This window comes from Poecilia latipinna, unplaced genomic scaffold (genome assembly GCF_001443285.1).
Source record: "Poecilia latipinna isolate Pla-1442-1.1 unplaced genomic scaffold, P_latipinna-1.0 Scaffold923, whole genome shotgun sequence".
Classification (NCBI taxonomy): Eukaryota; Metazoa; Chordata; class Actinopteri; order Cyprinodontiformes; family Poeciliidae; genus Poecilia; species Poecilia latipinna.
In genome coordinates, this window is record NW_015113539.1 from 69188 (window position 1) to 180930 (window position 111743).

General features: G+C 37.6%; 5 protein-coding genes and 2 long non-coding RNA genes across 10 annotated transcripts in view; 4 read left to right on the forward strand and 3 right to left on the reverse strand.

Moving 5' to 3' along the window:
- Positions 1 to 6072, forward strand: part of ssna1 (Sjogren syndrome nuclear autoantigen 1) — an 11087-nt gene extending 5015 nt beyond the window's left edge. Inside the window, exons 3-5 of one of the 2 annotated variants that reach the window (XR_001427002.1) lie at positions 1398 to 1480; positions 1703 to 2077; positions 2111 to 6072. Coding sequence is in view for 1 of the 2 variants with exons in the window: in XM_015049068.1 (XP_014904554.1) it covers positions 1398 to 1480; positions 1703 to 1712 (93 nt within the window). In the remaining variant the exon portion in view is untranslated. Of the gene's footprint in view, positions 1 to 1397; positions 1481 to 1702 lie in introns of both variants that reach the window. The other variant, XM_015049068.1, reaches the window with a different exon arrangement.
- A 697-nt stretch (positions 6073 to 6769) lies between these two features.
- Positions 6770 to 28397, reverse strand: tprn (taperin). The gene is made up of 4 exons (XM_015049066.1): positions 26166 to 28397; positions 9667 to 9868; positions 8699 to 8817; positions 6770 to 7722 (listed from the first exon to the last, which is right to left on the reverse strand). The coding sequence occupies exons 1-4, from the start codon at positions 28071 to 28073 to the stop codon at positions 7660 to 7662; spliced, it is 2292 nt and encodes a 763-aa protein (XP_014904552.1). The 5' UTR covers positions 28074 to 28397; the 3' UTR covers positions 6770 to 7659.
- Positions 10235 to 14804, forward strand: LOC106957656 (uncharacterized). The gene is made up of 3 exons (XR_001427001.1): positions 10235 to 11481; positions 14001 to 14002; positions 14710 to 14804. It is a non-coding gene; the product is annotated as an uncharacterized LOC106957656 (long non-coding RNA).
- Positions 28398 to 30640: 2243 nt separating the features above from the next.
- tmem203 (transmembrane protein 203) lies at positions 30641 to 33638 on the reverse strand. 2 transcript variants are annotated; one of them, XM_015049063.1, is made up of 2 exons: positions 33408 to 33638; positions 30641 to 32571 (listed from the first exon to the last, which is right to left on the reverse strand). In XM_015049063.1, exon 2 carries the CDS (start codon positions 32443 to 32445, stop codon positions 32029 to 32031), a length of 417 nt encoding a protein of 138 aa, XP_014904549.1. In that variant the 5' UTR covers positions 32446 to 32571; positions 33408 to 33638; the 3' UTR covers positions 30641 to 32028. The 2 variants fall into 2 exon arrangements, with proteins under 2 accessions (XP_014904549.1, XP_014904550.1); XM_015049064.1 differs by having other exon boundaries at positions 30641 to 32594.
- A 906-nt stretch (positions 33639 to 34544) lies between these two features.
- On the forward strand, positions 34545 to 39324 carry alad (aminolevulinate dehydratase). Of its 2 annotated transcripts, none has more exons than XM_015049061.1 (12): positions 34545 to 34652; positions 35696 to 35822; positions 35898 to 35948; positions 37037 to 37133; positions 37209 to 37344; positions 37417 to 37500; positions 37638 to 37730; positions 37805 to 37856; positions 38194 to 38281; positions 38384 to 38470; positions 38649 to 38778; positions 39005 to 39324. In XM_015049061.1, exons 2-12 carry the CDS (start codon positions 35704 to 35706, stop codon positions 39061 to 39063), a joined length of 996 nt encoding a protein of 331 aa, XP_014904547.1. In that variant the 5' UTR covers positions 34545 to 34652; positions 35696 to 35703; the 3' UTR covers positions 39064 to 39324. The 2 variants fall into 2 exon arrangements, with proteins under 2 accessions (XP_014904547.1, XP_014904548.1); XM_015049062.1 differs by having other exon boundaries at positions 37638 to 37726; positions 37801 to 37856.
- Positions 39325 to 41851: 2527 nt separating this feature from the next.
- npr2 (natriuretic peptide receptor 2) lies at positions 41852 to 102974 on the forward strand. The gene is made up of 22 exons (XM_015049060.1): positions 41852 to 42814; positions 54882 to 55063; positions 60750 to 60863; positions 61106 to 61241; positions 62634 to 62728; positions 64610 to 64745; positions 66137 to 66221; positions 77013 to 77133; positions 79517 to 79591; positions 80658 to 80735; positions 83942 to 84046; positions 85378 to 85449; positions 86476 to 86635; positions 86709 to 86864; positions 89651 to 89819; positions 96326 to 96472; positions 98209 to 98332; positions 99236 to 99304; positions 99385 to 99559; positions 100038 to 100136; positions 101087 to 101178; positions 102518 to 102974. Exons 1-22 carry the CDS (start codon positions 42127 to 42129, stop codon positions 102578 to 102580), a joined length of 3141 nt encoding a protein of 1046 aa, XP_014904546.1. The 5' UTR covers positions 41852 to 42126; the 3' UTR covers positions 102581 to 102974.
- Positions 80549 to 98199, reverse strand: LOC106957652 (uncharacterized). The gene is made up of 3 exons (XR_001427000.1): positions 97715 to 98199; positions 97474 to 97597; positions 80549 to 80560 (listed from the first exon to the last, which is right to left on the reverse strand). It is a non-coding gene; the product is annotated as an uncharacterized LOC106957652 (long non-coding RNA).
- Positions 102975 to 111743: the final 8769 nt, after the last annotated feature.

Here is a 111743-nt window from a genome sequence, read left to right on the forward strand (position 1 = left end):
CTCTGTCTTCTTTACCCCTTTTCCCCCCCAAACCCTTTTTTTGTTTTTTTTTTTTTTTTTTTTTTTTTGGCAGTTTTTAATCAGTTTTGAGGCACAGTGAGGAAACTTGAAACTGCTGCTGCATCAGTTACTTAGCAGGTCGTTGCTAGGCAACCAAAGTTGGGAGGGGAACTTGAAACTGCTTCTTACCCAGAAGGTTGTTGCTAGGCAACCAGAGAGTGAGTGAGTCAGTTAATTCCACCAATTTTTATATTCAGTATTCCGAATATTGAATATTAAATATTCTATCAGACGTATTATCTATTGATATTGATTACATGTCTGTTGCGATATCAGGTTTTTTATTTTAATTGCAAAATTGTGTTTTTTTGACAAAGTTTTGTGTACTTTTGTAATGGAAACTTGACCAAGCCAATACCAGTGGGGAAAAATAAGTTTTTAAGTTTTTTTTCCCCACATCCTTATAAAGCCTTAAATGAATTCTTATCTGACTTGTTATTGCTGAACTCCCTTCGTCCTCTGGCTAATTACTGAAAACAGAAACTCCTGAACTGGTCTGACTGGGAAAACATCAGGAAGACCAGGAAGCCATGACGCTCTGGTCAATGATCTCCTTCTAGCATAAACAAACAACACAATAGATATTTAAGATTAGACACTGAGTTTTATCGTCTTGTGGATGGTGAATGCCGCTCAGCTCCTGGTGCGTTTAGGGGAGGTGAGGCAATCCAGGAAGAAAAGATGGCCGAATTTAGACTAAAGACGTTCTCTTTTCTTAAAAAGCTTTTTAAATAAATGCCAAAACAGTAAATATAAAATGAAAATTTCTTAAGGAAATGAACTTAATTATTGAGGAAAGTATCATAAATCAAGTATAAATCTGAATGATTTTTTTCTTCCACTAACTTTCTACTAATATGCTTAAAGCTTTTTTGACAATGAAGCTGACTGCACAAGATATAAAGTTTAAATAATTATCTACGGTAAATTTACTTAAATGTATATTCAAGTACATTAAAATCTAAATAAACATTCTGTTAAAGTTTTTTCTTCCACTAAACTTTACTTTTAAACACCCAAACATAAGATGCAGGATTCAAAATAGGTATTACAACAGACAGAAAATGTATTTTCAAAATAATTAGGAAAGTATTATAATTCAAGTATGAATGAAAATTACCCTTTAATTCTTACAGTTTTTCCTTCCACTTAACTTTCCACAAAACATGCTTGGATATAGAACTCTGTGCAGCTTTTTTTAACAGAAACATAAATTGAGTTTTCTTCATTTTGCTTCCAAAAATCCCTTAAATGAACAGAAACATTGGAATAAATGATGTGAGGAAATGTTCTGGCCTGTTTTTATTTCATCTGCTTTCATTGTTTTTCCTCTGCAGATCCTGGAGAGTTCCCAGTCTCTCCTGAGTGTCCTGAAACAGGAAGCGGGAAACCTCAACAAATCCCCTGAGCAGTGGAAAAAGTAGCACCAAGAAAAACACTCTGAACTGTGCTGGACCGTCATTTTGCACTTTTAAACCCACTTTCCTGTGTTCATTTTAATAATATATATATATTTTTTTCTCATTTTAAAGTAATAAATGTTTGATTCTTTCCAGTCACTCATTCACAGCACATGTTTTAATTCAGGTTGTTTATTCAGCTTTTATTATACAAGTATGACATCTTCTTATTGTTTTTTCAGCTTACAGTAAGCACATAAAGAGTTATAGACAGGAAGTGAGTAAAAATGAACCAGGAAGTGAGGCGTTTGGTTTCAGATGGAGAGCAGGAAGAGGTGGATGGACGCCTCCACAGCAGCTTAGCCACAGCAGCCAAAATTTAAAAAAAAAAAATCATGACCCTTGAACTCTCCCCCCCACCCCCATATTCACACATTTACAACCTGGAGTTTAGCAAAAGTAAGAACACTTCCGCTAATGTGCTAATAGGAAAGCTAATGTTTGGTTTAGCATCTCTGTGCTAACCTCTAGCACTCTTAGCTTCTCCTAATATTTATTCAGGTAAATTCTAAAGTGCTGCTTTGTAAACCTTCAGTTGAATAAAATTAGACATTGCAGTCCTGAACACATTGAGCTAATTCTTGGGTTAGCACTTTAGCGTTTTTGCTTACCATCTTACCATTAATAATATTCATGCAGTTGAATTCCAAAGCGCTAATTTGCCTGGACGTTTTGTAAACTTTTGCTTGAATAGAGTTTGATATCTGCAGTGTGAGAGACACTTGAGCTAATCTGCTCAGCAGAGCTAATTTTGTTTTCTGGTTTAAGCGTTTTTGCTAACCCTTGGTGCTTTTAGCTTCCCCTTAATAAATTTTGTCTGGATGAATCCTAAATTGCTAATGTTGTAAACGTTCAGTTGAATAAAGTCTGACATCTGGACCCACTTGAGCTAATATGCTAATAGCAGAGTTAATTTTTCCTATGTCGTTTTTGCTAACTTTGAAAACATTTAGCACACTTAGCTTCCCCTATCATGTTGTTAACATGTTTGTTAACACGGCTGAATTAAGCTCTTTAGCATTATATTTAGTTTTGTTGTAGCGCTTTAGCATTAGCAGAACTAATGTTTGTTATTAGTCCTTTACTTTTAGTGCAAATAACATTTTATTTTGGGCTAAGAGAGTAAATTGGCTTTACTGGAAATGCACACCACACTTTTCAGATTTCAATTCAACTATACATTACTTGTGTTGGTTTTTCACATATAATCTCAGTAAAATACACCGGCATTCAGCCCACTTTACTCCAATACCCCTAAATGAAATCGACCACAACCAATTATCTCATCAATAAAAATTTAAATCACATCCCAAATGATTAGAATTGATTTACTGTGATTTGCCAAATAATTTCAGTTTTGTTAAAACTACTATAATTCTGCATTTTTTTAATAATTAAATGACTTCTGAAGGTTTAAAACATAAACCTCACCACTTTAACTCAAAGTTCAGTTTAACTGCATCGAGTAGTACAGTATGAAATGGAAGGAAAATATATCTGAAAAGTGTGGTGTGCATTTGTATCCAGCCTCATTTTACTCAGATATCCCTAAAAAAAACAATTTACCTTCAAGGTGACTTAATATTCAGAATTATGTAGAATTTAAATTAATAAAGCCGTTCTGCGGAGATTTGCACCTCATAATTAAAATCCCAATAGAATTTGTTTTAAAGTTGAGAAGACTTTAAATTTTAACATTTGTATTTTACATAATTAGATTCCTAATCATTTTAAAAAGGTCTTAATCTGAAGTTTTGCAGGATTTCTGAAAAATATTGAAGGATTTTTCATTTGATCATCTTCAGTCCAGTGAAATAAATTAAATAAGGCAACAAATTAAGGACAAAAGTAGAAATGCGAGAAAATAATTGAATTCCCTGTAATGGATCTCTGAGCCAATGGCTTCTGCATCACTTTAAAACCTTCCAAGAAAAGGCTTTTTGTCCCTTCCTTCTTTCCTTTCAAACCCAAATACCTAAACCATTCAGTTCCAGCTGATTTGTCTTTATTTTCATGACTTATGGAGATAAATGGCTATAAAAAGGCCCAATATTTCCTTTAGTTCAGAGTTCCATTTTCTACCAGCCGTGATTACGATAAGGAAACGTGCTAATGGATATTTATTGGCTGTGGTGGGCACACTAATGCTAATGTGCTAGTAGCATAGCTAACTTTGAAAACATTTAGCATACTTAGCTTCCTCTCATTTAAATTCTAAAGCACTAATTTAGTTGGCTGTTTTGTAAACTTTCAAATAAAGTTTGATATCGCCATAATATCGACTTAGATCTCCAGCTTTTGCTAAACACTATGTTGGTGTAGTGCATTAGCATTAGCCTCTGGTAAATTTCACGTGGGTGTAGCGCCAGTTTCTGCTAAATTCCATGTTGTTGTAGAGCTTTAGCGTTAGCTTCTACGAAGCATCATGTTGTTGTAGCACTTTAGCATTACCTTCTGCTAAATTCCTTGTTGGTACAGCGCTTTAGCATTAGCTTATGCTAATTCCTTCTTAGTGTAGTGCAAGTTTTTACTAAATTCCATGTTAGTGTGGCACATTAATATTAGCTTCTACTAAGCATGCTGTTGTAGCACTTTAGCATTAGCTTCTATTGAATTTTTTGTTGGTGTAGCAATTTAGCATTAGCTTCTGCTAACTTCCATGTTAATAAAGCGCTTTAGCAATAGCAGAAAGAATGTTTACCACCAGTGCTTTGGGATTAGCGCAACATTTCGGCTAGTTGTGTCCACCACTGTGTCTGGGGTCATACAGAAGCAGATATTTAGTGGGTAAGAAGCATCCTGTTGATTGGCCAATCATGGTGGATTGCTCCTTTCTGTACCAGAAAAATATGGTTCCCAAACATCCAGAACCAGAAAACTGCAAACAACCATCAGAACAAATAAACTTGGGGCTAATTTGGGCCTGCTGCGGAGCCGTGGATGTGTTGTCACAGTGACGAGGCCGACAATCATGAGACTTTAATACAAGGCTGCGACAAACATTTAAAAACAGAAGCAAGCATGGCAAAAATCGGCAGTGCATTCCTCCGGTTCGGCTGGAGAGTTTCACTTCAAAATGGCGTCCTTCTGCGTTTTACCGGCACAAAAGTACCGCTTAGTTTTCATGGGTTTAGCGGTTCAACCCTCCAGTTCGGCTTCCTGCTCTGCGAATTTCCTCCATCGCTTGTTTTTATGACTCATCAGGTGCAAAATGCAGCGTAAAAACAAAAGAATGACAGTGCAAAGACATTCAGCATCAAAGACTCCAGGAATTAAAAAAAACGATAATCCAGCTTCCAGGAATGGAAATAATCCAGGTGATTGTGGAGGAATAGTTTGGGAATACTGGTGGAGGGACGAGTGTGAGGCCAGCACAGCAATATTTTAATCAGTTGGCGCAATAATGAGGTCAAGAAAAACATAATCATCTCGTATAAAAACAAAATCTTAAAAAAAATTCAATTCAAGCATAAACAAAGCCGATTTCTCAATCCTTTTGTTCGCACTAGGCATGGGCTGGCAGAGGAACGTGAAGGTCTACCAAACGTTTAGAGTTGAACTTTATTTTGATGCCTCGTTAGATCAGCCAGATCAGAACATCAATTATAGAAAATCTCTTTTTTTCCCTTATTAAAGACAGTTTTCAATCACTTTTGGGTTCCTCAGGGCTCCATTCTTGGCCCATCAGTTGTTTTTAAACTACTCAAACTTGTACTGATTAACAGAGACGATAGGAAAAAATAAAGCAGACATTTTAACCCCTCGCTGTTAAAGTTACTTTAAATTAATAACTCAGCCATTTTTGGTCTTTTTCTCCCTTTACATGTGGGGTTCCTCAGGGGTCTATCCTCAGTCCCAGTAGTTTTTTTTTTAGTTTTTTTTAGCTACTTTTACTGAAATATCAAAATGAGATGCAAGAGAAAAAGTTCTTGTCTGGATTCTGATTGGTGCAAAACAAAGATGTTGTGAAAATTGTGAAAGCAGGAAATTAAATTGGTCTAACAATGAATTAATTACAGTTTCTATGTCATCATGAGAAACTGATTATATATTATTTATTTAGTACAGGGGCCATGTCCCCTGCTGGCCCCCATCTAGAACCGCCAATGGCTGTAATAATCAATATGTGACAATTAGATTATATTCTACATTTTAACTTTTAATTGATTTTGCAAATACCAACCCATGCCTAGTTCCGGCCAACGTTTCATGATTTATCCTTCAAACAACCGGAATGTCAAAGTATTCGAGGTCTGACTTTTAAAAAATCAAGTAAGAAGTTTTTCCTCCTGGTTTCCTTCACATGCAAACGAAAACCTCACAGAAACGAAGTTGGAAAAAAACGTCGAATTGCAACATTTAGAAGAGTTCACATAAACACATTCTGCAGAGCCATGATTTGTTTGGACCGTTTGGACATACAGACATATTATCATTATTAATATAATTGGCGAAGGTCACTTTTTTCCAGAGCATTCGATACGGAATAAAAGCTGCTACTGATCAACAGGTGTCTGCTTTACGGCGGCAAATCAGGCCGATGTAAAAAAAATTGAAAAAAATTCCACTAAAATATTCAGATAATTTTAGATTAAGCTCAAAAATTTAAGAAAAAAACAGAAAATTCTTTTTTAAAAAGTTGAAAATTTTCGATTTTTGAAACTTAGTTTCAAGTTTCTTAAAGCAAATGTTTTACTTTTTGAGCTCCATAATTTTCAAGTTTTCTTCTGGAAAACTTTTGAGTTTAATTTCAAAATTTAGGGGGGGTTTTTTTTTTTTTTAGCAATTTTTGTCACTTTTGAAGCTCAGAAATTTCCAAGACTTTTTTCAAGAAAATTTCTGGCAATAATCTCAAAACATAAGTTATTTCTAACAAGTTTTCAGCTTTAGAAACTCAGATTTTTTTCTTTTAGTAAATTTGTAAAATTAAACTAAACATTTCTAGTTTTGTTCTAGGAAATTTTCTACTTTGTGAAAGTCAAATATCTGAGTTTTTTTCTATTTTTAATTTCAAAGTTTAGGAGATTTTTTCTAGTAATTTTATTTCACTTTTGAAGGTTAGAAATTTCCCATGTCTTTTTATTTTTTTTTTAGAACATTTCTGATTTTGATTCTCAAAACTTTGGAGTTTTTTCTAACAAATTTTTAACTTATAAACTCAGAAATTTCCAAATGTTTGTATGTAAATTTCTAAGATAAAACTCAAAATTTGACTTTTTTTCTAGCAATTTTTCTACTTTTCAAAAGTGAGAAAATTCCAAGTTCTTTTTTCTAGAAAATGTAATTAATTAATCCTAAAATTTATCAGGTTTATTCTAGCAAACTTATGACTTTTCAAGCTCAGAAATGTGCAATGTTTTTTCTAGACAGTTTCTGAGATTAATCTCAAAATATAGGAATTTTGTCTAGCAAATTTTCAACTTTATGAAAATTTCACCAGCAATTTTTCTACTTTTTGACAGTCCAAAATTTCCAAGATTTTCCTTCCAAAAGATTTCTGAATATCTAAATTTCTCATTTTTTTCTAGCAATTTTCAACTTTTCAAGCTCAGAAATTTCCAGGTTTTTTCTAGAAAATTTCAGAGATTAGGTAAATCTCAAAATTTCTGAGTTTTTGGTGTAATTTTTTCTTTCCGTCTGCAACGGCCCCAACACGCCGTCGTTCTTCTTCACCTCCTTCCAAACGAAGGAGGGAAGTTTTTTTTAAACACCTCAGAAAAACATCCAGAAAGTTTAATACAGCATGAAAACCTGAAACTAAAGAAAGGCCAAGAGAAGCTTTACAGTAAAACAGAAGCTGAAATCAAACATGCACGTACAAAAACTGGAAAAGAAAATAGTTGTGGCACCCTTTTACCTTCATGTTTTGTTGTTTTTCTGTCTGCTATTTATAATCTGCACAGAAGCAGAGAAAGTCCTAACACTGAACTCCGTCACCAACGAGCGAAAGTGTCGGACAGATCAACTGTCCTCCATCGGAGGGGGAAACACAGCCCAGCTGCTTCTATGTTTTTGTTTTTTCCTTTTTCATTCCCATTTGTCGCTCTGGGAAACCTCTGCGGCAGGAGGCCTGTGGCAGGAGGTCGGCGGGGTCGGAGCGCCGCCGTGAGCTGCGGTCGGAGATGCTGCCGTCCGGCCGTCAGAAGTAAAGCGCCGGTTCGCTGCTGTAGTCGGACAGGGAGGAGCTGTCTGCCGGAGTCAGCTGGACACAAAACGACGTTAAACACCGTTACATGAGGTCAAAGGTCACAGCTGGACTCAACTTCTCCTCATGTTTATTGGATAAAACCAGAGATTTTAGGTCAGAACTCACTAGAATTTGCTCAAAATTTCACTTAGAGTAGGAAATTAATTGTGATTAATCGATAATTGAAATAATCATCTATTAACTTAAATAATCGTCTATTAACTTATTAATAGAATAATCGCTAACTGGAATCGATTAATCGCTAACTGTAGTATACAGACTCAAAAATGATCACTTGGTGAAAAAACAACATATTCAAAGCAGTAATTAAGCCAAAACTATACAAATACGTAAACATTTTGTTCAAATTTACCACATGAATGCTTCGGTTTTGCATTTAAGGCAATAAAATGTTTATTTTCTTATTTTGAGAAGAAACTGAATTGTTCAATTCTCATGAATTTTTAATATAACAAAGGTTTAAGCGGTTAAATGAAAATGTGTAGCATTAAAAAAATCAAATTAATCGATTAATTGTTTATTTCTTATTTTGATAACTTGGGTCAAATATCATCATAAATGCAAAATCTACATATTTTATTAAAGCTTTACCTTAATTACATCTCTCAATAAGTTGTTTTGTTTCACCAAATTGACTTTTTTGAGTCTGTATACTCCAGTTAACGATTAATCAGTTACTAAATTAGTGGACAGCTACTTCAATAATTGATTAATCACGATTAATTTGACGAATCAGTTCAATCCTACATCAAAATCACTGCTATACAAGCATCTAGTTTCAAGATTTTGTTGCATATAAGGTGGAAAAATGTTTAAAATGATTGATTAAGATCTTATTCTATTTCCACCATAGTATTTTGACATTTTAAACTTATTCACCATCATTATTAACAAAAAAAAAAACAATATGTGAGGCTGGAAAACATCTCAGATCCAAACAGTTTTCCTTTCAGCGTTTCTTGGCTCTTACCATGACCTCCTCTGTGACCTGCGGCGAAGTGGGTTCTTCCTGGTAAACTTTGTCTTCTTGTTTGTTTTCCTGCCAGGTGTTAAAGTCCACAGAGTGCTTGGGAATGTAGCTGGAAAGGTCTGAAAACAATTAGGAAAACACATTATTATTTAATTTATTCAACATTTATTCTGTAGTGTTGTTATCCACATAATAATGAAAAAAAAATTGCTTGCTGAACTAAAACCAAATGTAGTTACAGGTTTTCTCCAGTAGGGGGCTCTGGGATCCAACTAATAAATCAGATCTGGTTTGATTTCAGGTTTTACTGCATATTTTCTTTAACTTTTCTACATAAAATGCAACCTAAAATCTTTATATATAACGTAAGATAGTTTTTAGCTCAGGATTGTTCATATTCTTAACACTTTGTGTGAGAAATTCCCATTTTACCAAACAACAAAAGGTTTCTTTTTATAAGAAAATTGGTAAAAAGGAGAAAATTCCACCTCATGGAGATAAAACTATTTAGAAATTGTATTTTATTAAGTGTCACCACTTCAAATAATAAAGTGTATAGAACTGATCCCCCTGTTTCCGCACACCTCACTACTGTCTCATTGTTTTCATTCGATTCCCTGCAGAAGAATTGGTGAAACTTGATTTTTTTAAAAATTTTGACAAGCAACTAAAGACTTAAATATATATTTTATATGGACTGTAGGTGACAAACAAAGAAATTCAGAATTATCCAATGGAAGGAGGAGGATGCCTGATTGTTAATGTTTTCGTACAACTGGTAATCTGAAAAGTGTGGAGTGCTTATTATGTTTTAGTTCATGTTCAGTTAGAATGGACAGAAGGTGTCTGTGAGCATCTATTTTCAAATCTAGCTACAGAAAGTAAGTCTGGACTTTGACTAGGTCTGAATTGTTCTGTTGGTTTGGTTTTACAGTTTGGTTTTGTTTTGCTTTCATGTCGGGTCTCACCGTTTCCGTTTTCGGAGTGGACCGGCGAGCCGACCAGGCCGGGTCGAGGGATGTGGAAACGTCCCACCATGCTGGGCTGCTCGTCCGCTGGCGTCCCGTCCCGCTTGTCGTCCTCGTCCTCCTCGCCGCTGTCCCACACGCTGCTCTCTGACGGATACTCGTAGGTGCTCTGGAGGCTCGACTCGTTGAACGAGATCTTCAGCTGCGAAGAGACGCAGGAAAATATAAGCTTTATTTCTTTATGTCCGTCATAAACCTTATCAACAAAAGTAAAAAATGTTCTGTGTCGTGTTGACGGCTTCCGGGACACAGATCAACAACAACTGCCATTAATCAAATGTAAATAAATCATTTTCTTTAATTCATACATTTTATCTTTATTATTGTTGCATCATTATTACTATACTTTTATTTGACTGAATCTTTTTTTTTTAATTTTCATTACATTTTAGATTTTTTACTATTGCATTTATTTTACTACCATACTTTTTATGTGACTGAACCATTTTTATATCTTTATATCTTTATTTTTAGTCTATTTTTGTCACATTTTTACTTCCATATTTTTATAGTTATTGTTTTTATTTTTATTTATTCCATTACTTTACTTGTATATTTCTAAGCTGATAGTAGGAACTCTTTATTAGTAATTAATGACCTCCTGTTTTCCTGGAGTTTAAACATGATGCGACACAGAGGCCCATCTCTTCAAAATGGGAAAGATAACCTGCTATCTAATTAAGGCATATCAACAATAACTACTAGCTTAAACTTAAACAAAGCGATAATTAAAACATTTAAAGCAAATAAAACTCTGGATGTGGGAACCAAGTTAGATGCTTAAGATGGAAAACAACATTTTAAAGAAATAAACTGTAAAATAAAATACTTTTCAGTGACAGATTATGCGTTTTGACTCTGAATGGTGTCAAAGAGTCGAAGGTGTTGACGTTATTGTTGGTTTGTTGCCGTGTGATGCAGATTAGGACAGATTTAGATCAGGGATAGAGTTGGGCAGCCCCAGTTTAACCCACTGCTCTCTATGTTTGCATTGTTTTATTTCTGGTTGCCATGGCAGTACAAGAGCAGGAAGTGAAACAGCTTAGCTCGCATGTGGCCTGTATGTATCAATAGCACCTTTTATTTTAAACCAGTTGTGGTCATTATGGGACTCTACAAAAGTAAAGTCTTAAACTGGTTTTGAAACCAGCTTCGGTGTCCATTTTTACCCCACTTCCTGCTCATGAATTTACATTTTTCAATTCAACAATATTTTGTTTATCCTACAGTGAAATTAAATGATTCATAGCTCAATAACCAGGCAGCAGAGACATTAGCGACTATCCTGGATAACAACATGAGTTGCTAGCATAGCAATGCTAATCCACTTCCTTTGCTTTTGCTGTTTCTCTTTTAATCTGTTTGGCTGTACAGTTAGACTATGAAGTCGGGAATAGATCTCTACATCCTTTTCAACTCCTCTGTGGTTCAAGTATTATTCCAACTTTTGAGATGCTAACTAGATGCTACCAGTTGTAAAAACACACTTTGTTACGGTTATGCATCTTGGTGTCATAAAGTAGAAAAAAGACCAAAAATCCTTCCAGCTGTACAGTATTCAGAACCAGAGCTAATAGAGAATCACATCCAGGTTGAGTACTTTTAAGTAATATTCCACTTGCTTTAAGTAAATAAATAGTAATTACATTTAAAAAGCAGCTCCATTTTAGCTTCAGTCAATAAAACAAGGTCGGTAACAGCAATTTAAGTTAATATTGAGCTGCTTTTTAGCCTTTTCCTGTTCCGCTGCTAACAGTCGCGGTTAGCCTTCTCAGGGCTAGCATTCCGTTACCATAGCTACCTGAACAAGAACATTCCCAAAATAAAATGTCAGGACCTTAACCACCCGAGTAAATACCAACTTTACCTTTACAATTATCGTTGAGATTTTAAATAGGTGAAAATGGGCAGTTAAAGTCTTAAACAAAATCTTTAACATCGCTTTAAAAGTCTTCGTGCTTCGACGCCATTTTAAAAAATGGATGGCCAACTCAAGACTTTCCCAGAGACAACAGACGGCGTGTTTAACCCACTGAGATCTCTGTCTGGAGGAGCTGTCGTTCAGGCCGGATTACACGGCTCGTCTCGCCTGAATCAGCGGCCGAGACCTGCCAAACAGACGCTTCTTACGGCCCCAGCCTGGAGACAAGCGGGCCCAGACACGGAGCTCCCGCAACGAAGCCACCTGGCCCGCTGAAGCGACGCCAACCTGCGGATACCGAGGCAGCCAGCGCCGGTGGGAAGGGACCGACCGGTGGTTCTGCAGCGTCAGCAGATGATAGAGACTGAGTAATCATGCAGCAATAAGGAAGTGACAGCCTGTCAAGTCATAAAGTGAAAAGACTCGAAGTATCAAACTCTGCTTTGGAAAAAAGAAAAAGACAAAGTTGTAGATTTCCGCCAAACAAAAGTCAGAAATTTTGAGATTCGCCTTAGAAATTTTCCAGGAAAAATTGTGGAAATTTCAGAGTTTCAAAATTTGAGAATTTGCTTTAAAAAACTCCAAGAATAAAAAAAAAAATATTTTTTTATTCATTTACAGTTCAAAATGTAATTTATTGTTGCATTATCTGAAAGTGGATCCATCCATCAATCCATCCATCCATCCATCCATCCATCCATCCATCCATCCATCATCCATCCATCATCCATCCATCCATCCATATCATAAAGTTGTTTGCAGTCATTTTGTTTCCTTCCTCGTCTATCACTGACTCGGGCCTCTAAAATCAGAACGGTCCGGTCAAAGCTCGACAGGAAATTGCAGATAGGAAATCAGAAAACATTTTATAACGACTATAAAATAAAAGGAGCGCAACTGAATGTTGCTGAAACCAAACTCCAGTTTATCCCCCGTGTTTCTGAGCCTGAATGTCTCTTTAAGTGAGTTAAGAGTTTTTCTGCTTCATAATCACAACCACAAAAAAAGAAAAAAACATTTACACCAAGATCCATTTTTAACCAGTGAAGAGCGCAGTTCCTCTTTAGCGGGCGGTTATAGCTCAAGTCGACTCAAAAAGCCCCTCATAGTTTATAAAAAGCCACTTTCAACATGTTCTGACCGCTTGTAGGCGTCACAAACGCGAAACGCTTTTATTTCTTCCTCTGCTGTTGCCATGGAGATCGAACCTTTGCTCTGCGGTGTCCACAGATACGTTTCCTGTTCTAAAAACACAAGGGAATTAGCTCAGGTGTTAAGATTATCGGGCCAGAAAGCTGACCAATCAGAGGAGCCGCTCCACATATTTATAATCCCGTAAAGCCTGTGCAGGCGTGCCAAGGTGCAAAGGTCATTCAGGAGAAGATGAGGCCGCATCACCTGCAGCCTGACCTACATTTGATACCGAAGGAGCTAAATGGTCAAAGTAGCTTCATTTATCATGATTAACCTGGTTAATAACTTTGTCATATTTCACATCCTGGGAGTAATTGTAAGACGGAAGAAAAATGCTGAGTCGAATCAAATAAAAAATCTGAAAAGTGTGGCATGCATTTGTACTTTCCTAGGACACTCCTTAATAAAATCCAGTGCAAAACAAAACTGAACTTTCTGTCCTACATGCTACGTGTTAACAAGAGTTAGCAATTATCTGAGTAATTGTTAATTAAATGAGTAATCATTGATTTGAGTGTATATATGGATGATGTCATAGGCAAAATTCCACCGCTGTCTCCCGCTGGAGGGCAAAAAGCTTCAAACAAACCATCATTGGTTTTAGCTGTTAAGTTGTCAATATAAAGCGCTAAGTCTTATATGTACACCTGAAATAAGAAAGAAATTGAGATGCAGTGCTTTGCTACTATGATAACTAGATAACAAGGTCAGGAAAAAGTTTAAATTAAGAAAAAAATACCAAGGGAGAGGGAAGTAGGTCAGCTATGCTAGCTTGACTATGACAACCATAACATGTAGATGGGCTGTGGAATTCAGTGTCTCTCAGTTCAGTTAAAAAAAATGTAAAAACTGACCTGAACACCAACTCTGACATCATCAGTAGAGCAGGTGTTTATATTAGCTAATCAACCACCTCAGTGTTAGCTCTGCTAATAGCAGGGGTAGCTAATCCACCACAGCGATCACTTATTATTAATCGCAAAATAAACATCAAGCCTGAAAACATAAAACTGTAACGGACTGAATGTTCTGTTCTCTGTGTGGGAAACGTTTGAGTGTTTCTTGGTGTTGAATCCTGAAACATAAAATGGGCTGTTGTTTTCAGTTTCTATGGCAACAAGTTTGTGTGTAGCGTAGCTGACAAAGAGAGAGAAAAAAGTGGTTTTGAGTTGCTCTTTTATGGTTTTTCTGCCTTATCTGGAAGTTGACACAGAAAGTTTCGTTTGCGGTGGCGCACTGCACTAAATGAAAAACACCAACATCTCCAGGTTTTATTTAGTTAACAGTCGTACAGCAGCAGCGCAGCGATGGGTAGCAGGTAAAATAATCGTCCTTTTGCCCTCCAGTGTTGAGAACATGACCCAAATTTCTGGATGTAAACAATAACATCCAACAGCTCCATATGGCATCATGTATAATCATTCAATCTGACTGATATGAGCGCATTTACGTGTTAGCAACTGGCAACAAATATAGTTATTATAGATTTTTTCCACCCAATTAGAGTATTCTGCTGCTTTGTGCTGGTCTACCAATTAAAATGACAATAAAATCCAGATATTTATATTCTATGTGCTCAAAGTGACAAAAGTCACAAATTATTCAAAATTCCCTTTGAAAAAACTTTGTAAAATGTGTCAGCTTCCAGGATATTGACTCATTTCAGCCACTTGAGGAAACAAAGACTTTCTCTGCTAGAGCGGCATTGTTGCTCCGTCTCTGGCTGCCAAAGCCGAGGCCCCATCAATAAATCAGGCTGGACTCGCTTCCTCTTTCACAGTCTTTCACTTTTCTTTTGCTCTGCCCTCGCTGCTCTGCCTCCAAGTCAGTGCGCCAAAACAAAGACGGGATTTTTAACTCTTCACGAGGTCCAGATATTTGTTTTGATGCTGAAAGCCGCTGCAACCAAGGCAGGAGTGGTTTGTCCTCTTTCCTGAGGGCAAATGAAGTGGAGGAAAAAAAAGGTCCAGCAGCAGATTTAGGAACGCTGTCATTCTGGTTCACCACACGGTGCAGAAACAGGAAGCCGCGGCATCAGGGACGGCCTTCGTTTTATATTTACCAGAAAACCCACAATGCACTGCAGGGTGAAGCTTTAATGCACAACTTTAGGCTGAACTACTGCAAAGATTTGGTTGAGAACAACAATCTGACACACAGAGATACTGACAACAGCCACAAAAATGCTGCTGTTACTCCTCCAGACCTGTAGGTGGTGCTGAGCAAAAAGCCTCAAGACCAAGTTAGTGGTAAAGAAATACATTTAAAAATAAATGTACAATTATGCGCTAACGTGAAAAAATGCGGGGATCTGTTGATTTTGCATTAATTTCCATAATTGAGAGAATTTTTTTTAAAGGCAGAATTTTGGGTAAATATAAATCAAAATGGAGAGATTAACGTCAGAAATCAGAAAAAAGTCAGAATTCTGCAAAAAAAAAAGTCAATCTGTGGAAAAAAAGTTCAAAATTCAGTGAAGAAAAAGTCAGAATTCTAAGATAAAGAATCTTGAGGAAAAAGTCTGAATTCTGCGAAAAACAGTAAAAATTCTGCGAAAAAAAAGTGCTTGTTTCGCAGAATCCTTTTTTTCCAGTGGCACTAATCCTCTTCCATAGCTACTGTACTTTTGTATGGTTGCACCAATAAATAGGTTCACAATTTCTTAATTATAAGAGATTTGTGATCGATTGACATTTACATGAAAAAATGATCTCATTTACCTCTGGAATATATTCAGCAGCTGCTCAGACAAAAGGAAAAAATGGCATCAGGCATTTTGGAGAAACTGCAGTTGGTTCACCTCTAGTTTTCTTAATATTTCTCCATCTTTACCAGAGTTTGTATTTCATAGGATCTTTTTCACACTAGAACTTCACATCATCTAAAAATCTTTAGCTTCCTTTAGTTTTCCCCAGTTGAAATGAAAAAGCGCAGACAGAGGACAGAAAGACGGAGTGAAAGCTGTGGAGGAGATTATGTCTCCATCAGTGTCCTGATGAGCGGCTGCCAGGAATTTCTTTCCAGGCCAAGCGGCATGAATGTCCCCGTTTGGTGGAGCGTGCTTCCTGCACAGAGCTCCGACTGCGCCTGAAGTTTAACAACCTCACTGAAGCTGCGCCACAGTCAAACCGCCGCAGCGCATTGAAGGCGCTGCAGCTGCAGATTTCTCAGAGTTAAACCGAATCTCTGGATCCGTTTCCACCAGCAGAGCGTCCAGGCTGAGCAGGTGCCTGATTAGAGCTAATCTCCAGCAGGCAGATAATATTAGACCATGATGATCAGGCTGCAGAGCGTCAGCTGCATCACAGCCTCAAGGCAAAGCTGCATGCTGCAGCGGCGCAGCGTCAACCTGAGCAACAGGCAACGCGCTCAAAAATCTGCTTGTTTTTTCTAGAAAATTTCTGAAATTAATCTCAAAATTTATTTTTTTCCTCAACTTTTCAACTATGGTAGCTCAGAAATTACCATATGTTTTCTAGAAATCCAAAAATTTCAGAATTTTTTTCTTGCAGATTTCTTATTTTTGGAGCTCAAAGTTTCCTTCATCTCAAAATGCATCACAAACTCAAACACACAGCCAGTTTTTAGTTTGTTTTGTTTATAAAACCACTGAGGTGACTGAACGACTCCACCCTGGTGGAGGAGCGGATCAAACAAACAGCTGAAACTTCTGACCACCAAATGGAGTCAATATTCCAGTTCAGTGTAAATGTTTCTGTTTCATGTGATTTTAAATCTCAGATTCGTTTCTATCAAACCAACGTAGGCGGACGCTGCTGGAAGTGTGTTTACTCTGTCGGTGTGACTCAGGGAGATAATAGTTCGCCCTTTAGCCTCCTGTGAGTGAGTGTGTGCCTGGCTCCAGCGTTGGATTATCCCTGATAAGAGCCAGAATAAAAAGCAGGTGGATTTCTGAGAGCGTTCCTGCAGGTGAACCAGGTGTGTAAGGCGACACCGGCAGGGTGGAGATCCAAACCAATCAGACGGTCCACTCCCAACACACACAACCACCATTCATTGTTGGTGCGTTTAATGGCAGACTGAAAAAGTTGGAGGTTTAGGCGTGTCTGCAAAAGTCACAATGGAGACAAAAGGAAGGTCAGAATGACAGGATGAACGGTGGGAAAGTCATTCTGAGGAGAGAAACCGACTGGATGTCAGTCCTGATGGGAAACACAGGAGAGGAACCAGGAAGAGCTTAAAGACAAACTGGTGACGGTTTAATCTGCAACACCAACAAGTCACAGGCAGCAGAGAAATAAAACTGGTTACAGTTTGTTTACTGGCCACTTTAATTCATTTTAGACCATTTAGAAATATAACAAAGGTTTCCTATGTGTTTATCACAATATGATGTTAATAAATCAGTCATTAAATATGGATGGATGGATGGATGGATGGATGGATGGATGGATGGATGGATGGATGGATGGATGGATGAATGGATGGCTTTTCTTTTTTTTATGTAACTGTACTGCATACTATAATTTTAAGTGGTTAAATAAAAAATCTGCAGAACATGCCAAATTTTATTAATTTTTTTAAAATTAATCTTAATCTTAATCGATAGAATACTCGATTACTCAATTAACTGTTAGCTGTCGCTTTGTTTTGGGACAGTAAGTCATATTTCTAAGCTGTCTACTCTATTATAAACGCTTGTCGTTTTAAAATGATAAATTACAGAAACCTGCAGCAACCGCACTGACGTCAAAACACGTCTAGTAAAGAGAGAGAGAGAGAGAGAGAGAGAGAGAGAGAGAGAGAAGGAGAGACAGAAAGAGACAGAGAAAGAGAGAGACAGAAAGAGAGAGAGAGAGAAGGAGAGACAGAGAGAAAGAGAAAGAGAGAGAGAGAAAGACAAAGAGAGGGAGAGAGAGAAAGAGAGAGAAAGACAAAGAGAGGGAGAGAGAGAGAAAGAGAGAGAGAGTCCTTCTTATCCTGGAATCCTAATGACGGGATAGAATGGCCGCCGCTGGCGTTGCCATGGTGACAGGCGCCATGGATATGAGACGGAGGGAAACGATAGAGAGGAAGAAAAGAGAGGAAGAGGAGAGAGCTGAAACAAACGAGCAGAGGTTTGGGCGAAACAAACGGGAAAAAAACAAACAACCCGGAACCGCCGAAGACAAAAACCCGAGGAAGACAGAGCTTTACGCTTTTTGACGTGCTGCTGACGTCACGCCGGGAGCGTGGGACAGCGACACGCGCGCCCGGCGTTTCATGTGGACTCTGCTTCTGCCAGATTATTTGAATGACATTTGCATCCGAGGTACAAAACGTACCACATCAAACCCGCAGCGGAGAAACAGCTGAGTTTGTATTATTTTAAAATCCTTAAAGAAGCTAAAAAAAGGAACAATCCGGGGTAGATGGGTTGAAAGAAACAGAAGAGGTCTCACTCTGATTCTTTTTTAAATAATAAAACCCGCCCCGTCTGCTGGCGTCCGCTTCAGCTCCTTACTCCTAAACACACACACTCTGAATTAAACATGACGATGATAGTGGGGCTTTACTGACTGAATCCTAATTACACCGACTCTGCTGGCTGCAGCCCCAGGGCCGTGTGGGAAAACTAGCATTCACACACACATTTACATGTTTCGGTGTGAGCCACAGAGTGTGTGTCATAGTTAAAGAGAACGACACGTAAGTCTCTCTTATTTGAAAACCAAATCTACCCCACAACCTGAGAAAAATAGAAATAGAAGCAGCACTTCTCAGACGTGAGAGTCATTTATTGTAAATATAGCAAAGTTCATTTATGACGGCGAATATGGTAGATAGAAAAAGTACACTTCCTAGAAAAAACTCAAGAAATGTTAGATTAAAGCTGAAGTACACAACTTTTCCATATTTGTTGAAACTGTCACACAATGATGACAGTATAATATGAGACACATAATCTGTGAAAGGATCCATCTCCCCCCTGAGCTACTATTGCTATCTGAAGAAATAGCAATGTGGCCACTGCTCCAACCAAAAACAACCAATCAGAGCCAAGAGGAGGGTCTTAGTGCTGTCAGTCACTTCATGTACTAGCTGCTAAATGTGCTACCGGCAGTGAAACAACTTACCTACAAGAAAACCATTTAACAGCCGTCATTGACAGCCACGCTAACTAGCCTTAGCATTCACAAAAAGCTATGCTAGATGCAGCGTAGCCACAGTGGGGAGGATGAGCTAACACTCGCCTTCTGGCTTTGATTGATTGTTCCTAATTAGCAGTGGGACAAGACAGAAGAGGTAGATTTTTAGCAGATTCTCTCTCATATCATTCTATCACAACGCAACAGTTTCAACAAATCTCAGAAAATATTATAAAAGTTACATACTGAGCTTTATCTCAGAAAACTCAGAAATGTCTGAGTTCAAAACGGTGAAAATTTGAGCGGAAAAAAACTACATTTTTAGATTATTCTCAGAAAACAACTTGGGAATTTTTGAGTTTTAAAGTGAAAATTTTCGACTTTTGAAACTCAGAAATTTTTGAAAAATTTTTTTTTTTTTACTTTATTCACTCATAAAATTTTTGTGTTTTTTACCTAGAAAACTTCTGAACTTAATCTCAAAATTTCCAAGTTCCCCCTGATGTTTCAGTTGGAAACTCAAACACTGGATTTTACCGATCCGTGAACGCACCATGCTAGCTCTGTTGTTAGTCACACTAACAACAAAGCTCGTTGAGACAAAAATCAAAGTTTCCATCGTTTGAAATCAAAAGGAGAAAAACAGAAATGTAAATCCATTTTCATTTCTCTTCTTTTTGTGTTGTTTCCTTCAGTGGTTCTTGGAGCAGCGCCACCACAGGTGAGGAGGGGAACTGGTTGTTCAAAGTATTTGGTTGGTTTGACTCAGTGCAGTGTGAACAGCAGCAGCTGAAAAAGTAGCCAATGTTTCAATTCGACTCCAGTCTACCAAACTATCTAAAACATTATTTGCACACCAGAGGAGAGAATATATTTGGCATTAACAACCTCACACCAGCTGTGAAACGTCATGGTTTGGAGAAAAATCCACCATGAATTCAACCGTTAATCAGACAGTGTTGGATCCTGAACTGATAAACTGGAAACCTTACCGTCTTAGAAGGTTAAACTATAACTCAAATACACCAATAAATCCGTTATCTCAATAAACTTTACGGAAGGTGGGATGATGGGAAAGGGATTTAAATAGCAGTCCACCAGATCAATAATGACGACACACGTCTTCATAATCCGTTTACGCGACTCCGGTTCTGACTCTGAAAGGACAAGGAGGCGCGGTGGCAGGTTTCAGGAAGCGTAAGGGAGGAGAGAGCAGAGATGGGGAATGTCTGCCGGGCGGTAAATAATTAAACACAATGGACTTTCTCACCTGTAGCCCAGACGCACAATGTAAATGTAGGAGCGTGCCCTTTCATTGGCCTTCCTGTGTTACAGGGAGCTCTTAACCATTCAGGGTATATTTAAACCTCCAGGATGGATGAAAAGCAAAGCAAAAATCCATAAACTGCATCTAAAATTCAGGAAAATGCAAGTATGACTGATAAAACAGGAAGAGGAATGGTCTGAATGCCTTCTGGCCTGTTTTTCTACCAACGCTTCACAGATTTGGTGGCAGCTGAAGCACATCTCCACTCAAAGCTGTGCTTTAGTGTAACGTTTCAAAAACAAACCGCATCAAGGTCCTCCTGGAACCGGGCCGAAGTGGTGGGAAGTCTGGATTCCTCGATTCCCTGGAGAACAACTTCGACTAAAGCAAACCTGAAACCACATTTCCAAGGATCCCAAAGTGTCTTGTGGTTGGTCACTTCCTTGACAGCTGGAGGTTTCAGTCCAACTCAAACAGCCTCCCTGTACCGAGAACATGTGGATGGCTTTTCTGCTTAAAAAAATAATCCTTACTTCACATCTAATGCCAGAAATCATTGGGAAACTCAGTGCCAGAGAACCAACAGATGGTAACTAATGACTCCTGAAGCCATTTTAATGTGGAGTAAAAGACAATTGGCCTGTTGAACAATCAACAATAAAGCCAATTTGCTTTACAAAAGGTTTGAAAAACTGGACAGTGTTGAAGTCAAACCACTCAATCCAAGGTTTGGTTTAGACCGAAGCCAGGAGAGAAGAAAAACCAAGACAGGGCGATAAATCGTTTATCGATTCATCAAATACTTGGTTTTTAAGATTCAGTTTTTGGAAAATCTGGATTTTTCTTCACCAATGACTCATTGGGTTTCCGTAGTTCAGCCATGTCTTCACGACCAAAGCCGCCATCTTGTTTTACAGCTTCTATTTATCTGGACTTTGAATTCAGGTCAACTCTGTGGCGGAGTATTAGGGCCAAGCTAAGACTTTATTTTTAATTACAAGAATAAAATCATGAGATTAATAGAATGAAGTAGTAATTTTATGTGAACAGCATGAAAAATAAAAAATGAGGAATGTTAAAAATCCTTTGAAGTTATACCTTGGTATAATACTTAATAACTATTAGAAAAACCCACTTTTAATACATCAGCATCAAATTATTATCAGTAGCAGGAACTTGAGGCTATCATACAAATTACTGCATCTGCTTTGAAGGAAGAACTACAGAAACTTAACTTTGTCATTTTAAGATGATTTTCTGGTAAAATGACATCTTTTCTTACCAATGTTATGACTGTGTTCTTGTAATTGAACTCAAAGTTTGGCTCTAACACTCCATTATATAATCAACAGAGGAGATGATTGGAATAGGAAACTATTTAATAATTGATAAAAATTGGATCTCGTATGAAAAACATGGATTTTAGGGAAGCGAGACAAAAATGAATGTTCTGCAGAACAATTGCAGCTCAACAATGGGCAGCATCAGCAGTAATAATAATTATCTATCAAAAATAACGAGATTATGCCAAACAAATTGACATTTTGCTCCAAATCTTGGTTCAATACGACTGTACTGGGTATTTCTGCACCATCAGAACATCATGACTACAAAAGAACAAAGTGATCTGCAGTAAAAGCAGCTTCCCATAAAGTCACATTTATATGTAGCCCTGTTGTTCGGAGTGTTTACATATCCAAATGCTGCTTTTTGTGTTGTGAGGTTGTCCAGCTGTGAGTCAAATCAAAGAACAACGGCTTGGTTTTCCAAGCGGTTCAGAGACGCTGATCCCAGCGTCTGCATCCAAATGTCGATGTAAAAGAACCGCAGAGTTTGGAAGTTTTGGTCGGAGGTTCGAGGACGAGTTTCGGATCCGTGTGAAGAAGAGCGGCTGCATTTGTTTAACGCCTGAGTCACGTTGAGGTGAATGGGGGGAAAAAAGGTCAAGTTGAAGATGTGGAGAAAGTCAAAATAAATTATTTTTTTATTAATCAAACCCTGAAAAAAACTTTAAGATTATTCATAAAGTTTAAAAATATTAAAAGAAACAGAAAATCTGAGTCACAATTAAAGAAATCTCAACAACTCAAAACGCAAAATAAATGTAACTGGAAGTTTTAGTATTTTTTCTATCGACGTATAAAATTGCCAATCTGACTGAGTTTGACCTATTTTGCAAAAAATGGCTGAAAAACTAAAAACACCAGGGCTGAAATGATTAATCAAGTTAATAATGATTAATCAGATTAATCTATTATTTAAATAATTGTCAACTGATTTAGGAATAAATTAATTGTTAACCGAGTATGCACTCAAAAAGGTCATTTAATTGATTAATGAAATAATAATCAACTAATTCAGTAATCGATTAATCATTAGCTGAAGCATACAGACTCTTAAAAAAGCCACTTGGTGAAAAAAATAACATATTCAGAGCGTTAATTAAACCAACACTGTACTAAAAATTTTTACATTTTGCATTTAAGATAAAAAAAAAAACACCTTCATCTGTAAATGTTTTAGCCAAAACTCCTAAAGTGGTGTAGCATTAGCATCATTTGGTTCAAATTCACTAAAGGAATGATACAGTTTTGGATTTTGGGGATATAAAATTTTGTTCTTATTTAAAAGAAAAGCTTTATTTAATTGTTTATTTGCATATTTTGATGCATTTCTAATGTCTAGAAAGGTTTACGTGGTCAAATAAAAAATTCTGTAGAATGTCTAATTTTTTATATAGTCGATTAATCGATTAATCGTTAACTGAAGTAGAGACTCAAAAAAGGTTATATGGTGAAAAAAATAATGTAATTATTTGTTTATTTGCACTTTTCAGTGTGTTTCTAAAATAACGTAAAAAGGCTTACATGGTTAAATAAAAAATCTGTAGAATGACATTTTTTAAATTTGATTAATCGATTAATCGATGCCACACTTATCAGATTTTTAATTGCAAAACACCTTAAAAGTGAAACAAATTGGCCATCACTCCAAAAACAGTAATCTAAATGAATCAACAGAGCAAAACTCTGGTAAGAGTGACAAAAATCTGGTTCCATCTTCCTTCTCCCGTTATAACCAGCAGTCAGAGGGAAGAGAAACTTCAAAAACAAACTCTGCCGCCTCCACGACTCTCTGCAGCCACATCCATCACTTCCAAGAGGCTCTGCCGTCTTCCATTAAACCGGCAGGAAATCCAGGCTCTCTGCTAAGCGGAAGTCAATCCCAGTCTGTGTTTAACCCAAAAACTCAGAGCGATTTTATGCAAATGGAGGAGTGACGTGGAACAAGAAGCTGCTCTTGACCTACATACTGAAGCTCCGACAGAGGCTTTTCCTCCAAACGGTCCAATGGAAACACCAGGAATCAGGCTGGGAGGAAGGAGAGGAGTCAAGTTTCTGATGGGAACGGGGCTTAAGCCAAGCTCCTCGTTTAAAAAAGTTTTATATATTCAGGGAGAAAAAAATCCTCAAAACCGGGCCAGAACTCTGAGGTGCGGCCGCTCTGGTTTTACACAGAGAGAGAAAAACCTCAGAAATGATCCGGGCCGGGCCCAAACCTCCAGGCTGCTCCGAAACGAGCAAAAACACGACCAGGATGAGCAGAAAGATGCTGCTGCTGCTGCTGAAGCATCTTCAGCTGCAGCAGCATCGATGAAACAGCAAAGAAACCAGACAGAAGGTCACAGAGTGAGAGGCTGGAGATTCACAGGCTGATGGCTTTTAACGGGTCTGATCATCAAAATAGTAAATAAAAAAAGATTTAACTGATGCGCTGATTTAAAAAAATACATCAAAACAGTCAATAAAAATAACATTTAAAAATGTATTTATTTAAAAAAAAAGTTTGGTTGATATAATGATTTAAAAAATTAAACATAATACAAAAATATTTAAATTAAGAAAGAAAAGTTTAGTTCATCTATTTAAAAATTAATATTAAAAAAGTTATGTTGATGTGTTGATTTAAAAAAAATATAAAAAATACTTAATGTAAAAGTTTGGTTGATTTGTTCACTAAAAAATAAAAATTAAAAGCATAACAAAGTTTTGTTCACATCGACTTAAAGTTAAAGAATTTCATGAAATTTATATAAAATTTTTATTCTTGATTAATTTTAAAAAGTATTCTGCTGATTTGTTGACTTAAATATAAATAAAAAATAAATATAATAAATAAAAATAATCTAGAAAATATATTAAATTAATTTTAGTAAAAATAATTTGCTGATCTGTTTATTAAAAATGAATAAAAATTAAATAAATAAAAGTACTAAATATAAAACAACATATTTTACTTAAACTTTTTGTGTATCTATTGATTAAAAAAATAAAATCCAAAAATATTTTTTTAAAAGGTTTTGTTAGTTAAAGGTACTCACATCTTTTGGACTTTAACAACTAATACAACCAAAAACTGAAATGAATTTAAAAGGTTTATAGAAACATGGTGGTGGCAGCATCATGCTGTGGTTTTTGAGCAGGAACAGAAAGATAAGGTTAAAGGGGAAACCCAGGAGAATCCTCCGTCCAGCAGCATTTATGTGACTTTAAACTCCTCACAGCTTAAGTTTGAAATGTGAAAACATTCTGCGCGTCTACGGGAAAGACGAGGTTTATGGTGCAACCGCAGCGTCAAATAAAAGCAGACAGGAAACAAAGCTTCACATGCAGCTCTCAATCTGACATCAGCCCTGCAGCGGCTCGCAAAATTAATTAGCAACACTCCCTGATATTTAATTAATCCCAAAAGCACGTGAGTCAGAAACGATTAGCCTGGAGCAGGGAGGAATCAGAGCCGTGATTTTTAAAGAAAAACCTAAATATGCTTCATGATTTAATTAAAAAATATAGAAAAATGCCTCAGGAGTAAACAGGCTGCTCTTTAGGAAGCAGGAAACATGGATGGGATTGGTCAGTTAACGGAGCCACTTGAAACAGTAACACACACACACACACACACACACACACACACAAGAAACAAAAACAATAAAACAAAAAGAGTAGAAAAGCACAGCGAGTTGCTCTAAACGGCTGTGTAAACACACACTGCTAATCCACTCAGGCATAAAGAGCAGCAGCAAACCCAGAGATTGGACGCAAGAGATTTAGATCAACACACACACACACACACACACACACACACACACACACACACACACACACACACACACACACACACACGCACCTGTCTGTCCAGCTTGGCTGGACAGACAGGTGCAAAACTCCTGTGTGACGTCACACTTCCTAGTTTAGATCAGAGGAAGGTCCAGACTCAGGGAATATAAATACTTTTTCATTCTGCAAAAAGTTAAAAAATCTACTGATTTCCTGTGTTTCCTTCAAGGTCTGATCTGTACGGAAGACCATTAGTGCCACTGAGGAAAAGAAAAAGAATTCTGACTATAATATCTGTGAGATTGAAGTCAGGATTAAATTTTTTCTTCATAGTTTTGACTTTCTTCTCATAATTCTGGAAAAATAAGTCAGAATTATTTACATTCCTGAAAAAGTGGGAATTCTGAGGGAAAAAAAGTCAAAATTCTTTATTTGCTTTGAGAAAGTAAGAATTCTGAAAGAGCAAGTCAAGATGCTCAGAAAAAAGTTGAATTTTTTCCCCCCCAGAAAATCCTGAAATATGTTCAGAAGAAAAACATAGGTATAACCTTTTTAAAAGGTTATACCTGACAAGTCGAAAATTTGCAAGAAAAAAAAGCAGAATATTTTCGATTTTTTTGAAAGATTAACAAAAGTCCAAAATTTTTGATTTAACTCAAAAATTCCTATGTTTTTGTCATTGTTTTATCCTCAAAACGTCTGAGATTAATCTAAAAATTTCTGAGATTTTTAGCAGCAATGTACTCCTCTCTTTTTCTACCCAAAACAGCTCTAATGTAAATATTGATGGTGTTTCTGTTTTGGTAATATTTTGCTTCCCTACATCAGAAAACCAGTGGAGTTCCTCTCACCTTCTTGCCCACCGAGCCGGTCTTGGACAGGCAGGACTTGGCCAGGCTCAGGTATCCTCCGATGACCTGGATCTCCTCCACAGCAGGGTAGCGTTTCTTCAGCAGGCTGCCCAGCTGGGCGTACTGGGGCTGCGGGGGAGTGGACCCCGGCGGGGCCTCAGCCGGAGCCTCCTGCTGGGGCTCCGGTGGGCTCTTCTGGGGTTCCGCCGATCGCTTAGGCACCACGGTGAAGGTGTTGCCCTTTTTCCTCTGCACCATGGGGCTGGGGACCGGGACGCGCTGCGGGGGCTCCACCTCAATGTCGTCAATGTTTGTGACCGGCAGTTTGTCCACGGGGGGTTGCTTCGGAGTTGGAGAGACTGGTGAGGCTGGTGAGGTCACGACCGGTGGAGAGGAAGGAGAAGGAGGTACTTCCGGTTCCTTCTTCTTCTGCACTTTCTCTTCTTTCTTCTTCATTGGGGAGTGGGGGGGTGTTGGCACTCCTGGCAAGGGCGAGGACTTGGTCGGACTTGGTGGTCCGGGGCTGATGGCCGCAGTCGAGTCTTGTAAGTTTCGCTTGGGGACCACCGTGAAGGAGTTCTTGGACTGCAGACGGAGGTTTGCGAGGGCCCGAGCCTGGATGTCCCCGTCTGGGATCTGGTCGATGTCCGGCTTCGGGGAGGGACGGATCTCAAACTCAGACGACGTACGTAAGACCTTCGAAGAGACGGGCAGTGAGGAGGACTCGGCACGGACACGGCGGGTCTCCGGAGAACATGGCACCTTGGGTTTGGGGGGCACCTCCGAGGCCTCCCAGTCGCGCTCCCTGGTGGGCTTGCTTTGCCCTCTGTCTGGCTCGTCTTTGGGGACGACGCCCCCTTCAAACCTCTGCCGGAAGGACGACACAGGCTGGGGTGAGCCCGGGTGGTGCTCCGGCTGTGGCTTTGCTTTGGAAGTCCAAGGAGTCTGGAAGACGGGTGATGTTGGCTGGCTGCTGACGCTCGGACTTGGCCTGGGCTTTGGCACCAGAACTGGCTGTGGCTTGGCCCAATGTCTTGGCCTGGCACTGGCACTACAATCCAGGTCCAGAAGGTTCTCCGTGCTGTGCGACTTCTTCTGAAGCTTCCCGTAGTTGCAGTCGAACTTCTGGAGGATCCGGCTGACCCTGCCTTGGCCCTCCCCGGTGTCTCGGGGGCCATCGGGGTCAGGGCGGCCCAGGGTGCTGAGGTTCTCCTCACTCCGGCTGAGCGTGGTGTCGTAGATGACCACTTCCTTGGCTCTGATCTCCGTCACGGCGCTGCCTCTCCGGTCCAGAAGGTCGTTCAGTGAGCTGTAGGTGTCCACCCCGTTCTGCTGCCAGCTTTTACTCTCTCCGGCCTCCGGGAAATAGTCCGGATCCGACTCTATGATGATGATGTTCTCGGCCCGGATGGTCCGGATCCCGGGGACGCTCCCGTACAGCTCCAGGATGTGCTGGACCGGGCGGGCGGCGTTCTCCCGGTCCTGCCGCTTCCGGCGCTCCTTCTCCAGCTTGATGAACGGGTTCTCCTCCAGCGGACCCAGACTCTCCTGGAGCACCAGGCTCTCCCTCGGTGCCGTCCTCTCCGCTGCCGCCGCTCGGGGCTCTTTGTTGTTGGCGAAATGTTGGCTGGCCGTGGTGATGGTGTAGTTCCGCCCGGACACGCCGCTCGCCCCGCCGTCTCTCCTCGCACTACCACCGCCGTTACCGTTCACATTCCCCGTTACATCCCCGTTGACGTGATGCGACCCCGCAGCGCCGCCGGGGCTCGTCTCCGGGGCCGGGTTCCCCGCGGAAACGCCGCCCTTTGCCTTCCGTCTCTCCAGGATTTCTCGCTTCCAGGCCGGCATCCTCGGACTCTCTTGGCCGGAGTCTTGGCGGAGGACGTGGATGTCTCCCCCGCCGGACATTGTGCGCGTTTGGTGGTGAAGAAAACGGGGGAACTCCGAGGCGGACTCGCCGCGGTCCGGTGCGGCGCTCTGAAGGCTGTTATCCGGCTGTGACCGTACCTGCAGCACCGACCAGCGGACACACAAACATCCCTTCCTCCGCCGCTTTTCTCGCTCTCTGCCTGCTTACTGTTTAGCTCCCTTTCTCCTCACATCCCTTGAAAGAGGCCACGCCTCCTCCAGACGCTGATTGGTCGACTCCAGTTAACGACACGCCTACTTCCTGACTATCACCACGCCCCTTTCCATTGGTACCGACGCAAGGAAGAACTGTCCATCAAAACAGTATTAAATTCTATATATATTTTAAATACACTTATCGAGCTAACAGTAAACAAACAGTAATATTTTTTTACAATACATTTTATGTGGAAACCATATAAAATAATTTCATAACAAATATTTATTCTAGACAAAATTTTTATTTCTAAAAAGAAAATGAATGAAGCTTAAAATTGAAAGAAAACAAACAAAAAAATGTATTTCTCAAAACTGAGTAAACAGAAAGACATTTCAGTTGAATCAAAAAAGTGAATTGTTTCCACAATAACAGAATATATAGTTATTTAAGAAATCATAATAAATGGAATATTTTTATATGTAACAGAATGAAACTTGAAAGTAGACACAATTATTTAAGAACTTGTTTTCTGAATTATTTTAAAACTCCTTATATGTCTGTATTAATAAACTGGAACATCATTTTTTAAAAAGTGTATTTATTTCAGTATATCATTAAAAACTAGTAGTTACCAACATTTAAAAATGACAAACAAAATGTAATAAAAAAAATACTGTACTAAATATAATTGTTACCTACAACTTTATATATGTCATATAAAGTTGACATATATAAAGTAGGACAATAAGAATGAACTTCATATTGTCATATGTAAGAATTTAATTAATTATTTAACAATATATTCTTTGACTTATTTTAAAAGTCATTAGGAAGTCGAATATCATTTTAAAAAGTGAGTTTATTTCAGCAATTACATTAAAACTAGAAGAAAAAATAAAAAGAAATGCAAAATTAAAAAAATAAAATGTTTTTAAAGTGTATAATATAGAATACAGATGAATGAATTTCACAAATATTATTTCTATAATGTCATATTATGGCCACAATCACAAGTTGACAGCACTAAGACTCAGCTTATTAAGGTAAAGTTGAGTGGAAGGAAAAACTCACAATAATTAACTAACTTCTAAAGTGCATAATTTGTTAAATATATCCATTATATGTCAATAGGATATTAAAGCATTTATTTTATTTAATTATTTCATCACTGTTTGTTGACACTTTTCTTTAAGCATCAAAGTCAGTGGGCGGGGCTAAAACGTCTACACACAAACCGATTGGTCAGATATTATTTTTAAAAAGTAATAAATATATTCAATGAATAAAAACATAAATTATATTTTGTGATGAAAACATGCAAAAATATCATTATTTATTTCTTGTTTTTAATAGATATTGAATATAAAATGATGGAAACATAAAAATAAACAAATTAATTTATTAACGTTTATAGGTGTTAGGAAGTGTGTGTGTGTGTGTGTGTGTGTGTGTGTGTGTGTGTGTGTGTGTGTGTGTGATCCAGTCCAGTGAACAGCTGAGCTGCTCAGTCTGCTGCACATGAATCAGCACTAAGTGGCCGTTCGTGGTGCTACAGATTACTGCTGCTCATCAAATATTCATGCCAAAGCCATAATTAAACGCAGTCCGACCAAAGAGCGCGACGCAAAAATGATTCAGACCAACCAGGGTGATTTCCTCAATCATGGCGGCTTCACGGACATTAAACCAAAACAAGGAAGTAAACAAACAAAAACACAAATATTTCTGGGAAACATCCAGAGGGACTTTCACTGTGTCACACATGAACTGTTGTTTTAAACATCGACCTATGCAAAGGCTTTGAGCCAGAAAAGCTGAAACACAAACAGAATGAAGGATGTAAATGAGCTCAGGGTTTCAGCAGGTTTGCAGTTTTCTGGAAGTTTGTTCCAAATTAGAAGAGCAGAAAAACGGAATTCCGTCTTTTTGGACACTTTTAGTTAAGATTTATTGACACATATATAAAGTGTCTGTTCTTCCTTTTATATCACAATCATGCACTAATGTGCAGCATTTTTGAGTGTCATAAAAATTTTGATGTATTATTTATTATTGTTGATTTGATGCAGAAAATCCCAACAAAACACGTCAAAGTTTGTGGTTTGAACAGGAAAACGTGGGAAAAATGTTTTTATAAATTATCTTTTCTCTTTTTTTAAACTAACGTGTATCTTTTGTTTTTCAAAATAAAATGTTTTTAGTCAAGCTTTAACAGGATAAATTCATCAGGTTTAATGTTAAATGTAAATATCACTTCCATATTAAAGCACATGTGAAATGAAAAGTATGTGGAGAATAGAGTTTAAAAAGAAAAAAGAATTTGTAAACATGATCAAAAGCTGTTTGGGTGAGTGGCGCCTCCTTGTGGCCAGCTACTGTCTGTACACCATTACATTAACTACTGTTGTTCTTTTTAAATGTTTGTTTTATTTACAGATTCTATACAAATAACCAATGTGTACTGCAGCAAAAACCAGAGGAACATAAATATAAACGTGGATTTTTCCTTAAAAATTCAACATATATATACACAGAATTTTACATCAAGTTTTAAATTAAAGGTTCCCATAAATACATGCATAACATTTACAGAGAAACGTCAGGCTGGGTGAGCGACACAGCGTGGAGGAAACGGAGAGTTTGGTGATTTATGAACCGTTAGCTGCAGAACGGCGACTTCCTGTGGACAAAATAAAGTTCCTGTTGATTAACTTTACTTATTCCTTACAGATTTAAAGAGACAGTGTTGTGCACAAGTCTTGAATTATTCAGATTTCTTCAAATTTAACTTTAAAATGAGCCAAACTCTGTTCAAAATGCTCTAATTTGTCACATTTCAGTTATTTTCTATTTCCTATGTTTTAATTCTGCTACATTATGTATGTTTTTAATATTTTAGATTTCTATCTTTTTTTAAAAAATTTTAACGCAAACCTGATCAGATTTCAACAGTCGGTGCTTTGCACAAAAACTGGTTATTATTCAGATTATTGTCACATTTCACTTCCTCTGATGTAGAAAATCCTAAATCTGAAATGTTTTGGAATTAGTTCTGTAAAAAAAAAAAAAAAAAAAAAGTTTATTTAAACAAATGTAAACCTTTACGATATTTGCTAAAAGAAAAAAAAAAGGGAATCTATCTGTATTTCTTGTAAGAAGATTTATCTCATATCTTCAGTTACAAAATGTACTAGAAACAAAAATCAGTTTTTTGTTTATTTCTTGAGGATGTGACTTTCTGATCTGCAGATTTTTAAAAATCAGTTTGCTTAACATTTCAATAAGACATAAATTGAGATAAGAAATTAATGTCAGTGTATTGAACACAGATGTTTGGCTGCATGGAAGAGAAATGTAAAGAAATGAGGAATGACTCAAGACTTTTGCACAGAGTTGAGTCAGAGTTTCTGTTCTCGAGCACAAACAACAACCTGATCGATCGTTTTCTTCTTCTCTGACCCCAAACATGAAGAACTCCTTCAAGAAAGGTCACAAAATGTCAAAAACTAAAAAATAATACATCAATATTATCCATAAATCTCTGCCACGGCGCAGTGGAGCCAGAGCAGAAACAATAGAGAGCAGGAAAGTTCAGAGAAAAACTCACTTTGTACAAAATTTCTCAGATTAATCTCATAATTTCAGAGTTTTTTCTCTGGAATTTTCGACTTTTCAAACTCAGACTAATCTCAGATTTTTTGTTTTTCACTGAAACTTGCTCCTCCTCTTTCTTTCCTTCCTCCCTCCGCCGGCCCTCCTGCACCGCGGTGAATCTCTGGCGGCGCCGCTCTGCCCTCAGTTGACCCGACAGGCCCGGATCATCAGCAGCTGCAGCAGGATGAAGAGCGGCGACACGATGAGGCCGAACCACAGGTCTCGGGCCCGGTCCTGCTCGGCCAGCTTCTGGCACAGCAGAACCTCGCAGACCAGCTTCAGGCTCAGCACCGTCAGCACCCAGAGCAGCCGCAGCACCGCCAGCCGCTTCTCGTTCTCCTGGTACAGCCGGATCGACACGATGGCCGTGAAGTAGGTGCTGAGGCCGTCGGCGGCGAACAGCGGCACAAACACCAGCCACCAGCTGAGCCGGTCGCTCAGCAGGTCCACCCGCAGAGCCACCAGCATGCTGAAGAGCAGCAGCGCCAGCAGGTGGAGGAAGAGTTCGAAGGTGGCGAAGCCCAGCCACTGGACCAGCTCCCTCAGAGAAAACAACATGGCTGACGGACGGACAGACGGACTCCGGGTCAGAAGGCCAGGAGCTCCAGGATGAGGATCTGAAAACTGAAGGCTTCTGGTGCTGCAGAGATCTCCCACCTGATTGGCTACATCTTCTCACCCAGCCTGAGGGGAAAGGAGAGCGAGTCCTTAAAGAGACAGTGCATACATTTTATAAAAAATTTTTTTTAACATATTTGTTAAAATATGTTGTGACAGTTTGTTATGAGACAGATAATCTCAGCTACTATGTCCATCTGAAGAAATGCACCACCAAAAACAACCAATCAGAACGAGGAGGTGGGTCTTAGCGCTGTCAATCAACCTGTGACTGTGCTGCTAAATGAACTAATACCAAACAACTTATAGCAAAATCATTTATCTGCTATTATCAGTGACTATTCTAACTAGCTTCAGCATTCACAACAGGCTATGCTACCAGAAAGAAGCTGCAGCATGAGAAGCGCCACACAGAGGGTGATTGACAGCCTTAAGACCCGCCTCCTGACTCTGATTGGTTGTTTCTAGTTTGCACTAGGAGAAGGCAGCGACAGTTTCAACAAAAATGTAAAAAACATGTGTATATTTTGTAAAAGTTACATATATACTGGAGGTTTATAACCCGTTTCACCAGGTTAGAAAAGCATCAGCAGTAGATATAAGACCAGTTCTCTGTTTTTAACCAGACAGGCCAATGAAGTCAGCAACTTTTCTCTCCGTCTGTTCACTTCTTCCGGCCATTAAGCAGATATCATGGTCCAGATAATGTAGTGTAACTCGAGTTAGCTACGGCACAGCATCACGTTTACGTTTTAACCATCAAACAGTTCGAGGATTCAGAAAAAACAGCCGAATGCTACAGAATGCTAACCACAGTCATGATGAAGGACTTTATAACACACACACAACAGGCAAACAGGCGTATTCACAAATATATTCACAGTTATGTGGAGATAATTTACCTCAGAAACTAAGAGCGGCTCTTCTTCTCCATGTAATTACAGATGAAACCGGCAGAGCACAACGATGCTAACAAGCTATCATGATAGCTTCTGCCTATGGCTTCTGCTTCTTCTTCTTTTTCTTCTTTGGCTCTAAACAGCGCCTTTAATCACGGCACTGCTGCCACCTACTGGAGCTTCAGGGTAATGCAAGAATTGTTTATCAAACAATTCTTGCAATTCTACCGGCAATCTTCTACTCCTATTTTTATTTATTTATTCAAAAAAATTCTTCAGTGTAAGGGAAGAACATTTTTAACTTCGGTTGGATTCAGTTTTATTTGTGCTTTTATTTGTTTTACTTTAATGATTTTCCTTTTCTACTGCAGTAACACTTCCATTTTGCTTGTTTGTGTTTTATAACGCTTTGCATTGTATTTTTTCTAATTTGGTCATATTTGTTTTATTTGATTTTTTTTTTTTATTGTTTTGCTGTTGACTTTATTTTTTATATTTTACCCAACTGTCCGATTAGTATAAAGTTATAAAAACACTTCCATTTAAATAACTTACTTATTTTAATTAGTTTTTCTACTTTTTATTTAGCTGTTTATGAATTATTTTCATCTTTTCTCATAGCCAAAATTTTACACATGTATATTTTCTTGCCTGCTTGCTATTTTTAAAAAATCATATTTCAAATTTGAACTACAATTAGTATTATATATCTAAATGATTTTTCCTTTTTTTGCAGAATTAGTTGGAATTAGGAATTTAAAGGAATTAGTTTTTTATATTTAGATTCTCTTTCAGCTTTTCAAATGTCTTCAGTGTCTGTTTGATTCATTGTAATTCCATCCATACATCCATGCAAAATGTGGAAATGTTCAAAGTCACTGGTCAACTTGATGTCACAAGAGAGTAAAATTATAAGAAATTAGCTTATTTAGCATTATTAAGACTGTAATTGTAACACACATGATTAATAGAAAGTTTTGGACGTGTTTGATATAAAAATATTAGATTTATACCAAAATGAGCTGCTTTTATTGTAATAGAAAACCGTATTAATTTTATGTCTAAATTTATAAATTTAATACTTATTCCCATCGGTAGTGCCAGCGTGTCAGGCTTGCTGTTTCCGCCTTCACCTGTAGGAGGCGGAAGTGCTACTTGAAGTCGCTGCTGAATATAAGGAAAAGAAGAAGAAGCAGCACTATCAGACTGAGCCGAAGAGTTGAGAAGTCGCTGCTTTCTTACCCTGACGTGAGTTTGTCTATTTTTCATGCATTAATGTCGGATTTTATCTCTATTTTTAATTTTCTTGCAGTTTTATAAAGTTATTGATAACTTCATGTCATTTCCGGGCTCACTTTGGAGGTATTTTATTAGCTAAAATGCTAAAGTGTAAATAGAGTTGACCTACCTGCACACGGTGAAAGAAAGTTTATTTTATGTAAACAGACGCTTATTATTGCATTAAAGTGGCTGGTTTTTAATGTTACTATTTTATTTTGTACCCATTAAAGGGCGCGTCTTGTTTCTGGGAATTATGAATTTAGATTAAAACACTTTTTATTGATTGCTGTTCGTTATTTTACCTTTATCTCAATGTAATTAACACGTTATTATGCTGTTACCTAGATAGCTCAATTAACCTTACTGACCTAAAACCTACACCTTTAACTAGTTTTATGAAGAAATTATTCTAAAACTACATCCAGTTCGTTATGAAAATATTTCGCAATATTTCTTTTTAAAGTATTTTTGTTTATCTCTTCAATAATTGTATATTTTTCTTCTTTTCCAAAGTCAACTAATTTTGTTAAACATTTTTAATAACTTGAATGCTAACGTGCTATTAAGCTTTTAATAGAATTAGATTTAAATAATCATTTTATAACATTTATAAAAGGAAATTAACTGAAAAATTGAAAATATTTAGTTATTTTTAAAGCATCTGCTGACAGAACTATATTCTAATGTGTAATAATTTAATAAAGTGTTTCTATAAAAAGCCTCACATTAGGTAAGTTATGATAAAACCCATGTAGAGCTGCTGTGGCCTCAGGATTATTATTATTTCTCGTTCCTCTGGGTTTCTTCTCTTCTTTTCATCCTGGTTCTTTTCATGTCTGCCCAGTTTTCCCAGTGACTGGGCAGCAAAAACTCGACTTCCAGTTACTTCCTGCTTGAAGCTCGGCTGGTCCAGCTTTGCATTATGGGTAGAAAAATGCATCTAAATGTAGTTTTTATCCTTCCCTGGTTTGATCCTGGTGTTGTTCTTCTTCTGTTTTGTTTGCTGGTAGTTTTGACGATGCAGACGCTGGCCCAGTCGGTCCTCCACAGCGGGTATTTCCACCCGACGCTGCGCTACTGGCAGAGCTGCGCCGCCGACCTCAGACCAGACAGCCTCATCTACCCCATCTTCATCACGTGGGTGGAGCTGCTCCTCCTTTTCTGAAACAAGCCAGGTTTGCTCTGCTTGTTTGACGTTCAGTTTGTCTGCAGAGACAGTCCAGACGCGGTGGAGCCGATCGGGAGCCTGCCGGGTCAGGCCAGGTGAGTCTCACCTGGGAGCTCGGCCCCAGAGGGAAGCCAGGGGCCGAGCTGTCGAGGGACGAGCTGTCGAGGGCCGAGCTGTCGAGGGCCGGCCTGGGCGTTGTCGTCAGATAAACGCTGCTGGGAGGGAAGAGTGAGAATCTGGACTGAGATAAGCAGAGAGGCGGTTAGACGGCCGACCAGCTGGTCTCAGATCAGTTTAGTTTTATTTCAAACTGAGGCTGTTCTCAAGAGAAAACGGGTTTATTTCTATTCATATGATCAAATTGTTTTATTTTGCTTTTTTCAGATGTTTTAATGAATTTTATTAATTCATTGAGATTTATTTTTTAGTTTATTCAGCTATTTATTTTAGATTTTCTTTTTGACATTTTATTATAATTTTATACATTTAATTGTTTTATTCTTTTTTATTTAGCTTTTGAAATTACAATTCTCATAAACTTTTTACTTATTTTATTTGTTTTATTTTTGATTAAAAAAATAAATGTGTTTTAATTTTTTTATTGATAAACTAATAGTATTTAATATTTCATTCAGTGCTTTAATTTTATAAATTTAGATTTATCCGGGTTTTCTTTCTTTAAAAATCTATAGTTTATTTTACTTATTGATGATTGATTTATTAGTTTTACTTCATTTTTTAAACTTATTTTAAATTTATCAAGGTATTTTTTTGCAGTTCATTTCATATTTTATATATTTATTTTTAGTGTTTTTTAATTTTATTATTATTTTGGATTTTATTTAGTAATGGAGTAATATATACTTTATCATATAATATATAAGGATATACATCAATTTTAATTTATTAATATTTTTATTATGTATTTAGTTCAGTGTAATATTTAATAAATCTCATAATTTCCTGTTGTTTTTTTTATTTAAAGCTTTTAAAAATGTTTTATTGATTTTATTTAATTTCTTTTAATTCTACTTCATCTTTTTAGGTTATTTTTACTATATGACGATATTTAGAAAATGTTTTGATCATTTCAGAGATTTGTTCTATTTCATATTTTTATCTTTAATTAAAGGTAATTTGCTGACTGTATTTATGACCTCAGTAATAATCGTCTGTTCTGCAGGTTTGGGGTGAATAAGGTGGAGGATTTGCTGCGGCCGCTTGTTGAAAACGGTTTGAAGTGCGTCCTCATTTTTGGCGTCCCGGCAAAAATAGCAAAGGTCAGTCAAAGTAGATATGAAAAACCCATTAACATGTGAATCAGTAAATGAGCAGCCGTGTTCTGGTTCCTCCAGGATGAACGCGGTTCTGGCGCCGACTCGGACGACACGCCGGCCGTTCTGGCCATTAAAAAGATCCGCAGTTTGTTCCCGGAGCTGCTGGTGGCGTGCGACGTCTGTCTGTGTCCCTACACGTCCCACGGACACTGCGGTCAGCGTCCACTTCCTGCTGGAGGCTCACAGCCGCCTGCGTCATGTCTGACTTTCTTCTTCTTCTCCTCAGGCATCCTGAACGAGGACGGCTCCCTGAACAACGACGCCAGCTGCCTGCGGCTCGCCGAAGTCGCTCTTTCTTACGCTCAGGCCGGTAAAGAGAAACTTCTGACCCAACATGTCTGAACCGAATCTGAACCGAATCTGAACCGAATCTGAACTGAATCTGAACTGAATCTGAACTGAATCTGAACCGCGGTCGTTTTAACCGGGGCTGAACTTCCTGTGCAGGCTGCCACATCATCGCTCCGTCTGACATGATGGACGGACGGATCCGAGCCATCAAACATTCTCTGCTGTCCAACGGTTTGGGGAACAAGGTGAAGCTCTGCAGCAGAATCTTTTCTCAAAAACCCTGAAATTAGTTTATTTTGCTCCATTTTTCTGTTTCCAGGTCTCAGTGCTGAGCTACAGCGCAAAGTTTGCTTCCTGTTACTACGGTCCGTTCAGGTAAAGTTAGCCGCCGCATCAGGACCAGTTGACTTTTTAACTTTCATTTTTCTTTTCTTTTCCTTTTTTCCCTTTTTCAAAACACATGGAGTTCTTTTTATATTTTCTTCTTTTTTCCGTTTTACTTCTTTTTCCTTCTGTCTGCTTTTTTCTTTTCGTTTTTCCTTTTTTCCTTTTAGGAGGAGAAAAAGAATAAAAACATGGAGTTCTTAGGTTTTTTTTTCTAGTTTTTTTTATCTTTTCCTTCCACATTTTCCTTTTGTCTCTTTTCCTTCTATTTGTTTTTCCAGCTCCTTTCTGGTGTTTCTAACTCCGCCTCTTGTTTGGTGTTCTGTAGGGACGCGGCCCAGTCAAAGCCCGCGTTTGGAGACCGGCGCTGCTACCAGCTTCCTGCCGGAGCGAGAGGCCTGGCGCTGCGAGCCGTGGTGGGTTTTCCAGTCCGGTTCTGTTTGAACGCAGCCAGTGAGGCTGACCTCTGGATGACCTCTGGATGACCTCTGGATGACCTCTGGCTTTGTGCTCAACAGGAGCGAGACGTGAGGGAAGGAGCCGACATGCTGATGGTGAAACCGGGCCTGCCGTACCTGGACATCATGAGGGAGGTGAAGGACAAGGTGAGCAGACGAGTTTTTCCACATTTTTGTGTATTTAGCCATTAATCCCTCCATCCGTTTATCTATTTATCAATTCACCTGTTCATCCACATTTATCCATCTGTCTTCATCGGTCCATTTTCGTTATTCCTGTCTTTATTTTCTGACACGTCTCCATTTTTCTGGATCCTCCCTGCAGTTCCCCTCCCATCCTCTGGCGGTGTATAACGTGTCGGGGGAGTACGCCATGCTGTGGCACGGAGCGAAGGCCGGAGCGTTCGACCTGCGGGCCGCTGTGATGGAGGCCATGACCGCCTTCCGCAGGGCAGGTGAGGCAGAGGAACGAACCAAACTGAGGGCGACATTTAGCAGATCTGGTTCAAGGAAAAGAAAAGTTTTCCTTCAGTCAGTGGTTTATAGAACCAGCTGTCAGACCTGGGAGGCCTTTGGGTTTCTACCAGCAACCTTAAGGTTCTAGATTTATCTCTTAACGTCCTTTGACGTCTCGCTGCGTCTCCTTAACTGTTTAAGTTCAGCTGTTGGTGTCACCTGCAGGCGCTGACATCATCATCACCTACTACACACCTGAGCTGCTCACCTGGCTGAAGGAGTGAGGGAGTCGCTCTGCCTGAGGGAAACGTCCTAAACTGGAACCAGATCATTTCTGGACCTTCTGATCTCCATGCTGGGCTGCAGATCTGCTTCGTGGGCCGGATCCTGAAACTGGTTTCTGATTTTAGCTGCTGAAGCCATGATGCATTGAGAATGTAGAAACATGTTTTTGTTTTTTAGCCTAGCGTGTCGCCGCTGCATTAAATCATGAATCAGATAATTATGGCATGTTTATGTAAGAGAAAATAAATAGTTCATTCTGATCTGTGGCTCAGTTTTATTTATTACACCTGATTTTTTATATGTTACATAGCATAAAACATACCAAACTATGGTAATATTTAATAAAGGTTTTATAGAAACTAATGCCTTTTTCTGAAATATATTTTTCTGATATTTATATTGTTTCACTGAAAGATTTTTAAATTCCTTATAATCCAAATTGGATTAATCTGACGTCACATTACAGAGAGAAAGAAAGAGAAATAGATTTCATTTAAAAAAACCTAAAATTTTCTGGAAATACCAAGTAAATTTCTGAGTTTGAAAACTTGCAAATTTGCTTGAAAAATCAACGAGACTTTGAAACTCATTTCTCTAAATGTTTTTTTTTTCTAACAAATGTTCGACTTTTCAAACTCAGAAATTTCCACGTTTTCTGAGCTTTTTTTTTTTGCCAGAAATTTACTCCTCTTTTTTTCTATCTCCAGTTCTCCGCCGTAATTTTAGATTTCTGATTATTAAGGAGAATTTCCATTTAATAGACCAAGAAAAAGAGTGATTCCGTCTGTCACCACAAGAGGGCAGAGTTGCGCCATGTTCCAGCGATCTGAGGCCATTTTCGCTCCATTATTTAACACAGAGACTGACTATGGTAAAGTTGCGGTCAAATTTTTCCTGTATCATCCATCCATCCATCCATCCATCCATCCATCCATCCATCCACAGAAAGAAGAGTAAATAAAAAGAGCCTTTGACGCTGTGATTTATTTCCCCTGACTGCATGGAAAGGTGTTGGACGGTTTTCCAGAAACCAGCGGCTGAAACCCGATGACCCGTTCGGTTCCATTCAGCCGGAAAGATGAAGAGGCTGCAGGCGGATCTGGAGGAGGAAAGGAGCTCCAAGCAAAGCACTGACTCCCAAACTGACCTCTGACCTTCTGCAGGAAAACATTTGACTGGTACAGATCCCTGTAAAAAAAATAAATAAAATAAAAAAAAGAATAAATAAATAAATTAAATAAATACTGGTACAAATTAAACTTTCTTCACCTTATTTATTCATAATCGAAACAAAGTTCAGTTTATTTTGGGGGGCTTTGTGTCACAGACCAATGTTTAACTGAAGACAATAAAAAGTGGAAGATTGCCAGAAACTATTTAATTTCTCTAAAGTAGAAAATAATCCTAGATCAGTTCTTTAGAGGTTTTGATCTCTGAAAAAGTTTTTGTAAAAATACAAAGTCAAAAATTAACAATAATTTGGCTTAGTTAGTTGATCAGAGATGAAAATTAACTATTTATTTATAAATATCACAATTTCAAAGTAATTATTCAGGTTGGAACTAAATATATAGTTCAAAACAAAATATAAACAAAATATTATGTGAGCAAATCAAATATTTAGTTCGCAAGCTTAAGTGTTTTGCTTGCAAATTAAATATTTAACTCCAAATCAAACAGATAGTAAGCTAAATTTTCAGCTTAAAAGCTAAATATTTAGCTCCAAACTAAATATTTAGTTGGTAAAATAAATATTTAATTTGTAGTGGTGCTTCAAACTAAATATTTAGTTAGCAAACTAAACTAAATATCTAGCTTGGACCTAAAAATTTAGTTTGCTAACTAAAAATTTAGTTTCCCAACTATATATTTAGGTTGCTAACAAAATATCTAGTGACCAAACTAAATATTTAGTTTGAAGCTAACTATTTTCATTACAAACTAAATATTTAGCTCCAATCTAAACATTTAGTTAGCATGTTACATACTTAGCAGCTATCCAAATCAAATGTTTTGTTTGAAGTTAATTATTTAATTTACAAATGAAATATTTAGTTACAAACTAAATGCCAATTAAATGTTTAGTTTGAAACTGTGAAAATATGACTAGGAAAAATAATTCCATTTATTTTAAATAACTAAAATTATTGCTGTTAGTTTTTGGCTGTTTAACTTTACAAATGGGACTTCAGAGTTCTCACTGTTTACACCTGAATTCACTAAACTCCCACGACATATTAATATGTTAGAATGGCCTAGTCAAAACCTAAACTGAATTCAGAATGTGTGGCAAGAATTGAAAGCCAGTGTCCATTTTTAATCCAGTTTGACTGAGCAATTGTTATTTTTGCATTTTGCATTGCAACTGCACCTAAAAGTGGTCAAAAGCATGCCACACTTTCCAGATTTTCTTTTTTTTTTTTTGGTTAAAATTTTTGAAAAAATTTGTTTTTCCTTCCAGTTTCTATTACGTAACCCTTTGTGTTGGTCTTATGACGTAACGAGGCCGCCAGGGGGCGATTTAAATTTACCTTTTTTACTTTTATAAACTGATTTTTATTTAATTTTGTTATTTATTCATATACTTGCGCACTGTAAAGACAATCGGTGTTTATGAAGCAGTGTTTATCAAACATATTTGATTTCTCCAGGGATAACTGAGGTATTAGTAGAAGTTTGTAATCTGATTTAGTGAATACTTTGTATTTCCTGAGCGCAGTGAGCGCGCGGTAGTTCGGACGGCGCCGCTGTGTATTTTTTACAGTGTGTGACGTGTGCAGGGGGCCGAGCGGAGCCACGCTCTGATTTAACTTACAGTCATCCGGCTGTGAGTTATCACTCTGGGAGAGGCCGTCACTGTGAGGACCGCGCTGCGCTGGGAAACTACTACAACTTCATTCACCGTGGATTTACGCAGCGGGGACGCATGGCACAGCCGCGCTCACGCCACCGGGCCACGACTTTACTGAGTTCGTGCCACTTGTGAAGGCGCGCGGGGCGAGTTTGGGGTCTTTATGGTGCGGTGTGACTGAGGGAAGCCTCTCCAAGCTGAGCGCACAGAGATGGGGCGCAGAGCCGCGCTGGGCTGCTGCCTGCTGGCCGCGCTCTGCCTCCTCCGCGGCTGCTGGAGCGACATCACCGTGGCGGTGATGCTGCCGGACAACTACAGCATGTACGCGTGGGCTCTGCCGCGCGTGCTGCCGGCCATCCTCATGGCGAAGGAGGATCTGCACGGGAAGCACAACCTGCTGCTCGGCCACAACATCAACATCCTGAACTACAGCACGCAGGACCCCGCCGCGGGCTCGTGCGCAGAGAGCCGCGCACAGGTGCTGGCCGTGGACGCGAAGCTCTACGTGCACCCGGACGTCTTCTTCGGACCCGGATGCGTGTACCCGCTGGCCTCCGTGGCGCGGTTCGCGTCCCACTGGAAGCTGCCGCTGATCACCGCCGGTGGCCCCGCGTACGGGTTCGACGCGCGGGAGGAGTACCGGACCATCGTGCGCAGCGGCCCGACCACCACCAAGATCGGGGACTTCATCAACGCGCTGCACACGCAGTTCAACTGGACGTCACGCGCCGTGGTGATCTTCTACGACCAGCGGCAGGACGACCGGCCGCACTACTTCCTGTCCGAGGGGATCTACCTGAACCTGAAGCAGGAGATCAACGTGACGGTGGAGGCGCGGCCGTACCAGAAGGAGCAGGACCACAAGGAGCTGGTCGGCTTCATAAAGGAGAGCGGCCGGAGTAAGACATCCATCCATTCATCTTCACTGGAAATAATTCATAAACGATTAATCGGATTAATGCCTTAGTGTCCTCAACTAATTTGGTCATAATTCATCTACAGACTCGCATTACACCAAAACTGTACAAATTTTTTTAACATTTTGCATTTAACACAAATAGCTTTTAAACGATTAATCGTGATTAATCAAATTTTTAAATAATCAATTAATTATTAACTCCAATATGTAGACTCTAAAATGGCAAATTGCTGAAAGAACAACATATGAAGAGCAGTAATTATGGCAAAACTGTACAAAAATGTAAACATTTTGCATTAAGCACAAAACATTCTTTATTTTTAAATATGTTGTTCCTAGAATTCCTCAAGTTGCAGTTTTAGCTTCACCTGGATCAAATTAGGCAAAAGAAATCTCTTAAGCAACTGTTGCTGTCCAATTTTTAATGGATTAATCTATAAATACTTACCAGATCAGCCCTGGTGTTCAGTCAAGCTGAACTGTTCACATGTCGATTTTAAAAGTAGTTTTTAGCTGCCGATGCTACAAATAATGAAAGAGCGAATCTGTCCATCCATTGTAAAGTTTAATTAATTAATAAAATTAAATGATTAATTGTGATTAATCCATTATTCAAACAATCGTCAACAAATTTAGTAATTGATCAATTGTCAATTTGAGCATACAGACTCTAAGAAAGGCCAATTGCTGAAAGAACAACACGTTCAGAGCAGTAATTACACCAAAACTGTATAAAATATATACATTTTATATGAAGTCAAGTTCATTTGTATAACGTATTTCAACAATAATCATAAAAACATCATATAGTCATCAATTATGGAACAAGACATGACATAATCAAAATCATCAAGCAAAAACACGTCAAATATGTTGGTTCCAGTTACTACAAATCAAATGCAGCTCTAAACATGTCTGCCTTGATTTAAAGGAACTCAGTGTTTCGGCTGATTTGCAGTTCTCTGGTAGTTTGTTCCAGAATTGAGAAGCTGTGAAGACACTGTTCCAGTAATCAGTGTGACTAAAGATTAACGCAAGGATGACTTTCTCTACATCCTTTAATCCTGGCTTCAGGTGATAGAAGGCTGGCTTTATAACTGTCTTTATGTGGCTCTGAAGGTTCAGGTCAGAGTTCATCACTGACTCCAGATCGTTTCATCTTTAGGTCCAAAGACAAAAACTTCAGTTTTGTTTCTGTTCAGGTGGAGAAAGTTTTGGCTCCTTCACACATTGAATTAAAAACATTTTGTGTTTGCAAATAAATTCAACTCAGAACTTTTCCAAATGGCAGCTTTAGAAAAAAATCTCCCATTAAACACCTTTTGCTGTCTAATTGTTAATTTGTTAATTAAAAAGTAACTTTTTGCATTTTAGGCATTATTTGAATCTTTTACTGTATTTATAGTGTACTAATAAGCTTAAGTGGTTAGATGAAAAATAAACAACAATCGATTAATCGATTAATCACCAGAATAATTGATTAATCAGTTACTAAAATAATCATTAGTTACAACCTTAATCCATCCATCCATCCATCCATCCATCCATCCATCCATCCATCCATCCATCCATCCATCCATCCATCCATCCATCCATCCATCCATCCATCCATCAGATAGTTAATCATCCTCTATTTCTTTAGACTCTGGCCTGTTTCCTAAATGCTGATATAAATTAATTCGTCTTTAACTCTCCAGGTCAGAATCAGGTTTTTCCAGGCGGTCAGGACTTGGTCCGGTGGGAAGCTATGTTTTTTACAGGGTTATTATTCAGGAATGTCTTCAGGCTGAGCTGCTGCTGCGGGTTTAGCGCCTGTGGAGGACCGCCACATGGGAATGAGAAGCTGTCATTAAATCGGTTCCCTGACAGCCAAAAACAAGCCGCATGTTGTTCACATTTGAACAAAGAACAGGCAGAGACCGTGAGCAAATTTACTGACATTTAATCAATCTGGAAAACAAAACAAAATCCCTTCAACTTATTTACAACTGCTGTTGTTCCAACTGCAAACTATGGGGTCTTTTGTCAATATTTAATTTGACAGACCACCAAAAAGTGGGGCTGGAATGATTAATTGTGATTAATCGATTGTCAAAAATAATTGTCAGCTAATTTAGCTATCAATTAATCAGTAACTGGAGTATATTTAGTGACAAAAACATTTCCTCCAAAGCTCACCACTACAAAGAGTGTCATGTCTCCATAACAACTATTCAAAGAAATCCAGGTGTGTTAGTGTAGCCTAGTCAAAGTCCAGACTCAAATCTAGTTGAGAAGACTTCAGAAGTTGTGTTTCCAGCTGCTCTCCACTCAATGTGATTGAGTTTGACCTATTTTGAAAAGAAGGATGGACAAAACACTAAAAATAGTATGGCTGTAACGATTAATTGTGATTAATCGTGATTAATCGTGATTAATCGATTACTAAGATAATCGTCAGTTAATTTAGTAAATGATTAATCATTCACTGAAGTATGCAGACTCAGAAAAGGCAATTTATTTAAACAAAAATAATATTTTTATACAATTGAAAGACGCAAATAAAGAAATAATTCAGTTCTTTTTCTAAATAAGAAAATAAACATGCTATTGCCTGAAATGCAAAAACAAAGCATCCCTTTAGTGAATCTGAATCGGGTGAAGTTTCAGCTCTACCACCTGAGAAGTTTTGGATAAAACATATTTACAGACAAATGCAAAATATAAATATTTTTGTACAGTTTTGACTTATTTATTGCAGTGAATATATTTTTTCCCACCAAATGGGCCTGTTGTAGTTGGAATTCATTCACCATATTAATGATTAATTGTTTGCTAAATTAGTTGATGATTATTTGAATAATCAATTAATCACGATTAATCTGATTAATTCTTTCAGCTATGAAAGAGTTCATGTTTAAGTTCGTGATTGCCCAAGAACTGTATCTGCAAAACAAGCCCAAAGTCAATATCCAGTTAACGATTAATTGATACCTAGATGAGTTGACGATTATTTCAATCATTGATTAATCACAATTAATTGATTATTAATCATGACGAATCATGATTAATCATCAATTAATCACAATTTGTCATGTTTTCAATCATAGTAGAGTGAATTTAAAAGCATTCATGTCTTATTTTAGCTCAGTTTTTCTTTTGGTGTATTTCCCAACAGAAATTTACGAGCAACCTTTGCAGGAATATTTATGTTTTTGCAGCGATGATTTGTCTTGGAAAGCTCAAGGAGTGAAGATGTGCTGCTGACAGCTCAGAAAACATTCGGGCTGCGGTTGTTTTTGGAAAGCTGGCCACAGATGATCTGTTTGGACTGATTATATCCAGTTTGGATTTAATCCGATAAGGGGAATGTTTACTCAATCACCCGTTTATATTAGGAGTTCATCACGTTTTTTTCGTGTTGTTTTATAATGTTTTTTATATTTTCGCTGGTTCTTGTTGTCAGTGATAGTTCGTAGAGATCGTGGGGGAAAATTCTCACGATTCAGGAAACATCTGGAGGGAATCACTGCTATTTCAGAGCAGAATGTGCTCCCAAATAGTAAATACTGCCACATTTCGGTAAAGTAATTCCTGGGAGTCTTTATCTGTTGGTTGAACAACGCGGATGTAATCAAAAGGCAATTCTGACCTCCCCCATTCGGGAATTAGGGGACAGGAGGTCATGTGAGCTAATGGCTTTGTCAGGGCTTGTCCCGCCTCGCCACTCGGCTCACTCTTCACACCAGAAATATCCCGCAGGCGGTCAGGGTTACTCCACAAGAAAAGGGAGGAAAAGTGAAGGTTTCAGTGGGAAAACAAACAGTGAACATTTTAAGATTCTGCTCGTATTGGGTTTGTTTCCCTCTTTAAAAAGGCAATTAAAGTATTATGAGCAGGACAGAAACAAAGGGACTCGTGGTGAATGAAATGGCAAAATGGCTCTCCACCCAGGGCGCTCTTCAGTCTGGGGGCAGCACAAGAAATCAGACAACAGAATCTGGATATTAAATGATCACTGACTTTTCTATTGGTTGCCCTCTGCACATTGTTGTTAGGATTTATGGGTGTTTGAGTTTTTGTCTTCTTTTATTATTGCTCAACAGTTAATTGGTATTGCTTTAAATGTCTTTCCATATCATTTTATGTATTTATTCTTATGTTTTTCTCTTTGTGCGCTGAGGCTAATGATAATGATAGTCAATTTCTCCACCCAAGCCTAAAATAGTTGAATTACAAAGTGATATTTTTACAGAAACTGATGTTTATTAAAAAATTTACAGTATTTTTTATGAGAAACGTCTACAATCCCACAATCTAAAACATTAATAAGACCTTAAATATCTATCTATCTATCTATCTATCTATCTATCTATCTATCTATCTATCTATCTATCTATCTGTATTTTCTTTTTTTTACATATGTAATGGTTGAATAAATTATAAATTGGATTAATTAGTTTATTATTATTATTATTATTATTATTATTATTATTATTATTATTATTATTATTAAAATTTGAAATAATTAAGTATGACAGAAAATGCAACTAAACATGTTAAAGAAAAAAAATCAGCAAAATCATCATCCAGATTATAATAAACTGGATATCAGTAAACAAAATATATCAAATTTTATCTCTTCTTTTGCCCACATTGATATTATATATTTGTAATATACAGTGCTGCCAAAGAAAAGAGTGAGAATAGATTGTATTTTTAGTAAAAGTAATCTCAATGGTCTCATCTTGATTCTTCTCGGTCTGTTAACGTAAAGCGAGCTGCAGAATCTCTGCAACGAGAAGGAAAACCCTCAGCAGGCTGCAGATTCTCCCTTTCTGTCCAGTTTGTTCTGTGCTTTAATGGTTTGCAGCTCACAGTGGGAGACAAAGAGTCACAGCTCAGGTTTACCTCATTATAATCACTGAAATCCTGCATAACCTGCACACTGTTTTTACACATCCAGTTTTAAATCGACGAGTTTCTCACAGAGAAACCTCCTCAGATTAGACGGTAGATGTTGGACGTAATCTGGAGGGAAAAACATGACAGAAAATCTGCAGTAATCCTTGGAACATAAGTCAGTGTCTGACTTGATTCCTGTTAATCTGGATGGTGATTATCTGTGAACAGAGTCTGTTTAGTGTCTCTGTCTGACCAAGAACTGATGAGGGAGCTCTATGTAAATAAACAGACGTTACAACAGAAACAAATGGGTGTTAATTCATTCTGAGGTAAACTCAAGTAGCAGGTTTAGCAAATCAAGGCTGAATGGAAACTTGGAGCGGTAACAGTGATGATAGTCATGACCATGATGGGGTCGTTTCCCTCAGTTGGAGCCGAACGGCGCCATGAGGCAGAGCCGCTTCGCTGGTTGCTTTTATTTACCCTCAGGGTTTTTTCTGAGCTCTACACCGGCAGGTTTGAATGAGGCTGAAACATTCGTCTGTCATTCAGGGAGTTTTCACACCTGATAGTCTGGTAGACTGGGTTTGATTGGCGACCAAAACGGCTGCATTTGTTACATTTTCAGTTTCTCTGGTTTGATTTCACACTGCACACGCTCAAAAGAACCAACATAATTAGAAAAGCTGTTCCCCTCCTCGCCTGTGGGGGCGCTGCACCAAGAACCACTGAAGAAAACAACATGTAAACTTCTGAAGAAGAAAACGTTTTAGCGGTTATAGGATTCTCTTTCGTTTTTGGTAAAAGACCACAACACATTCTACTGCTAGCGCTAGACTAGCGCGTTTGTTTTGGTTGTGTTTACCCAGAATGCCCTGCATTGTAGTCCACTTCCTGCTTTTTGAGCCTTTTGCCTTCACATGTGCATTCAAACTGCATTAGAGTTCATTTCAATCAAACCGACTGACTCCGAGGTTTGTAGGCGGGTCAGAGTTTGCTTTTTGTTAAACTTTTGCAAACAAACTGGACTTTCTTGATTAGAGGGGATCTATTGTGCAAAATTAATATTCCCCTTGTTTTTCTACTTCCATTTGGGTTTCAGTTGCTTCTGAAAACAACTGAATGTCTTAAAAACCCCCCCCCTGTTTTTTTTTTTTTTTTTAGTTTTTTACAAATGTTTTTCAGTGTCTGGAAAATTACTTGTTTCAAAAACCTCTTTATTGTTAAGACACATCCAATGGGCACTCCGTCGTTACCTAGCAACCCCAGCGGTATTCCACTTGTTACCTAGCAACACCAGTGGAGCTCCAGTATGTTTGGTCAGCTGGTTTTTCCTCTGTATGCTCTGTACAGTGGCTGCTCGAAAAGACAAGTGTTTTTTTTTTGTTGTTGTTGACTTACCATCCAGAAACTACTTGCTGTATTCTTGTTGGTTGTGCAGGAGGCTTCATTTATGCTTTTCAAACATGTGTGGTTGTATAATTGCGCATCTGTTTGCAGCCATTTTCACGTGTAAGTGTAAACGTTAAGTTGGGGGCGGGGAGAGCAGCAGATGATTTGGATTTAAGGTGACAAGATGCCGTAAAACATCTAAAATCTGATTGTCTAAGAATAATTTTGCTAAAAAATTGCAATGAACAGGTTTTGTTTAGGCCATAGAGCTATCCTATCCTCCTCAAGGAAGCATAGTAGTCTCTGCAGGAATGTCAGTACACCCTCAAGGACGATGTATGCTAGAGGATTAGCATTTAAACAGGAGAATAGCTTAAGTACAGTCTTACTTTAACTGCAAGATTTCCAAAAGAAATGAAAAACCTGAAAATTTCTCAGATTCAAAAGTTGAATTTTCAAGTTTTTCTAGAAAATTTCTGAGTTTTTCGGCAGAAATTTACTCCTTTTCTTTTTTGTCGGAGAGATCCCCACCTACTGGAGAAGCATTGGTATTGCAACATTCTTTTTATTTTAGATAAACTTGAAAAGTATCCATAATAATTCAGGTTTGGTTGACATTTACTGACTAAATGTCCTCTCTCTCTTGAAATTCTTCCCCATCAGCAGCTTCCTGTCAGCTCTCTGTTACATGAGGTAACCCAACTCCACCGATCTGGGACACTTATTTGCCTCTGACATGATCAATGAAGTATTACGTAATGCGGTATTAATAGAAACAAACAGCAGCATGTTTATCATTATAAAAATAAACTGTTACTCAATTCTCATCGTCTGATTCAGACAAAATCTAAATACCTTCAGATGTTTTCAAGGTCGTTGACAATGTTTGAGAGAGCAGCATCAGTGAAAATGTGAAAGTTTAAAAGGTAAATTTCAGAGTTTCCGATCAAAATGTGTCTACAGGCAGTTAAACTTTCTACTGCTAATGTTTAATTAACAGAAGAAACTCCAAAGCAACCAACGGACAAGCAGTAAAAGAAAAACAATACTTGGTACTGATAACTTCCTGCTGATTCTGAGAATCGTTCTGCATGATTAAAGTCCACTTAAAACGCTGAGCCGATGGCCATATAAGTATACTGTAAGTTTCACAAATCTTAATGAAAGGACTGTAGCATTTCTCAGAAAATGAAGGGCGTTTTCAGTGGAACAGAGCTGTTCTCTGGGATCCATCTTGATAGTAACCCAGTAGGAAGGTGGGACTCAGACTCCCATGTAATGGTTTTGTAATTCTTGGCAATGCGATGCTGGGAACCTGTGGGTCTTTTTTTAATTGTGCACCAAAACTTTACAGTTCTTAGAACTAGTGAGGAGAATGACAGTCCCAGAAGTTGTTAAATAAACTTGATTTTATTGGGATTTTATATGATGAATCAACATATTCAGCCATCTGTGAACCCATAATTCCCAGTAGCAGCTTTTATTGCAAATATATGAACACGTCTTTGGAGGTTAGATGTTTACTAGGTTCTCATTTGGACTGTAACTTAGCAAAATCCACATTTTTAGCTCTTAAATACATTTTGTTGGATACTCAACAGTCCCAATAAATACACAAAAGTTGAATTTTGTTTCTCCTGATCAGAGTTGGACAGTAACTAGTTACTTTTACTCAATTACATTTACTTGAGTTAAAAAAGTATATACTTTTAGTATGCTGTACTTTTTACTTTCACTTGAATAACTTTATTATTAAGTATTTCTACTCTCACTTGAGTAAATTTTCTGGATTTTCTATCGACAGAATGAAAAACAAACATGTTAAAAATTCACCAGACACAGACACACACCTGCAGGTTTTGTTAAAGTTTATAAGTTTTTTATTGAAATAAATTCATTTGGAAAAAATTTTTTTTGCCTGACTTTGTTATTTTTTGTTAGTTATATTAATTATTGTCATTTTGGTCCTTTAAATACCAAAATTTCCACTTGACTTTGTAATTTCGTCCATCTGATGATGTCATTTTTAGTATTAAATGATCGATAATTTGATCGTTACTCAGTACTTGAATAGATCTTTTCAGAAATAGTTTTTATTTTTAGCTATTACGTCACAATATTTGCTGCTGAACTACTAAATAAGGTCATGAACTTCCGGCTACCCACTTTTGCGAATCCGCCATATTTTAATTCTCGCAGTGACGTAGCCGTCGAAGTTTAAAGATGCTGAAACTACAAGTAGATACATCAAAATGTTCAGTTGTTGGAAGTATTAACCCACATAATTCACTACACCGGCCTCCAACATCAGAACCTCTTCGAATTACCTCGTTAAAAGTGATTTTGTCTTGGAAATGTTCCCTCATCAGTGGGGAAAATCCCCTTTTAATTCAAGGATGAGTTCTTCAGCAACTTCCACCGTTATTAAAAAGGTTTCTGTCCGTGGAAATGGAAATTGCGGACACAGCAAGGCGGTGAGCTGCAAATAACTCTAAACTGACAACAAAAATGTTTTTAGTGATTAATTTATTAAGTTGATAAGACGTACCCCTGGCTGTTGTTTTGCTAGCAGTAGCTAGCATTATCTGCGTATGCTAGCTGTTAGCTCCTTGAGGACATGACTATACTGTGCGTTTAGAACAGTATTACTTCATAAATACTTTAGTTTGTAGAACAGTATTACTTCATAAATACTTTAGTTTGTAGAACGGTGTTATTTCATAAATACTTTAGTTTGTAGAACAGTATTATTTCAGACATAATTTAGTTTTGTTTTGACGTTTCAGTGACATTCTTGGAGCTAGCATTAGCTAAATGGCTAACTAGGTTTGTTTGCAAGACATGTTCATATGATGGGAACATTTTCTGCCTGGAATATGCAAGTCTGGATAGACACTATTAAATATTAAAATAGGCAGTTCTAATTGTTTTTCGGATGTTTCATTAGGGCTTCAGCTAACGTTTATTTTAGTAATCGATTAATCAATTATTCTCATAATTAATCAGACGAACAATGTCTCATTTCATAGATTTTCCATTTAGCCACTTAAGCCTTTTTATACAGTGTTATATGTAAAGATACAAGAAAATAAATAATTCAATTCCTTTTAAAATAAGAAATTAAACATTTCATACCCTGAATTGCAATACTGTAGCATTCCTTTAGTAAATCTGAATCAGATTAAGATAAAACTTTACTTCACTTTAGGAGCTTTGGCTAAACTATATTTACAGATAAAGATGTTTTTATCTTAAATTCAAAATGTATAAATTTTTTGTACAATTTTACATATTTACTGCTATGAACATGTTTTTTCCCCACCAAACTGTAGTATACAGACACTTTTTAGAGTCTGTATACTAAATTAAATTAGTTGAATATTATTTCAGTAATCAATTAATCACAATTAATTTGATTAATCGTTTCAGCCCTACTGAAGTACTCATAGATTTGTGCTCGTCGATAACCCAGGATGTACTGGGAAATCTGACCTGAACTTTCTTCATCATGTTTTCTGTTTTCTTTGTGAATCTTGCTGACTTTAAATGAGATTTTCTTCTATAAAAGCTAAATTTGTTTGTGGAAACTGATTGGGCTGGATTTTATTTAGTGGTTTTATATAGACCTGCCAAAAACAATTTCAGTAATTTCCATTTGTGTGATTTATCATTTTTCCCTTTTGCTACCAAAAACTGGAAGATAAAAGTCTTCAGTTTGGTGTTTTGGTCTCAACTGGCCTTTTTTTTTTTGAAGGACCATTTTGTATTCAGAGACTTAAATATTCATTTTATTTGTTGTTTGGTTTAATAATTTTGAATGTTTAAAATGTCTCCCAGTTCCAGTGTTAAATATTCATTAGAATTTAAAGTTAATTGATCTTTTTGAATGAGTTTTTGCATTATTATGCCATTACTTCAAAATGGTCTCAAAACAACAATATTATCGTTTATCACAATAACTTCTGTGACAATTTATTGTCCAGGAAAATCGGTTAGTACTATAGTAACCCATCAAATAATTTCTCTTCCTCTTTACATGTTTGAGTCTGTAAGTTGACAAGTTGTGCCAAACGTTAAAGGAACTGGAATATTTTTGTCAGACAAACGCGAACAGATTAAAATTAGCAACTGATGTTGGATGTTTTACGCAAAGTGAAAGTCTGAAACATGGGAGGACATTTCTCCGGCTGGGTTTGGGTGTTGTTTCTGGGTCGGGTCCAGGCGGCGGCGGGAGCACCTGGCATGGCGAACCGCGCTGGAAGAGCTGAGCGTTAAGAGCAGCAGCAGCGGCTTGTGAGGAAACGTCTGCTAACCAGGCGGTCGGACTTCCAGCTGGCAGCAGCTGAGGCTCCAACATGAGCGGGAAGGAAAGCTGGTTCAACGCGTGACTCAGCAGGGTGTGGGCGGAGAGGACCGCTTCGGTTCGGGCTGATTCTCACTGCTGAGAATCAGCCTGAACCGGATGGATGGATGGATGGATGGATGGATGGATGGATGGATGGATGGATGGATGGATGGATGGATGGATGGACCGACGGACTTCCAGGGGAAATGAAAACTAAGACAGAATGAAGAAAGATAACATCAAGTTTAGAGACTGCTCCATCCATCCATCCATCCATCCATCCATCCATCCATCCATCCATCCATCCATCCATCCATCCATCCATCCATCCATTTAATATTCTGAAGGTTTTTTCTCTCCTCTTCTGATTCTAAATGCTTAAAGTTCAGATAATCTGGATGAATGTCAGTGACCCTTTTTATAAATTCTTATTTCATCTTTTTATCAGAATCAGACTCCATTAAAAATCGGGCCGGCTCTTAAAGCTTGTCATCAAAAGCAGGAGCTAATGTCATTACAGTACGTGAACCTGAAAGCTTTTGTCCTTCTGCTGTTAGAGGAAATTATTCGTGCTGTTGGAGGGAAAATGGCTCCTGGCTTCACATAAAGAAAAGAAAAACACGGGTCCAGTCAAAGTAAAGGAAAAGATGCTGAATGCCTGCTTCATCATGGTAGTTTTTATTCCATGTAACTGCGATAAGATAATTTTCAAAGGATTTTTCTGTTTTAATTAGTAATAGTTTAAAAGATCTCTGTGGCCGTGATGCTGTTTGTGTGGCTCTCAACCCAGGGTGCCTTTATGGAGGGGCAGCACCTCTACTTCAATCTCACTTTGTGTTTTTCTGACTTGCTTTTCTGGTTGGTTTGCTTCAGACTTTAATAGATAAATGAGTAAATGTCTGTTTCTTTTGCAGATGTGGATTTTGGTGACTGACCTGAAACTAGAGACGTTTGGTCTGATTTGACCTCAGACGAAAAGATAAAGATGTTTTTATTTGGTGTATGCCGACTTCTGGTTTGAATTCTTATCAAAGAATCAAAGACGATATTAGGATGGATTCACACCAGCCCTGTTTAGTCCGGTTCAATCAAATTCTAGTTCATTTATCTATAAATGTTTGGTTTGTTTGGGGCAGGTTTTCCTGTTGTTTCCTTCAGTGGTTCTCGGTGCAGCGCCCCCACAGGCGAGGAGGGGAACAGCCTTTTCAATTAGTTTTGTTTGTTTGACTCAAACTAATTTTGTTACATTTTCAGCAGCTGAAATTGTAACAAATGTTGTAACTTTGGTTCCAGTTTAACTGGATCTACCAGATTCTTGAGTCTAACTTGAGGACAGTTGTGGAGAAATGACGATTCATTCACAACCCTCTCCAACTGCCCATTATTCTGTTTTCCTTCCAGCTAACTTTCTTTTTTCCTCCTGCAGTTATCTACATCTGCGGGCCGCTGGAGTCCTTCATGAGCATCATGAAGCTGTTCCAGGAAGACACCCCTGACCCGGAGAACTACGCCATCCTCTACCTGGACGTCTTCGGCGAGAGCTTGACCGACCGCAAGCCGTGGCAGAAGGCGAACTTTGACTGGGCCAACGCCGTCGAGGTCTTCAAGGTAAGGACAGAAAATGTTTCCCTTCGCTGCCTGGAGAATGAAAAACTCTTCTGTGTTCGTGACAGACACATTAAAGACGCTCCTTAACGAGCGCCGCGGACGCTGCCAAAACGTCTCCCGGGCAGAGGACGCCGTCACAATCTCTGTCTCCGCTTCAGGGAGTCAAATTCCTGCGTGGCATTAATGAAAGAGCGGACGTGTTTTTACAGGAAGCTCTACAAATTAGCGCCGTGTGAAGTAAGACACCGCAGAAGCTGCTCCCCTAATTTATCTCCCTGAATGCCATGCAGGCATGTCTTATTAATTCTCTTAATTTTTTCAGACGGGATCGGTTTAGTACATCCACATTCACTCACTTCGCTACGACTTTATGGTGATTTAGTTTTGCAGCTGGTTGGGTAATTTCTCCCATTAAATTGTAATTTTTTTCCCATTTTGTCACATTAGAACCACAAACTTTAATGCATTTTATTGGGATTTTAGGTGACACAGAATTGCATATTGTAAATTAAATGTTTTTCAAACAAATATTTGAATTATAACATACTTTGTCTACTAGCTCCTTTATTCTGGTCTCGCTTCCAGCTAACTTTTCTTTCAGAATCACTCAAGCTCAGCCAGATGAAATGCATACATTTTTATATTACATTACATATTTTCAACTAGATTTTTGTCTGAGCTTTGATTAGGCCATTCTAAAACCACCTGAACCCTCCCAACTTTATCTTTTGCCGTATGTTTAGGGTTATTATCCAGCTGGAGGATGAACCTTCACCCCAGTTTCATGTCTTCTTCATCCTCTGTTAGGGTCTCTGTCCCCACAGCATCATGCTGCCACCAGCTTGTCTCAGGTTTTTGTAGTTTTTAGCAATCAGACTTCGTATTGAACTTTAAATAGTAACTAAAATCCAAGTTTTTTGAAGATAAACTGTATAAATTGGTCTTTAAGGGAGCTATCTTTACGTTTTTGTACAAACCGTGATATGTTTGTGTAAATTTGTTTAATTCTGCCTAAAATAGTTTTACTGCTGCCCTCTTTGGGTTGAACATTGGTGACTGCAGTTGAATTTTCCTATTGGTTACAACTGTACAGTTTGGTTGTATCCGGTATAAAACCATCTCACTCAGACACGCCCCCTGGTGGTGAGTCAGGAGTTGGAATAGCGAACGTGTTGATCATTGATCGATGCTAAAACATTTTTTCATGTTTACACAAGTGATTTATTTGCTATGTGGAGATAATGGGGTGGAATGTGTTTCCTTTCTGTTTTTACTGCCAAAAGTCTCAAATTACATAAAAAAGCCTCTAATTTATCACTTTAAAAAAAAATGGTTTCTAGAATTGTTGGTAGATTTAAAAAGAAAAAAGTTGCTAGATTTGTCACTAGTCCATTAAAAAACTATGCTAGGTCTGTTGCTAGTTGATTTAAAAAATGCTAGAGTTGTTGTTAGTTGATTTAAAAAAGAAAAAGGAAAGTTGCTTGATTTGTCGCTAGTCTATTAAATAAATGCTAAATTTGTCATTAGTTGATTTAAAAAAAGAAACAATGCTAGAACTGTTGCTAGTCAAGTTTTTAAAAAATTGCTAGATTTGCTGCTAGTTAATGAAAAAAGTCATTAGATTTTTTTTAAAAAACAGAAAGTTGCTAATTTTGTCACCAGTCGATTAAAAAAGTTGCTAGATTTGTAGCTAAATAAGATGCAAAATACAGAGACAATGTCGCTAAATTAATAACAGTACTTTTTTTTATCCTGACCACGCCCCCTTTTGATCTCCTCCACTTGTCCCCTGCTTGGCCACGCCCCTTTGTCTCTTGGCTCCGCCCACTTTATGGAACATTTTCCAAAGTTGCCTTTGGGCTTTGTTTCCCAGGGGGTTTGTTACACTTCAATACTTAAATATGTTTAGTGTTTACTTACTAATTAGGAGAGCTTTGGTCCAGATTTTATTTTAGTGTAAGAGATAATACAACAATTTTCAGATTTTTATTTGTAAATAACTTTAAAAACGGATAATTTTCCTTTCATTTCACAACATTGCACTACTTTATGTTGGTTTATAAGTTTGTGATTTTTACTCCAACAGGTAAACTCTCTACCATGCACCCACCATCTGTTAGCGTTATCGATTTGAAGACGGCTAAATGTCCGGCTAACTGGACACAGAGGATTATTTAATGTTACTGGGCTTCAGTTTTGTTAGCACAAAACTAGTTTTCTGGGTCACAGCAGAGCCAAAGGGCTCACTGAACTAAACAGACAATTAAAATCTCACAATGCCAACTACTGTCTGAGCTAAACAATGCTTCAATTGTGCTGCAACCCTATTAGTGCGTTTTCTGTCATGCGGGGGTTTCCTGGTGTTTAATTGCTAGCTAACGTGCAGAAGCAGACAGGAGTTAAGGGCGTTTCCAGCAGGGGTCCCCAAACTTTTTCCTGCGAGGGCCACATAGCTGTTCCTTTCTGTGGTCGGGGGCCGGTCTTAGTTTTTGCAGTAAAAAAAAACAAAGAAATTCTTGTCGACGGGGGGGGGAGGAGACGACGACACTTTTGGATAGATTTTTACACTTTTGGATAGATTTTTACCCAGAATGCAAATGGAAAAAACCGTGAGTGAAACGGTGACTGGGACTGACGAGTATATATTCCATTGAGGGAAAGTAAGTTTCACAATTGTTCAAAAGCCCCCTGGTGGTTGAAGAAAAATCCACATATAAACCGGAAAATACAATATATGAAAAAAAACACTGAATGCTCTCTGGTATGAGCAGGCGGGCCGGATCCGGCATTGTTCAGGGGGCCGGACCAAATGACGTGGCGGGCCGGATCCGGCCCGCGGGCCGGAGTTTGGGGACCCCTGGTTTCCAGTTTGGAGAATCAGGACAGGAATTTTATTTTTATTCTACTAACAGTACCTGAAATTTGCAGCAATTTATTTTTTTATATTGAAAACATAAACATATTGCTGTAAACTGGTAGCATTATGTTAAAGTGCTGTAGCTAACATGCTAACTATCAACGACATCCATGATATAGCTTTTCTCTATATCAAGGAGGCTCAAAGTATGGCCAGTGGGCCATTTGTGGCCTGTGAAATGATTTTGTTGATGTGCTAATTGACTTTTATTTCTCGATGCATTGTCTACAAAATAAACATCATTTATATAAACGTCTAACTGCTTGAAGAGTTCTTAATAGTCGAAAACCAAAACCTTAACACAGATAATGAACTTTAGTCAACTGAAAGTTTGCAAAACAGACAAATTTATCTGAAGAGATTCAATTGGAGGAAGCTAAGTGCTCTAAACATTTTGAAAATGAGCAGAAAATGCTATTTATTTATTTTAACTATTGTGGCATTAATATACTAATTATTCATTATTTAAATTTTTAGTTTGCGATCAATAACATATTTTTGAGTAGAATTAAATTAATGCACTAAATTAACAGTTAGCTACACTGTTAGCGCATTAGCTGAAGTGACAGTATTTTTTGGCGCTAATGTTCACATTTTTAATTGTTTAGTTGGGATTTTGGATCAATGCAGTATTTTTGAATTGAGTTGAATTAATGCGTTCATTTTTGTTATTCTTTTCATATTTTTGAAGTTTATTGAACATGGCAAGTTAAAATAAAATTAGAGCAACATTAGCTTCACTGTTAGCGCGTTAGCAGAAGTGTTTTCATCTCTGATGATGGGGAATTAATTGATGCTTGAGAGATTTTAATACCTGACCAACAGCTACATCTTGTTTCCAAAAAACACTTGTTTCCAAAAAACAAAACTTACTATAATTTCATAATTTTCAAATACTTGAATGTCGTTTACATTCAGCAAAATCCTGAAATATTAACACACCTCGTCTTATACGGATCTAAGAGTTTTATATAAAGTACAATGTTTGCTAAGCAGAAAATATAAAGGAAAAAAAATATAAATTTTTTTGGGACGCCCCAGAATCTGAGCCCTGGGCTTCTGCCACATCCCTCCAACCTACAGTTCTTTTTCTGTAATCCTCCTTGTAAAAAAAACATGTTATTTTACACTTTTTACGTGTTTTTTCTTTCATTTTTGTAGTTGTTTTGGGGTTGCCCCAGCAGGATAATGAGTCACCTCTAATTAGTGGAAAGATATGCGATCCGGGTCGCAGCACGAATGTTTTTCTTTCAGTTGAAGATTCGGTGCCAGTTACCAACCCTGGCTAAAAATATTTACAACAACATTCAGTTGAACTACAAGAAAAGTCTTGTTAAGCAGACTTTACATTAAAACCCCCAAACGTAACGGAAAACGGTGTTTCCAGATACTCTCCCTGTGTATCTATGGTGCTGTTTGTAAAACAATAAGCAGGTTTTTCTCTGTATGGATTTGCTGGCGGGTTCTGATGCGGCTTGTTGTGGCAACGCAGTGTTTTTTTGGTGCAGTAATTGCTTGTGGAAGTTTGAGGTGAGGTTTTAATCACTGTTGTGACACGAGAAATGATCCCTAGCTTCTTAAGTAGAAAGCAATGCGGACAGACTTTATTAAAAACGCCCCAGAGTTTGGTTTTTAGACCGCAGGGATTTAATGAGTCGCATTTTTAGTCACGTAACAACAGCAAACTTTAATGTGTAATATTATAAACCAGAAAAAATACTGTAATGATTTTACATTGTTTTTATAGGTAAAAGTGTGAACGGTAGGGCATGGATCCAACTATTTTATTGTTTCTTTTCATTTTACTTTGTTTTTCCATTAATGATTCTAATCTTTGTTTGCTGTTGTTTTATATTCATTATTTTATTGATTTTGGCACTTTTAGATTTCTGTAAAATGTAAAGTGCGATACAGATTTAATTTATTATTACTATCTGTTATTGTTATTGGTCCATCTACAAATGTGATAAAATTTATTGCAGTATTTTTTTTCTTTTTTGTTGCTACTTTGCAGAAAGTAAACTCTACATTTTATTTTTCTTATTTTGCAACAACTAAGTTTTACAGCAATAACTCAATTAATCACGTTATACATTAAAATCACCTCTAATTTTCTTTTTAACTTTTTTTATTAACATTTATGGTTTTACTTTTGTGTGGTTTTATTATTTTTGGTCATTTTGTTTACTTATCTTGGATATTTAAGTTACATTTACTTGAGTAACTTTTTTGAAAAATGTACTTTTAGGAGCGTTTTACTACGCTGCATTTGTTACTCTTGAGTAAATTTTCTGGATTTTCTACCCACTGAATGAAAACCAAGCATGTTTTAACCAAAGATCCACCAGACAGACGCATCGCCAGGTTTTGTTAAAGTTTCATACGTTTTGTATTTAAAGAAACTGATTTGGAAACATTTTCTTTTGTCTGATTACTTGTATAAATTATTGCTACTTTGATCCTTTAAATATCAAAATTTCTACTTAACTTTCCATTTTGGTCTGTCTGATGATGTAATTTTTAAATATTAAATGATATTAAATGATTAAATATTAAATATTTAATGATTTTTAAATATTAAATATTTTAAATATTTAATATTTAAAATATTAAATGATTGACAGTTTGATCACTCAGCACTTCAGTAACTTGTTACCAGATACTTTTTTACTCTTTCTTGACTTGGGTACTTTTTCCACGTCTGGTTTGAAATAAACCTACATATTTTTCTTCTAATCCGTCTTTTTCTCCGTTTTGTGCTTCCTCCAGTCCGTTTTCATCATCACGTACCATAACCCAGAGAATCCAGAATACCTGGACTTCCAGAGGAGGCTCCATGCCAGAGCTCAGAGGGATTTCGGCGTTCATTTGGAGCCATCATTAGTAAGTATTAAACTGCAGTGAGTTCTAGGTTGCACAACAACCTCTTTAATTTTTTATGGGATAATCTAGACGGAGTAAACATCCCACTGTGCAGAGTAATTGCTTTAACTTAATGAGGAATGAGGTTTACAGTTCTGTTCGCAGTTACTGTAGTCAGTTTATATGTCATTTTGTTTAGATTCTGCAGTTTTGCTGCTTTCAGAAACTCTTGTTGTTGGTCTGAGAAACGCCTGTCGTTGCAGATGGACTACATAGCTGGCAGTTTCTATGACGGCTTCCTGCTGTACGCCATGGCGCTGGAGGACACGCTGGCGGAGGGCGGGGTGCAGAACGACGGCATCAACATCACCATGAGGACGCAGAACCGCCGATTCTGGGGTGACACTTTTCTACCAAGAACCTGTTCATGTAATCTGAAACAAGTGACTGACTAGAGCTGCACCTGACGATTGCTGAAATGATCAATTATTCTAATGATTAATCGATTATTCTGACAATTAATCAAATTAAAAAATGGCACATTCTACAGATTTTTTATTTGTCCACTTAAACATTTTATACAATACTAGAAATGCAGGAAAAGATGGAAAGAAGCAAATCATTCAATTTCTTTTTTAAATATGAAAAATGTTGCATTGTCATGGCAACGCAGTAAATCTGAACTGGGTGAAGCTACAATGTTTTTTTTTTTAATTTTCAATTTTTCTCTCTGAATTTTTTTATGTTTTTTCTCCAAATTAAAATTTTTTTTTCTCAGAAGTCCACGTTTTTTTCTTCGAATTTTTCCCTTTTTTTCCTCAGAATTTTGACATTTTTTTCTCCGAATTTAAATTTTTTTTCTTATAATTTTGACGTTCTATCAGAATTTTGATATTTTTTCCTCAGAATTTTGACTTGTTTTCTTGCAATTTTTTATTTTTTCTCAAAAATTTTTCTTTTTTTTCTCTCTCAGAATTGAGTTAGAAAAAAAAAACTTTTTCTTTTGGTGGACCTGATCCTCTTCCGTACTAAGACACATTTGCAGACAAATACAAAATGTGTAGCTGTTTTGTACAGTTTTGGCCTAATGACTGCTCTGAATATGTTTCTTTTCACCTAATTGCCTTTTTTTATCTGTATACTCCTGTTATATATTCAGGCTCTGCATTATAAATCTCAGCAAACATAAATCACGCGCTCAGTTGTTTGTTTTGAAACAAAAACAAATGTTTACTGTCGTTTTTTGTTCATTTTTGTCTTTCTAAAAACGTTTTAAATGACCAGTTTACGTCTTGTTTAGTTTGTTTGAATGGATTTCTTGTTTTTAGTTTGTTTCCTGTGTTCAAGTGACTCCATAGATGAAAACGCGCCCTGAGCTCTGAAGCATTAACATGTGTTTTAACTTTCGATGTGCATCTACTGTTAAATAAACAGCAGATGAATGTTCTGTTGTTGAACCAGGCCAAATGTTTGGTTCTACTAAATACCGAAACGGAGAACTGTACCTGCATCTGACTTAAATCTGCAGCTTTCTTTCAGTAATTACAGCCTGATTGCACATTTTTACAAATCACCTCAATCCAAAGTGTGTTTTCATGCTTGATGTGTGTTGTGGCATATCGTACTTAGAGAGGCAAAACAACGTTAAAGTCTGAGCCTAAAACGGCTGATTATGGTTGTTTTTCCATGCCGCAATTCGCCCTGAAGCAGGAGAAAAATATCAGCCATGCAGAAAATGGTGTTTTGATTGAGCAACAAGCCTCATTAATGCTGCTAATTTTTCTGTCTTAGGAATCACCGGACTCGTTACTATAGACGACAAAAATGCGAGAAACATAGACGTGGACCTGTGGTCGATGACCAACCAGGAGACGGGAGAGTTTGGGGTGAGTCCAGATTTAGAGTTTTAGTAGCCTGGTGTTTTTACTTTGTCATGCTCCGATGTTTGGGAACATTGGGAACAAAACTTTCCTTTAGTCAATTTGAACTGAGAGAACCTGGAACTACGTCAGGAGCTTTGGCTACAAAAATGAATTCTGACTTTTTTCTCACAATTTTGAGTTTTTTTTCCTCACAATTTTGACACTTTCTAAATTATGATTTTAATCTCAGAAATCTGCATTTTTTTTCTGAAAATTTAGAATTTTTTTTCTCAGAAATACAATTTTGAAATTTATCAGGATCCTGACTTTTTTCTCTCAGTTTTGAAATTTCTCAGAAGTTTTATATTTTCTCAGACTTTACTCTCAAAATTCAGAGATTTTTTTTCTCGGAATTCTGACTTTTCTGAGAGTTTTTGACAAGTTTTGTCTAAAATGTACAAAGTTATCTTAAATGCTAAATGTATATATATTTTACAGTTTTGGCCTAATTGCTGCTCTGAATACATTGTTTTTTCACCAAATGGCTTTATTTAGTCTAATTGATGACTCAAGTAGCTACTGATTATTTCAGTAATCAATTTATCATGATTAATCGTGATTAATCGTGATTAATCGTTTCAGCGCTACAGAAGAGTTCATATTTAAATCAGTGCCTGAAAAACAAACCTTTATGCTTGAATCATCTGACTTTTTCTGCAGATATTCTGTCTATTTTGTGCTTCACGTCACAGTTAAACTTTAGTCTCTTCTTCCCAAACAGCATGAGTCTTGTTTCAGTCTTTTTATAGCGAAATGTGTTAAAATTAATATTGTTTGAGTTTATTTTCTGACTGTCTGGTCATAAACGTTCAGATCATTGAGCTTTGCACAATCCAACCTCTGGGTGAACTTCCTTCTTGTTTGGATGCCATAGACAGACAATGTACACCATTACACTGATAATTTATTGTAAAACAGCTGTTAAGGAAATAAAAAGACATTTCACAGATGGTGTTTGAAAGGTTTAACAGCTCCAAACCCAAACAGGACTGTAAACATTTCTCCTTTCTCCTTCCTCTGACCAGAGAACCGTCTTCAAAATGTTTCCTGTTAACTTACATGGCATGTTGCAAACTGCAAATGGCAATTTTTTTGGCTTTCCTCTTTATATTAACATGCACAAAACGTACCTCAACCGAAATGAAACAAGATTTTATTATTAAGTTAAATGTCAGTTTTATTTATGAAATGTGCCTCCTGTGCATGTTAATTGTTTCCATTATAAATGTCAATGTTCTGCTAATGTTGAAAAAACATAATTTTGCAATTGTGGCATTTCTATTGGATACAAAATACTATTAAAATCACATCTGAACAAGTTTGTTAAAAAGATAAGTAATTAAAAAACATGGTGCGCCATCATCTTCCAACCACTTCCTGTTGTCATCTTTGTCGTTTCTGCCAGTAGTAACATCTGTTATCACCTTACTCATGATGCAAAAAAACGGCATTACTCTGCATTGGATCATGTCCACAAAACCACCATGACCAAAGCAATGAAGTGTGTTTAGCGCTAGCGGGAGAAACATTTCATAATCTTTCACCAAAGACTAAAGAGGAAACATTCAAACGCTAAAATCTGACACTGTTTAAGAAGTTTCTCTCAGAATCTTCAGAAGTTTTTGTTGTTTTCTTCAGTGGTTTTAGTACAGCGCCCCCACAGGCGGGGAGGGGAACAGCTTTTACAAAGGGTTTCTTTTGACAGTGCAGTGTGAAACAGAACCTCAGCAGCTGAAAATGTAACAAAGGTTGCCACTTTGGTCTCAGATGGAACAGAGTCTTCCCAACTGTCAGGCGTGAAAACATCCCAATGCTAACGTTAGCTTCCATTTTATGTGTCGGCAGGTCGTGGCATACTTCAACGGAAGCAGTAAAGAAATCATTTGGTCGCAGACGGAGAAGATCCACTGGCCCAGCGGTGGACCGCCGCTGGACAATCCGCCATGTGTGTTTTCCACAGACGACCCTTCCTGCAACGACGGTATGGGGTAATGAATGGACTGTTAGGAAATTGATGCAAATGACTGATTTTTATGATTTTTTTCCCCACTTTATTGGTACATAAAACTGAACTATAGGGAATGCTGATGCTTAATTTTATCTGTGGGAAGCTTAAAACTGGTTTTGATGTTAGGAAGAGTAACTTTATCCACATTTTTTCCTTTCTGTTCACCCAAATGAACGTATTTCATTGTGTTGAGTTATAAAACAGATCACTAACACAAAGAAATGGTTTGCTAATAAAACCAAATAAAATGTACTAATTGACTTGTAATTATTTTCTGTCACAATTCAAAATGTTGAAACCATAAGAAGCTGTGACTATTTACATAAATGTGATTTTGTCATTTTCTGTGTTTAATTTGCAAAAACTCTCAAAACTTTTTTCCACATTGTCATTATGAACTATTTATATGTATAATTTTGGAAAAAGATTAATTGTTGTACAACTTAGGTGACAATAAGGCTGTAACATAGCGAAACGCAGAAAAAAATGAAGCCTTCAGTTTAGATTTTTAAAACTGAATTATCTCCAAAATTTCTTTTAAAGGTTCAAAACTAGAGATTAAATTTTCTCTCTTGTTCTTTTCATTCCCTGCATCTTTTAAGAAATTGGCCCTAATGTTATTCCGTACGTAGGGGCAGATTGGTTTGGACAGTTGTTTTCCCTCTGCTTACTGGATAAGATTATTTTTAACAACTGATTTAGCTCAAGAAATCTTTTTAAAGATTCAGAGCTTAATACGAAATTTGCTCTGTTGTTCCTTTTTATTCTCTGCACCTTTTAAGAAATTGGCTCTAATGTTCTTCCGTACATCATGACTTATGGCCATTGCAGTATTTTCTAATCTCTTCCCAGCATGGACAGGATTGTTCCAGGTTGTGTGTGTGTCGCTGTCCTCCACTGCGGCGGCGTGTTGCAGATGGTTTCATGCCTCACAGGCCGTTAAACCGAATCTATGGGTGAAAATTCTCGGTTTTATTGCGGCTCTTTCCCACAGTCTGAACTCCACCTAAATTCTGCACATATTTAACCTGCTGAAATATGTAGATCATAATCTAAAAATCCACAGTCGGCTTCAGATGGCAGTAAATTAAGACAGTCGGAGGGGGTAGAAAAAAAAATGAAAAGATTTTCCATAATTACGGCTATCGGGTTGTGCAGTGATTTACTGCGGGACTTAATTAGGGTTTTAAATGCGCATCAGGGATGTGAAATGGTTGTGCTGTTTGGTGGTTTGACAGACGGCTGCAGCGGTGCAGCTGTGATTTTTCTCAGCACACATATTTCTCCCTCAGAGTTCTAAGAAACCATCATGGCCATCTGCTGCACATATGAGGCTGTGATGCTGTTATCCTGCTTGTTTCCAGGTCAGCTCCCTGTTCTGGGCATCGTCGCCGTCGGTTCTGGATTAGCGCTCATCATCTTCGGGATCTCCAGTTTTCTCATTTACAGGTGAGTTCGACGGCACTAATCCTGGCTTAAAACTTCCTTTCCTGCAACTAGTTTAGTGCAGTTTTATTGAAAGTTGGGGGGAAATAGAAGAGTTTGTTTGAGGCTGGTGTGTGTTTATGTAACGCAGCAGCAGCAGCTCAGCAGGTGACTTTGGAAAACGCAGACATGAGGTTTGCTTAAGCTGCCAGGTGAGCTCATAGGCTGGCCCCCTAAAAGCTGCCACTCTCACTTAATGGTCATTAATGTGTTTTAAAAGCTCATTTTCTTTCCCTCTGGGGTTAAAAAATAAAAAGCTGCTTGTTTGAAAAACATGTTTCATGGAGACTGAGATGCATTTGTTTTTAAAGGGGACCTGTTACACAGAATTCACATGTTGCTCGTTTTTGCTCTTCCATTTGGGTTTTTAAAGCAGCGCAAGCACTTAAAAAAAACACATAAGTTCATGTTTTTTGGTATCTTGAAAAAATAATTTCAAATGTGGCAACTTCAGAGAAGCCCAGCCTGTTACCTAGCAACTCCAGTGGAATTCCGCCCGTTACCTAGCAACTCTAGTGGAATTCCACCCGTTACCTAGCAACCCAAGCTGAGCCCCAGCTCATTTGGTCAGCTGGTTTTACCCCTGTACAATGGCTGCTGGAAAAGACAAGAGTTTTGTTGATGTACTCTTCAGAAACCACTGATTACATTCTTGTTGGTTGTGCAGGAGTCTCCACTTCTGCTTTTCGAAGATGTAGTGTTGTATAGTTGCACATCTGTTTGCAGCCATTTTCATGTGTGAGTGTAAACGTTGAGTTGGGGCGTGGTCAGCAGCAGATTATTTGGATTTAAAGTGACAAAAACCCCTAAAACAGCTAAAAATAGGTAGAGCTGAGCAGACTGAAATCTCATCATCTAAATGATTTTATGCAAAACGTGATGAACATGTTTTGTAGCCCATAGAATCATCCTAACCTGCTCAAAGAAGCATTGCAGGTAATCTTTAAAGGTAAAAAGTCTAAACAGGACACTTTAAACATTAGATATATTGTTTTTGTAAAACTGAAACAAGCTTTTCAGCTTTGCTATTGGTCGGATTTTAATATATGTAACTTGGAATTATTGCATTATTCAAAATAAAATAAATAAATCAGTCAAATGAAACCTTGTAATATCTTGTACATTTTTTCTACACCTTTCAGTTAATTTAACTCATTTTTTTCTTTTTAAATATAGATAGAATAACAAACACAGGTTTTGTAAAAACTTCCAACAGATCTGGAAAGTAGCTGCTCTCTGTTCCTGACCACGCAGCTAACGGTGAAATGTATGAACTGATCTTATGATTAAAATCAGTTATTTTATAAATCAGATTAAGAATATTACAGAATATCAGGGTTGGACACCGCTGACTAAAGTATTAGCTGCGCTAACCCTGAAGCTCTAATCATAAATATTAGTTTTGCTGACACTAAAACACTATGCTAACAAGATAATTAGCTGAAGCTAATGCTAATGTCTTAACTTCAGCTTAAATTATGTCTCCCTGAAAGACTACACTCTTTGAGCACCAATTTGATTTCGACTTTTTTTTTACGTTACATATTTCCCTTAGATATTGTGTTAATGTTTATGTTGTTTTCTGCTGTGTGTTTATTTTGTTCCTGTATGTTTTTTGTTTTAAATAAAGTTATTTAAGAGAAGGTGAGGAGAGGAAATGGAACTGCCCACTTCAAAATAAAAGCATGAACATAAACATCTATTAACAGTCAATCAAAACTTTAACACGTCAAACTTCATTCAACTGAAAGCTTACAAAATAACCAAGTAAATTAGCACTTTAAATTTATCTGGAAAGTTGATTTCTGGGATGCTAAGTGTGCTAGAGATTTTTAAAGTTAGCTAAAGTGCTAAATGAAAAATTAGGTCCGCTATTAGCACATTAGCACAATCGGAGAATATTAAATGAAGGTTAGATGCTAATTGCTCATCACTACTTGACATAACCACATTTAAAAAGACAGAAAAACAAAACTGAACAAGTCCTTCAGGAATCGCAGCGTTTAAGCTAGCTGGCTAAATTTAATCTTTTGTATCCGACTTCGCTGACCTGCAGACTGTGCAATTAGTTTTATGCAGGTTAAATTTAGAAATGATTGTCCTGAACGTTAAGTGATTATGGTGTTTAGCTAAGTGTTTAACTAGCGGCTGCTGCCCCCGAGCTGTTCAGTTTTATATGTTTGTTTAAGGAGAAATAAAAGCTCGTCTAATGGTTCTAACTTTCTGCTGAACATTCAGCTGTAAAAACAACGGAAACAAAATAGTTTCAGTGTCCCAAGTGGCACCGTCTGCATCTTTATGTCGTAGCATTAAGCCTTATTTAATTACACCCTCAGTAAATCATGCATGCTCCAAGTAATTAAACTCCTGCAAGGGATTTATAATCCCGGGTTAATGTCATGGGTAATATCTGCAAACAGGGAAGGAAATTAATGTTTTTTTTTCTTCTTTTGTTGCTTTTTCTGTACTAGACGGTTTTACTCTGAGCTTATAACTTACGCACCACTGCACAGCTAACAAATCACACCGGTAATCTGATTACTTATCCAATACTGACCATTAACACAAACAAGTGTTAATCACCAGCCAATCAGAATGGATTTTGATCAGAGGAGCGGCGGAGGAAAGATGGAGGAGCAGCTATCCACGCGAGGTAATTCCACTAAACATAAATCTGACTTAATTACCCCCCGAAAAACAAGTAATGAAATAACTAACATTTAATTTGATCCAGAGAGTGTGCTTAACTCTCAATTAGCTCTTTCTTCTCTTTTCTCCTCTCTTCAGCTCACAGTTCAACAAGCGCTTCAAGGTTTCCAAACTAGGTAGTTTTCCTGAATGCTTGTCAGGTAAGTTCTGCTCTCTTGGCGTTCTTTTAAAATCCTTGTAAACGGTGCCAAACATATTTATTGTCCCTTTTTTAATTTCTTCTGTTTTTATTGTTTCTTAGTCACGTTTTGTTTTTTATGTCATCTTAACGAAGACAGTTATGAGAGTCGATGCAGAAAGATGATTTCTAACGAGGATTTCATTAATTAATTGGGAGGGAAAAAAACACAAAGCAACATTTTTTTTTGCTCCCTAAGGATAATAAATGGTCAGCAGGGTTTTACTTCGCTGTGAATTCAGACTCATTACCGTTATAAGATCATCCCATTTGATTTAAATCTTGACTTTGACTAGGCCACTCATTGACACGCTTTTGATAACTCAAGTGAGCTCATTAATTGATGCCCGGATTTATTCCTTCTGGATAGAAAAATCAAAGTTCGTGGTTCTTGAGCTTTTTGCCCACAGCATCACACCACCTCCACCGTGTTTGACTGTCGGTGTGATTGTTCTCTTGTTGGTGATTTTGGTCGGCAGTGCGTTGGGTTTGGCTTGGATCGTATTCGAGTTGCAGCAGAAACTCAGGCTACGTTAATACAGCTCGTCTTGACTCTCCATTGAGGTTTTTTTTTTTTTGCGAAAATATGTTTTTTTTCTCTCTAAAATCTGATTTTTTTCTTTCTTTTTTGGCTGAAATCTGATTTTTTTATGCAGAAGTTTTTTCTGAAATCTGATGGGTTTTTGTTGCTAAAACGTGATTTTTTTTTTTTTGCGCAGAAGAAGAATGTTGACGCCGAACAGAAAGTAATAATGGATGCTGCCATTTATGGATAAATTTTAAAGTTTATTCAGCAACAGTATCGTTACAAAAACACAAAGGAAGCAAATAAAAGGTAGCCCAGCCAACAGCAGCAGCATTGACTGCAGAGAAGTCGGTTTGGATCCGTCGTCTGAGCTGAGAGCAATAAAAACGTCTTTCATAATTTCATCATCATAATTTTCAGCTTTGATCTGTTTCCAGATCATTTACATCTAGACGTATTGCATCTGATTTATTCTGGTCATTATGACACACGTCTCACTTCAATGACATAAAAGTGACCGTTCAGACCGCCGATGATTTTAAAACAGTCGGATTCGTGTTTTCAAAGTGGCACAAATTGGATATTTCGTGGTGAAATTATCAGATATTCTGGTGGCTGTTTGAAAGCAGCCTGAGATGTTTCACCGGCTTCTTCTTCTGGATGAGTCCTTGATGCATCTTTGGAGTAATTTTGGTAGGTTTGTCTCTGCTGGGACGCTCCACTCGTCCTCAATAATGTCTCTCGCTGTAGTGCAGAGAGGAATCTCTCTTCTGTTAGCGTAGCATCATCAGAAACCTCTGGAGACGGCGCTGAAACGAAGCATTCTTCATAAAACAAAGAACTTTGCAGAAAATCCTCTTCAACAAAGTGTCTTAAGTCAGAGGCTTCTTCATAACCGCTGTAGTACAGTCTGCTACAGGAGGTCCTACCTGCCCACAGCCATCAGCATCTAACTTGGATAATGAGTTACACACTGCAAAAACACAAAATTCTACCAAGCATTTTAGTCTAGTTTCTAGATCTAATACTGTAGTTCAATTGAAATAAGAGAAAAATAACTTAGAAGTAATTTTTCATTAAGATTTATAAGCTTGTTTTGGGTAAATAATCCCTTGATGTTGATGAAAAAGTACTAATCCATTGTCAGATTATTTCACTTATAGGAAAAGACTTGTTTTAAATGAATTTGGTGATTAAACTTTTATCGCCAATATTTAGGAATTACTGATTTAAAATAAGCTCCTATTTCCTCCTGAAAAGTTACTTATAATTTAGTTTTGTCTTATTTTAAGTGTAATAATATATTTGCTCTAGAAACAAAACAAAAATATTTGGTAAAATTTTGTGTTTTTGCAGTGAAACATTTAATTTCACTTATCAATAAAATATCTTTGAATTGACGTGAACTTTAACTCGTGTCAATAATGTTTCACTTTTTACGACTTTTTGTTTTTACAGGAAGTTTAACCTGTTACATTGATTCTGGTGTCTATGAATGAAATCCTCGTTAGAAAACTGTTACTTTTTTAAACGTGACAACAAAAAAACCAACAGAAGAAGAAGAAATCGTTAATACTTTTTTCACATCCCTGCATCTTTACTGAACCTAAAAGCAACAAGTTTCTATTTGAGTTCTGGAGATTCTGGGCTGCATTTGTAGGTCTGACCCACATTTTGGTTCTTTCATCTCAACTGCGACTATTTTTAGATGCTTTTCCACCAAACGACCGAAATCTGAACGTCATTTATGTCGTTTGAGGGAACTTTCTGCTCCCCGCCTGCATTAAGCTGTGAGATTTGTGTCGTTTTTCTGAGCCTGAAACCAGAGACTAACAGATGGCTTCCTGTTTTTGCAGACGGCAGCGCGGGTTTTGCTGATGGACTGAGCGGCGGACAGCAGAGCTTTTAGCAGCTGCCGTTAACGTCAGCCAGCTGCTGCTGCTCAGGCCTTTGATTTCCACAACTTGACCCACAAATACGCCACTAAAATGTCTGAAATGTTCTGCAGTTCCCCAGAACACAAGATAAGCTTCTCAACCTCAAGGTGCAATTCATATATCTGGAAGATATACGTGTTTAATTTCTATATTTTTGATAAGAAATTAATTTTTTTGTATAATTAAAAGTGTATTTACTGCTGTTTTGATGCTGTTTTTCTTGAATATATAATATTGTGGTTAGAAAGTAAGTACACCCCAGGGTTGTTAAAGCAGAACCTCAAATATACAAACTGTCTTTATTTATTGAACAAAAATTAGTTAATTTAATTATAACATTTGGTCCTACTACAGTATTTCAGTCTGGACTTTGACTAGGTCAGCCGTTTTGTTTCAATTATGTGGTTGTTTGGATTATTGATCCACTGATGACGCTTGGTTACATTTAAATCTGCAAATATTTTGCATCATCAACAGTTGATATCAGGTGTTTGTGGTGATTTTCTCTTGTTTTTGTCTCATCTGTCAAAATAAAATAACATAGAGACATCTTGTTCATTCAGAGTAAAATTTTTCTAAAATAAGAAGAAATATTTTTTATTTAACAGCAGGACTCCTGTTCACTTTAGAAAATCTCACTTGCTTAAAAATATGTATTTAGGATTTTATCAAACTTATTTTCTGTTTTCAGATTTAATTCTTCTGTCTGGTTTGAAGGTAACTTTTCCAGGCAAGCAGAGAAAGTTTGAGATGTTTGAACAAGAGATGAGGGCTTTAGATAACAACTATTTTTGTAATTAAATCTACCGATTGTTGTGGCGATTAATCGATTAATCGGATTAAAAAGTGGCCACATTCTATAGATTCTTTATTTAACCATTTACACCTTTTTATATAGTGTTAAAAGATACAAATAAACAAATAATTCAATTCATTTTTACATAAGAAAACAAAAGTTTTATTCCCTAAAATTAAAATTTCTTTCTTATTCCTTTTGTAAATCTGAACCAAATGAAGGTAATGCTATGCTGACTGCATTTAAAACACATTTAAATGCAAAATGTTGGTTTATTTACTGCTCTGAATCCTTTATTTTCACCAAATGACCATTTTTTTAGTTTGTATACGCCAGTTAATGATTAATTGATTGCTAAATTATAGCAATTATTATTTCAGTTATTGATTAATGATTAATCGTTTCAGCCCAACAAGAGACATTGCAATGAAACAGGTTACCTAGCAACCTCAGCCAAGCCCTGCCCGGTTACCTAGCAACCTCAGCCAAGCCCTACCCGGGCTACCCGGGATTCTATGCTTCCATAGAATCTAGCCATGCTAGATTCTATGGAAGCAGCAGGAACTCAATAAATATTGACAGTTTGAATCTGCTTTGTGCCTTTTTGCATATTTGAGGTTTGATTTAAAGAATTTCAGGACCTGGTAACAGGGTGTACTTTCTTTCAATCATGATTGCAGTCTATGATATCCAAAGGAATGTCGGTTTGAGTGATTTGTGCCTATTTTATGTTAATTTGTTGGTGTATTTCATAAAGAAAAGTGGTAGAATGGATGTTTTAACAAGATTTTCCTCTGATACACAAACTGATGCTGTTGTAAAATGAGTAACTTTGATAGAATATGGAATGAAATAAAAGGAAATATGTGTATTAAATAATCTGTTTTCCTCTGATTTGTTCACCACATTGAATTGGAAATAGGGTTGAAACGATTAATCGTGATTAATCAATACTTAAAATAATTGTAAACTTATTTAATAATTATTTAATTGTTAACTGGAGAATAAAGATTCTGGAAAAGGTCAGTTTCTGAAAGAACAACACATTTGTAATAGTAGTTAGACTAAAACTGTACAAAAGATGTAAACATTTTGGATTTAAGATTAAAAAAAGAAACCTTTTTGTAAATATATTTCACCCAGAACTCCTCAAGTGGCAGAGTTAGCTACACCTGGTTCAAATTCTTTAAATAAATCTCCTGTTTAGCACATTTTGCATAATTAATCAAAAAAATAATCACCAAATTAGAACTACACTGTATTGTTAAGTCAGAGTTCAGTTTTTCACATTAGAAGCATCTTTTGACTGCAGATGCATCCGTTGCTACAATTAATCAAGCGTACACTAAAGGAATACTGTTGTTGCATTTTAAGCAATAAAATATTTACTTATGTAAAATTTTTAAACTATTAATGTTTTCTTGTATAGAAAAGATTTAAGTGGTTAAATAAAAGATATGTGGAATTTGGCAGTTTTTTAAAAATACGATTAATCGATTAATCGTTTACTAAAATAATAGTTGAAATAGTTGAAAGAGTGTGAAAGTTGGGGTTCTTTTTCCAGAGCTAGAACAATTTTGTGATTAAAAATGTGAAGAAGTCCCTAAAAACGCAGATTTAATCTATAGTAAGTCCTGGAATGTGCCTTTCTATGACATTTGTGCATTTCTAAAGCACATTTATGGGTTTAATGCATCAAAACAAACCAATTTCTCAGTGTAAGTTCTGTACGGCGTGAAGGCTGGTTCTTGGACAGTTGAGGCAGCTGGACTGTCTGGTGGTGTGGGTTGATTTTGGAGTCTGCCGGGCAGCAGGAGTGTGAGGTGATGTTGAGCAGAGTAGCAGTGACTTTGTTGTTTTAATGGAGGCGGGTTTTGGGGGGGGGAGGTCAGTCCCGCAGGAAGGTATTCACAAATGGGAATGGTGAAACAATAGGCCCAGTGTGGAGCCCCACACTTCGCCCCTCTGGCTGCCAGAAGTCTCTAAACAAGACCCTTTAAATAGAAAATTGGTGGTGGTGGTGGAGGAGCGATGGCGCTTTAATGTCCTCCAAATGCTCACGTCTCATTTAGGCTACTGGATTGCACAACAGTAAAATTAATACTGGTGACATAGTGGCAAAAAACTAATAAAGAAGCCACTTCTGGGGCCAAGTTGGCTGGATGGCAACAACGGGGCGACATGCTAACGCTGTAATAATTTCCTGCAGCCATCTGGAAGTGTTTTACACCTTTCGGATCGCCCTGGAATGCCTCCTCTCTGCTCGTTTTTCACGTCTACGTTTCAAACCATAAATAAAACCCTTACTTTTTCCTTACAGCAGCAAAAAAAGAAAAGAGGAAAGCAAATAAAAACAAATCAAGAAAGTGTGCTTGCTAGCTTTCTGCAGGTTTCATTTCAGATTTTTTTTTTCTTCTTGGGTGTGAATCATTAAATGTCAAGCAAGCAGCTGCTCTAGTAGGATTTTTAGCTCTGATGTGTTGATTTGCTGGAATGCATCTTCTCCGGAGAGGCTGCCAGTCAGACGGGTGCTCAAAAATAATCCTCAAACATGTCAGAAATATCACTGACAAAGAAAATGAGGAGATGAATTTCTCTGGCTAAGCTGTGCAGACATGTGGGCGCGTTTGTTTTGTCATTGTGGAGAAGCTCACATCCCAATCTGCCGAAGTTCAACCAATAAACTTTAAAAACTCATGTCGTAAAACTAATATTTAATTAGGCCTGGTGTAGAGGGAGAGATATTCAATATTAATATACAACCGTAATTATCAAAAATCTGTAAAAAAATGAAAATTCAATCTGAAGGATAACTTTTTCATCCCATTGAGTGACTCTAGCACTCATTTAAAGAATTTATTAATATATTATTGTTAAATAAATTAAGGTCTTTAAATTTGTTTGATTTATTTACACAAAAGGAAAAATTAACAAAACTAAACAATTAAACGGATTATAAAATCTACTTTACGGAAAAGTGAACAGTTTCAAAATGTTATCAAAAGTTCAAGTTTCTCTCTGGAGTTTAAAGACTGTAAAACACTGTAAAAACACAAAATCTTACCAAGTATTTTTGGTCAAGTTCATAGATCAAATACTTTATTAAACTTTCTGTAAAATTTCGGAGCTTGTTTTCAGTAAATAATGCCTTAATATCGATGAAGAAGTTCTAATTCCATTAGCAGATTATTTTACTTTTAACCTGGGAAAATGTTTTGTTGTGATTGAAATAATTCGCCAGTGCAACTAGAACTTATTTTTTTAAACTAATACTTAGGGATTATTTGCTAAAAATAAGCTCTCATATCTTGCAGAAAAGCTGCTTGTTTTGTATTAATTCAAGTGCATCAAGATATTCACACTATAAACTATAAAAATAGTTGCTAAGATTTTGTGTTTTTGCAGTGTAAAAGTTTTAATATTAATTTTAGTTTTACCAAATATCCTTGAAGTGAGACTCTGTAAATACCTGGACTGGTGATTGTGTTCCAGTTGCTGCGTTTCTATTAACCGTAAAATCGCATGAATTGGAATTATTAAAATAAATTTGTTTTCTGGAAACATGGAAAAACTTTTGGAAAAACTCAGGTGTATAAATTAAAAAGTTTGGGTGATAGGATGTAGTGGCTTTTCCAAAATTGATTTATTTCTCAAAGCTGCAATGGAAACACATTTTTGTTGCGTCACACGAATCACAGGAAGTTACTACTGCTGGAAACAACAAATAAGACGATAACAGGAAGTAGTTGGAGGATGATGACGCCACGTGTTTTTTATTGACTTTTTACGTGAACAAACTTATTCACATATGATTCTTATTGTGTTTATTGAATGGAAACAACACAGTTGTGAAATTGTGAAGCAGTTAACTAATTTTGGCACAGCTGGAGTCAGTAAATGTCTTTTTAAAGTTAGCTAAAGAGCTAAGCAAGGAGTTAGCAGAAGTGTGCCCTCTAATGTAGGCAGTTAAATGTGTGTCAAAGGTCAGAGCTGATGTGACCTGTTAGCCTCATGAGTTTTCATCTCTGGTGTTTTTAACCAGCTAAGGTCTTCATCCAGTAAGAACTCCTTTCTTATCTTCTTAGCCTCCAGTTATCATCTATGTCTTGTTTATGATCTTAATAACATCTGTTAAAGAACAAGCTGAACCAACAGTTATAAACGCTCCATTGTCAAGAGATGGAGACTTAAATCTTGACGAAATTATAAATTTGTACCGTGTGTTTTTATTTCAAAGAACTCCCTGTTCTGGACCATAAAGCAGGACACGCAGCTGAAGAACATGATGATCAGGGAAACTAAAATCTTACAAAAACACACAAAATACTGGATGTGACGAACTTCACTATCAGATCCAGATGGTTATCTCCGAACATGGACGGCGATCAAACACAGCCAAGCAAATGTTGCAAATCTGGTTCCGGTTATCAGATTAAATCCATGTTGCTTTAGATCTCAAAACCCAGAAAATTAAACCATAAATTCAGATTTTCTTCCATTTAAACCCATCTGGTGCTGTTGCAACCCAACTTACTTCCCCCAGATCTGATTCCTGTGAGAAAATCAGTCAGTTTAACGAGCTGCTCCTTAATTTCTTTGCTTTCAACAGGAAACTGAAGCTGGAGAAGGAGCTGGCTGGGATGCTGTGGAGGATTCGGTGGGAGGACCTTCAGTTCGAAAGCCCCAATAAATACCACAAACGAGCCGGCAGCAGGTTGACCCTCTCACAGGTAGATGGACCTGGACAGATTGGTGTGCAGCAGTAAAAGCCAGTAATGATGCAAAGCCCTTAGATGAGGCGATATCCACTTGATCTCACATTAAAAGCTGTTTGTTTTGGTTTTTATTGAGCTGTGCTACCATTTCAAACTGTGTTTGATTTAATCAAACTGGATGAAATTCAAAAAGCAGTTTTAAAGTTTCATTTAATAAGGGGAAAACCAATATTTAAACCAAGAAAATAGCCCCAGTTAAACCGCGAATTAACCAGATTTGTTTGGAAATCTGAGGCCAATTTCTGCAGCGACACTCAGGAATGATTACGGTTCATCTCTTAATGCCTTTTTGAGTTGGCCTAGTCAAAGGCAAGGCAAGTTTATTGGCATTTCAAAGTAGTTAAATATATTATAGTGTGATGAATACTAAATAAAAGTAATGGCAGCGTGACTATAGATTAAATTAAGGATGTTCCAGTTATTATTAATCAAAGGCAACTCTAACTAGGGTTTTAGCTTTGGTTTAAAGGAACTCAGTGTTCCGGCAGTTTTTCAGTTTTCTGGACTTTTGTTCCAGATTAGAGGTGAATAAAAACTGAATTCTCCATGTCTGGTTCTGGTTCTGATTCTTTTTAGACCAGAACCAGAAGACCTGAGAGGTTTGGAAGGTTGATAAAAGGTAAACGGACTGAACTTATGTATCACTTTTCCAATCATTTTGATACAACAGCAGCAAATCCGTTCACAGATCTGCCTTTAAAGTCAGTCAGAAAGCTGCAGCTGATATAAATTACTGTTGCAATAATCAGTGTGACTACAGAGGAACACCTGGATGAGTTTCTCTAGATTTTTATGGGATATTTAATCCTGAAAATGTTCTTCAGGTGATAGAAGGCCGACTTTGTTACTGTCTTTATGTGACTCTGAAGGTTCAGGTCAGAGTCCAGCCTTACACCCAGAACGGGAGTATTGAACAGAGCGACTGAAATTGTTTGCAAACTTGTTTTTGCCAGTTTATTCATGGTTTCTACTTGTTAGTGTCAAGCAAGTTATTTTCATAATTTACCGTCTATTAAAAGAGCGTTCCTCAGATTAATTTCACTCCCTGCTGCGGCAGCTGTGAAATTAACGTAATAACCCGATATTGGCTGGAAAGCGCAACATCTCCCCTTTCAGTATCCGTTGGAATTTTTCAGATAGCGCCAAGTGTGGCGGAATGACGGTACTGCAAATTCGGCCGTGCCGTTCGTTGTAGTTGGGTTAACCTGGATTAATTTTTAAAAATGGTTTAATATTTTTACACATCATAGTTTTGGTTTTTGAATATTTAATTTTTGGAAAAGCTGGTTTTTTTTCTCCTTTGCTCTTTTCCATAGTTCAGTGATGTCATCACGCTCAGGGCGGCCATCTTGTTTCATAAGCATGTTTTACAGCTTCTGTTCATTAGGACTTTGAATTCAGGTGAACTTTATGACCAAATGTAACAGTTAGGCCAAGATTTTTAAATTAAGAGAATAAAGTCATCATATTACAAGAATACAGTCGTAATGGAACGATATAAAGTCAAAATAATGTGAGAATAAAGCATTAATGTTACCAGAATAAAGGAGAATATAGATGTTGATCCTCTTTTGGTTTTACAGATTAGGTAATAATTTAAATTTGAACAAATAAGCATCAACTTATGTTTAGTAGCAGGACTTTAATAACTCTATAAGCTTCTTTTCATCATTTTAAGACGTTCTGGTAAAATTTCGTCTTTATTTTGCCAATATTCTCGTAGCGTTCCTCTACTACTTCATCATACAACTCGGACAAGGGATTATTGGAATAAAATCCACTTTTTGAAAATATTTTGTGGCATTTTTAGAAAGGAAAGCAACAAAATCTGTAATATTGCATGTAAAATTATGATTGAACCATTTCTTTTGTTTATTTTTTTGCTCCAATCTGAGCTGCAGCCCTGACAGAATCCCAAATCCTCTGCGCGTTTACACATTCCTGAAAGCTTTTCCAGCGGTTTGATCCAAGGTGGCTGGGCTTGCAGCGGCAGACGCACATTAAACGGTCGTTAAAGTAAGCCCCGGGTCTGGCCTCGCTCCTCGCATTCAGGGTGCGAAGCCCTAATGCGTCTCCTCTCCCACACGTGCAAGCGTTCATGGAAATCACAGGCACACACCTTTTTAACGACTGCCTCTCTGTCTTGTTCTGATAGTGGGAAATGCCTTGTTTTTCCAAACTTCTCCCGCTTCCCACTTTTCCATTTTGCAATCATTACAAACGCAGATTGAACAGCTGGTTTTTAGGAATCCAGAAACATAATTCTTGTAGTTTTCTGTGATGTGAAACTCGGTAACAGACGTCTGATCTTCCTCTCTGCTCCTCTCCATCTTCCCAGAGAGGATCCAGCTACGGCTCCCTGATAACTGCCCATGGAAAATATCAGCTATTTGCAAAAACCGGCTATTTTAAGGTAAGGCTTAGTGAGTTCTGACATTTTCAACTCCTGCACACTCCTTTCCCACCCACACACATGTGCAGAGAAAGAAAGCCGGAGAGCTGGAGAGAGGCGAGAGAAAGAGAGGGTGTGTGGGCGAATTTAGGTAGTTGGTTTTAATGTGAGCTGCAGAATGCGTCAGTTTGCTTTTCTGTTTATTTTTTTTTATTTGTGTGTGTGTGTCTGGTTCTGTAACTCCTTCAGTCTGAACACAACCATTAATTTGTTGCTGCTAATTTTTTCTGCGCTATACAGAGGGGGGTGAGACAAAGAGCTGTATTTAGCAGAAAGATGTTTATTTTTGTTTAAATGGGAACGCGGATGAACTTCTGAAGTTCTCCTCGCTGACCTGAGGTGATTAAAACGCAGAGAGAGAAAACATGGTGATGTAACGTCCCTGACAACCTGCAAAGCTTCAATACAAGGTGTTTTCTCTGCAGTGAGAGATCCTTCGACTGCATGTTTCCCGTTTAACAAAAGTCATATCTCCATATTAAATCAGACCCAGCGGCTGACCTTGCATTGCTGCTACAGAGGCAGCTTATTTTTTCCTCTGCAGACGGTCGCGTCTTCTCCGCTGGGGAGTTTCAGCTCTAGTTTGCAGGAAAGTCTGCAGATCTTCAGCAGACCTGGATGTTCTGTCTGCAGAAAACTGGTTTCACAGCCGCTTTTATGAATTATGTGATGTTTTCTTAACCGATTAATCGTTTAAGCCCTATTGGCAAATGATTAATTGTGATTAATCGATTATTGAAATAATCGTCATCTAATTTAGTAATCGATTTATCATTAACTAGAGTATACAGACTCAAGATAGATCATTTGGTGAAAAGAAAATATTTTCAGAGCAGTATGGAAGGCAAAGCTGTTGAATTTTAGGCGATATAATGTTAGTTTTCTTAAGTGAAAAAGTCTCTTCTAAATTGTTTAAATGAATTTTAGCTCCTTTCTAAGATTATCCAAGGAAATTTCTTTTGAATTTTGTTCTGTTTTTATGCAGAATATTATTGGTGATTTCACAGGTGTTTTGTGTTGCACACAGGGGAACCTGGTGGCCATTAAACATGTCAACAAGAAGAGGATAGAGCTGACCAGACAAATACTAATGGAGCTGAAACATGTGAGTATTTTATGTAAACATCCTTTACAGAGGACAACAACGCCACTTTACGTTTCAGGATTCAGCACCAAATAAACACTCAGATGTTTCCCACACAGAGAACTGAGTCTGTTATAGTTTTATGTTTTCAGGCTTGATGTTTATTTTCGATTATTAATAAGTGATCGCTGTGGTAGATTAGCTATTAGCTAAGCTAACACTGTGGCAGTTGATTAGCTAATTTAAACACCTGCTCTACTGATGATGTCAGAGTTGTTGCCTTTTTTTAGTTTTTAAATAAACCGAAACACAGAATTCCACAGCACATCTACATGTTGTGGTTATCATAGTCAAGCTAGCATAGCTGGCCTACTTCCCTCTCCCTTGCTATTTTTTCTTAATTAAAACTTTTCGGACCTTGTCATAGCGCAGCAAAGCACTGCGTCCCTTTTTATTTTATATATAAGGCATACATTTAAGATTTAGCTTGTCACATTGATAGCTTAACAGCTAAAGCTAATGCTAGTCACCTTTAGCGAGCAGCTTTTTGCCCTCCAGCAGGGAGAAGGGGTGGGATGTCACGCTGTGTTTAGGAAAATTATTTTTTGTTTTGGGAGAGAGAGATACACTGAATCCATCAGAGAAATGCACATTTGTCTTTAGATATTTAGAAAATCAGAGTAAATATCAGAGATCAGTGAGAAAAAAGCAAGAGAGAAGAAGAAGCGAAGCTTAACACATACAGTTCTCCTTGTATATCTTATCAGTACGCGGCGCCTCCCACCCAGCTGTAGGGAGTTTCTCAGTTTCTCCCGTCTCTGGCTAATTGGTACCTCAGGTCCTAAATCAAACCCGGTTCAAAGGAGTTTCAGTTGGAAAGAGAAGATAAACATCTTCACTGAAACCTCCGTTATCAGTTCCATAAATATAACACTTAGTCAGAAACCTTCGTTATCAGCTGATTCTTCCCAGGAAATAAGCAAAAGTTTTATTTTAAAATACAGCTGCAATATGTCAAATCCGTCCACTCAGTTCTGTTTTGCTATTTTTTCAAAATCCAACAATTTGTTAAAAACAGAGCTGGTGTGGAGTCATTTCACAAAATTCAGCCAGATTCACTCAAGAAGACATTCGTCAGTGGTTTTCTGAAATGCCTGTGTGTAAATAAACTGTCTTGACATTCAATTAAAACAGCTGCAGTCAGAGGAGAAATGAATCCGTCTTCCAATCGATGCGCCTTTACAGGAGTTTGAATCTGTTGCTGACTTAATAAACCCTCCAACCAACAAATGAAAGTCTGGCTTTTATCAATATGTTCAAGCATCGCTGAGTGTTGCTGCTAGTTTGTTACCTAGAAACTAATATCCTTAAACCTCCTTTTTGACACAAACGGCAGCAGCGGCTGATGAAAAGGCCCCTCCGGCTGGGAAATATTTACGAGTAAGCGATAAGGAAGCTAGAGGAAAGACAAAAATCTCACAACTTAATGTGGTTTGGTGATGGAAACTCGCCGTGGCATCAGGGGGGAAGCCATAACTTGGAAATTACACTGGCAGACACGAACAAGACGGATGCTTGTGGCTGTTGATCATTCTTGTAGCCTGCAGCTCTTGTAGCTTTAGCTCTGCGGTTCGGCAGTGAATTTTGGGTCATTTTGTGCGAAGCCGTTTCTGAGAGGACGGGTTAGTGGCCGTCGGTCTGCGATGCCCCGCGGGCCTGATGGCCTGTCAAACCTCAGCTCAGGGGAAGGAGAGAACGCCAGCCAGATGGGGGGAGACGGCTGGGCCTGCCAGTGGAAACTTAACCGCTTGTGTTCCAGGGTGCAGCAGAGGAAAATAAATGGGGCAAAGGGTAGGCTAACAGCGTCTCCCGAGCCGTGAAACAGGAGCCGCTAACGCTCGGCGTTTGCCGTGAGAGCGGCTGTCAGTCACGGCGGGTCGGAGAAGAAAAGAGCGCTGTTGAAGCGATGTTCTTTTGAAGCTGGCTGCAGGTTTTTCTGACTGCTGCCTCTGTCAGCGCGTTTACCGGCTGGAGTGAAAGCGTCGGGATGGTGCCATTTGCTCCTACAAAAGAGAAATTCACACCTTCGCATGAAAGGAATCTGGCAGCAAATGTTCCCTGTCTCAACCTCAAACATCTGCACTGGACGTTATTATAAAACCAGCATTTGATTATATCCAATGTTCCTAGTTAGGGCTGAAACCATTAATCACAGTTAATCGATCATTCAAATATAACATCTTTGTTTTCTTAAAGATGTTAAAACAACATATCTGCCCTGAAATATTAAGAAAAAACTCCTCAAATCATGTTGTTCTTGCTTCACCTGGTTCAGATTTACCAAAGGAATGTTACGGTATCGTCTTTTAGGAAATAAAATGTTAATTTTTAAATTAAAAAAAACATTTGAATAATCTATTTGCATCTTTTACTGTATTTCTAATATTTTACAAAAAAGACTTAAGTGGTTAGTTGAATATTTTTTAGCAGATTAATTATCAGAATAATCGATGGCTTCCAGTAGGGCTGAAACGATTAATTGCAATTAATTGATTAATAAAATATAATAATTGCAGTTAAGAGAAAAACACCTTTGTTTGTAAACACGTTTTATCCAAAACTCCTCATTCGTAAAGTTTTAGCTTCACCCGGTTTAGATTTACCGGCTGCTACAGTATCGCATTTTAGACGATAAAATGTTTATTTTCTAAATTGAAAAAAACTTTCAATTATCTATTTGCATCTTCTGCTGTATTTCTAATATTGTATAAAAAAGACTTAAGTGGTCAGCTGAAAAATCTGTAGGATTTTATCCATTTAATTGTTCAATTTAACGATTAATCGTTATGTTAAGCGATTAATCGATTGCTAAGTTAATCGTTAGTTCCTAGTTTCTCGCCTCCTTCTTGTTCCACTTTGATATTCCTGCCCAACACGACTTTTTAACGTTTTTTTTAATCAAACCCTCCTCTGCACACTGGCCCATTCATAACCTCTCGCAGTACTTGCACATGTGTCAACTCGGTTCCCTCAACACATAGAAACAGAGCCGGCACATCCAGGTCCACTGCAAACAGACTATTTTGATGAAAAGCTGGCAGCGTTGTCCTGAGGAGTCGGTGCCTAAATGAGCCGTCAGTGCTCTGTTTCCGTGGGGTTTGGGAATGTGATGTTTGGAAAGAGTCGGGCTCACAGCCGCCGCGGCGTGTTTGTGCGGTTATTTTCAGATGAGAGACATTCAGTTCAACCATCTGACCAGGTTCATCGGGGCCTGCATCGACCCGCCCAACATCTGCATCATCACCGAGTACTGCCCCAGAGGAAGCCTGCAGGTAACTTCAGCACAATGACTTTTCACTTTTTGACATGTTGCAACCACAAACTTTAGTTTATTTTTTTAGGATTTCATGTTAAAGAAATGCTACGTATTTGTGAAGTGGAAGGAAAATGTAAAGATTTAAATTGTCCTAACAAATTAAACTCTGTTTCTCTTTATTCTGATACCAAGGAGCAAACATAGTTCTGATAATCCGCTAATACTGGAGCTACTTTTTTATTAGCGATTTAGCTAACTTTGAAAACGTTTAGCGCGCCTAGCTTCTCCTGAAATAAATTTTTCCACATAAATACAAAAGCGCTAATTTTTTTGGCTCTTTTGGAAACTTTTAGTTGAATAAAGTTCAACATCTGTGAAGACTGTTGAACAAAAGTTGAACATTTTCTCCCAAAAAAATTCTAGAAAAATTTTTGACTTTGCAAAATTTTGTCTAAAATAAAATAATTTTAGAAAATTCTAAAATATGAGATTAAACTCCAAATTTGAGTTTTTTCTGGAACATTTTTGATTTTTCAAACTTGGAAATTCCAAGATTTACTAGAAACATTCTGACACTAATCTCAAAATTTCTTACTTTTTTTCTCGCAAATTTTAGACATCCAAAGTTGGAATATTCTTTGTTTTATGTTCTGAGATAAATCTAAAAATTTCAGTGTTTTTTAACTGAAATGCTAAACTTTTGAGGTCAAATATGAGCTTATTTTTTCCAAGAAAGTTTTTGAGACTTCTCTCAAAATTTCTGAATTTTCTTGCATATTTTTCACTTTTGGAAATCATAAATTAGCTTTTTTTTCTAGAAAATTTCTCAGATTAATTCAACATTTCTCAGTTATTTTTCTTGCATATTTTCAACATTTGGAGGTTAGAAATGTAATTGTTTTTTTCTAGAAAATTTCTGAGATAAATGTAAAAATGTCAGAGTTTTCTTTTTACATACAATGTCTCTAATACACCATCATACTTTCGTCTTAAATAAACTTCTGAAATAACTTTTTAGCTGATAAAAAATGCTTGATAGTCCAGGGTTCTCTTGGCCAGGACTCCTGACTTCACAGGGAATCTGTGATAAAGCTGAACTTGAATGTTTTTAACATTTGGTGAGACAGAAAAGGCGTCTAAGCCGATGTGATGTAGCTCTGGATTCCAGGAAGCAGGTCAGCTCGGGTAAACGTTCGCAGTTATTCATTAATATCCTGCCACGGTCAGTGAAGATGAACAGAAAAGGAAAAAATGTTGATTCTTTGCTTCATCCTAATGTAAACTCTCAGTTTGCTTTGGCAGATGAAAAGTCACGTTTTCTTTTTCGATCTGCTCTCGCTCTCCCAGGACATTTTGGAGAACGAGAGCATCAACCTGGACTGGATGTTCCGCTACTCGCTGATCAATGACATCGTGAAGGTGAGTGGCCTTCAGGCTGCAGACACGGCAAACACATGAACCACAGGCAGCGTATCGATTCGTGTGTTTTCACATGGGCACCAGCTAAAGGTTGCTTGTTGTGCCATGCAGATATGCACCAATCTTTCTGCGTTGCCATGGTTTCACATGAGCTGAAATGGAGAGAAGGAAAATCTGCTGTAAAGTTTGTTATTGACTTGAAGTGGTTGGGGAGCGTAGGTAACAAATGAAATGTCATCATAAACTCTGATTAAACGTAATCATGGAAACAATTTAGAAGATTGCTTTTAATCACACGTTTCTGCTGGACTGATTGCTTGATGAAGTGCTGCGGCTAAATCAGCTCCACAAAATATGAAACGATTTTTTTCCCCAATGGAAAGATTAAATTATTCTTAAACAATGTCACAAAACAAGGGCAAAAATGTCCAGTTAAGAAAATTATAACAGGTCATTAATATAATCATGTTGTACCAAGATAGGATTTAATTTATGTAAAATTAAAAAAAATAGTATTTGTTCAATTATTATCAAGTTAAATTTACTTTGTTTCTTTCTGTAACAAGCAATTTTAATTTATTTTCCTTCCTAAAACCAGTTTCTCTTTAGCTTTTAAACTTTGTTTTTGTCGACACTAAACTAGCTTAAATTATCTTGGTTGAAAACAGAAATAAATCATGACTGTTTAAATAATGACCCATCATAACTGCAATCATATTGTACAAACATTTTACTCTATTAGTAAATGTGGGTTCTTTGTAATAACAGGCCATTTGTTTCTCAGTAGCTAGCTTAGCGTAGCTTAGCTTAGAAGGTTTAAATTCCTTTAGCTGAAAATGAGACAAAGTAACCAGGATGTTGCCATCAAGTCGTGTTTTTTCTGAACAGGAGTTGTATTTCTGTACTCATTTGCAAACTTGTCAAATTTGTTATTTTCTTATGCCTGCATTTCTTCTGCTGTTTGACGTGTGGAAACAAAAGCAGACAGAAAGAGAAACATGCTAACGTTTGACTTCTGTTCACCAGGGAATGAACTATCTCCAAAACAGCTACTTTGGCTGCCACGGAAATCTGAAGTCATCTAATTGTGTGGTGGACAGCCGATTTGTTTTGAAAATCACAGATTATGGTTTGGCTAGCTTCCGCTCGTCTTGCGAAAACGATGATTCGCATGCCCTCTATGCAAGTAAGTCAGCTCCAAAATGCAATTTCACAAAAGCCTCCGCTTCTGTTTCATCATGCTGTGTGTTTTCCTCCAGAGAAGCTGTGGACCGCTCCAGAGCTGCTCATATACGACCGGCACCCTCCTCAGGGCACGCAGAAGGGTGATGTGTACAGTTTTGGCATCATTCTGCAGGAAATAGCTCTGAGGAATGGACCTTTCTACGTGGAAGGCATGGACCTCAGCCCTAAAGGTAAACACAGCTGTCTTTTACAAGCCTGCAAGAGGCTCAATTAGCAAAATTAGCAAATAAAAGAAGTAACCTGAAAGGAATTCCACCTAATTTAAACAGACACAATCAGGAAAATATTTATTTTTAGCGCCATGTTCTCTGTTTTCCTTTCACTGTAATATAGCTGAGAGCAAAGACAGTCAATCCGACTGCAGAAAAGTTAATAACATTACAGAGCAAAGTTTCAGTCAGTTTACACTTTTAACCTCAAGAGACTAATATGGAAACAACAGAAGGAAAGTGAATTATTTCTTAAATGTAATCTAACTTCAATTTTCTAATTCAAGTCGTTTTTGAGTTAAAATGAGGGTAAAATTCTTACGTTTTTCAAAGCCGTGTATCTCAGAAATGTCAACATCAGAGAAACCTTGAAAGGATCGTTTCTGACAAGCTTTAAAGCTGGAAAAATTACTTTTCCAACACCTGAAAAGATGTGGAAAGGTTAGACTTCTAAATCTGCAACAAAATGTCTGCCTCACTCTATTAGCTTAGGTGAAAAAAAGAATAATTATTTTTTTTTTAATAAAATATGACAAATTTATAAATACTATTATGACACAGATGTCTTGCAGTAAAGTATTTTCTTTTTGGACCTAATGTTTTTTTTTTTGGACAGTACCTTTAAATCCATATTTTACTCCAAGTAAAACTTATATAGAGCTGAAATGTTTAATATTCTTAAATACAATATGGCTTACATTTTTACAATATTTATATATCTTCTTTTACCAGAATGATCTGGTAAACATCTTTGCATAAAAAAAATTGAGTAATGTTAGTTAGCTTATGCTAGCATGTAGCCTAGCCATAATTTAAATTAGCTGGGAACTGTTTCCAAATATGGCTGCCATAATGTCATAAATGTCTTGAAATGTTAACCTTTTCTTCATCTTTTTGTATTTGTGATAAAGCTAATTGTTTTCTGTCTTGAAAGGCAGATTTGTTTAAGCTAGCTTACCTTAAATTAGCTTATTTTAGATAAAATTAATCAAGAAACATAATTACTGTCTCCAAGAAAGGGAAAATGTTGATATTTGAATGTAAAATTTGTTTTTCATTATTCACATTCATGGGCTCCTTTTATAAAACTTATGATTTGAAAATTAGCTCCTATTTCTTGAAGCCTTCGCCTAGCTAACATAACCTTAGCTAAAAATGCTGCTATCATATCATTTGTTTTACATCATCAAATTATTTTTTTCAGTTTTGATAATTGCCAATTTTATTTTGTTTTTTAAAAGTTAGCTTAATGTAGCCTAGATTAGCTTAGCTTAGCCTATCCTGGCTAAATTAGCTGAAAACAGGCATTTAGATGGAACATCCAACCAACTCTTGATTTCAATAGCTTAACTTTAAATAGAACAACAAATTGTAAATACTTCACTGAAATTTGCTTTTTCTGAAACACTTTTTTTCTATAACTGAGATTTATTGATTTCCATATGGATGGATGGATTTCTCTTCTTGCAGTCGTTGAAAACTAGATTGAAAAGCAAGTCGAACTCCTCTCCATAGGGCAATGAACCATTTCCAGAACGGCTACTTCAGTTGCCATGGAAACCTGAAGTGGTCATTTGTTGTGTTTTGAAAATGACACATTAAACCCAGAGTAGAGCCTAAAAATATCTGAAAAAATATCTGAAAAGTAAAAAATGATTAATGAGAACAAGATGTTGGATCAAAGTTTTTTCTTTTTAGTCTAAATTTATTTGTTTTTTTCTTACATCTGGGATGCATCTCACATATTAAAAAAGTAAAATATGACAGCATGACTGAGGATATTATTGAATTTAGCCAAAATGCATGCAGGGAGGGTGGAAGGTTTTAACTTGAATGTAATAAATGGCCTTCCTGAGGAGCTTCCTCATCCTGTTAACCTCGATTAAAACCTTTCATTCAGACTCACGTTTCCTGCTGCTTATGTATGAAGCAGCAGAAACCTCATGTCACACCGTAACATTTCCATTTTAACTAGATTCTTTAAAAAGCTTTTATGCATCTTTTGTCATTGAAGAGGGAAAAAATTTAATAAATTGTTTTATAGAGCTTTGTTTTGTTTTATTCATCAGAGGAAAAAGTGTCTTACCAAAGAAGTGGTAAAAACTTGGAGTGCCTTGAGAAATATAATAGAAAAATGAGTCTTTATATTTTTAAACATTTTAGCTTTAATCTGCTGCACTTAACGTCAAAAAGAACAATGAGAATTTGTTGTAAAAGAAATTAGCAGCAATGTTTTTGCATAATCAACATAGTTGTGGTTTGATTAAAACCAAAATTATGCAGAAAACTGAAAAAGAAAATTTAATCTGGGTACAGATTAGATTTTGCTTTCTTTTTGCTTTTAAACGTTTGTATTTTTTAGCGTAAATTAGTCCAACTTAACTTCAATTCTTCCAAATGTAGCAACTTCTGAGTTTTTTTCAGGTTAGCTTAGCAACTAACTGGAAGGCTGCTTTCAAATGTGATGAATTTAGCTCAGTGTGGTGACATGTTTTGCATTTAAAAATTTTCTTTTTGAAATAAATTTAAATTTTTTCAAACTAGTGAAGTAAAATCAAGTAGTGCTACTACAAAAACGTACACATGAACAAACCAAAGAGCTTATAATGTTATAAAACCCTTCAAATCAACAAAACTGAACAGTTGGTATTTTTGTTGGGTAATGTGTTTTTGCATTTTGTTTCTGTGTTTGACGTTATTCGTCTTTATCCAATCAGACTCTAAGGTGTGTTTTCTTCCACCCTTAGAGATCATACAGAAGGTGAGAAACGGCCAGAAGCCGTACTTTCGGCCAACGACAGACAACAGATGCCACCCGGAGGAGCTGACCATCCTGATGGAGGGCTGCTGGGCCGAAGACCCGGCAGAGAGGCCCGACTTCGGTCACATCAAGATCTACATGGCAAAACTCAACAAGTAGGTCCAAAACTCAACAAGTAGGTCCTTTAAATGGTTAATTTATTCCCAAAAGCATTTGGAAACAGCAGAATCCGATTAATAAACATAACCACAGTTATGTCTTTGACTTTATTGAAACTTATGTGGGCTGATTAATTACATCAAAAACTTATTATGGAAAATTCACTTTTTCCACAGTTTTATACTCATGTTTGTGATTCTACTGCTCCTGAAAACATCCAGCAGTTTTTTGGAAATAATTTCATGTTTTTTGGTGTCTAGAAAAAAATCCTTCCAAATGTACCAACTTCAGAAAAGCCCAGTCCGTTACCTAGCAACCCCAACGGAATTCTGCTCATTACCTAGCAACCCCAGCAGAATTCCACCTGTTACCTAGCAACCCAGAGCTTCAGTATGTTTGGTCAGCTGGTGTTAATGCTTCACTTCTGCTTTTCAAAGATGTACGGTTGTATAGTTGTGCATCTGTTTGCAGCCATTTTCCCGTCTAAGTGTAAACGTTGAGTTTGGGGGCGTGGCCAGCAGCAGCTTATTTAGATTTAAAGCGACAAGACACCCAAAAATAACTAAAATCTCATTATCTAAGAATGATTTTGTACAAAAAATATAACAAACTTGTTTAGTATACATAAACCTATCCTGACCTGTTAAAGGAGGTATAATAGGTCACTTTTAAACTAACATTACATTATATTACCATCTTCCTCTTCAGACCTGACATGAGAAGTTAAATTGAGATTGATAGAAGGATATTTTTAGTAGTTTCTGCCGGGTCCAATACGTTAGTGTTGGGATGAAAATAAAAATAAAAACCGAACGATGGTTTCTGATGAATGTTTGTAATTCCTGACAGGCGGTTGTTTGCGGGAAGCGCCTGTGAGAGCGTCAGTGTGTGTTTGAGTAATAAAAGAGTTGGAGTCCATGTTTCTGGTATTATTTTCGATGATCTTATGAATCATTTATGTGCATATTTTGGTTGGAGTTTTATGTCGATGCAGAAGGGAGGCAAGCATGTTTTCCCCTGAGAGTGGAGCATCTGTCAGAAAGAGTTACTGTAAGGATCTCTGCTGAAACAAAGTGACTCTAAAGCACACACATGCTCAGAAACCAGATACACTGCTGGCTGTTTGGATGTTGGAGAAACTCTGCAACAGTTCTGTCATGGGAAAAAATGAAGACACCACATGAAATATTCAGTTCTTTCACCAGAAATGTCACATATTGATACATCGTCTGTGTACAAATTTATTTCAACATTAAACATCCACATGCAGTTATGAGCACGATTATGCTAACATTTAGCACATGTAGCTTCTCCTAAATTGATTGATTTTGCCACATAAATTCTAACATGCTAATTTTCTTGGCTGTTTTGTAACTTTTAGCTGAATAAAGTTGTGTTGAAGTTTGGCTATTGCCTATAAAGATATTCTTAAGTAGTTGGACATTTATATTCAAGCTCTTACTTTGAAGTGAGAAGGCTGTGTGTTTCCTCTCCTCATGTTTTCTCTTTTTTTTACCCAGTAACATTTTTTAAAACAAGAAACATAAAGGAACAAAATAAAACACAGACTGTAGAGAACAAGATGTAAACATGAATACAATATCTAAGGGCATTTGTAGAAGATGTAGATTATAATGTCAAAATCAAATTGATGGTGAGAGTTGTAATCTTTCAAGGGAAGATCATTTGAACTGAGATTAGCGCTTTAGCATTAGTTGCCAGTAAACACTGCATTGCGATTTAGCATTAGCTTCTGCTACAGTTTGTTTTGTTATTGTAATTTAGCATTAGCTTTTGCTAAATACCATGTTAGTGTAACGGTTTAGCATTACCAGAATTAGTGTTTATGATTAGCGCTTTAGCGTTAGCACACCAAGTTTTTAGTTAGCATTGCTCCATCTGTCCTTCTGTCCAAATGTGTAAGAAAACCATACTAGTTGTCATAGGGTGTGTTTTTTCACATGACTTATTTGCAGGGATATAGTAGTTTAATCTGGTTTATTATCCACCAGAATGATGAATTAAACTTATTGTTTTAACATCCGTTTTGCACAGGATTGGATGTGAGCCGTTTTAGTAACTCAGGATTTAATGCATTCCTCAGTGTGGATGATTGTGTGGGATGATTGATCAGATCTGACAGTGACTGAAGAGTCATTGAACTGGTTGGACCTTTGAATCGTTACCTCATTATACTTCATTAATAATTGAACTAAATTATTGGTGTTTTTTTCCCTTTTGGGGAAAAAAATCTAAACAGATCTCTTGTGTTTGCAGCACAACCCAAGAAGCTAATGTTGGAAATATTCTTTAAATTTGTTCCTTTAGTTTTGAGAACTAGCTTTCAGCCCATATTTACAATGAGACGGTGTTACTTACTTTCTTTAAGCTCCTCATGAAGACATGGATCATGCAGTACTGCATGTTATTTACATGTTTTTGCCCAGAGACGTGATAAAGAAGAGCGTACATTCATCATCGGTTCAGTGGATTGAGCCTCAGTGAATGCAGCGTGAAGCTTTTACAGGTTCTGACTTTCTGCCTGTCAGCTGCAATCAGTGGTCACATCTTCAAGCTGTGGCAGGAATATCACAATATGGGTCACGGTTCGTTAGACTGAAGCCGACGTGCAGATTTCTGACTCTCAGCTGGAAAAACAAACTGTTAGGTTGAGCTGTTTTCATTGCAACACCTGAACACTGTGGGACACCGTGGGACAACATTCAAACTTTGGAAAGAGAAAAAAGGATCCATTCAGCCACATGAACTCAGAAGTACTTTGCAAAATCAATGTCACCCGAGGCAGCCCTCCCTCCGCTGCATCCAGCAGGGTAACTTGATATTGCATAAGGAAGGAGGAAGGCATAAATCTCTGAACAGTGCAAGTTCTCTGGGAACAAGCTGGATAAAAATGCAGGCAACAAGTGTTCTGTTTTATAATGGGTCCAGATTTAATTAACAACATGGATGGCGGTTGATATAAACTAAGGGAGTTAAATCCAGCGTCTGTCATGATCTGGTGGAGAATCATCGCTCTGGGCTCGGCTGAGATGAACAGAGAGGCTGAAGTTGCTTATGATCTGCTATCATCAAAGGGAAATCTTTCATGGCCATCCAGAACGAAGCTGGAACTGAATGCCAGCAGTCCAGATGGGTCTCATCTGATAATGTGGGAACAAAGAGAAACAGAGAAACGATCAGGACCGAGTTTCAAGATGAGCTCAGAGGAGATGAAACAATGATAGAGGAGAAACCAGGAATCCAAGATGGAGGAGATCAGAACGACTGGGAGGGATTAGAAACCATTTCTCATCTAATGGATGGATGAGTGGATGGATGGATAGATGGATGGATGAGTGGATGGATGGATGGATGGATGGATGGATGGATGGATGGATGAGTGGATGGATGGATGAGGATGGATGGATGGATGGATGGATGGATGGATGGATGGATGGATGAAGGATGGATGCTACATGGTTCACTATTTTCATTCTTTTCCAAATCAGCCAATCCAAGAGCCCGATTCATTTTGGTTGCTGCTGATTGGCTGACCATCAGACCATGAGTGTTAGCTTCTGTGCTAACATCGCTAAGGCTGTTTCCACTGGTCATATTACAGCATATTAATGTATATTTTGTATTTGAACAGTTGAATTATGCAGTTAGAAGCATTTCTAGATGATATCCCTAACATTTACAGATATTATCTCTTCTGCGGCTCCACTGCAGTACAAACCCATCAGTGATATAAAAACAGCCATATTGGAGGCGACTCTGACAGATTGAGAGTTTTCCTCTCAGCTCGACCTCTCCTCTATTAGCCGTGTTTCTCCACATTGGATGGCTCTGCTCACGTTCAGCTCTGAGTGGTTTTAAGTGAAGAGGTCCTCATGATTGATGACCTCCGAAGCACTCAAGGATGCTGCTGACAGGCCCGTCCCTCCGCTGCTGTTGGCCTGGGCAGCCCGCGCCTCGCGCCCCGTCTGGTGGTTACGCTCATCTGGAAAATGCTTGTTGTTGACGTGACGTGATGGATGGGCTGTTATTTTGGGAGCGAGAGTGAAAGGGTGTCCGGCGACAAATGGTTTGGTTTGAACCCACACAGGAAGTCTGAAGCTGGCTGTGAAACGCTGACCTCTCACTGCGAGCATGAAGTCTCTCCATTGTTTGTCTCTGAACACTTTCACTCTGATTCACTGGAAGCTTTCATCCATTACTGGAGGTTCAGACCGAAAATATAAATCCTTTTAAATTCTAGTTTAGAGGAATTACAGCGGATTTGATTTGCTGTTCAAGGTCTCGCCCAGAAAACCTGCTAACCCCGTTGGTTGGGGTCTACCGCAGTCATCCATCCAGCGACCCGTCGGGTTTTTGAGTTAAAAAATGTTTAGTCGACAGGAAATTTGAAAATATCACTTGATAATTATGTGTTATTAAAAGATTGAACATTAACTATAAAGTCTTAAAAAATACAAATAAAAAACAAGTAAGCAATGCTAAGCCTGGTGGGGGCAGAAGTAAAGCCTGGAGGCCCGCCAGGCTTATAATGCACTGGGGGAAACCCTGATGATTTTTCACCAAATGGCCTTTATTGAATATTTATACTCCAGTTAATGATTAATCGATTACAAATACCCTTTTTTGTTTTTCAGTTTAACTCTTAGAATAAAACTTAATACAATTCTATTGAATTTAGTTTTATTTAACAATTATTTAGTTATCAATTAATTGTATTGACGAGCCTTATTTGATTATTATCCTATTAGTTTGACGATTAATCGATTAATCCGATAACAATGGCCAAGTTCTGCAGATTTTTCACTTAATACTTTTTATACAATCCCTGAAATACATTAGAAAATTTAAATAAACTAATAATTAAATTATATTTTTAAATAAAGACAATAAAATGCAACAACATCGCGTTCCTTTTGTGATCACTTTTCTGCTTGACTTGGCATCAGTACTATGTAGAGCTAATCTGATGACTACTTTTTGGATGAAGTGATAATTGGAAAGCAGAGGGAGCTTAATATAATATAATAAGAGTTTTTCCCCAGAATTCAAACCAGATGAAGCTAAAATAACATCAAATGAGGAGTTTTGGCTAAAACATGTTTACAAACAAAAGTATCTTTTATTACAATGCAAAATGTTTTTATTTTTTGAACACTTTCAGGTTATTTCCTTCTCTGAATATATTTTATATTTCATCAAATTGATTTTTTTTGTCTAGTTAACGATTAATCGTTTACAGAATTATTTGACAATTAGTTCTACAATCAATTAATCACGATTAATCATTTCAGTCCTAACTCCCATTTATTTAATTGGTCAGTATTAACACATTTCTTGTATTTTCAGGTTTGCATTTGTTGTACTATACATGTTGAAATGCTGGGCGCTAATCTTCATGTGACCTTTTTCGATTGAACTCAAAGCCTCGTTACTCATTAGTCGTCCATGTCTGATATTTGCTCCTTTAAAGATAAACAGCGTGTGGGCGTCTGTAGGCCGCTACGACCCAGTAGCTACTGGGAAGGTGCCAGACATTGATGCTTTTAGCCTCCATGCTGGCGTGGATGACTCACCTTCTCGCTCCGTCTGAGTAACTGTGAGCGTTTGGTTGTGTTTATGCCTGAGCATATGATTGTAAAGCATAAACATTATGGAAACATGTAATTAGAAAACCTACGAGACCCAGGCATCAGCTTTTAGAGCATCAATGTTGTCTAAAAAAGCCACTAAATGCCACAATTAGCTGCTAACATTTAAGGATAGAAGCCAGTTTTATGTCTGCAGGATTAGTTCTTCATATGGGATGCCTGAAGTGACATAATTATGACACATAAAATTTAAATTAACATGATTATAATGCAAATGTTTTAACTGGTTTTCCAAATAAAAATTTTAAGTATAAAACTAATGTTTCCAGTAGATAATATCTGTAATATCTGTTCTTCCAGTGACACAAAAAGCATTAAAATATAAAAAATGCAAACAAATAAATAAAATTTTATTTGACATAAAAAAATGTCATTAAATACTTAAATAAAATTGCAAAATATAAAATGAAAAAGAAAACTGATTAAAACTGAACATAAAAATTAAAACCACAAAATACAAAAAATAAAAATGAAATAAAATATTTTAAAATACAAAAAATGGAATTAGAAATATAAAAAGCTACAAAAAACAATTAAATAAAAATGAAAAAATAAACCATTTAAAGTAAAAAAAACAAAAAATAAAATGGGGAAAAATTATTAAAAACTGAAACTAAAATAATATAAAATAAATGTAAAAATTTAATTACTACACAATAAAATGTACAAAATACAATGAAATAAAAAACAATACAAAATATTAAATTAAATACTGAAAAAATATATCACATTAAAAAATACACCCCACCCCCCCCACAGATTATAACGTTATGTTAAACATATCTTTATTTCTTGCTCTTCAGAGTTGCCACATGTTTATGTTTTTTCCACAGGGAGGGCAGCACCAGCATCCTGAACAACTTGCTGTCCAGGATGGAGCAATACGCCAACAACCTGGAGAACCTGGTGGAGGAGCGGACGCAGGCCTACCTGGAGGAGAAGCGGAAAGCCGAAAACCTCCTCTACCAAATCCTCCCACAGTAAGAAGGAAAAAACCAAAACCACCAATTAACTGGAGCTCAGCTGATTGGACGATGCACCACCGGCTCGCAGTGACACTCTGTCAGCGCCGCTAAACCTCTGTATTAATTAAAGACTCAAACGCATTTCCCAGCAGTGTGATCTCGCTGCAGATAAAAAGGGCAGCAGAGGGAGAACAGGAAGGCGAAACCGCTCATTAAAGAGAGACAGCAGAACGGAGCAAATCCAGCTTTCCTCCATCGTTTATCCTCTTCTTCCTCCTTCGTCATGTTGAAATTAGGCAGACAGAAAAAGGGCCTGAGAGGAACAGAAGAACTGATTTCTCACCGCGCTCCAGATTTAAACAAACTGACCTCTGCCTCCGAGATGTTCCTGCCTTTGGTGTCGTTTGATTGAAGGGAAATTAACATGAGCAGAGATAAACTGACATCTGGGGATGATTTTAGTGGCCAGGCGTTCAGCCAGAGCCCAGGGCTGCTGGATAATAAGGAGAAAACGGCTGAAAAAACATATTTTCTTTGACTTTACAGCCTCTGCCGTACTTACTGCACCAGATAATTCAGTACGTTTGCAAAATCTATCACATGTGGATACCAAAACGTGACTTAGTCCCACCTTCGTTTGAAAAATCCCTGGTAAAAAATTAAAGATGGCCGCCATCATCAACAAAATTTGGCACTAGATTTGCTAATATTTATCATTTAGTGTCAAATTTTACATTGGACCCATAGAAATCATATCTACTGTTAGTTTTTCATTTTTCAAGATGGCCGCCATGGTTGTCATGGAAAATTTGAAAAATCTATCTGGTATCAAATGACACACTTTGAACTATAGAAATCATATATATTTTCTTGATTTTGTGTATTATTTTTCTGGTGGACATTTTTCAAAATGGCCGCCATCGTTACAATGGAGAATAATATGTGTAAACTAAAATCTGCAGTAGTTATTTTAATCCCCAAAAATGTTACCTTCACTAACCACCAATTCACTGAACCGCTATCGCTAAACCGCTAAACACATAAAAATAATCAAAAGCTAATGCTAAGCATATAAAAAGATTAGTGGAAGTGAATACTGAAGTGCTGAGCACATACAAAGAAGTGGAAGCTAAAGCTAAACTGCTTAACACATAAAATTAGCGGTAGCTAATGCTAAACCATTACACACAAACAAAAGAGCAGTTGCTAACACTAAGCTGATAAAACCATAAATATTAGCAGACACTAATACTAAACCGCTAAACACATAAATAATTAGCAGAAGCTAAAGCTAACTGCTAAACCTATAAAAATTTGTGAAAGGTAAAGTGAAACTGCTAACACAAAAAAATTACTGGAGGCTAACACTAAACTGCTAAACACATCAAAAACGTTAGCAGGCGCTACCATTAACTATTAAGACGACTGTCTCTGTCGGCCACATCTTCATCTCCTTCCAGTTGACGACTAACAAACTTTAAACTAACAAACATCAGTTTCTGATTTTACTTCATGTTATTATTTTAACATTGCATGAAAAAGATGACCAAAGTTGAAAACATGATGGGCAACGTTTTGTGTCAATAACCGATTAAAGCGTCTCAAAAACATCGGCCATCTTGACAAAAGGTCATCACCCTGAAATTAAACGGGCTAAGTTTAGCGGTTAGCATGCTAATTCCTGTGCTTGTATCCTCATTTTGACAGTGCTGTTCTTGTGTGTGTGTGTGTGTGTGTGTGTGTGTGTGCAGCTCGGTGGCGGAGCAGCTGAAGCGCGGTGAGACGGTTCAGGCTGAGGCCTTCGACAGCGTCACCATCTACTTCAGCGACATCGTCGGCTTCACCTCTCTGTCTGCAGAGAGCACGCCGCTGCAGGTACGCTTCCCGCTCCGCGCTGCTGTCGTGATCTCCAGCAGAGACAGTGTGTTCCCACACACACTCTCTGTGTGTGACTGGAAATAGATCAGCTGTTAGATGGGAGATGTTGACGCAGAGTTGAGTCACTTTATCCAGACAGATAGAGAATCTGCTCTGCTGTGGTGGAGATAGAAAGTTTTAAGTGCTAAGATATTTACACCAGAAACTAGACAAAAATACTTGTTAAGAGTAGGTGTTATTTACAATTGTCATTATTATTATTATGGATCTGTAGGTTTTCTATGAGAGGCATTTTCTAATCATTTTGTTTTGTGAATACCATAACATGGTTTTAATTACAAATTTGAGATAATTATTGAGTCGGTAAATGAAAAAGGTCGGATTAAATAGTGTTTCAAACAGAAGAGTAGCGGTAAGCTGATTATTTTGTTCTTGTTGCGCTGTAGTAAAATAAATGTCTCTAATTTATGGTAAAATACTCATAGTATTTTACAGTGCATGTACAGTAACATTTTATGGTGTTTATGTGGTAAAACTTTACGGTTTTATACGGTGTTTTACGGTTTTGATACTGTAAAATGTCTGTATTCTTAAGGTAAAATGTTACAGTATTTTATGGTTTTATATGCTCAAATTTGATATTTATACAGTAAAAGTTTACCATGTTTATATGGTCAAATCTTACAGAATTTCTACAGTAAAATTTTACCATAAAATTTTATGGTATTTGGTAACATTTTGAGGTTTTCTACAGTAACATTTTACAGTATTTTCTTCTGTAAACTTTTTTGGCATTTCTACAGATGTTTTTTTACAGTGTGGTTATGTATTTTCTTGTCCTACTGGTCACTGTTTGAAAACCAGTTTGGATTAAATAAATAAAATCTATTTTTCCTGCAGGTTGTCACGCTGCTCAACGATCTGTACACCTGCTTCGACGCCATAATCGATAACTTTGACGTCTACAAGGTGGGTTTGGGTCACCAGTGGGTCTAACTGGGACGGGCGGTGGTGAACTGGTGCTGTACTGGTTTGTGTCCGGTCTGCAGGTGGAGACCATCGGAGACGCCTACATGGTTGTGTCGGGTCTGCCGGTCCGGAACGGGAAGCTCCACGCCAGAGAGGTGGCTAGCATGTCGCTAGCGCTGCTGGAGCAGGTCAGAACCTTCAAGATCCGACACCGACCCAACGACCAGCTCCGGCTGAGGATAGGCATTCACACCGGTGAGTCTGAAGGTCGACCGCCACTACAAGGTCACAGCGTTCAGGGGTCAAAGGTCAGAAACGACTTGTAACGCAACAAAACCATCATCGGTTAGAAACTGGAGCAAGATGAGCAGAAAACCAGAACTCTGCTGAGTAAACATCCGACTGGATCATCCAACGAAACATCCATCCATCCATTAAACCGTTTATTTTATTTATTGGATCATGATAGAAGTATAAACTCAAACATGAACAACAGACATTTTTGCACCACAATAATCTGAACCTGCTTGAATAGAAGCAGGAAGAAGCAAAAAGCAAAAAGTTTATTTCCACCACAGTAACTGTCAGCTGACACTGAGCAGCAGCATGATGATGATGATGATGAAGATGATGATGATGAAGATGATGATGATGATGATGATGATGATGTCGCTGGTTGCTGCAGCGTCATTGTTGTGCCTCCCTGTGACCCTCTGACCGTCGGGTTCCTCAGGTCCGGTGTGCGCCGGCGTTGTGGGCCTGAAGATGCCGCGGTACTGCCTGTTTGGAGACACCGTCAACACGGCGTCCCGCATGGAGTCCAACGGAGAGGGTGAGAGCTGATGACATCACTTCCTGTCTGCTTTAACAGGGGAGACGTGTCTGAAACCAGCCTGCGCTCTGGAGTTACTTTAATATTTGATTTAATTATTATGTTTATATGTTTATAATTTAATCTGTATTACGATGCAGCATCAGAGCCACGCTAAGAAAATGTTTAGAAAAGTAACATTACGAGAATAAAGTCATAATATTTTTTCAAAATATTCTGAATTTATTCTCATTATTTCAACTTTATTCTTATTTTATTTTTCTTAGCATGACCCTAATACTTTGTCGTAATATAGCAACAATTCACAGCCAAAAATAATAAATAAATAAAAATAATTAAATCAAATAAGATAAATACTGTTCCCACAGATTATTTCACTTATAACAAGAGAAAAATATCTTATTAGTCAAATAATCTGCCTGTGAAAATCAGTATTTATCATCAATTTTAATAAATTATTTACTTGAAAAAAGCTCATATTTCTTGTTGAAAGTTACTTTTAAGTTAATTTTATCATATTTGCGCTAAAACTAGACCAAGAACTCTGAAGTATTTTTATTTTCCTGTAAATAATATTTGTAATTTTAGGAATATTCTGGAGATAAATAAGAAATGAGACGTTTTCTTTAAATATTAGCAGCAGATCAGTTTCTCAGCTGCTGCCTCGTTGTGGATATTTTCCGACTGGATCATCAGATGTATTGATCAGCTGCTGAGTGTTTTCCTGTCTCCTCTGCTGAATTATTGATGTTTCTTTCAGAAAAAGCCGTAAACTGCAGCAGGAGGGAATCGTTTCTCCTTCGTTAACTAATAAAACTCACCAGCTTTTCCTCTGAGCTGCTGGTTTCTGACTCTTCAAAATGGGTTTTATTTAGAAGCTGGAGTTATTTAAATTCCACCCTGAGAGGTTTTTTATTTTATCTCTGCTGTGCTTTTGGTTTTCCTCGCAGCCTTAAAGATCCACGTTTCCTCCGCCACCAAAGAAGTGCTGGATGAGTTTGGTTACTTTGACCTTCAGCTGCGAGGAGACGTAGAAATGAAGGCAAGATCTGATTATTTCTGTCTTTTTTTATTTCTTTCTCTGGTTGAATCATTTTCTGCAAGGTTTCTTCCTCTCCAGAACACAAGAGCTCAGAGTTTCCTGTGAAATCGATTTAATTCACTCAGATGTTTTAGAAATGTGAAATAATTGAGGAAGCGCTTAAAATTTCCCAAAATTCAACTCAAATTTGCTTCTTTAATCACAAAACAAAGCTCAATGTTACTTTAAAAAGTTGAGGGCAGGAAGCGTTTCCTGTAACAGTCTGTGTCGCAGCACAGCTGATTGGCCTCTAACCAAAGATTTTTGGTTAAATGAGACATGGTGGTGGAAGCATCATGCTGTGGGATGCTTTTCTTCAGCTGTGACAGGAAAGCTAGAGGCAGGTAGAGCAACAAAACTCAGAGTGTAGTAGGAGTAGAAACACTTTAACATGTTTTTACTTCCCTAAAGGTAAAAAGTAGAAATCTAAGAAAATATTCAAGTTAAGAATAAAAATGTTTTTAGCAAAAATGCAGCTCAAAATCGTAAAATATGATTTAAAATGTAAAAAACAGTAAAAGTTAAGTTCAAATTCTGGTGTTTACTAGATTCAAATGAAAAGTTAACTGCAAGGATCCAGTTATGGGTACGCTAACACGCTAATCTCTCATTTAGGGCTTTAGCATTTTTGCTAACTTTAAAAACGTTTAGCTTCCCTGGATAAAAGCAACAATTTTCTTGGCTGTTTTGTGAACTTTAAGTTGTGTTGAAGTTTAATGTTAATGAAAATCTATGCTCTTATTTTGAAGTGGGTGAATACGCAGCAGTTCCACTTCCCCTCATTATTCTTCATCCAAGATTCTGTACCCAGAATGCATCTCTGTAGAGCTACAGCGTAGTTAGGGTTAGCATAGCTAACGCTTTAGCTAACAGTGTCAACTTTAAGGATCCTTTAAAACTGATACTGGTAAAACAAAAAGTATTTTTACTACGCTGTGCTTTGAGTAATTTCATTATGAAGTATTTCTGCTCTTGAGTTAATTTTCTGGATTTTCTACCCACATTCAGTGGGTAGAATAAAAACACTCGATGTTCTTCCCATTGACAGGAATTTAAATATATTTCTCTGTACGAGTTTTATCTTGTTTTTTCAGCATGGTGTATTTTTGTCTTGTTTTTTTGTTTTTTTTACCGTCCCTTTAATTGAGCCAATCAGATCTTCTGGAAACAAAATGGCCGCCGCAGTCGAAGCCTCCTTCCTGCTGTGTTGGTGTCATCAGATCCGTTATCGAGGCCCAATCAAACCGCTGCTGCGTCTCCATTGACCAGCTGATTGATTTGTGTTTTTGTTGTTTTTCAGGGTAAAGGTAAAATGAGGACATATTGGCTTCTTGGGGAGAAGACTGATGTGTACGTAATCTGAGAGGCTGCTGACGGCGCGGCTACTTTATTTGTTCTAGAATAAGTCCTTAACTGTGATTTCCAGCGAAAACAGACAGAAACGGAGGGAATCCCAGGTATATTTATTACCTGCTCAACTAAATAAAAATAAAGTAAAACAGAGAGAAACGTTGTTTTTGTATGAAGAGGGTGCTTTTCACAGATGAATCCTTATTTTTTTGTGCTTTCTATATTCAGATTTGTAATAACGTGTTTGGAAATCGACGATGTTTTAAGTATTTTTGGAAAGATTTACAGGCACAGAAAAGCAATCGTTGCCACTGCAGGGGGTTGATCAACCGTTTAACACAGCTGATGTATATATGTATATCCAAGACACTGTAAAATATTTTGTTCAATAAAATGAGTGAAGCACTCTTTTTTCATTTATAAAATGGGATTTGTTGTCTTTTCTTTGCACTTATTGACTTTTAGGCAAGAAATAATTACTAACATGAACATAAATTTCCAATAAATACCATTAATATGCCTTTAAGGAGCAGATCAACTCAAAATGTATAAACTGAACCTATAAATTATACTATTGTACACATTTTATGTAAACATGGCCTCGGTGCTGCCCCCTTTGGCAGCACCGAGGCCATGCAGTTGAATTTTCCTATTGGGTTTTATAATTGGGTTTCCATGGTAACACCCTGAGCCTTTTACTGAAAAGTTGAATTTTCTGCAACCAAAAATGCATTAAACCTGGTTAAATATAGGAAGCATTTTGACCCGAATCCTGGGAATAAATTTCCTCAATCGAGTCCAAAAGAATCTAAAAACTAGATTTTCTTTTAAAACAACAAATATGGAAAATATTTTTTAAGTTTTTGATCTTCACTGAATAAAAATACTTCCCTGGACTCTAATTACTTGATTTTATTTTATTCTTTATTATTATTTTACTCTTCACTAGATAAATTTGGCCTTTATGATAAAACGGTTTGGACACCAAGACTCATAACTACTAAGTACGGTGGTGGAAGTATTATGCTCTGGGGTGCAAACTGGATGGACAAAAATTTACCTGAAATCAAAGGTAAAAACCTTGAAGGTTAAAGATAAAATGGAAATATTTTACTTGTAAATAACGGAGGTTTTAGTGTGTAAATGTTCTGATGGACTGGATAAAAAGCAGTGTGTGTGTGTGTGTGTGTGTGTGTGTGTGTGTGTGTGTAGGTGCCGCTCAGCGGAGACAAACCAGAAATTAAAAAGGAGAAACAGAAATTTTCTGCATCTCATTTCATTTTAGATGTTGGGTGCAGATCCGCTGCGGGCCGCGCCGCGTTTCAGCAACAAATTGTTTTTTCCTGAGAGATAATGAAATGTTTGGAGAGAAAAGCTGCATAAATAGAAGCTAAAATTACTCGTCTCCATGGCGACCGCCTACTAATCCCCGCTGAAGGCTGCGGACGGATCAGGAGCCGTCCTCTGACTGACTCCACATGTGTGGAGCTGCAGCGGCTGCAGGGACGCAGCTCCGCGTTTTCTGTCTTCAAGGACAAAGACGAGATATTTACCGGCGTGGGAGGGAAGCGCTGCTGCTCAGCATCGGTTGCATTAATTACAGAGGAGACGTAATGATCCAGGAAGTATCGACACGTTCAGGAACGTTTGATTCTCCAGCAGGAAAAACATCCTCAGTTGATTCTGAGTCCGACTTTATTTCTATTTGAGCTGAACTAAAACTTGAAATATTCAATTCTACGGTGGCTGACGAGTTCAAACGTAGAAACGATCCAAACTCCAAAACACCAACACAGAAAAATACTGGGAACAAAAAATACCGCAATCACAGAAATAGATACAAAAAACAACAACTGACGATAAATATAAAAAAATGTTGAAACGGCAAATAAAAAAAAGTTACATTATATTTGTTTGTTTTGTTTTTGTTTGTAATAATCTGAAAAAGTCAAAGTTCTGCTGGGATCCTGTCTTATAACGTCTTTTGGTCGCGTATCATTTCCAGTTTTTTGTTCGGTTTAATGAGGCTGCAGCTGTTAGGAAAAATAAACCGAAACCAGACGGGCTTTATTGGCTGGCGGAGCACCTGGTGGACAGGTGAGGAACTGCAGGAGGAGCTCAGTCGTCAGGCAGCTCCTCCTCATCCAGCCGGTCCTGGATCCTGGTGCTGAACAGAGACGACTTCTTGAAAGGAGCGGTCGGGTTCTTGATGGGCGAAACACGCTGCCGACCAAAACCAACAGAAACACAACAAAGGTTAAATATGATGAGAATTATATTTAACTCTTATATTTAAATTCAGATTATAATCTGCTATAAACTGTTTATCAGCCACTTTCTGTATTCATGCAGTGACCAGGTTAAGTATGGAGCCATAAATGTGCCTTTCAGAGAATGGAATAGAAATTAAAGATGGCTGCCAGTTGTTCAGAGAACTGAGGAGGATCGTGATCTTCATGTGACCCAAAATGAAAACGGTTTGACCCCGTCTGAGGCGAGTCGCTCTCAGTTCATGATTCATTTTTATTAACGTATAAAAACATGTAAAGGTGACTAAATCCACACCTGGATCTTCTGGAAGTTGTCGCTCCAGAACGTGATGGCCTCCTCGTTTCTGTAATCATGATCCTGAAGACGAGGGAAGAAACGTTAAAATGTTAGAAATGTTCTGGTTCCTCTGATTTAATGAGAGCTACCTGGTGTTAGCATGAAGCTACGCGTACCGTCGATGCCTTCGGTCTGCTGGGGACGAATCCTGGGGCGCAGAAATGACACTGGTGTGTGGACCTGTAGTCCGGTTTCGGTTCTGGTTCTACCGGCTTCATCTCGGCCAGAATCTTCTCCCTGTGGAGGCAGGAAGCGAGCCGGTCAGAGGGAAGCTGCCGGTCCACGATTCAAATGTGTTTTATAGCCTAAAACACCCAGACAAACAGTCAAAATGATGTATCTGAGGGAGTAAATCTTCCTCTCTGCATGAGTTTAACATGCAGAAACCCTGAGATGAATCAGCAGCACTTAGGAAAGAAAGGAAATTGAATATACGGCCTGAGAGGCTCTTCTACGTTTCCATCCAATTCGTGAAGCTTTTCATTCCCTCTCAGCTCTAACATGCGACAGGACGTTAATTTCTATGGGGGAGCCCTTCATCAAAATGACTGGGCTCCATGTAAAATAACACCATAAAGTCTGATTTAACCCAGACGGGTAAATATTACCCCATTTCTCCTGCAACGCTATCCAGAAATGACATTTTCCTCTCCAGGGTAAAAGGCGTTATGTGACTCACCGCATCATCTGGGATAAATGTCTCTCCAGCAGCTCCTTCCTGACGCCTGCGCCACCAAATAAAACACAAACCGACTCAGAGAGCACAGAAAACAGGAGTTTTCAGAGTAAATAAACAGAGGACTGTCATCAGCGAATGTGTGAACGCTGGAATGTGATTCTCTGATGGAGGAACATGGAGGCGCTGACCTTTGACCCTCACGTCTGGACCCTTCAGGGGGATGTAAGACGCACCGAACAGAGATAAAGTCTCCATTTTACACCCTCGGTTTATGGTGATGAGCCCCTCATGTCCGTTCAACCGGACACTCTTCTTCTTGTCGTCGATGTTGAGAGCGGCCACTGCTTTCTGGAGGACGACAGGAAGTCAGAGATAAAATCTGAACCTTTACTGGAAATACCATCACTACACACTTTAACTTTGAAACGTTTTGTGTGTTAATGTAATTTATTCACTCAAATTTAATGAGGTAGTGGCAGAAAAGTTATCCAAACTGTGAAAAACAAAAGTTCTTTGTTGAAAGTAGGGCTGGACGATATGTTTAATATAAATCAATATCGGTAATTATTGATTCTGTTTTTTCTAAACATCTGAAAAATGGCCAGATTGGTGGAATAAACTTGTTTTATTTACAGTTTTCATCTCACACTGTTGTTTTATTTATTTTTTAAATTATTTTTAAGCAGTTATGAGGCATGGTGTCAAAACCTTAAACTTCTGCTGCGCAAGTTACTCAGCAGGCTGTTGCTATGCAACAAGAGTGAGTGAGTTGCTAGGTAACCGAAAAGAGAGTGAGTTAGTCGATTCTACCATTTTTATCTTGGCCAATCGTGAAAGGTAGAGCAGCTAACGTCTTTCCTCTGCCTACATCCCCCAGAATGCTGTGCGGTTATCAGACTTATCTATTGATATTGATCACGTCTCTATAGCAAAATGTTATTGATTTATTGTCCAGTTCCAGTTGAACGGCTGGAAATGGTACTTAAAGGTCCAACTAAAACCCAGCAATACCTCTAATGTTATTTTCAGTCCAGTACCTGATTATCTGCAGTTTGTTGGAATAATTTTAGTTTACCAAAGATCCATGGCGACCAGGTATTGTTTATATAATCAGGAACAGCTGATTAATATCAAATAACGCCTGAAGAAAAACACCAAGAAATCCCAGCTATGAAACATACCTTTATCAAATCCTGTCAAAACTGTTTTTATTGCTTTGATCTAATATCCTAGTCCTGAATATTGAGTTTTAATTAGCTGTAAATGGATAATTGTGACACTTAACAGAAATAAACCTTTGTGTAATAAGTTTATATAATGTCTTTCTCTTTCTCACTGTTCAATCAATGTCACATGATGTTTTTAATTTTAATTATGTAAAGCACCTTGAAATGCCTTGCTGATGAAATGTGCTATACAAATAAAATTTGATTGATTGATTGATTGATTGATTGATTGATTGATTGTGTTTAATTAAAGGTTGGAGTTATTAAAATGTATTAACTCATATTTTTATTGAATGGGTCTTTTGGTTTATTAGATTATAAAATTCCTGTAATGACAATATTCAGTAAATTAGAATTCTATTAATTTATTTCAGTAACTCAGTGCATAGTATATAGATTAATTACACATGATGGATGTTTTCAAGCCTTTATTTCTGTTAATTAAGATGATTTTCTGACAAAAGCCAATGAAAACACGCAATCTAAGATAAGAATAAACATCAGACCAATATATTTAATAAGAAGGATGTGGGATTAATAAAAATACATCGTTTCATGTATATATTTTCAAAAAGGTACTTCTAAAATAGTAGGGTCCAATTTTAAAGTCCATTTTCTACTTTCTGTTTGTTTCGCTTTGTTTACAGTTAGCAGCTGTCCTCCCCATTGTTAGTCTGCATGATTATTTTGGGGTAATTTTGCTGAACCAGCGGATAACTCGGCTCACCTCCTCCACCCAGTTGTCCTTCAGGATTCCTCTCGGGCGGATTTCCTCAGCGACCGGCTCCTCGGCCATGGTGACATAAAAACAGCTGCTAACTCAGAAGTGTCCTCGGACTGCCGTTTCTCCGTTTAGAAGTCTCCCATAGCAACGGGCAGCGCTTCGCGGAAGTGTTGTCATAGAAACCGTGGTCGACGTATGCTAGGCTGTGTTAGCCCGTTGTTTGTGAATATAACTACGGGAATACTGTAAAGAACAGCGCGTTTACATCTAAGAGGACTCGACAGAACATTACTAAGCAATATGTTTACGTAATAACTTAATAACTTTTACAGACTGAGTGAGAATCACTCCAGAAAGTCCAAGGAATGACTTTGAAATACTTCCGGAAATGATTGATAACGCTTCAATATTTCAGGAAAATTTAAAGGGACAGACGCGGTGCATCTCTAAAGGGCACTAAAAGTTGTTCGTTATGAATGTAAAAATAAAGATAATATGCCGTTAGCTTAGAGTTGCATTAGCTAAAATTGCATATATTGGTGTGCTGTGGTGGCGCAGGGTTGAGCACAGCCTGCCTGTGGAGGCCTTGGTCCTCGACGCTGCTGTTGCGAGTTCGATTCCCGGCCTTTGCTGCATGTCTTCCTCTTCTCTCACTGCCTGCTTTCCTGTTGGTTGGCTGTCAAGTAAAGGCCACTAGAGCTACAAAAATAAATAAAATTGCATATTGATAAACCAAAGTTGATTTATGTATACTATCATACATTACATTAATAAAGATTATTAGCTTTCTAGAAAAAAATCAACACCAAAACAACCTAAATAATCTAATTTTTGCCTGATTACAATATAAAACGGTGCTCTCTGAAATCCACTGACAGTCTTCAGGTCTGTTTTCTACCACCTACAACTGAGACGCCTGCAGCAAAACATCACTGTTGTTCTCTAAAAGGTAAATGCATTTTACATCCAAGTCAAGAAACATCACCACCTTACAACCTCCTTCCTATTTTGCAGGCAACCTTGCTGAATCACTGTATTTATTTATTTATTCATATCAGTGCAAACCCATCTAAATATAACATTGTGTGGTGGTTACTGTGGAAATAAAGCACAGAAACAAACCTCTGTTGCTGAGAAACAGCGAGTAGACCTTTCCCTGTAGCGGTCACCAGCAGCTCAGCATGAAACAGAGTCAAACTGAAACAGAATCAGGTTGAAACAGAATCAGACTGAAACAGAATCAGTTTGAAACAGAGTCAAACTGAAACAGAATCAGGTTGAAACAGAATCAGGTTGAAACAGAGTCAGGTTGAAACAGAGTCAAACTGAAACAGAATCAGGTTGAAACAGAATCAGGTTGAAACAGAATCAGTTTGAAACAGAATCAGTTTGAAACAGAGTCAGGTTGAAACAGAGTCAAACTGAAACAGAATCAGACTGAAACAGAATCAGGTTGAAACAGAGTCAAACTGAAACAGAATCAGGTTGAAACAGAATCAGACTGACACAGAATCAGATTGAAACAGAATCAGGCTGAAACAGAATCAAACTGAAACAGAATCAGGTTGAAACAGAATCAGGCTTTGTGGATGTCAGGAGCTGGACTGAAACATGACCGTCACTTTCACAGCGATGTGGGATTATTCCAGCTGGAAGTGACGACATATCCTGGGATTAACGCAGCAAAATGGAACCAAATGTAGCAACACTTTGCAGTTTTAGGAGGTTTTAAGAGCTGACATTAAACTTTATCTCAGGTTCTTGTTGACCTTTATTATGCTGTTCTTTTTCTTTATTTTTCTAACCAGAGAACCATTTAAATTGAAATAATTACATGTTTCCAACAGGGCCCGGCTCGTTTTGCAGCTCCAGTGAAATGTCCTGTCAGCTGGTTGAGCTGTGAGGCGTTTTGGGCTCATCTTAACAGAACCAACCGGTCAGCGATGTGGGCGGCGCCGCCATCAGATGCTCCACATCCTCTATCATCGTCTCCTTCAGACCCCCACAGCTGTTATTTCTGAGCCACTTGGATGTTGACTGGCCGTCGCCATGGCGACCAGCATCCCTGCAGATGTATTGATGAGGGATAAATCTTTGCATTCAGCGCCACCACTTTGGCCAGGAGTCCCTTCCTCCTTGGCCAAATTACTGAGAGGTTTCAGCTTTCATCTTCCTCACTTTCATCTTCCCCTGAAGTCACACACTGACCAGAACCGACCAGAACCGACCAGAACTGACCAGAACCGACCAGAACCGACCAGAACTGACCAGAACTGACCAGAACCGACCAGAACCGACGCCCCCACCGGGAGCCGGACCACCGCGATGCTGCAACAACAAACTGCAGCATCCGCCTTTCATCTCTGTCACTTCATTATCGGGTTCAAGGTGACATAGAGGTCAACCGGATCAGCTTCTCTTTTTAGTAAACAAGCAACAGGCAGCGACATTCTGAACTCTGCTCACAGGTTTCATTTAAAACTAAAAGCTTCTCCAGGAACTGACAGAGGAGAAGCTGCAGCTGTGAAAGCCAGAATAGAAAAGGTGAAGACTGTCCCCTAATGGCGCCTTCCTGTCTGGAACCGACAGGAGACAAAATCAAAGATCAAACTGATACAAGCACAGAGAAACGAAGTATTTATGTCTGTATGAATGAAACGCAGCATGATGGAGGCTTTACAGTAGATAGAGAAAAAGGAAGAGGAAATTTCACCCAAAAATCAAAAATTTGCTTAAATAACAGTAAAAAATGTTGAGATTAATCTAGGAAATTTTCTTTTTTTTAAAAAAAGGATATTTGTGAGATTAAAAAGTTTAAAATTGGCTAGATTCACTTAAAAAAATTCTGGAAAAAACTTTGCATTTTTGACGCCTATGTGATAAATTACAACCATCAGCTGCAACAAGATACATTCAGGTTTTGTTTTTATTATCTTGAAGCTCTTGATGTGATCGACCCAAACAGCCAAACTGTCCGGACTGATCACGACCAGAACCAGAACGTCTCGTCCTTATTGGGTGACCATTTAATTTATGCTGCGGCAGGAAAATCCTCAACCTGTCTGTGGGATTTCAGGCTCTGAAACCACAACAGGCTCTCCAATCCAACATAATTTGATTTGCTGCTGGATTTTCTGTCCAGGTAGAATTACGCTGCAGTGTCGGCCTTGTGGCGCTCAGGTTGGCACCGAAACGCTGAGATTTTGCGCTTCGGCTGCAGTTTGGGTGCATTAACTTGTTGCCTTTAGAAAAACCTTCGTCTCCAGTAAGTAATTGGCTGAGAAACACGTCGACCTTTAGCTGACAGCCGAGGGCAAACATGGAGAATGAGGGGAAAATTATCGGCTCGTTTATTAACACAGATGGAGAAACTGAAGGAAAACAGATTCAGATTTATTTCTGCTCATAATCCAAGCTAAAACAAATTATATATGAGTATGTATGTTTACATATAAATATATATATTTATATATGTATGTGACTGTACTTCAGGTATTTGATTACATTTTAAGATAAATATCTGTAGTTTATTCTTTATATTTTCACTTATTTCTTCACTGTAAAACATTTGAACTGTGTTGTGTTTATCTTCTAGTCTTTCAGTCAAATAAATTTAGCAAGTTTTAGATTTTAATGTTTGAGTTTGTGAAAGATAAACGTACAGTAATGAGTTGTGTTAACGTTTTATGAATTTTAAAGAGTTGAATAAACTAGATTTATTAATTTAAAAAACTGAAAGAAGAAAAAGAGGAGTTGGAACCATTAGGACCAGACATGTTGTACTTTTGGATAAATAATATTCCTTATGCACAAGGGCGTAGGTTCGGTCTAAGTTTTGGTGGGAACCTTGGTGGGGACCTTGACCCCCCGGCAGCACAGTGAAATGCCCAAGAGCACCGAACATTTTGGCACTCACACTGACTGCCTCCTATAGAGCAAA

Coding starts and splice junctions, on each gene's coding strand:
- tprn (XM_015049066.1), bottom strand. CDS start 28,073: ATGTCCGGCGGGGGAGACATCCACGTCCTCCGCCAAGACTCCGGCCAA. Junction 8,818..9,666: donor CCACTCCGAAAACGGAAACG/GTGAGACCCGAC, acceptor AATTGTTTTCAG/ACCTTTCCAGCTACATTCCC. Junction 7,723..8,698: donor AGGTCACAGAGGAGGTCATG/GTAAGAGCCAAG, acceptor TTTTGTGTCCAG/CTGACTCCGGCAGACAGCTC.
- tmem203 (XM_015049063.1), bottom strand. CDS start 32,445: ATGTTGTTTTCTCTGAGGGAGCTGGTCCAGTGGCTGGGCTTCGCCACC.
- alad (XM_015049061.1), top strand. CDS start 35,704: ATGCAGACGCTGGCCCAGTCGGTCCTCCACAGCGGGTATTTCCACCCG. Junction 37,345..37,416: donor CACGTCCCACGGACACTGCG/GTCAGCGTCCAC, acceptor TCTTCTCCTCAG/GCATCCTGAACGAGGACGGC. Junction 38,779..39,004: donor GACCGCCTTCCGCAGGGCAG/GTGAGGCAGAGG, acceptor TGTCACCTGCAG/GCGCTGACATCATCATCACC.
- npr2 (XM_015049060.1), top strand. CDS start 42,127: ATGGGGCGCAGAGCCGCGCTGGGCTGCTGCCTGCTGGCCGCGCTCTGC. Junction 77,134..79,516: donor GCAGGTTGACCCTCTCACAG/GTAGATGGACCT, acceptor CCATCTTCCCAG/AGAGGATCCAGCTACGGCTC. Junction 86,865..89,650: donor CATGGACCTCAGCCCTAAAG/GTAAACACAGCT, acceptor TTCCACCCTTAG/AGATCATACAGAAGGTGAGA.